General features: G+C 26.8%; 13 protein-coding genes and 1 pseudogene across 30 annotated transcripts; 7 read left to right on the plus strand and 7 right to left on the minus strand.

The window, feature by feature from the left end:
* Positions 1-1818: 1818 nt before the first annotated feature.
* Positions 1819-10424, minus strand: kat80 (katanin p80). Of its 2 annotated transcripts, XM_015326449.2 has the most exons (15): positions 10284-10424; positions 9835-9965; positions 9404-9748; positions 9130-9320; positions 8907-9057; positions 8647-8804; positions 8379-8500; positions 8129-8182; positions 7404-7944; positions 7018-7315; positions 6746-6928; positions 6593-6669; positions 6435-6509; positions 4519-4638; positions 1819-4136 (listed from the first exon to the last, which is right to left on the minus strand). In XM_015326449.2, exons 1-15 carry the CDS (start codon positions 10315-10317, stop codon positions 4004-4006), a joined length of 2613 nt encoding a protein of 870 aa, XP_015181935.1. In that variant the 5' UTR covers positions 10318-10424; the 3' UTR covers positions 1819-4003. The 2 variants fall into 2 exon arrangements, with proteins under 2 accessions (XP_015181935.1, XP_015181936.1); XM_015326450.2 differs by lacking the exon at positions 8129-8182.
* A 572-nt stretch (positions 10425-10996) lies between these two features.
* LOC107069280 (UPF0598 protein CG30010) lies at positions 10997-12388 on the plus strand. The gene is made up of 5 exons (XM_015326453.2): positions 10997-11140; positions 11222-11446; positions 11537-11585; positions 11697-11917; positions 12011-12388. The coding sequence occupies exons 2-5, from the start codon at positions 11285-11287 to the stop codon at positions 12248-12250; spliced, it is 672 nt and encodes a 223-aa protein (XP_015181939.1). The 5' UTR covers positions 10997-11140; positions 11222-11284; the 3' UTR covers positions 12251-12388.
* On the minus strand, positions 12258-14499 carry LOC107069279 (angio-associated migratory cell protein). 2 transcript variants are annotated; one of them, XM_015326451.2, is made up of 8 exons: positions 14349-14499; positions 13904-14179; positions 13570-13826; positions 13344-13488; positions 13072-13271; positions 12803-12967; positions 12509-12690; positions 12258-12421 (listed from the first exon to the last, which is right to left on the minus strand). In XM_015326451.2, exons 2-8 carry the CDS (start codon positions 14082-14084, stop codon positions 12349-12351), a joined length of 1203 nt encoding a protein of 400 aa, XP_015181937.1. In that variant the 5' UTR covers positions 14085-14179; positions 14349-14499; the 3' UTR covers positions 12258-12348. The 2 variants fall into 2 exon arrangements, with proteins under 2 accessions (XP_015181937.1, XP_015181938.1); XM_015326452.2 differs by lacking the exon at positions 14349-14499 and having other exon boundaries at positions 13904-14323.
* A 523-nt stretch (positions 14500-15022) lies between these two features.
* On the plus strand, positions 15023-20044 carry LOC107069293 (putative glutathione-specific gamma-glutamylcyclotransferase 2). The gene is made up of 5 exons (XM_015326488.2): positions 15023-15244; positions 15335-16584; positions 18323-18358; positions 18629-18891; positions 19355-20044. The coding sequence occupies exons 2-5, from the start codon at positions 16429-16431 to the stop codon at positions 19632-19634; spliced, it is 735 nt and encodes a 244-aa protein (XP_015181974.1). The 5' UTR covers positions 15023-15244; positions 15335-16428; the 3' UTR covers positions 19635-20044.
* Positions 20045-20783: 739 nt separating this feature from the next.
* LOC107069292 (transmembrane protein 62) lies at positions 20784-26071 on the plus strand. Of its 2 annotated transcripts, XM_015326487.2 has the most exons (14): positions 20787-20961; positions 21453-21550; positions 21626-21737; positions 21825-21962; positions 22058-22384; positions 22467-22599; positions 22677-22832; positions 22920-23067; positions 23147-23269; positions 23386-23467; positions 23556-23684; positions 23824-23998; positions 24075-24299; positions 24422-26071. In XM_015326487.2, the coding sequence occupies exons 2-14, from the start codon at positions 21536-21538 to the stop codon at positions 24453-24455; spliced, it is 1797 nt and encodes a 598-aa protein (XP_015181973.2). In that variant the 5' UTR covers positions 20787-20961; positions 21453-21535; the 3' UTR covers positions 24456-26071. The 2 variants fall into 2 exon arrangements, with proteins under 2 accessions (XP_015181972.2, XP_015181973.2); XM_015326486.2 differs by having other exon boundaries at positions 20784-21550.
* On the plus strand, positions 25973-30516 carry ND-B14.5B (NADH dehydrogenase (ubiquinone) B14.5 B subunit). Of its 3 annotated transcripts, XR_016177821.1 has the most exons (6): positions 25973-26145; positions 26419-26562; positions 26810-26859; positions 29365-29527; positions 29601-30029; positions 30127-30516. XR_016177821.1 is itself a non-coding variant. In XM_015326466.2 (4 exons), exons 1-3 carry the CDS (start codon positions 25980-25982, stop codon positions 26857-26859), a joined length of 360 nt encoding a protein of 119 aa, XP_015181952.1. In that variant the 5' UTR covers positions 25973-25979; the 3' UTR covers positions 27742-27879. The 3 variants fall into 3 exon arrangements, 1 of the variants encoding a protein (XP_015181952.1); XR_016177820.1 differs by having other exon boundaries at positions 29601-30516; XM_015326466.2 differs by lacking the exons at positions 29365-29527; positions 29601-30029; positions 30127-30516 and adding an exon at positions 27742-27879.
* Cda4 (chitin deacetylase Cda4) lies at positions 26941-34575 on the minus strand. The gene is made up of 9 exons (XM_015326464.2): positions 33999-34575; positions 29582-29697; positions 29359-29470; positions 29169-29296; positions 28863-29068; positions 28502-28797; positions 28179-28425; positions 27903-28094; positions 26941-27830 (listed from the first exon to the last, which is right to left on the minus strand). Exons 1-9 carry the CDS (start codon positions 34051-34053, stop codon positions 27728-27730), a joined length of 1455 nt encoding a protein of 484 aa, XP_015181950.1. The 5' UTR covers positions 34054-34575; the 3' UTR covers positions 26941-27727.
* Positions 34576-34674: 99 nt separating this feature from the next.
* Positions 34675-37616, minus strand: Nnp-1 (Ribosomal RNA processing protein 1 homolog Nnp-1). The gene is made up of 7 exons (XM_089176144.1): positions 37170-37616; positions 36866-37089; positions 36468-36638; positions 36223-36405; positions 35884-36149; positions 35116-35806; positions 34675-35026 (listed from the first exon to the last, which is right to left on the minus strand). Exons 1-7 carry the CDS (start codon positions 37408-37410, stop codon positions 34775-34777), a joined length of 2028 nt encoding a protein of 675 aa, XP_089032270.1. The 5' UTR covers positions 37411-37616; the 3' UTR covers positions 34675-34774.
* A 377-nt stretch (positions 37617-37993) lies between these two features.
* Positions 37994-40668, plus strand: LOC107069299 (GMP reductase 1). Its single transcript, XM_015326501.2, has 7 exons — positions 37994-38150; positions 38208-38454; positions 38728-38847; positions 39340-39597; positions 39678-39866; positions 39938-40140; positions 40218-40668. Exons 2-7 carry the CDS (start codon positions 38368-38370, stop codon positions 40411-40413), a joined length of 1053 nt encoding a protein of 350 aa, XP_015181987.1. The 5' UTR covers positions 37994-38150; positions 38208-38367; the 3' UTR covers positions 40414-40668.
* Positions 40669-43392: 2724 nt separating this feature from the next.
* On the minus strand, positions 43393-51021 carry Psi (P-element somatic inhibitor). Of its 10 annotated transcripts, none has more exons than XM_089176143.1 (15): positions 50706-51021; positions 50255-50333; positions 49883-50089; positions 49560-49686; positions 48005-48259; positions 47773-47947; positions 47399-47605; positions 47144-47327; positions 46888-47045; positions 46696-46810; positions 46471-46632; positions 46182-46387; positions 46010-46085; positions 45799-45922; positions 43393-43711 (listed from the first exon to the last, which is right to left on the minus strand). In XM_089176143.1, exons 1-14 carry the CDS (start codon positions 50787-50789, stop codon positions 45822-45824), a joined length of 2136 nt encoding a protein of 711 aa, XP_089032269.1. In that variant the 5' UTR covers positions 50790-51021; the 3' UTR covers positions 43393-43711; positions 45799-45821. The 10 variants fall into 10 exon arrangements, with proteins under 10 accessions (XP_089032269.1, XP_089032267.1, XP_015181942.1 ...); XM_089176141.1 differs by having other exon boundaries at positions 45799-45925; XM_089176142.1 differs by lacking the exon at positions 43393-43711 and adding an exon at positions 43991-44955.
* A 418-nt stretch (positions 51022-51439) lies between these two features.
* On the plus strand, positions 51440-54534 carry LOC107069281 (glutathione synthetase). Its single transcript, XM_015326454.2, has 11 exons — positions 51440-52047; positions 52122-52305; positions 52392-52467; positions 52560-52693; positions 52787-52829; positions 52896-52969; positions 53033-53197; positions 53289-53442; positions 53531-53638; positions 53843-54129; positions 54217-54534. Exons 1-11 carry the CDS (start codon positions 51948-51950, stop codon positions 54341-54343), a joined length of 1452 nt encoding a protein of 483 aa, XP_015181940.2. The 5' UTR covers positions 51440-51947; the 3' UTR covers positions 54344-54534.
* Positions 54535-74950: 20416 nt separating this feature from the next.
* On the plus strand, positions 74951-83154 carry LOC149031390 (dynein axonemal heavy chain 1). The gene is made up of 22 exons (XM_089176173.1): positions 74951-75017; positions 75101-75288; positions 75393-75667; positions 75773-76117; positions 76278-76407; positions 77190-77405; positions 77485-77744; positions 77847-78315; positions 78391-78715; positions 78779-78910; positions 79002-79322; positions 79429-79606; positions 79667-79799; positions 79895-80440; positions 80514-80740; positions 80823-81065; positions 81285-81398; positions 81500-81755; positions 81867-82029; positions 82101-82211; positions 82303-82394; positions 83128-83154. The coding sequence occupies exons 1-22, from the start codon at positions 74951-74953 to the stop codon at positions 83152-83154; spliced, it is 4818 nt and encodes a 1605-aa protein (XP_089032299.1).
* A 2777-nt stretch (positions 83155-85931) lies between these two features.
* Positions 85932-102738, minus strand: LOC107069265 (uncharacterized). Of its 4 annotated transcripts, none has more exons than XM_089176248.1 (5): positions 102268-102738; positions 98482-99740; positions 90164-90368; positions 89427-89532; positions 85932-89158 (listed from the first exon to the last, which is right to left on the minus strand). In XM_089176248.1, the coding sequence occupies exons 2-5, from the start codon at positions 99481-99483 to the stop codon at positions 88927-88929; spliced, it is 1545 nt and encodes a 514-aa protein (XP_089032374.1). In that variant the 5' UTR covers positions 99484-99740; positions 102268-102738; the 3' UTR covers positions 85932-88926. The 4 variants fall into 4 exon arrangements, with proteins under 4 accessions (XP_089032374.1, XP_089032373.1, XP_089032372.1 ...); XM_089176247.1 differs by lacking the exon at positions 102268-102738 and adding an exon at positions 100854-102078; XM_089176246.1 differs by lacking the exon at positions 102268-102738 and adding an exon at positions 100812-102078.
* LOC149031391 (cytochrome P450 9e2 pseudogene) lies at positions 93993-96991 on the minus strand (annotated as a pseudogene).
* Positions 102739-105018: the final 2280 nt, after the last annotated feature.

A 105018-nucleotide genomic window follows, 5' to 3' on the forward strand; every position in this document is an offset into this window, starting at 1 on the left:
CGAAAGGAGAATATTTGCACACTTTATAGGTTATGCATGTATTTAGATATATATAACACTGGTAAAAAAGAGAAAGAAAGAAAGAGAAAGAGAGAGGAGGGGAATCGATATTTTTAACTCTGTTTAAAAAGTGCACAAACCTTTCTAAGAGACAGAGACCATCATCAATCTTAAGTATTTAAACAAATTCGTACAAATAATATTTCTAATCGGATTATAAAAATTCCTATGTTTAACTTATACTTTGAAAAAAATGTTAATATTGAAAAATTAAAAACAAATATAAAAAAAAAAATAATATTTCCAATTGAGTACAAAAAAAGTGTTCAGAATTTGAATGAATGTAATATACAGTTAAATTTGAATTGTGAAATAAAAAAAAAAATAAAAAAGGACTTGATCGTTGATGCAAATAAAGATACAAATCTAATCCTTCAAGACCTATCCTTGTGTTTTTTTTTCCTTTTCCTTTCTTTTTTTTTTTTCTATACTGTATAAAGTAAACTAAGTTATCGGTACTGGTGCGATAAAAAAAAAAAAGAAAAGAAAAGTAGGCGTTGATCGATGAGTATACTGATCGGATCTTATTCTCTGTCAGGAAGGAGAATACAAAAAAAATTCTATCGTTCATTTTGAAACGTGCAGGGTGGTGGTGGTGGTGGTGGTGGGGGTGGTGTCGGAGAAGGTGGATGATTCATGTAACTTGTACACCCTTTTTACTTTTTTTTTGCTTTTCATTCAAGTCAAGATCAACGCGATACATAAAAAAAAATACCTCAACATTAAACGAATAATTCAAAATTTAATTGAAAATTCAATTCAGGGTAATACAAGTTCAATGAAATTGAATCCAATATTTTTTTTTTTTTTATACAATTATTATTTACAGGAAGAAACGGGAATGTGTTTATTTAATAATAATAATATCAAGGATAAAAAAAAATTAGGTATATGAAATTAAATGTCATTGTAAAGAAATGTTATATTATTATTATTATTCATTTTTTTTTTTCTTTTTTCTTTTTTTTAAATCTTTTTGCTGTAATCACACGAGAAGTAGTAGACTATAAACATTTTCCATGAAAACCTTTTCATATCTCTCAAAACACAGCAAATTATTTGATTCGATTAGTAACGAAAACGAGGGGGGCGGGGCGGCGGGGGGTTTGTAGAAGGGGTAACAATGAGCGGGGGGGGGAAGAAAAAAATAAAACAAATAAAATAAAAATGTGGATAATTTAAATTGAAAGATATTTGAAAGGAAGTTAAGAAAATGTCGATGAAGATAAATCGATGAATTGCACGATTTAAAAAAATATCTTTCACTTAAGCGCCACTTAGAAATAATTGTATTTTTCATTGTGTCACGTGTTGTGTTTTGTTTATCTATTTCTTTTTTTCTTTTTTTTTTTGTTTCTTCAAAGTTTCTCGCAAATGCATCATACATGCGGCAGCAGTGGACACATACAACACACGCACACACTTATATGTCCTTTAAATATACGAGACGACGCACCACCCACACACTTTTGTTTCTTTCTTAAATCATTCTTTCCATTTATTTATTTATTTTTTTCTTCTTTTTCTTTTATAATCTTTGTCCATTTTGTTTATTCTCTTTTTGTATTCTTCGACTTATAAAAATATATTATGGATATTGGACGGAAGCCGTGACATGATTTTTTTTAGGCTATTTTTTTTTTTTTTTTCATTAGTGTATGTATGTATGTATATATATATATATCAAAATAAAAATACAAATAAAAATAAAATAGAAGAATAAAATCGTCGGTTGTGTGTTAAATACAGCTATTGGTATTTTCGTGTTTTTTTTTTAATTTGAGCGAGGAGTTTTTCATTTTTTGTTTTTCTTTTTAGCCTGAATTGTTTTTGTTTTGTCCTTTTTTTTCCTCCAAAAGTCCGTCGAAGAGATCATCCGCATAATTTAATTAGAAATAAACTCGTGTGAAATATTTTGCCAATAACAACAACAAAAAACACAAACAAATCAAATAAAATATATGGAAAAAAATTCCTTTTCTTTTTTTTTTTTTTAAATCTTTTTTCTTCTTTTTTTTTCGTTTTTTTTTTTTTAATAAAAGAAAAAGAAAGAATATTTATGTATATATGTATATATATATATATGAACTTAAGTTGATATTGCACAATATTTTAATTATTTACATGATGCACAGCGATTTTTCACATCTCATTTTTTTTATATTATTATTTTCTTGTATTCTTCTTCTTCTTCTTCTTCTTTTTCTTGGGAAGATTTTCGTTATTTTTTTTTTTTCTATTGTTTTCTTTTTTTTTTTTTTTTTATGTACAAAAGAGGAGACAGAATTTAATTCATCATCGTTGAGACATTGTTTTTTTCCCCCTTTTACTATTTTTTTGTTTTTCTTTGCAATAATGGTTAGAGTTTCATCCATTTTCTTTTTTTACTTTTCTTCTTTTTTTTTTTTTTGTATCATTTATATAAATATAAGATTAAGTTAATTGCTAGCATAATTACAAAGGTTTTTTTTTTTTTGTATTTTTTTGTTTGTTGTGTTGTTTCTTTTAGACATAACCTATAATTAGAACCCTTTATTAGTAATAAACGAGCATAAATGGCTCTTGCAAAAATACAATTACTTTTTGTTTGTTTTGTTTTTTTTTTTTTTTATTAAACTAGCTAAAAAAAAAAAAAAAAAAGATAATGTTGTTATTGTTTTAATATTCGTTTTCTTATTCTCCGATGTCTTTTTCATTTGTTTCTTGTTAATCATTAGTTTATTACAGTTAATTCTCTCAATCAAAGTTCATCAACGCATTTTATTATTTTTATTTTTACTTTTTTTAGTAAATGAATGAATGAATGAATGAATTAATTAATTAATTAATTAATTAATTAAACAACTCACTATGCCACCCTCCATTTTATTTCTTTTTTTCTTTTACTATTTTCATTCAGTCAAAAACTGGCAAGAAATCGAAGACACGAAAAAGTGTCAAGAAGAAAAATTGTAAAACTATTATTAAATAATATATTTACTTTTTCTTCTGTTTTTTTTTTTTTTATGTTGTCACACTGGACGCTCTCTTCGATGATTTATTTCTTTATTTATTTCTCTCTTTCTTTCTCTCTCTCTTTTTTATTTTTATTTTTTTCAATTTTTTTTTTTTTCTAATAAAAACATTTTTTTTTCAAATACGCAAAATATATAAGCAGGATTATTCGATTATTTTCTTTTTTTGTTTTTTTTTTTCTTACGTTGTCATTTCTTCCCTTTCTTCTTTCACTCACATTATTCTCTTTTGTGTTAATCGATTATAACAAATACTATTTACGCGTATATTGATCGTTAATAATAATAATAATAATAATAATAACATTAATAATAATAATAAGAATAATACTACTAATGATAATAATAACATTAATAATAATAATAATAAGAATAATAATAATAATTACACGATCAATATTATAATTCAGTCAAAATTTAGTTTTAACAGTTATTAAACTCCCACCATTATTTAATTCTTCTTCTTCAATACTGTTACTTCATTTCTTTTTTTTCTTTTTCTTTTTCTTTTTTTTGTTTTTTTTTTCTCTTTTTATGTTCACATCACCGACACAGGAAGAAAATATTTTATTATATCAAGTGGACCGAAAAATCCAAGTGCCTTGTTTTTTTTTCTTTTTTTTCTTTATCTTCTTCTTTTTTGGAAACACCTCAGTGGAAAAGTTGGTTAATACACTGAAGTAACAACAACAACTAAAACAACAGGCACTTTCTTCTTCTTCGTCTTCTTCTTCAAAAGAAGATGATTGTCTTTCTCATTCATACGTTGGCCTTTTAAACAGCCCACCTCTAAATGCGAATCGACGATGATTATTATAATGATGATTATGATGATAATGATGATGATGATGATGATGATGATGATGATTATGATAATATGTTAGTTCAATAATAGAAGTTCATATACGTCTTAGACGCTGTCGTTTTCGTCACTCGAGGCTCCTGATTAGGACACTTAATTCACGAAAGGTTGCTCCTAATTTACCTGGTGCTGATTGCTTTTTCAAAAGTATACCACGTATCGTTGATAATTTTTCGTAACAAGACAGGCACTTATTATATCTGTAAAAATCAAATGTATGTATTAAAAATCTATGTTAACACATTAATGGCCGCGCACGTGTACGCAATTCAAACGTCGTCACAGGGACCTCCCGGTAATATTTTTCAAGAATTCATTTTAAAAACAAACTTTATATTGTCATTCACGAATAAATTAATATCAAACCAAAAACATTAAATTTAATTATATATATATATATATATATATATATAATTTTAAATATATGTATATAAAGTTATAAATAAAATAACTGTCAATGTGTGTTCCGACTGTCATCACACACATATTGTGTGAGCGGCCATTAAAGTATTAATAATGGAACTAAACAATAATAAAAACAATTGTTTGTTAAATTATAATTGAATTTGTAATTATACTAACCGTTCTTCTCGTGAAACATCAACGCCTATGGTGTGAAGAGGTGCTTCCATATTGGATTTAATTACAGAAGCAAAATTACGTAAAATAAGTCTCAATGCCGATAAACCTACGGTTATGTACCTGTAAATAAATAATATATAATTATTTTGATATTACTCTTGTTCTTTTATAATTAATTAATAAAATCATCAATCAAACAATAATGATACACTTTTGTTGATAATAATATAATATTAACACTACATATACCGCCATTTTCATTATACCACACTAGTCAAAATGACTGGTTGATAATACAATACTTTTTATTTAAGAATAATAATTTTCATAGATAAATGAATTTATAGATATTTTTAAATAACAAAATGCTTAATTATTTATAAAATTCACATGTTACATGAAGTAGACATTTTCAATGAAAATGGCGGGATCATTTAAAATGACTGGTATGGTATATCTAGTGTTAAAGAAGGAACACACAAAATTGTAAATGTGGGAGTTAATGTGAACTATAAGGAAGAAAAAAAATGGTGTTACGGGTAACTAAGGTGTTACAAAAAAAAAAAAAAATTATTGGACCATAACGATCCCAATAAATAACGAAAGTTAGCAAAGACTCGCCCGAACGATTCGATGCGCTTCCTGTTGGTCGATGATAAAGGGTTCAACCGAAACTCCCGTTTTGAATCACCGAAACGAATCATAAGCGAGCCCATAAATGCAGGACACGCATCGAAACGATTTTATTTCTAACGCTCATCTTTCATGGATTTCAAAAGATATCATGGACGCTAGCTATTATTCAATACACTTTTATAATAACTAAACATTATTTTATCAAAATTAGTTTATAACATTTTATTTCATTTGTCATTTCATTTGTCAATTATTTCTTGAATAAAATTGCATTATACAATAATTAATATATTAATAACAAAAATCGATTATATATATAATAATTATGTTTTAGTTATAAATGTATGGTTTTTCTTTATTTTACTTAAAAAAAAAAAAGAAAAAAAAATAAGGAATCTATAAATAACAAACGACTAAGTTAAAAGAACATTGAATGAGAAACAGGGAAACTATGAGGGAGGACAGCAGATTTCACCCCTATGACACGCTTAGCAATTACAAGTTTAGATTTTCATCCTCTAACATTTTTTTTCTCACGGGATCTTACCAAAGGCAGATCTATCAAATAACCGTATCAAACGAACCGTACAAAATTTACAAGTATTTACATACAAATTGTGATATCTGATATTATCAAAATATATACATGTACTACCCCTCTTATTCTTTTTTTTTATTTAATATTAATCACATTATGGAATTAAACAAATTCTTGTAATGAAATAAAATTAATTTAAATAAATAAACAATATAATAACATTTGTACATGTTCTCATCTTAAAAAAAGAAGAAATTAAATCCTTTTAAGGACTGAAAAAAAAAAAGGATTGTGAATATTCAAAAGGATACGTGATAGTTTTATTGTATTTTATCAAAAGAATAAAACCACGTTGATTGACAAAGATTGACAAAGTAAAATCTCTATCAACATATGCACGCACGCTTACCACTTCAAATTTCAATCGAAACTAACAAAGGGAGGGGAGGGATGGATATTCACGATGAGAATTGTGACACGAATTTGCATCTGTCAGTATCCTCTTATTGTTTTGGCTAATTTAGCGTACCCTCCTTTTCTTACTGCACGTTTCGATCGTATTTCCCTACCCCACACTAAATTAGCCATTCCTATAGAAAACTATGACAGTACACCTAAGTTCTATTCGTTCTAACATAATACCCAAAGTACCGGACACCCTTGTGACATGCGTGTATTATTTAGGTTTTAAGTTTTGGTCCATGAATTCAATTTACAAAAGAATTTGAACAGTTATACTTACATTTCGAATTTACTTTGAACGAGTTCAGCTATAGGCCCGAGAAGTAAATTGCACAAATCCAAATTCCAGATGGTTCTGCAAATAACAAATAAATCAGTATGAGTAAAAAAAGAAAAAAGAAACATTTAATAAAAAAAAGTAATTATTTATTTACTTACGGTTTCAACGTTAATATACCCAGAAGATCAACGATAATCGCAAGATCGTTCATTGCAACTGCTGAATCTATCGCTGACTGAAATTGAAAATAATTGTATTTTTCATTTCCAATAATTATTTTCTAATATATAAGATTAATCAAAAAAATATACCTTAAGATCTTTATTATGCCAAAGGGAATAGACGATTTGTAAAGAACGGTGTCTACTGGTGAGTACAGTCATCATTGGTTCATGTCCTCGCATCATACTATTTAATACTTCTGCTTCCGACATTTCTGCTAATACTCCCATTTGCGAATACGCTAATCCTGGAGATCCTGCGTAACTACTTTTCTGCAAATAATTATAATTTTTAATTAAACATTAATAATTTAAATAAACCAAACTCACATTACAATCAGATCAGTGATCAGTAAACTTACTGGTAAAAATGTTTCAACATCTAAACCATAAGGTTTATCAGCACTTATTGGAACTAATTCTTCCTTATCAATATCTTCAACTGGTGATCTTAATTGTGTAACTGAATCCACTTTAGGGGTTGGAAGTACTTGTAATTTGTTATTCTTTTTCAATGTTGAGGTTCCCGTCGTCGTTGTGTTTCGGGCTGATAGTGTAGCAGAATTAGCAAAATTTCTATTTAAAGACGTTGACCTTGATTGCGCTGTGTTTGGTCTATTTAGTGCAGGATCGGAGGGACTATGTCTTATATTATTAATTCTGCAACAAATAATAATATCACATAAATTATAAATATATGTATTTTATTTGAAATAAATTGAATATAGTAAAAAAAATGTATACTTACTGTACAGGATAATCACTTTCATAGCCTTGTTCACTTTCTCTACAACTATTTTGGCGCTTTAGGTAATGCTTAGGCGAATCTGGACTGGGCACTCTACTTTTTAATTTGCCATCATCCATAACAGGTATTACAGCTGCCATTGGTGCAACTCTTGGTGTTAAAGTCGAGTTAGATCTTTGTGGACCCAAAGGCTGTGATGGTATTGTTTCATTAGCTTGTGCAGCTCTTTTTCCAGGAAAAGGTGTAATGTTTTGTTTAAGCGGTGGTATAGAAGCTAAATTTTTGGACGATCTGTTCAGCATATTGTTTGCTTGTAAATTAGCACGAATTTGACTGGTCGTGGTTATAACATTCCTTTGGATTGGTGTCGATGATCTTATCGGTTGAACACGTACTGGCACTGGTTTGGTTAGTGACAATGTTGTTACCGTTGGAGATGGTGACAATGATGATGGCATAGATGACATTTCGCTTGATTCTATTGTACTTATATTTGATATTGATGTACAGAGATTTTGTAGTACCTGTGGTTGTGAAGGATCTGAAATAAACATACAATTTATAATTAATATTATGATCAACTTGTAACATTAATATTTGTGTAATATAGTGTGTATGTTTTTAAATAGAAAAATTAATCAAAATGTTAATCAATTTTCAGTTAAAATAACAAAGACAAGTGGGAAGTTTTATTTTTTTTTTTTTTTTTTTTTTTACAAACTCACCTACATCTTGAGGCTCTTGGAAAGCCTCAGGTTCTGGTGGAGGTGTGCGAGACACTGAAACATATCATGCAGAGCATGCCCATTCACAAACGACATTCCACATTGTCTAAGTTATATGTATGAAAAATGATACCGATAAGTATACCATTATAAGTGATTAAAGATAAACACTGATAGATAGTAGAAAATGACTAGATTAAATAGTATATTGAATTAGGATGAATATGTTATATATGAAAAATTTATTTACGAGCTCTGTTAGGCTGAAATATGTCCTGATAATCAGAAACATTAGGTATATCTGCATAGGTCGCTTCATCTTCTGGATCCGTGCCTGACTTATCTGCTTCTTCTATTGTTCTTACATCTAACCTATAAATTTATGATATACTTAATGAAATATATATTTTTTATTTCAATATGATATGCAGAGTTTTTCCAATCAAACGATGTCAACCTATTAAAAACACTGTTTGGTTGGAATAACTTCAAACATCCTATAGAATACAAGTACTTACGTATGTTTCTTCAATTCAGGTGGGCGTTCTCTAGAAAAACTTTTCCTCAAAGAATTTCCATGATTAAATGGAGACAACGATACTCCTCCTAATGGTGCTATTTTTTTTAAATCACAGACATAAAGGATAACATTTGCAGTATGGCAACTTGCACCGATCTAAAATAAGTAATATTTTACTGTTATTACATTTATTTTATTGTAATAATAATAATAATAATAATAGTAATAATAATATAATTTATTAATATTTATTTTTACCAATTGATTTTGAGCTACAGCTATATCCTGTACTTTGCCCCAGCCAGTTGGAACTGCATCTAATGTTCTACCTGGCTCCCAACCATAGACTTTTAAAACATCATGACTACCAGCAAAAAGACATTCTCCCCCTTGACTGAAGTATAGGCACCTAAAAAAATATATTCTTATAGTAATTAAATATAAATGATTATTAACGATGACAAAAAGAAATCTTATTTACCTTATTCCTGATGAATGATTTTGTTCTGTGGAAGATACAAGCTGAAACGATTCCAAATCCCAGAAATGAACTGTTCTGTCTGCACTTCCACTTGCTAACAAAAATTCATGTGGATGAAATTCAACGGTTAATGCTGGTCCCCTGTGTTCTGAAAATTCTCTGAGTTGTCTTCCCGCTCTTAAATCCCATAACTACTAGAAAATACAATTCAATGATATATCATGTGTCTATGGGAAAATAATATTAAATTTCTAGAAATATCATTACAATTCACCTTGACCATGCCTTCTTCTCCTGCACTAGCGATCCATTGTCCATCAGGACTAAATTTTAAACTATTAACTGTCAGATTATGTCCCTTATAGGTAAAAATACAACCCTTCCTTCGTATATCCCACAATTTGATCGCAGTGTCCAAACTTCCAGATGCTAATAATTCCCCGTAAGGATGGAAGTCCATACATTTGATTCCTGCTTTGTGTCCTGTCAAAGTACGAGCTAATTTAGCATGTTCCAAGTCCCAAATTTTCAATGCCCCTGTCTGAGAACCGGCACATACTAAATCCTCTGTTTGACCAAATCTTACACATTCTATTGACGTTGTATGACCACTCAGGCTCTACGTAAATAAACAAAAAATAAATATGTTTATTGTATAACATAAAAGAAAATAATAATAATAATAATAATATTTTGAATAAATACCATAATACAATTAGGTTTTCCAACAGCCCATAAGTTGACTTTTTTGTCATCGCCACCAGTGACCAAAACACGACCAGATTTGTGTCCCAATGCCAAACAATTAACATTTGATGCATGGGCAACAAAATCCTCTACAAAAGTAAAGAAACACAGTATTAACAATTAGAAAAGTAATTCCTTATATATAAGATTTAATGACATGTGTGTGACACATGTGTCAGACGAATACAAAAAAGGATCTGACTATAATTATAGAATGCTGTATATAGAATATGTATGAGTACACTTCGATACATACTATCCTTTGATAAACATTAATTGTTTACTTCAAATCAAATCCCCCCAATTAAAAGTCGTCCAACGATAATCCTTCCTTTGAAATATAATGAAATCTTGGAGAAATACTATGAAAAAAAAAAAATAACTGCAAAATAATAATAATCACTCACGTAATTTCCAAGATCTCTTCGTTGACGAAGCCATATTCCGGGACCAAGAAGATTGCGTTGTACAAGACTTATTTGGGAGGAACAACAGTCTGAGATTGAAGATCGTAGTGGTAGGATAAGTTTTTGCACGAATTTAAATGTAACATTTTTATTCGTTTGAAGATGTTATTCCTTTTAAAAATACGAAAATTAAACTTTCCATTAACTTGACGACATGATGAGAAACTTTTAATCCAACCCGGCTTCCGATATTATTATTATTTCCATTAATTTTCAACTGACGTTTTTTTTTATGAAACTTCTTCGTTTCACCTTTATTAACTGTCGTATCTCATTTCTTGAATCTCTGACTGTGTGTCCGTGAGTAGCGATGCGAAGTGACGTTGAAAAATATCGAATTATTTTGATATCGAAGTTGCTCTTTCATTCGAGGTTTTTTTTTTTAAGGTTAAGATTCAATCTTTCTTCCTTGCGTTTAAAAACGTGCACAAATTGTATCCTTAAAAATATGAATTTATACAATAAATAAATATAATTAATGAACTTTAGAAATTATTTATAACACATGGATTGATTAAACTTAATCGTTGTAATTATTTTACAATATAACCTCTTTCGTGATAATCGATATCGAGATACGATATCGATTGTTGAAGGACCACAGCAGACTGACTTACATACACATAATCAAATACGTATATGTGAAGTGAAGATAACGTTGGTGTATGTGTATGTGTGTGTGTATGTATGTATGGTATACCATGCGCCATTCAAAGGATTGCGCAAAATTTACTTACACTATGATATTAGAATTAATAAACAATGAGATTCTAATTACTTCGCGTCAATAGCTTTAGGTTTGCATTAATATTTACATAAGAATCTATATAAAGTTTTTTTTTTTTTTCATTTGAATAATTATTCATTTATTATTATAGTTTAACCATAATACAAAGTCAAGGTAAAGAAGTGTGATTGTTAAAATTGTAATCATCACAAACATGTTTACTTTAACCAATATATGTTTTAATAAAGTAATTACGAATGCAAGAAAATGTTTTATCTATAATAAATGTAAAAGAGGTTGTAAAACTTATGTGCAAGGTCAATCACCAGAACCACGTATAAGGGAATATTTTTATTATATTGATCATCAAGGCATGGTATGGTGTATTAATTTTTATATTTTTATTTTATCTTATTATTATTATTATTGAGAGAGTTATTTTTTATGATTATTTTATTACTTACAGTTATTTTTGGATGATGTACGTATTAGAAATTTTACATCCTGTTTCAAAGGTATGTATCAATGCGTAGACCTACAAAGCTATACAAAAGTAATTACAAAATTTACTCGGCGAGTCAAATGTCATTCTATTTACAGATGGAAAATATAAAATATTATTTCAGACAAAAAATTTTTGACATTTTTCTTCCAACGACTCAAAATAAATGATACTGGACGATACATGGAAGAATTTCCATACATCTCTCTATGTGGTTTAGAAAGGAACTTTGTTAAGTGCGATGATCTTCCCATAGTATTCACGAAAATCATGGAAAAATATAATGTAGAACTTGATCAAAAGAAGGATTGGTTTGGTTATTCGTATGCTGAAAAATTACTTAGGGTAAATAATCAAAAAAAAAAAAAAAACAAACAAACAAACATGTGTATACATTTAAATTTAAATATAATAATGATGTACAATTAATATTTACAGGTACCATTTGAACCAGAAAAATTATTAATGGACCCTACAACAGGTAGAGTGTATCATCCTGCTCCTGAAAAAGTAGGAGGTATTGGCCTAGTAAGATCTAAAATTGCTATTGAATTGAGTATTCATTTTTGTTTTGAAAATGGAGAAGATCAAGGTCCAACTCATTTTCAATGGAAAGATAAAAAATACTCGATCGATAATGAATGGTACAAAAACAGTATAAAATATAAAGATAAATAGATATAGATTATTATTTTCCTAATATGTATATTTTTCTATGTTCGTAATTATATTTAAGAGCATAACAAATTTTTTAAATACCTAGATATCAGATTACATTAAAATAAATTTGAGATATCAAATATTCTCGCAGTGAAATCATCAGACGTTGTCAATACGATTTGTCCCTCTCTAAAAATATTTGTAGATTGAATTGTTTGATTAGTTTACTTATCATTAAATATAATAATAATAATTATCATTATTATTATTACTTACTCGGATATGTGTAAATCAAGAATATCTTTGGAATGTCCTGTAAATAGGTGTAAACATAGTCCATTTCTTGCATCAAAGCATCTGAGAATACCATCAAGTCCACCAGAAAATAACAATGATGTTGTACCTTTCCATAAAATTTTACTTATACCACCTTCTTGTTCTATTTTGTGTCGGAGCATCTAAACATTTTTTAAAGACGTTAAAATACTTTATATATAAAATTACCAAAGTATCATATTTTATTTCTAAGCACTTCATAATCAAATGATTTAAATAAAGCATACTAATCACCTGTTTTGGTATATCCCAAATAAAAATTTCTCCATTTAAACTACCTGTAGCAGCTACTTGAAATGTTGGATCTTTACAGAAAGCTACTGTCTCAACCCAATTTCTATCAGAATCTTCCATATCATTTTCTTGTTCACTATTAAGGTCTTGTAATATAGATATTATCTGTAAACATTTATAAAGACATTTATCTTATTGATACAAAATTTATTATAATATAATTACAGTTTAAAAAAAAAAAAATCAAATAATTGTTTCTATTCAATTACCTTTCCAGTATGCGCCATACTAAGAATAGTTTTTCCATCTACTGCTGCTGATAATATTAAATTATTATCAATATAACAATCGAGCGCTGTTATGGCTGCATTATGGCCTACATTAGAAGGAATTGTTGATATCATGTTATTTGATTTTAAATCAAATACACGAATTGTACCATCTTCATATCCAACTGCTAGTCGTTTACCTGTTGATACATAAGTAAGTGTAAGTATGTGTGTATTTATAAACATAATTTTTTCAAACATTAGTTACATACCATCAGGTAAAATTACACCTGCTTCTGTTCTGTTTCCAAAACCTTGTAAAACTTTGCAATCCCCATCAGGTACTTTCCACATGAAAATTTCACCATTTACAGAACCTGCGATTAAAACATTAGCTGCCATATGCCACTTCATCCACTGAAAATAATACACTATATTAATAATAATAATAATAATAATAATAATAATAATAATGTAAATCTATAAAATAATATTTACTGTAGCATCTCCCATATTGTAATTCCATATCATAGATTTGTCACTTAATCTCCACAATTGTATGATACCACTCATATCACCAGTAGCCAAATAGGTTTCATCAAAATTGAATTCAGCAAATATAATACTATCTTTATGATCAGTGCAATTTAAAATAATTTCTCCAGTAGTTGTGTCCCAAACATAGGCCTTATCTTCTTCACTTCCAGTAACTGCAATCTTTCCGGCCTTACTTAAAAAACCGCAAAAGACAGAACCTAATGTTACAAAAATGAATTGATAAATCTGTTATGTTAGAAGTCCAAACAATTACAAAAGTGTAATGTATACAAACCAGATTTGTGTCCAGTGAATACTAAAGTTGCATCTTCTTTTTCTGGATCTATTTTTATTGCTTCTTCGTTGTTTAGTGAATCAGGATCTATAACTTCAATAACATCTTCGTTGTAAATAACTTCCTCTTCGTCCATTTGATTGATCACATCAGGAGACGGTGAATTCGTGTCTCGTTTCATTGTGTTTTCAAATAATTCTTATATTTTTAATAAATCACAGCACACTCTTTCAAAAGAAAGTTCTTTTTGTTGTTTTCTTTTACTGGCAGTGAAATCTGTATTTGTAGAAAAACAATAAAATGACTATTTAACACTGTTAATAAATGTAACCTAATGTAACAAAGATAACCCTTAAATTCAACTACATCAACTAATCATTCTTGATTTTAAAAAATCGAGGTTAATAACTCAATATTTTATAACTATATATAATATAACACATACATATACATCAGGTTGATATCCTAAGTTCCTTCTTGTGTTGCTACCTGGTGTATATATATACAAATTATATATATGTGGTGCTACAGGTCGTATCAAGCACCATCAGGAGTGGGGGAATGCCGTGAGAAAAAAACTAGGGTAGCGATGTCAGAACCACCTAGCGTCAGAGCTTTCAACTCGTTCGTCACAAAAAAGAAATCGATTTGTATCTATCGATAAGTTAAATTATCTCGAGTTGAAAATTAATTAAAATTGAAATTTAAAAAAGGTTATAATCTTTTTACTGATTCGACATACATAATTGATCATGTAAAAATAAATAAAATAAATATTAATAATAATAATATTTGAAGTAATTAAATGTACAAAGAAAAATGTAAATCATATATGATCAATTAAAAGAAAATTAATTAGATCATTTAAAATCATTGTATTTTCTTTTATATAATTATTCTTCTTTAAGATAATTTAATCCTGTTAGATTATCAATGAATAAAACTAAATAGTAAAATGCGCCAATTGTTAAAACATGTTTCATCATCCTTCCGGCTTTCCTCTCTTACTTTAATCTTTTATTTCTTCCTCCTCACTCCCTCTCTTTTTCGCAAATTCCATTTCTCTCATCATCCTTCTCTCTCTCTTTTTAAAGAAGCGCAGAAGCATACAACGGTTAAACTACTCCACCAGTCTTGGCTCGTCCGCCGTGCCGCGTGTTTACAAAAGTTGACTATTTTTAATATTTCTTTACAAATATATATACGTGTCTGTATATAACAAATAATTATTGGAAATATAAATAAAATAAAATATTTTCTTAGTGATAATTATAATTGATTATTTATCTAAATCGTGATTTATCTTATTCCGTATTTGGTGATAAAATCTTGATCGATAAGGTAGGTTTCTTCTTTAACACAAATACATAAATTACAAAACCAGAATACGTAAATATTTGTATACTTATGCATATATAATTTTTACAATAGATTGTTATCATAATTACAATTAAAGATTACGAAATTGAATTAAAAAAAACAAACAAACAAAAAGAATAAATTTATAAATAAGTAAAAGAAAAAAAAAGGAAAAACGTTTTTCGTGATGAAGGAAAAGATTAAAAGAAAGAAAAAAATTGAAGAAAGAAAGAAAAAATGAATTAGGTAAGAGAGTGAGGAGAGCTCATTGATAAAAATACATAGAGTAAAAATAAAGAGAGGTGGAAGAAGAAGAGTTTGAAGGTCATAGAGTTTATATTAAAAATATAATCAAGTGTTCGTGGCATTTTAAAATTTGAAAAGTTTTTCGAATATCGATACAAGTGATTGACGGAAAACAATCGATGGAAACGAGCGCGGGAAGTGAGTTTCACAAATTTTATTACAAACAAAATTTTCAATTGTTGTTGATTGAAAAAAAAGAAAAAAAAGAAGAGGAAGAAGAAGAAGAAGAAGAAGAAAAAGAAGAAAGTCAAATTCAAAATTTGTTAATTAAAATGAATTTACGAATCCATCATTTATGACAACGTTTTATCGTTAAGTTGATATTATGGGAAAAATAATTACAAAGTACAAGACGACAAATTTTAACCAAAAGGAAAGAAAAAGTCTATCATTATTTATTATAATCTTTTATATATAAAAAAAAATATATATATATATATATTCAAAACTTCGTTCACCAATCGTCCAGTAACGAATATAAAAAAAATGGCGGCAAAATGGCAATGATTTAAATTCAAATTTAAATACAGTTTATACACGAATGATTTAATTCAATGAAAAAAAATAATTTATTATCTTAAAAAAATTATTATTTATATTAATAATAATTAATTAATGAATTTGCGACAATGAACTTTCAAGTTCCTAAAGCCAATTAATAATAATATTAATAATAATAATAATAAATATATATGATAGTTTTGAATTTGATAAGAATTTGAATTAACGGCAGCTAATGAGAAGATAAATTAAAGAGATTTATTTTAGAAATCTTGATCGATTATCGTGCAATGACAAAACGTTTAATTAAATTTAGATTTTGATATATTTGATAAATATTTATTATTAATCAACGAGACATGGATACCAACGACAACGGTGTTTGGATTTTTGGTTATGGTTCTCTTTGCTGGAATCCTGGTTTTGAATATTGTAAAAGTACAACTGGTTTTGTCAAAGGATATACCAGAAGATTTTGGCAAGGAAATACTACGCATCGTGGTACAACGGAGAAGGTAAATTTTTTGGCATCTTATTCTACTACGTAAATATTTTCATTACTATTATCATTATTATTATTATTAGTTTTGTATTTATAAATGTTAAGGATGGCATTTTCAAACATATTGTATTACAATATCTTTTATCTTAAATTATTATTTGTAATTTATTTGAAAAGTGTTGTAAGTTTATAATTTATTTGTATTTTTATTTTATAAATTTAAGATTGCATCATTTTATTTAAAATAATCTTTGAAATGAACGAATGATAATACAATCATTTCCTTTTTTTATGTATTCGAATGTTTTTGATATTTGCACGAACGATGAAAAAGCACGGAAAAAAAAACAAAAATAATGAAATCAAATTAAAAATACAAAATACAAAATATATATACTAATTATGTTTATTTAGTTTAAATGATTTGCGTATTTTCTTATCGAGATGTTCTAAGAAAAGTGTATCAAACAAAAATAACAAGGATAACAAATTTCTCGGATAAGAGATACGTCTTTCATTTCTTTTCTTTTTTCTTTCTTTCTTTTTTTTTTTTTTTCTTTCTTATGAATACGCCAATTCAACGAAACAGATTGTTTCTTAATTCTTTTTGTAACGTTGATACGATTATTAAATGATTGATATGATAAATGAATGATTCGTGAACGTTTTTAATCAAATTTTGCTCAGCAATCTTAAGTTATGTCACTCGAGGTCTCTCTTTTTGAAATGATAAGATTAATTTTTTTAAGTCTAGACTTGAATTAATTCATTTTAACATTAAATATATCAGATCAGTCATGTTGACTAGTTTTTTGACGCCATTTTAATTTCAAATTTCTACTTTATGTAACATTTGATTTCTGTAAATAATTTTAAAATGTCTATAAATCCATTTATCTATTAAAATTATTATTGTTAAACATTTATTTTGTGTTATTTTTTAAGATTACATAAAGACTGGAAGCCTACAAAAAACATTTTTCTTTATACACCAATCATTTTGATTAGTGTGGTAGAAAATGGTGGTTATATCTAGTGTTAAAAAGATTATTTCTTCTTCTTCTTCTTCTTTTCTTTAATTTGCAAATCAAAATCTTGATAGTTAAAGATTCATTAGCATTCAATCGAACAGTCTGCTGATTTTTAACGTGAATGGAATTCTAAACGTTTGTTTACTTACAAATCTAAATAATAATAATAATAATAATAATAATAATGCTAATAATGTTATGTGAATAGAAAGAAGAATGAAACTTATTATAATAATTGATAATAAAGTTGTTTTTAAATTTACTTATTATTTGAAATATCATTTTTGTCAATTCAAAATAAAGAGAAAGTTGTTGTCTTTTACAATAAAATATAATAAAACACTACCTCTTGTTCATACTAAGCCCAACCAGTTAGAAACCGGTATAAACTGATATCTTTCTATGCATGTTTGTATGTGTGTGTAAGTTACATTTTATATTGCTATAAAATAACATATGTTTGTATAAGCAGCTGAATGATATAAAATACTGCCATGCTATCTTTAACATTTTTATATATATATATAAGTACACCAATTTTTCAATTTAACTTTAGATGTCTGATAAATAAATGACCCTACGCCATTACAAACGATAGTTGAAATTTTAATCAAAAAAAAAAAAAAAAAAAAAAAAAAACTGTATAAACAAAGAACTGATTTGATTTCTTCTTAAAATTGTTTAAACAATGTATTTGTATTTTTTATTTCTTTTTTTTAGCCTGGTCGAGTTGCCACTTTGGTGGAACAAAAAGAGGTATAAAATATATCTTTAACATGTTGAGCGCCATGTCAGTCATCAATGGCTGACATTAGACTTTAAATTTAAGCCACGTCAGTCACAAATGACTGACACTCAACTATTTTTTCAATACAAAGTAAAGCCTATGGCCTGACAAGAATTTTCCCAAGAAATTTTGCATGGTGCTTAACATGTTAAAAAAAGATTTTACTTTGATGACGTTAATAAAAAAAAAATAAAAAATAAAAAAAAAAACAATTATATGAAGTTAATTGTAATTTTTAGGGAATCGTTTATGGTAGAGTTTTTCAAATATCGGGCAGTACAGCAATACCGTATTTACAAAAAAGAGAATGTTCATTGGGAGGATATTTGACTACTATTTCAACGTTTCACACTCGTGATGGTAGCAAAAGCTTTCCGGCAATTATTTATATAGCCACTAAAGAGAATCAACATTGGCTTGGGGAAGCACCGCTACGCACTATAGCGAAACAGATTACAGAATGTTCAGGACCAAGTGGACATAACGTTGAATATCTTTTACGGTATTAAATGTATAATCTCTTTAAACAAATTCTAACTTTATAAAATGTAACAATATTGTTTTATCTATTAAAAAATGACGTCATCATTAATCTCATTGAAATATTATTATTCTATAAATATTAATATTAACACTAGATATTACCACCATTTTCTACCACACTAGTCAAAATGATTGGTATATATAAAGAAAAATGTTTTTTTGAGGCTTCCAATCTTTATTTACTTTTAACAAATAACGAAAAAAATGTTTAACAATAATAATTTTAATAGTTAAATGGATTTATAGATATTTTTAAATAACAAATATTACATGAAGTAGAAATTTTGAATTAAAATGACCGGACTAGTCAAAATGACTGGTCTGTTATATCTAGTGTTAAAGAATAGTTATTTTTGGTAGGTTTAAACTATAAAATAAATAATAATAATAATATATGATTTTCATATGTTTTTTGTTTACAGATTGGCTGATTTTATGCATAGTTATATTCCTGAAGCTCAAGATGAACATCTTTTTACATTGGAAATGTTCGTAAGATCGATTATAAAGGAACGAAATATGTGTATAAATACTCTTATGGGAAATAGAGAATTTGTAATCGACCTTGAGAATGCCGAACAAGGTCAGTTGGAAGCAGATCGTGATAATGCGAATGTTCATAATGGTGTTAATCGTGTTACGGAAAACTCTTTTCAATATGCATCTAGAATTCCACAAACATTGCGTTGTCTTAAAATGTAATAGTTAATTATGTTAGATAATTATTTTATTTTTCATGATTTAATATCAATCAAATCGTTCAATATCTAAGACATCTTTTCTTTCTCACTTTTGCTATGCTAAAATAATGAGAAAGAAAATAGATTTGATAATAATTATTTCTATATTATCTATGAATAATTATTATATTTATTTTTTTTTTAAGAAAATCTAACAAAAATACGCTAGTAAAAATCACTATTTTTTCTTTCGCGTATTTTCGTTACATTTTCTATGCAAAACGTGCTGTTCATTTTTTTTTTTTTTTTTTTTTTTATTTAAATAAGCGCTGGACACTTACGCTTTATATATTTGTATATATAAAAATGATTTAGTTGTTAAATATATTTTTTGCTGCTAATTATTAAATTATTCGTTTTTATCTTACACGATTTAAATGTGTATCTTTGTTTTTTTTTACATAATCCAAATTAATATAATATTAATATAATAGATGATTATAATTTATGTATAATCACAGTGCAATACGAAAGATCTGTTATAAAATATTACTATAATAATTATTTATCTAATTTTTTTAATTATTTGTTTATCTGGATATATCGACAGTTTTTTAAATTGTGGCACCATCTAGTGGTATCACTTATTACTAAATCATTAAGAGATAAATTTTTAATGCCACCTATGAGAAAAAGTATGTACTTCCGTAAAAATTCCAGATGGTAATTCTTAGGTGGTAAATTACTGTTACCAATTATTGGTAATATTAGATTCCTGCATTTATCATTTATAGGTAATAGAAGATTCCTGCATTTGTCATCTATAGGTAATAGAAGATTCCTATTTTACATTTTTTTATTAATGTCATTGTATTAAGTATATACTTTAATATATTTCTTTACGATGTGTAATAGAAGAAATAAAATGAAATAAGAAAATAATAAAATGGCAGAAATTTATAAAAAATAGTTTTAAAATAAAAATTAGTTTCTATGATATACCTTTTTTGAAAGTAATCAAATTATATTGTAAAATTGTTCATATCATTAAAATAATGTAAATATTTAATTAATTGTACTCTTGCTAAGATATCTTCTCGTGTATACATGCTGTATAATTTTTATACATTATATATACATATATACTATATTGTACTTATACTTTATATATACATATATATATATATACTGTACATTATATTGAGTTTATGCTCGTTAATCAAGAAGTATTTTTACGTTATTGTTTTTACGGAAATTGTCATGCGTACGATGTACTAAATATATTTTTACACATGTCATCTTATCATCGACTCAGACTGATCAGCTGTTAAATGTAGATTTGTCGGCGCGTAAGTCGTAATGTAAAAACTGTATAGGGAACAAATGTAACCGAAATAAAACTCCTTTAATTTGAAATATTTCAATCGTCTTCCTTCTCAAAACATTTATATAAATATAAATTGATTACTAATGTGTAACAATAAATTATAACCTTTGTGAATGTTATAATCAAAAACATAACATAATGAAAAATTAACTTAAATTAGTGCTATAATAATAATACTCCAAGTACATTGTTCTGTAAAAATGTACTTTTGTGAAATTTTATGTGATCAATATATATCAATGTATAATCACATATGATTATTATTCAAAAACGATTAATTATTATTATACAAAAATTAACATACATATATATATATCTCCTGAACAAATTATACTAACTTATTTAAAATGAAAATAGCTAAATCAACAGTGGCACTTCTAATTTTTGTATTAATGTTATCAATTTTTGTGGCTAACGTTGCCGATCTAATTAATGTTGATTGTCATATATCAGATAATACCATATCATGCAAAGGCATAGAATCGGATTGGCTACATCCAAATTTATATCAAATATCGGATTCAGATGATCACTTAATGTGGTTTATACAGGTTAGTTATAACATGAAATATTATATATTTATTAATTTGTAAATACTATGTGATTGTTCATTTGAAATGTTTCAGATAACAGATATACATATAAGCATATTTCAAGATCCTAGAAGAATATTAGAATTACAAGAATTTTGTAATGTAACAGTAACAACTATTATGCCTTCAGTTGTCCTTGCATCAGGTATTTTATACTGTATAAATATCTGTATATTATTATAATTGAATTATCATATTAATTACAATATTGTAATTGTGTTTATTAACATAGGTGATTTAACTGATGCAAAGAGTAAAGATAAAATGGGTTCCAATCAAATATTACAAGAATGGAAATATTATAAAAACATATTAGAAAGTACTAATATTAAAGAGAAAACATTATGGCTTGACGTTAGAGGAAATCATGGTACAAATTTTAAATATAATAACACACACTTTACCAATTTATATTAATACAATGATAAATACACACTAACTTTAATCAAAATTTGTATGTTTTAGATAATTTCAATGTTTTAAGTCTCGAATCGAAAAATAATTATTATTCAAATTATTCTATCCAAGGGAAAAAATATCCAAGATCTTACATGTATAAAATAAATGTCGGATCTGAAACGTATTCATTTATTGCCATAGATGCTTGTTTAAAACCTGGACCAAAAAGACCATTCAATTTTGTTGGTGTTTTGGATAATAATGAATTAAAGAAGATTGAAGAATTAGTTAATATATCTAATAACAATAATGCAGATTATATCATTTGGTTTGGACATTATCCAACGTCCTGTATATTATCACAATCTAAAACGAATATTAGAAATATTATAGGTATACATGCATTATAAATAATACTGAACTTTATTCATTCCTTTTTTTTTCTTGACTCTAATAAATGTTTATAATATTAAAGGTAAATATAAAGAAAGTATGGTGTATTTATGTGGTCATTACCATACTCTCGGTGGTACTGTTCCATACATGTATACAAAACAACAAGCGGGATTTCTTGAATTAGAATTGGCAGATTGGAAAGATAATAGAATGTAGAATTTTTCATCTATTATTTTACTATGCTATTGATAAGCTTAATTTTACTTTATATCTGTATTTGTTATTATAGGTATCGACTTGCAGCAATAGATCATGGACAGTTCTCATTTATTGATATAAAACATCAGGATTGGCCTGTTGCATTAATTACCAATCCAAAACATGCACTTTATATGATGCCTCGTAAAGAAAATATTCATTCTATTATTAAATCTACTCACATAAGGTAATTTTAATGAATTTTGTTAAAAATTAATAAGAAATATATATATATATATATATATAAAAATTAATAAATGATTATAATAAATAGGGTATTAGCATTTTCAACAGCATTAATAAAAAGTGTCCAAGTACAATTGGATAATGGGCCCTGGTTACAATGTAAAAACATAAAAGGATCACTCTATGCTGTCAAATGGAATCCTTTGGAATATATCAATGGAATTCATTATATTCAAGTACTGTATAATTTATAAGTATTATTGTATTTGATAATAATGTATTATGTATCTAATTATTATTTATATTTTCGTACAGGTTCGCGTAGTGGATGAAGAAGATAGAGACAAAATAATAAAACAGCCATTTTCACTTGATGGATCAAGATTATCATTTGGTTTTTTACCTAGATTGATTCTTATGTCCAATGTTAGTCATATTGTAAGTTATTTTATTCAACATTATTATTACTAATCATTGAAAAATATTTATAATAATTTCTTGTTTCATCTATTATTATTATTATTATTATTATTATTATTATAAATTTCATTTAGTTTCAGTTCTTATTTGGAAGTGTACTTATATTAATAGTAGTACCATTGTGCGTATTTCGTTTTCTTCATATACTTTGTGAAGGTAAACTAAATATAATTTGTATTTTTGTAGAATATTTGTATGTCTGTTAAAATTGAGACAATTATTTATTATGAATTTTTATGATTAGCAAAACGTATGTCACGTCCAAGGATACGTGTAAGGTTCATCCATTGGTGGATTAGAAAATTATGGATATTATCTACCATCGATCGTTTATTTTTTCCTCTAGTTCTTTACGCATTATATTTAACTGTTGGTATGTCATTTATCTTTCATTATATTTAATTAATAAAACAATGTAACACATATTAACACGTGTAATACATAAAATATTAAAATCAATGTATAAAAGTATTGATTAATTTGATGTAATATTGATATTGATTTTGATTTAGGTCCATGGACTATCGGTGAAGTGATTGAAAATCATATTGGAATAATATTTGCTTGGGGTACATACGTTGATAATTCATTTTTACCTGGAGCTTTTACTTATGCATATGGATTCTTTCAATTATTTTCTTTTCATTTACCATTAATGTTAATTTTGGCACATCAAGCTGATAAAAGGTAAAATACATACAATGTAATCAATAAAATATATAAAATAATATCATAATTAATTAATATAACAATTGAACTATAGATTACAAAACACGGATGGAACTTATAAAAGATCATCTAAAATTTGTTTATTATGGCAAAATTTACCATTAATATTATTAGTTATAATGCAAATAAATATGGCGTACTTTTTCTGGTTGGCTTATGGAACAATTGCAACTATTTTGTGTCCTTTACGTACTTGGAGTATTTTCTTAGCATTATATTTGTGGCATCAGGTCAATACGATGCCACAAGCATGCTTCAGGTTTGTACACAAAATTATCATTTTTATTTTTATTGTTTATATGTACAAATTATATGTATTAATGTATGTTACATGTGTGTTTTGTTTTTTTTCTTTTTTTTTTTTTTTTTCTTTCATTTCAGACCAGCATTATCGATATGGTCTAGCGTTGCTTGACTTGTACAAACAAATTTTCATTAAATGTAAGTATAGAAAATTATCGACCGAATGAAACGAATTTATCATTTACAACATCAATCATTACAATTTACAATTTGAATTATTATTTACTATAAGGACTAATGAACATTGTGTTCACGCAATATAAGATTTTTAGTATTTATTTAGAAAAACAATATACAAATAATAAACGTTAACGTTTGTATTTCAACTGTTAATAACTTTGACTGTGTGGGATTAATGAAAATCCTTTTAATTACTTGTTACGCATTTGTAAGTTTTTTTTTTTTTTTTTTATAAATATTTCTATTAATGAGTTTTATTCTCGTACAAATAGAAAAATACAAAATTTATTCACTTATCATTAATCAAATCTTGAAATCTTGAAATGCAATAAATTATAGTCATATATAAATACTCTCTTATTTATACACTTAAATATGTGATACGTTTTAAAAAGAAAAATAAGTGAGACGATTAATTAATCTAGGTAATAAATCCACCGTTTTTCTCTAATTACCTCTTAAATAATATATTATTAATATAATAATTAAGTATTATTATAATATTATAATAATTATAAAATTCCGAATATTAATTATTCCATATTAATGCAAGACAAATCACATCTTCCTTAATAACAACAGCAAACATAAATAACAATCTTAATTAATACTATATATTTTTCTACATCTAAACTGTACATTATATGATATGATATACTCCGTAACGTTATTATTATTATTATTATTATTATTAATTTGTTTTTTTACAAGTTTTTATTTTTTGACTAATAGAACATAGTTATTCTATATATTAATTATAATGTAGAATATGTGTGAAGTGCCATCAATAATATATTAATTAAATTATACATATTATACATTAATTTTATTACGAATAAGATAATAATCGTATTCACGTAGTAGTAAATATTATTCAAAAATATTATTTAATATTTTTGTTCTAAGATGTTATATATAAAAAATTACATTTATTTAAAATAGTTTTCCTTTTTTTTTTTTTTATTACAATAGTCATTATAATAAATAGTAAATTTATTTAAATAGTTATTTTTTATGTTAACAATCGTATTATGTTATTAATTTTATTATTATTATTATTATTATTATTATTATTATTATTATTACAAGAATGATGGTACTTTTCATATAACAATTGAAAACAAACAAATTGCTGTGCTATGTAAAATAAGTATTGCTACATATGTGCCAATAAATGTTGTAGATAAACAAATGACTATAATCATTTCTTTTTTTAACAATATAAATAAATATATATATATATATATAGAAAATATTAATTTAATGAAATAAATTATTGAATTTTAATTTTTTATTACAATTTGTATTTAAATAATTCAAAATAGCGCACTACTTAGTTCAGTTTATCTTTCCTAGAGTGAGCTGTAAGTACTTACGTTAGTACGTAAGTACTTGGAGACAGTAGTACTTTTGAGATAAATTTAAATAATAAATTGAAAAAAATTATTAAAGAAACATGGCTGATAATCCTGATATTCAATGGGCATTGAAAATTCTTACACCTGATCCCGATTATGAACCTTCTTATTATGAAAAATATGGACCAATTGTTGGAATACCACTTTCATTTGTTGGTGGAGCTTGTTTTCGAAATAGATTTTTGGGTAAACCCGCGTTTTCAGGTAATTCAATGAATTATTTATAAATTTATTTCTTATTTACATAAATCTATGTATCTTAAATTAATTTATTTAAATTAAAATGGCAACAATTAAAAAATTAACAATTGACATAAACCTAACCTATAGTATGTCGATTATGCAACACTTGTCTTAACATCAATAAATTGAATTATATTGAAATTAATTCAAGCTATTGATGAAAATAATTAAATGATTATAATAATTTCTAATTAATATCATTATTATTATTATTATTATAAATTGTGTTTACAGGTATTCAAGTACACATTATTTCAGCATTGTTATCATTTGTAGCAACGTATAAAGTTACAGAGTTTATGAAAAATCGTAATGCAGAAAGAGATCAAATGCTTCGTCATTATGTTATGTTACATCCAGAAGATTTTCCAGAGCCTGGTAATATGAAATTATTTAATATTTAACACGTTCGCTACCAATGTCACATATCTGTGACAAACTCCATTGAGATTTCTGTTGAGATTCCAGCATGGCATATTTGTGATTGTAAACAATACGAAAAATGAATTATAGGATGTAATTGAAATCTCTTTTTTTTCTGCAACGTACTAACAAAAGTGTTAAATTATAATTTCATTGTTAAACATTTCAATAAAATAATAATGCTTTCATTTTCTTTTTTCAGAACGTAAAAAGTGGGGCGAAGTTTTCGAAAAATGGTATCCACATCGTTAGGTAATAATACAATTATTTAAACAAATATTGTAACTCGAGAGTATACATAGAGCTATAATTGTAGCTATAATATCTTTTACGTATATGTATATATATATATATATATATTATTTTGGATTATATTATCACATAGGATCAATTAATACATCAAATATTTACCTGATCTCGTGTCGCTATGTTTTTAATAACATAATAAATAAATTAATCTAATATGGACTTTTGCGTATAAATTTATACAAGTTAAACAAAGAACAGATCATATAAAGTAGAAGATCTTATTGTACATAATTAAATATTGAAAGAAATAATATTTGATTAGTTTAAGATTAAACGGTAAAATTAATTGAAATAATTGTGACAAATAAAATTGATCATTTAAATATTATACATATACTTTAAATCGAATCTGTTAATATTGATTGTTAAAACAAAAGAAAAAAGAAAACAATTATATTACAATGAGGAATGAAATTTGTTATAAGTGCAGAAGGAAAAAAAAAACAAAAGACTAAAATATTACACAACCTTATATGATTTTTTATACAATTCAATCAAACTTGATCAAATGAAATATAGATTGTTTATAGTAAACATTTTTTTTGTTTGTTTTGTTTTTGACAAATTTTGTCATTCTTCTTATTGATATCATATGTATATATATGATAATAATATTTCTTTGAGTAATAAACTATAATATTTATAGAGGTAATTTTCTTACAAAATTTGTAGAGACATTCTCTTTGCCAACGAATAAAATCAATGAACTTTATCACACGTAGCAACCATTTTGACGATAACAATAAAACAAAATGTAACTTAACTTGACGATCATAATATTACACCTAATTTTTCATTTAGAAATTGTCATTTATTTCTTTTCAGGATTATAATTATCGTTGTATAATCCAGTACCTTTTGCATCTCCCAACCATGGATATTTATATGGACATTCTCTACATGTTTCCAAGTACCTGTATAAAATCATTTGATGTTACATCAAGTATATTTATACTTAAACAATTAATCATTTATTTTAAATATACCTAGTTGTAGTGAAATTGGATTCTGGTGGTTTAAAGTCCAATGCACACTTATTTGGATTATTACATGGTGGTCCAGGAATATTTTCTTTTTTCTTACATGACCAACCTTCAAAGTTATGTAAAGATTTAACTGGTTTTGGATCAGTTATCCAAGTTAATGCTTGTGTGGCAGTTACAAAATAAACGTCTGGTCTATAAAGAAGATAAATATTTTGTTAATACAACTAATAAGCTAGATTTTTATATTGAAATATTAGAAAATAATGAAATGTTTACAATGTTACTGCCCAATCAAGGAATTTAGAAAGTCCTCTTTCAAGTTCTTTTATTTGAAACCAATTTGTATGGAAAGGCATCATGTATGGTGCTCTATTTTGTTCATAATATCTGTTGAAATCTTCTTGTAACCATTCGAATACTTCTTCAGGATCATGATTATGTAATACACATTGATCCAAATAAGGACAATGTCCACCCTCATAACTTTCAACATAATGAGCATTTAATGGTATTTCCCATACTCCTATAAGAAGATAAATGAAACGTCTTAATCATGTAATAAATTATTCATTTTTATTTAATTAAAGTAATGATTATACCTGGAAATGATTTAGTAGGACAGGTACCAGCTTTACATTCATGGGGTATTTTGTAATCAAGAGTATACGGCCATATTGGTGTTTTTAACGGTGAAATTCCAATACTACTATCATATATGTAACCAAAATCTTCCAATACTTTGTATTGTGTATTTCTACCAGGTTTCAAGTACGGTCCTCTCATACCAACTATTTCATTAGCTGAAATGTTACTAAAATGTTTGAGAATTTCTCGCATTCCAATCATCTCACCAACCCATTCTTCGTATCCTTTATCTTCTAATCCTTTTTGAAGCCTAAAAACATATATTTAATTGAAGAATTTTACTTAACAAATTAAAATAATCATTTGAATACTTACGAGATTGTTTCTGTTGCTATTTCATGACCATCGTGAGCTAAACTTTGTACCATATTATAATTACAATACTCGTGTGAAATGAAAAAGGTACCTTTAAGTGGACAATTATTAGGATTCAATCGATCTTGTGTAAATATCTTTTGATAATGATCAAAATTATTATGATTTATTGCTCCGTCAAATGTTATTATTATCATTTGTGGTGTCTGTAAAAAGTCAAATGTATTATTAAATAAAAAATACAGATGTTTAATATTATTAAATGAGATATATGTATATGAAAATGAAATGTAAACAAAATTATACTTCTTCCGGTTGAAGGCCACCAGGTATAATCGTACCATCTCTTGAACAAAAACAGTACGGAAGTTGGCAATTTGCTGTGTCACATCTTTCAGCAAGATCCGTTGGAGGATCTGTTACCGGAGGTGGAGCTGAACAAAATACAACAAATAAAAACTTATGAATGATAAAGTGAATATTTGTGTATACTTACTTGCAGCAATAGGACCACAACGAGCTTCATTTTTGAAGGTACAAAATTTGCTGATATCATCAAAGTGTAATCCTGAAGGACACCTGTTTAAATATGGATATCCATCTACACACTGTCAAAATATAAATTATAACAGTGTTAATATTTTTGTTTGAATATTCTTTGTAAGGTAAAAATAAATAAAATATTTGATTATTTATTAAAATAAAAAAATAAAAAATACCTGATAAAATCTTCTACAGGTCGCAGGATCCGCAAAATTTCCATTTCCCTGACCTTCCGGACACGTAAATTCTTCATCTTTTTTATCCTCATCCTTTTTATTCTTTTGGCATTGTACTACAGCAAAAAGAAAAATACAAACAAATATTTTAGCCTTGACATAAAAAAAATAGAAGAAGAAGAAATAACATGACGTCTTTTATGGGTTTTACGAAGAAGTTGAAGGATTAATAATTACCATAGATTAAAAATTAAATTGAAAGTTGGTCGTTTCGTATTGGACGAAAATGTCAAGGCTGAAGATTTAACGTTGGTTAAAACAAGGATGAATATAATAGCATAATTGTCTGTGTTCCATATTGACTAGATTATTTCATTTTTTATATCTATATATATATCTTAAGTAACTTAAGTTGATTATGTGGACTCGAAGAATTGAATTAATTTCTGTACGGTTAAGTCAAGATATTTATCTGTGTCATTTAATCTATGCAACAATCAAGTATATACGTTACAATCTAATCGTTTAATTATTTATAACCGTAGGCTCTTTCACAATAAAAAAAAAAAGAAAAAAAGAAAAAGTAACAATTTATGTTATCCGTACGATGATCTTATCTTCAATGAAAGAAGAAGAAGAAGAAGAGTCGTTGAACTCTCCAACTTGGCAGCCATATCATCGGAATTATATTCGCTTCGTTAACGACAACCACCATTATAAAATAAACGTATATAATTATTATCTATTATCTAAGAATTGTTTTGAATCTATTAGAAATTATGTTAGTATGTATCATCATAAACACTACCGTAATTATGATACCTTCTGTAAACGTTTTTCGAAAGATTAATATTGTAGTTGAATTATTTCGTAACGAATTGAGTAAACAATAGCAGGATGTAAGTCCTATCAACAATAACAAACTGTACAAAGGATTATACTTTTAACTATTTCTATTTTGCATTATTTTCTTTGATTTTCAATATTTTTCTCCTACATTTTTATATTACTATTTACAGAAATCTACAACGCAAGATATTTCATATATCGTCATAGTGATCATCGATGAAGATGAAGATGAAGATGAAAGTTAATGCATGCATTCAAGGAAACTTACACATATACAAGAAGCAAGGAAGGAAAATGGGTTGAGAGAAATTTAAAAGATATCTGAAAAGAAGTCTTGAGAAAGTGATGAAGAACGCGATTGTGACATACCAATCTTGTACCTGTAGTAACCGTACTAAAAACGTGTTTTTAAAATTCGACACACAAACCGAATTATCTTCAAAGGATCTCTTTTTTTTTCTTTTTCGTTTTGAATGTTAGTCACAACATTGAATTGCTCGTTACAGGGTCAATAAAAATGACACGAAGTAAATCGAATTGATATAATAATAATGTTTGGTGATAAAAAGAATTTTCATTATTTCATGTGAGAAGAGGAATCTTTTACAAGGACAACGAAATTATTTCTGTTTTTTCTTTTTGTTAATTTTCTCATTGTAAATTCATAATTACAATTAATGTTTCTTCAACTTCGAAAGTTTTTTGTTATTAATGTAATTGCGTAATGGATGTATTTTAATAATTAATTTTGATTTAATGTTGATATGGAATGAATGAAAATTGTTAAAAAAAAGAAAAAAAAACAGAATTAATTCGCATACGTAAATTATACATATATTTATATTAATTAGAAGGAAAGAAAAATATGGGAAACTCGTTTTACTTCCAACAAGTAATTTTGACTGGTTTTAGTAATTCTAACTTTAATTAAATACGACATTTTTTTTTTTAATAGGCTTATATACTCGTAGTATATTACATGTTGAGAAAGTAAATACTTGGATTCTATAACCAGTCCCTCTGTTATTATTTTCTAAACAAATATTCATCTTCTATGATATTTCTTCTATTTACGTACTTTCGATATTTTAATTTACATAGAAATTCTTGTCGTTAGTTTTACATATTTTATATAAAAACAAGAAATGTAACATTAAATTTATATACATTATTTATTATATTTGTTAATTAGTTTTAATATTACATTGAATTATTCATAAAATTGTTATTTTTAATATAAACAAAAAAATCAAGCGTCAAGCAAAAAAAAAAAACCAGACTCTAACAAATTCTATAAATGAAATTCATTCAAATTGAATTGTTTAATTTTTTATACGTATATACGTATAAAAATAATATTATAAATAATTATATAATAATAATAATACATAACTAATTTATTATTTAGTATATATAATTAAATGTATATACTATATACTAAGATAAAAATTATACTATATAATTATTTATAATATTATTATATTAATTTGTATAATTGTAACAAAATGATGAGAAAAACATTATTTATTTTTTTGTTTGTTTCGTATATTTATTTACTTGCACACAATCATAAATATTTAATTAACGAACAATAAAATAAATTAATTATATTCTTCTTATAATTGACAATTATTATTATTTTATTGTTGTTCCCATAGATATTGAATATAAATGATATAAATCTTTCAATTAAGACATTAGAAAGATTTATTAATCATGATTATTTATTAACGATTCAATGAAAATAAATATCTCATTTTATTCCGACTAAAATGTTATATTCGAATGTGTTAAAATCATGTGCGTATACGCAGCCACCAGGAGAAAGTGGCCAACGAGGAAGAGTCTTATGCTTGATTTTATGATTGTTAATACACAAACCTGATCTTAATCCTGACACTGTTGTCTGAAATAATTCGAAGATGTTATAATACTAAATAATGAAATATTTCATTGAAAAATTCCGATTTATTCGATTAATAGATCAAATGTTTTGTGTTGTTCAAAATTATTCATTCAAATGATCAATGTGTTATCATTAATTATACGATATTTTTGTTCTTATAAATTGGAATTATTTATATTATCGAGTTTAACAATTATTACGTATGATCTCATTTAATATAAAATCATTTCGATGATGATTATGGGGTATATAAATCGTGCTTGTGTTGTGTGTAGATGTCAAAACATATATATATGTTTAACTTACAAAGTGGAAAGTGAAGGTACCGGTGTGGCAATGACGTTGTACCTACTAGCAAACTGTTCAGGTGCAACATTTCTATTTGTGTGTGTGTGTGTGTTCATGTGAGTGCGTACACGTACACGTGTGTGTTAATATCTTTCTTCTTGAATCCTGCTATAATGCCATATGTGCAGGTAGTCAGACTTATGTAAATATATGAGTGAAATCAACGAGGATTCTGTTTAATCAAAATATTCATCTTGAATGTTCTTTGTTCTTAATTCAAAAAAAAAAAAAAAAAAAAAAAAGAAGAAAGAAAGAAAGATAAAACATTCGCCATAGTAAAGGATCATTAATTGTCAATCCTTTTTCTTTCTTCTTCTTTTTTGTTCCATTCAAAATCAAAATTTTATATGCGCAGGTAGGAGGAACACTTATGTAAATATGAATGAAATCAGCAAGGATGTTGTTTTATTTAAATGTTCGACGTGTGTCTTTGTTCCTGGAACCAACGCGACAAAATAAATTGAAAAATAGTGAGAGAATTATTTTTTGTAAAAAAAAAAAAAAAAAAAAAAATATAAATCTTGTTTAAGATAAAATATAGGAAAAATCAACATGGATAATTGTTTCAATATTTCAATTATTCATTTTTCTTTTAAAAAATTGAACAAAATTCATCATTTTGTTTCATTGAAAAGAACAATTTTTCAATCCCTTTTTTTTTTTTATTAAGATTGTGATTAAAGTTCTTTCCAAGAAATAATTCCACGTGTAGGTGAGCAAAGAAAGGTTGCGTTGAATTCCAATAACAAGAACGTACGTTCGAACGTACAGCTAAGATAAAGAATAGAATTCCTTTTATTGTAATGAGAAATGTAATATATGGAGGACAGAAGAAATAATAAGAGAAGATATAATAATTGTTAACATTAATCTAAAAAAAAAAAACAAAAAAATTCCCAAATGAGTGTCATCGATAATAAAACCTCGATGAATCTCGATCGGTCGTCTAGTTTCGTAATTTTCGAAAGGGATTCGCGATGTTTTACGAATTCAGACGACAAGGACGACTGGATCTCGTTTTATCCAACGACTCCAACAAGCAATCTCTCTCTTTTTCTCTTTTTCTCTCTTTCATTCTTTCTTTTTTCTTCTTTTTCTTTTTCTTTCACCGTTACCACCTCTGTTTCTTACAGTTACGTATATAATATCGTTAACGTTAAATAAATTTAAATAAAAAAAAAAAAAAAATGAATGATTTAACATTCCATTAACTTTCACACTTTCTCGACATGACAAAATATTAATCAAAATAAAAAGTAAAATAATCAATAAATGAAATAACGAACGGATGATTGTTAAATGTTATCTTCCTACCTGTGACAATGATGATCAAAATGACGCACAAAAGCGTCTTAAGTCGAAAAGACATTTCTTCTTTTCTTTTTTTTGTTTTTTGAGGGGATGTCTGATCTTGATCGTCCGTTCGTATTTGTACTTGAAAATATATTGTCCGTTTTACCGAATAAAATAAACAAAACAAAAAAAATTGTTATTACTTCTACCGTATTGTTGTTACCAATTTATAGTCCTTGGTAAAAAAAAGAAAAATCTTTTATCTATCAATGTGACTAACACACCGGATAGCACGACACTGCAAAGAGATGATAAATCGAACCGGTATTGCCACGATACTAAAAGAGAACCCACTTCTTCGACAGGGAGTTACAGTATTCTTCTCAGCTCATTGGTTGACCACTTTCTACGAACGTTCGCTGAGAAATGTTGCCTTCTAAATGAGATGGGCTACCTAAGTATCGTATCATTCATTCTACATCGACGACCATCTTTTTTTCTTTCTTTCTTTCTTTCTTATTTTTACTTCTTAACTTTTGTTCTTCAATTTTTCAAAATGTACTATGATTTTTTTTCTTAATAATCATTTTTTGGAAAATAACATTTTCTATTAATATTAATGTGTATTTTTATCTATGTAAGTAATTTTGTAATCAACGAACAGTTAAAAGATGAAAAATTGTAGAATTAAAAACGTTTGTACTTTTATTATTATTATTATTATTATTATATTATTATTTAACAAATAATCAATGTGTTTTTCCTTTTGTCCTAAGTTCACATTTCGTTTAATTTTATTATAAAATGATCGTTTTATATTTCTTTTTATAATAAAATGGATTAATTGGACTTGGTATTGGGCTAGCTTTTAAAACACCAACCGGTGGTTTTTTATTAGCATCGAAAGGAATCGCTGGACTTTGTTTAATTTGTTCTAAATAATCTGACGTGTGTTGTGCAGTGTTACGTTGTAAAACAATTTTCACACGTTTCTTCTGTCCTAATTCATTGATCAATTTATTTTGTTTATCCGTGTTTTCTGTTGAATTCTAAAAATCATAATTAAATTTCAATTATATTTTTCTCAATATTAAATTACATTATAATTATTGTTTATTTAAACTTTTTAATAACTTACCATTGATTTATCTAATCCTGGAGTTAATGGTATTATTTTGTTATCAAGTGTTTCGTCATTTTTATCATTTAATATCGATTTATCAATTTCTTCATTAGACGTATTGTTTATTTTATTTTGATTATCATTAATTGGTACAACGTAATCTGATATTTCCCAATGACCACAAACATTATTTTTGATTTTCTTCAATTTATTCATAATGATATTTTTCGTCGTATTTTTCTCATTAATCAACGTTGATTTTATTTTCATTCCTTTAGATTTATTTATCTTATGTTTTAAAGTTTTATTTTCAATTTGATCTATTCGTTTCTTTTGTTTATTTTTATTATTAATCTTCAAATCTTTCGAACATGATTCTTCTGTCGTAGTTTGATTGGATTCGTCTAAATGATTTTTTATATCTTGATGTAATTTTTTCTTCTTATTTAATTTTTTATTATTCCTTTCTAATGTAATATCTTTGTCAGTATTAATTTCTTCTTCTAATTCATCGATTAAACTTTCATCTGATTGTCCATTTCTTTTTCTTTTTCGTTTACTTTCATTACTATCAGAGTACAATTCTTCGTTAAATTTAAGTAATCGTAATGCAGCTTTTTTGGAATCTGTTTTAGAACTAAATTTGCGAACAAGTTCTACTTGTTGAACACCAATAGGCATTTTTCCTTGGGATAATTCTACAAATCTACAAATAATAATATTAGAATAAAAAATGGGAAAGAAATTATTAGAATATTTTAAGAATAAATTTGAATTACTTACTCGTCAATAAGACGTGCAATTTGTCTTCGTGATTTTGTTGTTGATGATGGATGAAATTTGTATAATTTAATTACCTCTGATATATTTTTAGCATTAAAATTAATTTGTGGTAATTCGACGTCAACTCTACCAGCTCTTGGATCTAAAACTTTGACTGTATTCTCTGTTGATTCTTTATCAGAAATCACTTTTGTATCTTCTTCATTTTCTTCGTCAGATTCTTCTATTTTTTGCATTTCGTCAATACTTTTACAAGGAAATCCAGCCTGTACGTAAACATATGTTTATTAATATTAAGTTTATACAATTTGAAATAAATCATTAACATTGATCACTTACTTTTCTCCAAGCTTCAAATTTTTCTTTGTAATCCATGCCAACATCAGATTGAAAGATAAGATATCTAAAAATATGTCTCATTACGTGCCTTATTAATCTTTCATCTCCCATTACAGCTAAGTATGCAATAAATGGTTCGACAAGTCTAGTAACAACATCTTCTGGTACGTTTCCATTGCTGACCTACAATAAAGATAGAAATAATGGTATCTAAAACTCGTTTAAATATTTCATGAAATATTTACCTTTGCTATTTCTTCCCAATATAATTCAGTTACGTGCATTTTAAAACCTAGACAATATTTTGGTTCTATCAATATCTCTTGTAATATTTTCATTAAACCTTCTACCCATTCCATGTCCCAGTTCTTGTCGTGACATATTTTAAATATCTGCCGGAATATTCTTCTCACTAACTGTAAATAAATAAAGTAATATAATTAATATGCTTGTTTGTAATGGTACTACAATCCAAATATTTATAATAAAAAATGTTTAAGAGCTTTGTTAATTGTACAATCATAAATTAAGAAATGGTGGTACAATAATGTCAGTATTTTTTTTTTTAGTATAATAGTATAATTAATATAAATTAACTATTACTATGTTTCGATAAAACTAGGAATACATTTTATAAACTTACCATTGCAAATTTATCCAATCTATATTGATCTATGCCAAACCATTCTATTGCTAAAGTTTTTAAAGTACTTTTGATATATAATAATACTAATGGCATAGAATCGAAACAATGAATAATTTTACTAAGAGATTCAGCTAATTCTTCTTGATTTAAAGGTTTGTCAGCCATCCACATACAGTAAAACAAACCTTTCCATAATCGCATAAAATCTTCTTCTATAAATTCTATTAAAAAAAAAATGAATCACAATTAATTATGTATTTAAAAATTGTCATTTATAATATATAAAATAATATAAACTCACCAAATGAACTTTTAGAACGTACTGTTAACCATTTCTTCAAACTTTTTAAAACCTTGTCCCTTATTCTTTTATCATTGCACGACAGTAATCGTACAAATTTAATTTCTTGTTGAATAATCAATGCTTTCTTATTTTTAACTTTTATTTTCTTTTCTTGTTTTTGTTTATCATTATTTTTAATAGAATCCGGTTTACGTTTTTTAAGCCCACGTGTATGCCGTTGTGCTTTCTTTATAGCCATCTTCTTTTTTCCTTATGTCTTTACACGAACGATAATTAATTAATTATAATTCACAAATTTTATTTTAATTAAATGCAATTCTTGGCCTATTATTTTTATTATATATCTTGATTTACACACGACACGACACATTTAATGCATAATCACACATTCACTATTACTTGATGCTTCATTCTTACCATACTGCTAAACATCTGTGAATGCGTGTACGCATGCGCAATATGAATGAGTACACGCATGCGCAATACGGATGCGTACACGAATGCGCGCGAGGTACGAAGTGGTTGCAGGAATACCAACATAAATATTGTTATATCCCTTTGACTTGAGAGAGATATTTAATAATATTGCATTTATGCAATAAATAATAAAATGATGAATAACTCAATGAAATATATTTTTAAATTGTTCATACAACAATTTTATATACAAAAGTAAGATTTAAAAAATATTGACGATAATATTTGAAAAGATATTATGTGAAAATAAAATTTAAATTCAAATTTAAAAAATTGGTTCCTCTATTGAGAAAAAAAAACGTGGACAACTTGACCAATCAGGTAAATACGATAAGGAGATAAATGATTAGTCACCGAATTAAAGGGTTATCTGATGTTCCAATCAAAACTGATTGTAGGATCTTGTGAATGAAGTTAAATATATATATTTAATTGGTCGATATAGAAATAATACGATCCCGTCATTGATTTAATAAAAGCATTTGTTTTCTTTTATTAAAGGTAAGTTATTTAAATAAAACTTCAACTCTTTTTTTTAAATCTTAATCGTTCTTCCAGGTATGCCATTGTTAATAATATACCATCTCCTCTATGCATTAAAATATTTCCAATAAACGTGGGGTGAAAGTTGTGATTAGTTTTGACAGGAGGATCAATTAAATCATCTGTTAAATTATTTTTTTGTCATTTCATCAATTAATAATATACATTAATCAAAATGCCAAATATAATAAATGATATTAAATTAGACTTTAAGGATGTTCTTTTACGACCAAAAAGGAGTACATTAAAAAGCAGATCAGATGTAAGTTTTAAATTACATTTTAAATATTTTCATGATACAGTGTAATTCTATACTGTCATTCTTTTTATTTTATAAATCATTTACCATTACTTTTATGTCAGTAAATTGTGAAATATTGAATTTATTTGATAAGTTCAATTACTCACAAATAATCTGAACATAACTTATAATAAATAATTTTATATAAAAATATATAATATCATTTATATTTGTTAGATAATTTATCTTATTAATTATCAATGTAAATATTTATTTGAAACATTTATATTTTAGGTTGATCTTTTTAGAGAAATTACATTTCGCAATTCGAAGCAAACTTACAGAGGTATACCTGTAATGGCTTCGAATATGGACACAGTAGGAACATTCGAGATGGCACGAGCTTTATCAAAGGTATAATTCATTTATTTAACATATAAAATACTATTACGATGTTGAACTTTAATGTTGGCTATTTTATAAATTAAAAAAAATCAAAAAGAACAATTGTTTTATGAATATGAATCATAGGTATTATTCACGACTCAATATACAGTAAATACAAAGTAATCACATATAGTTGTTTTTTATATCAACGTTTCAGAATTATTAAGATCTAAAAATAAAAAATAAAAAAGGAAATAACTGAAAGAAATCAAAAATCGACGTTATTATACATTATTGGATTCTAGTTGCTTGTATTATTCAAAATGGATCATTTTATGCTGCCTTGGGAAATTCCAATTTAAAGTTACACCGTGTATGAAAGTTATTCAAAGTTATTAACATATGTATCATTGTATAAAATTATATCCAACATTATAATCACGAAATAATTGATTATATTAAATTAATATTAAACATTTTTTATTGATTAATACATTAAATCTTTGACAATATTTTTAGCATGGGCTTTTTACTACTATTCATAAGTATTATACAGCAGATGAATGGAAAGATTTTGCTGCGCAAAATCCTGAATGTTTAAAAAATGTTGCTGCTAGTTCCGGCACAGGGAATGAAGATTTTGGAAGGCTTTCAAGTATTATTGCTGCTGTGCCACAACTTTCATTTATATGTTTAGATGTTGCTAATGGATATTCGCAACATTTTGTCGAATATGTTAGAAAAGTTAGATCTGAATATCCAAATCATACTATAATTGTAAGTGTTCAATAAGATGTATAAAAATGTATAAGATATATATATATATACGAAAATTTCTTTAAATAATTTTATCACAGGCGGGCAATGTTGTAACAGGAGAAATGGTAGAAGAATTAATACTTTCGGGAGCTGATGTAATTAAAGTAGGAATAGGTCCAGGTTCTGTATGTACTACAAGAATGAAAACAGGTGTTGGATATCCTCAATTAAGTGCTGTGATTGAATGTGCGGATGCTGCACATGGTTTAAAAGGCCATATAATTTCTGTAAGTAAATATCATTGATTGATCATACTAAATACAAGATAATGTTAATAATTATTTGTATTATATTTTAGGATGGAGGTTGTACGTGTCCAGGTGATTTAGCAAAAGCTTTTGGTGCTGGTGCTGATTTTGTCATGGCTGGTGGTATGTTTGCTGGTCATGAAGAATGTGGAGGTGATATAATTAATAATGATGGAAAGCTGTATAAATTATTTTACGGTATGGCTTCTAGTACAGCTATGAAAAAACATGCTGGTGGTGTTGCTGAGTATAGGTGAGTATAATTATAATTTCATACAACGTATTAATAAAATATATTTATATTTTCTATTAATGTTATTGTTTTTATAGGTCTTCAGAAGGAAAGGTCGTAGAAATACCCTACAAGGGTTTAGTTGAAAATACAGTTTTAGATATGTTAGGAGGTCTACGATCTGCGTGCACTTATACAGGTGCAGAAAGATTACGTGAATTGCCAAAACGTGCAACTTTCATTCGTTGTACGCAGCAATTAAATCCAATTTATGGTCCACCATCAAATGTTTGAAAATAATTCCTAAATAATCTGTTGTAGTGTAATTTTTAGACAAAAAGGGTTTCTGATTATTCATTTTCCCCCCCTAGTTACCAGGCATTCATATTTTTGCTGGCAAAATTATTTATAAATCATATTTATATATCTATATATATATATATTATATTATATTATATTATAAGTGTTTTATTAAACTTACATTGTTTACTATGCTTAAAGCGGGTGATAATATGTCTATGCACAAATAAACTTTTTTTTTTGCATGTATCTCTCATTTATTTCTAAAATTATTTAACCTTCCTACACCCACTTTTTAAATTAGATTTTAAATTTGAAAATTTTCATTAGGAATGTAACTGCAATAAAAAATTAATTTTTAATTAGTTGATTATGTTCATTTATATTGATGTATATAAAAAGAAAAATCAACTGAATTTTTATAAGAATACAATCTTCTTAACCTAAAAAAGAGTACTACACATTTTTCTAAAATTTAATTAAAAATTAAGAACAATTTCATTTATAAATTTATAATAATCAATAAACATACATGTGTAACTAGCTAATTCAAAAAAATGTAACACACCACTCAATGTATATATATATATATATATATAAATCAGTAACGTGGATAAGAGTTCTCTTTTTCACCACAGATTTCAAAGGGGCGCTACTGTAACCAAACTAATTTTTCACAAAAAGATGTTAAAAACAGCGTTTATAACATTGATGATAACATACATAATTTTTAAACAATTTTGAAAAATATGATTCCATTTGAAAGATGAAGATTCAGGCCAACAAATGACTGGTTTGAATTTATTAAAATACATTATTTTCAGTGATAAAAATTGTTCCAAAAATATTGTTTTTTTTTTTTTCTTACTAATGGTTTATAGATCAATATGAAGTAGCATCTTTAAAAGTAATTTTCTTCACAGAAAATGTTCATTTTGTCTAAATTCATATCAATCATTTATTTGCTTGAATCTTCATCTTTTAAATAAATCCTTGTTCATCAAAATCGATGAAGAATTATGCCTGGTATCTTCACTAATGTAAAAACAAACATTAATGGGATCCATATTTTTTCAGATTTTATACAAAGAAATAAATTTCAATTGAAAAATGATTTGATGGATAGATATAAAATTTACATGGGAATACTATAACATATAACAAATATGGGAATCGTATACTATATAAAATATTTTGTTCATATATAAACATAAATATCTTTATTTAAACATTAATATATCTACATACGAAGAGAAATTAATCACAAGCAGCAATTTAAAAAATCTACTACTTCTAAGATAAATATAATACAAACCTTTATCATTTGCTTCAAAATATATATATATATATATTGAAGATAATAATAATAATAATAATAATATATAATATTTACAAATTAATTTTATACATGCACATTTACTACGTGTTTCCTTCTTATCAGGGATACTGGATAAATTTGTAGAAATAGAGATAGAGAAAGAGAGAGAGAGTGAGAGAGAGAGAGAGAGAAACCTTGTCCCTGAAACACTTCCATTAATTTCAATTGAGTAATTAAATATTAGAAAATATGAGCACATGTTTAGAAATAACAATTGGCATGATCTACAAAAAGAAGAATATCATCAGATAACGTAATAGATATATACTTTATGAAATGCAAAACATATCATTGAATAATAACACGTTTAAAAATCTTATGTATTAATTTGAATCATTGTAAATTCAAAATGTTAGAATGATGAACGATATATATATATTTTTTTGAATGAAATTTTAAGTTATGAATTTGTATTAGGATTGTATTTAAATTAGAATTGTTTGTGTAACAATGGGATTTAACATTAAACATGTTTCTCGTTATAGTTTGAACAAAATGTATATCGAGATTTGTTTTTTTTTTAAACAATACAAGTAATAATAGTAACAAATATTGGTTAGTATGATCAATTGACACAATGTATAACAAAGTGAAAAATAACATGCAGAATGTATTATAAAGAGAAAGAAAGAAATAGAAAAAAAAATAGAATAACAATTTCATGGTAATAAATGAAACTGTTAAAAAAAAAAAAAAAAAATAAAAGAAAAATAAAATGAAAAATATATCAGTGAAATATTATTATTAATCTAAATAAATTATACAGTATTAATAAGATTAATCAATGCATATAAATGTTCATATTTTAGTGAATTATAACAAGTACATTAAAAGTATTCGTATTAAAATCTTTAATAATACTCTTTTAATATCAGAGCACATTTTATGAGTAAATTTTATATAAAGGAGAAACATAAATTATTTTGAATAAATTATCAGAATTTGATATTTCTTTTTTTTTTTTTATATATATATATATCAATTAAAGGGGAATTGTTCCTGCGAATCATATAATATTTCATTTATATAATTCGCAGTATGTATTTTTAATTAAATTGTGAAAATGAAATAAAATGTAAGAAGATAATTCTGTAATTTTTAATGCGAATAATGAGTATCAAGAAAATTTCAATATAAACAAAATAAACATGACATATTCAAACAATTATTATAACATGTGTAATAAATTAATTATTTATAATAATAATAATCATAATAATAATCATAATCATAATAATCAAAGATTGCATATATCAAAACATAATTCTTCAAAAAATATGATTAATTAATTAAAAGAAACCTTGATGCTAAACTTACCAATAACAAATGAATTATTCATTTAAAAAATATTCAATATTTGCATTAACAAATATTGAATAAATACTTACATACATTTATAAATATAAATATGTATATATACATATATATATATATATATATATAAAATTGTTAAACAACACACCTAATGAAAATGAAATCTTATTAACTAGATGATTTTGTATTCGCGCTTATAAAGTAAACATGATAAAAAGAAAAGGAAAAAAAAAAACGAGAGAGAAAGAGAGAGAGAGAAATCTTTCAAAATACGCTACACATTTGAAGAAGATAATTGGTTTATCATTTATACTTGTATGTGTTATACATATATAATTTCATCCACTAATCTCCAATTGTTTAGCAGGTCCTGTTTTCATTAAATATCAACATATAAGATAATGCTGGATAAGAGATATATTTTTTTTGAAAGTCATGGATCATCATTATCATCATCATCATCATCACCATTATCATCATTATCATCATTATCATCATTATCATCATCATCACATTCCCCTGTATGCTGGTAGTAGTTTATTCTGCAGTGATCAAAGCACGCATCATCTCTCTAACATTGCCTGTTCAGCTCCCAAAAATCTAAAAATAGTTTGTGGTGTTTGACGAGAAAGAGCAAATAAATAAAAGTAATGTTGTATTTAGCATTGTTATAATAGCATATATGTAATATGTAGAGCATCATATATATATATATATACATAATATGTATATATGGATGTATGTTTGTATGTATATATATATATTATAGGTCTTGAGAGTACACATTAATCAATAAATTAATGAGTAATAAAAATAAACTTTTAGTTGTCTCTCTTAACAACCTTGTTGTAGTAGTAGTAGTAGTAGTAGTAGTAGTAGTAGTAGTAGTAGTAGTAGTTGTTGTTGTTATTAGAAGTTTGTAAAAATTGATGAACAAAAATATACTATGAATGAATCTGTTAGACATAAATAATAATCTATTGGATGGTAGATATACTTCTCAATATTTCGTAATTAACGCATTCGAAAGTATAATAATTTTCAACAATCATTTTCATGGAAACATTGGGTACAGTAATACATATATATATATATATATGGTTAAATGTTGGTGACCTCCCTTCCTCCTTCCTCTTTCAGACCTGTTGCTGCACCTGCTAGTTTTAACTTATGTTACAGTTATGTATTATATGAAATGAATTAAGTGTATACATACAATATCGTAATTAAAAACACAGGTGTGGACATCATATATATCATATCATATCATATATCGATACATTACATTATTATACTATTCAATCAACTTCAATACTAATGTTTCCTTATTATCTTATATCTAAAAAAAAAAAAATGATGCATATACTTTTATAATATATATATATGTATATATACATATACATATATATACATATATATATATTGGGGGTATACATGTGTTCATGTATAATATTTGTATATATTTATGTATGTTTCATATGTAAAAAAAGAACAAAAAATAATAATAATAATAATAATAATGAAATAATAATAATAATAATAATAATAATAATAATAATATAATGATAATAATAATAATATAATAATAATAATAATAATAAATTGTAATATAAGTATTAATAGAATATAATTGTATCTAACGGTGTATTTTTTTTGTTTTAGTTAATAATGGGTTTTTTTTCTTTTTTAATATATATATATATATATATAGCAAGCGAGCAATGTAGTAATTCTTTTTTTGTTATATATATATATATATATATGTATGTATATATATATATAAACATATGAAGAGATACAGCAGGCATTAACCACATCCCGATGGAAAGCTATTTGAAAACTATCTGAAATAAACAAATAATTATAATAAAAGAGATGACCCTATTATTAAAAAAAAAAAAAAAAAATGGGGGACAAATAGAAATTCAAAGGTGTAATAAATATTTTAATCGTCAATATATATCATTGAGCACACATTTTTCGTATAGTTAAAATTGCTATAATATATTTTGTATAGACGTACGTGTAAATATATATGTATGTATATATATATATATATATATTCGTATTATGCATATAATGCCCCTGAAAGTATCAATACATTGATTGTGTATTTAATGTATCTTCCCTTTCTTTTTTTTTTTTCTTTTTTTACACCATTGATTTTGATTAATTTGATAATATTCATCAATAAATTATCGAGTCAATATAAGTCAGAATGATTATAATCAATGCTATAAATATATAAACATGTTATCTTGATTTTTTTTTTTTATAAAATAAAATATAAATATATTTTGGATAAATTGAAAATTTGAAGTTTTATATAAAAATATATATATATATATAAAACAACAATTTTTCAAACTATATTTTATAAATTTGATTTATTTGATATATTTTATAGTACAATTAGATATATTTTTTTTATTTTTACAGCACTTTCATTTCACTATGACTTATTAAAAAATATATTCAAGAAAAGTTGTGTGATATTCTAATTAAAATTAAATTACTTTTTGTGATCTAGTTATTATTTATTTATTTATTTATTTTTTTTTTTAAATATAATAGTACTATAATTATTTATCATTTTTTAAATATAAATTCTACATTTGATATAAAAGAGAATATCATACGACTTTCCATTTGGAAAATGTTTGTAAAGATATAAAATGTTTACTTACAGCTTATATTATCCTCTGGAAGCTTAGTTATCAGAGCTGGACTGCGAGTAAGGATAGTTTTGATAATTAGCAGGAAAAGTTGGATTTTGTTGCCCCGATTGTGGTTGACTTGTGGACCCAGCACCTGCTGCATAATAACCAGTCGGAGCTGAGCCAGCATTCATTCCTGGATAACTACCATAAGCTTGTGGAAATGTGTTTGGTGTACTACCAGGTGGTCCAGTTGATTGATTCTGCATAGCTGGTTGCATTTGTGGTTGCGTCATTTGATTTCCTTGTATTCCTAACTGTAATAATAATAATAATAATAATAATACTATATAATATAAAATATTCAAATAAAAGATACATATATAAAAATATTGTAAATTATTATTACATACCTTGCCTGCTTTCATTTGCGCTTCGATTGCTTCTGCTTCTTTTATTTTACCGATACTTCTGTAATATTCAGCCCATTGAGCACTATAATCAGCTTGACCTCCATTTTGAGAAGCACCAGCTTGCTGTTGTTGTGCCTGTTGCTGCTGTTGTTGACCTGGTGTAGATGCTGCTGTTGTTGCTGGATTTGATTGATTTTGTGCACTTCCTAAAATACAAAATATTATTTCATTTATAATGTATGCATAATAATGATGATGATTAATAAATTGAATTGAAATACAAATTTACCTGCTTGTTGATTATGTTCTTGTTTTCCTTGTTTCGCTTGTTGTTCTATCATATCAGCTTCTCTATGCATACCAAGTGATCGATAGTATTCTGCCCATTGCGCACTATAATCAGGCTGACCTGTTTGTGGATTAACTTGAACAGGTGCTTGACTAGCATTACCTATTATCATAATGATTTAGTAGATAGTTAGGTTTCTACTATCCTATTTTACCAATATCTTACCTGCATCACTAGATTGAGGTTGACTGGGCCAGGCTTGATATCCTGTTCCAGCATTCCAGCTAGGATTGTAACCAATAGCTCCTTGTGCACCTGTGAAAGAAGTACCAGCTGGCCCCTTTAATCAGAAGTAAACAAAATTTAATTTCTTCATCTTCAAATTTGAAATAATATAAATAATATTAGTATATATACCATTCCTAACTTTTCGCTAAATATTCTTTTAGCATGTTCTACTTGTTCAGGATTGCCACGAATAATGAAAATCTTTTCACTTTCATTACTTTGATTCCGCCTGTCTAATTCACAATGTGCTCCTGTTTGTTGATTTATTTGTTTGATAGTTTCACCACCTATAATAAGTAAATTTATATAAATGATCAATTAAAATCAAATGAAATAAAATGAATCATTTTAAATATAGAATTTATCAGGATTACTTTCAATCTACCTTTTCCAATAATAATACCACATTTTGAGGAAGGTACCGTGAAAGTGGTTTCTATCTTATCTTGCATAGGACCACCTTGACGTCTATCCCAAGTTCCATATTCATTTGGATTTCTACCAGTACCAAATCCATTTCCTCTGGGCCCACTTCTGGCACCCATAGTACTTCTACCATCATCTCTCCTCTGTGATGATATAAGTTACATGTTAACATTACAAGTTAAAATACAACGTATCAAAATTATATGAAATTTACCATTACACTATCAATAAGTTCTTGAATACGTTGACGAGCCTGTTCAACAGCTTGGTGTTTTCCGGATAACAAACATTTTCTGTCCCCAGGACCATCCTCTCTACCTTGTTGAAATTGAACTCTTGCTCCAGTTTCAGCTTGGATTTTTTTAATCATATCTCCACCTTTACCAATGACAACACCTACCGCAGCTCTTGGTACTAGTACCTAAATTAGTTTGTAAATTAATTATTAACATATATTTTATTAATTCATGATACCTTTTTGGATTTTTTTTTTTTTTTTTTGCTATCCCCCATAATAAAAATTATATGCTGTAAATATAAATGTAAATAATAATTATTTAATTTTGGTCATAGAAAATATTAATGTACCTCTACTCCATCACTACTAGTAGAGCCATGATTAAAATTATTATCATTAGAATAACTTCCTCCTCTTTCGCTTCCTCCTCTTGCACCTCTATGAAACATTTGCATTTCTTTTTCTGCTATAAGTTCGTATACTAATTGCTTAGCGTATTCTACTTTTTGAGGATCTCCAGTTATCCTATTGGAATTAATAACATGTAATATTTCATCTTTATCATAATATATTTAATATTACCTTAAAGGTTTTTCTTGTTCCTGCGAAGGACCTTCTTGAATAACAACCATCTTAGCTCCAGATTTTTCTTGAAGTTGTTTGATAGTTTCTCCACCTTTTCCAATAATTAATCCAACTTTTGGACCTGGTATCATAATTTCCACAAAACCTGGATGTCCTATTATTCCACTGCTACTTCCACTCATATTAAGATCTCCGATTCCTTCCGTTCGACTTCTTTGATTAACAATCGAGAGGACCAATTCTTTCGCTCGACTGAAACAAATACAAGTTTAAAGTGCAATATAATTGCCAATTATTTTTTATATCAAAACTTTTCTAATACTATACAGCAATATATAATAATAATAATAATAATAATAATAATAATAATAATAATAATAATAATAATAATAATAATAATAATAATTTGTTTGCAACACATAAAATATCTACTATGTGATGAAATATGATAATAAACCATAATTGGTTTTACTTTCATTTTTCAGGTTTATGTTTGAAATTTTTCCATTATAAAGAGAGAGAGATAGAGAGAGAGAAATGTACAATTAAATCAAAACTTCAGATATATAAATATTATAACCACAGATATAAAAGCAGTTTTCTTTTTCTATTTTTTTTTTTTTTTTTATAAATAAATAAAAAATTCAATTGATTTTTCTTCCTGTTGCGAACAACACGTCCCCATGCATATCCTATCCTCCTTCCTTCCTTCACTCTCCATATCCTATTGAAAGCAAAAAACTATTAGTAAATACAAAAGCATTAAAACCAAAATCCACAACTCATGGATCACTTTCTATGACTGAAATTCTGATGCATGTGCAAAGTCGAATCTGTGCCCATTACTCACATCCTGGAGCTATATAATGGTTCTGTAAAACACTTGGTAACTTTAATATGCAAAAGCGTAAGTTGTATACAATTATAAAATGCATGTCAGCACGAAGTGATAGCATACCATAGTAAATGAAATACATACAAACTATATATCGTTTATTAAATTATGCTTAGAGCATATGTTCTAACACAAGAAAAAAAATCCTTCAAATTATCTAATATTATATGGTTAATATCAAGAATTTGTTTTTCATGAATAGTTTCTTTTATAAAAATATATGTGGTGATATCATTTTAGGTATACTTAAGGAAGAGTTGCACAATAAAAAGGGGATTATATAGGTGAAACATTCCTAATTTAATAATAAAATGATATATGATCTATATACTTGAATATTAAAATTAAGGAGGATAGTGGATTTGCTTGGCTTCATTATTATAAATATATACTTTTGTCAATTTCTTTCACCAGCTGTAATCATTCTGCTAGAGAGCATTTGGTTGGTTTTCTCTTATTGTCTTTCTCATTATCTAAATATGTTATATGTGCAATTATATAGCATTTAACTACGCTAAAGGTTTGTAAATGTAACTCAATATGATTAATGGTGATAGACCCTTTTCCTTTGTGTGTCAAGACATAATAACAAAATGGGATTGCATTGCATACAAAATAGACGAAAGTAATGAAATAAGAAAGGGAAAAACAAGTTACTTGACAGCTTCTCTTGAACCCGTTAGCGTGCAAACTCGTTCAGCTAATCCACCTTCTGGAGCCATTTGTATCTTACATCCTGTCTCGCTTTGTAATCTTGTTATTTGTTCTCCACCTCTGCCGATTACTGTAAAAATAGCACTATGAATTATGGATATTAACTTTTAAGAAAATATAATGAAAGAAACCAAGTTATTAGACATGTTCAAATTATATTAACTTCTATGCATAATATATAACAAAATAAAAACAAAATAAAAACAAAAAAAGAAACACACTAATGGGTCTTCTTCAAATAATAATTGTATTGATGTTTCACTTACTTAGACCAACCATTTTATCTGGAACTCTGATATCTTCATTGCAAATACCTCCCATACCACCTATCGGAGTGGATGATGATGATTGTGATCCTACTCTAGCTGCAGCTGGGTTGGATCCTTCCCCGATAGAACTATTACTTGTCGGTCCAGCACGAAGTCCTATTAGTGGGTCTGCTACTAATGCTGCCATTTTTTTAGCTTCCGGTTCTATTTAATATTAAAAGGATATAATTGATATGTTCTAATTATAGTATATATTCTTGTCTATTTTAATAATGACGTTGACTCTTAATTATTTGAAAGTATTAACAGTGTCACATAACTGTAATACATAAATTTCTGTAAGGAATTCTTATTGGAAGTAAACATTACCTGTACTGTCTTCAAGAGGACGTTTTAACTTGGACTCTTGATTATTTTGAGCACCAGCAGGATTTATTTTTGCTGCTATCTATAAAGTCAAATAATAAAAGATAATGTTAATCAAAATTCAATTATTAAATGAAACAAAATATATACAGTTTGATATCTTTGAACTTTAAAATTAAATGAACAATATCAGTCATGCATCTTTCAATACGGATGACAAATACATACTGCAGTAAGATGGAATGATTTAAATATATTTACACTTATAATGATAAGAATATGTAATACATACAAATTAATGTAATATATTACAAAATCTAATGGAAAGTTTTGAAATATGATAAATGTAAAATAGAAATGTGTGATAAGGTATTACATTGAAAGAAAAAAAATCAAATTAAATTAATTAGACATATAATGGATATAAAAATATTGTTAAAAAATGAATATTTACCTGCTTTGCTCGTTGCAAAGCTGCCGCAAAAGCGGAGCTTTGACTAAAGTTTTGAGGCGGAGCGACCGCTGAATAATCACTCATTGTGAAACATTAAGTTGTAGAACGTTTTACATCAATAAATATTATTCCCACGAGTGAATTAACTCTAATTAAATTGAGCTATTCACTCCCTTAACATGCGATGCTTGTTTTTTATTGTATATAAATTCAATTAAGTACAAATATTTAAATTAAAATTTTTTTGATAGTATACAATGCTATAAAACGAAGGTTTGAGGGTGAAAGAACTGTACTTTTTCGGGATATAATACAGCGCAAGCGTCAGTCACTGAACAACCATTACAATATAGATGGTAATATAGGTTAACTAAAAGTGAACTAAAATTTTCATGAAAACGAATCACTTAACATATTCGTGTATTTAAATTAATTTAGAAAATTCATTTTCTTCACATTTATTTAAATTTATTTTTTAATTTTGACTATATAAAATTGTATTATTTTTAATTATTAAACTTCTTTTGATATTTAAATGAAATAAAAGCGACTAATAACGAGCAAGGAAGAAAGGAAATAGTGGAGCGCTACTGGCGCTTGCTTCCGTTAGTGCTCGTGCTGCCCTCTGACGTTACTAGCTGACATTTAGAGGTGGCTAAAACGTCACGTGATTTAAAAAACCAAATTGGCGCCATTTTCAAAATGTTTTTTCAATAATCAATTTCAAATAGTAAACAATATTTTGCATAATGATACACAAATGTGTTGAATTAATTTGTTGTCATAATTAAAAGCTGGCATACAAAATATACACATATAAAGCCATAAAATGCATATACATAATACGTTTTCTGCTAGCATGGTTAAACAAATGATTGGTTGATTTTGATTATGTTAAAATGTGCATATCATCGTATAATCTCTACTTTCGTTACTATTCCTGGTGTGTTTGATTGATCACTATTTTTTTTTAAATTTTTATCTTTTATGTACTGTTGCGCAATATCATTTTTAGTTATCATGAGAGCAAGTATGGTACATCAAGGTTATTTTTGATTTTTAATTTACTGATAATCATTACTTGAAATCACAGTAATATTTATTAATGTATTTGTAAAATAATGTGTTGAATATTCGTTTTTGTAAATATATACATATATATATATATATACACACACATAGATATATTTATATTTTATTATTTTTCTCGTGTGATTATTGTTTACAAATTATTTAACAATCATGAGTACATTCCAATTGCAACGTTGTATAGATCTTAATCCTTCTAAGAAAGATTTTCAAGATCTTATGGATAAAGCTAAAGATTGGGCACTTATGCACGGTATGCATTAACAGTAAATATTATTATTATTTTTTAAAAAATATTTATTAATACATAATTGTTAAATATTTCAGGTATGTGTATGAGATCAAAGACAAATTTTAATAAAAATCAAGTACAAATAGCACCTTTTGCTTTATTACCTTCAAGCTTTCCAAAGAAATTTTATGACAAAGTTAAAGATGTACAAGTTTTATTAAATAAACTTACGCACAAAGTTGCACATGATGATCATTTTATTAGACGTACTTTAAAAGGGTAAATTAAATTGTAATCATATATTCAAATTTATGTTTATATATGTTAAGTTGGTATTCGATTAGAACAACATATGTATGTTTCAGAACAATTGAGGTTGATGATTTTACAGCACGGTTATTCAATATATATGAAACTGTTTATAATGAAGGATTTGCACAAGTAAAACCAATAAAATATATATGTATATATAATGCATAATATATAGTATAACAAGTTTTTTCAATAATTGTTCATAATTTTCTTCTTTGTAGGATATTAGTTTAGGATTGTTGAGATCAGATTATTTATTACATGATGGTATTGACAAAGGGATCAAACAAGTAGAATTAAATACAATTGCGTCTAGTTTCGCTGGTTTGTCCACAGTTGTTTCACAATATCATAGGTATTTAATATTTTAGAAAGAATAATAGAAATAATTTGAAGAACCATAAGTTTTTTATTCATTTATTTATGTTTTACTTGATATTTTTTGAAGGTATATTTTAATGGAACTAGGACATGCTGATAAATTACAATTTGTAAGTATTAAATTATAATATGTTAATCATTTATTAATAATTTAATTAATTTGTATTATTTCAAAGTTACCATTGAATAATCCCGTTAATGGATTTGCTAAAGGATTAATTGAAGCATGGTCATTATACAATGACAATAAGTAAGTATTTAGTTATTTATAAAAATAAACATTGAAAACTATATATTATTAAATTAATTTCAGGGCTGTGATATTGATTGTTGTTGAAAATATTACATATAATATAAGTGATCAAAGATTTCATGAATTTGAAGTACGCAAGTTAAATCCTGCTATTAAAGTTATCAGAAGAAGTTTAAGCGCTTTAGTGCTTGATGCACAATTAGGACCTAATAAAGAATTAATTGTGTTAGTATATATTTATTTCAATATTACATTAATTCATGCAATAGATTTTGATAATATATTATAATAATTAAATTAATATTTTTTTTTTTAGTGATAATCTAGTAGTCGCTGTAGTATACTTTAGATCTGGTTATGAACTTCAGGCATATCCTACTGAGAAAGAATGGGACGTGCGTTTACTTATAGAACGTTCTAAAGCAATAAAATGTCCATCGATACAATATCATTTAGCAGGAACTAAAAAAGTGTGTACAAATTTTAATGACAAGTTTTATATCTATATTTTTTTTGAGTATTGACTAGGTATCAATTGATTTCTATAAATTTTCATAGATTCAACAAGCATTAGTTGAACCAAGCGTATTGAATAGGTTCATAGAGGAACCTCATGCAGTGGCCAAGATTCAAGAAGTATTTACTGGTTTATATTCATTGGATTTTGTAAGTATGTATATACAGAGGGTGATCTGTAACTGGTGGTACAAGCGAAAAGGAGGTGATTCTACATGAATCCACTACCATTAGTTACAGATCACTCTGTATAATGATGCAGAAATATAATGAAGACATGCATGTTCCTCTGATTTATAATTATATTATAATATCATAAGTAATAGCATTAAACTAATGATTTTATTATAACAGAATGTAGAAGCAGAGAAAATTATAACAAAGGCTATAAATGAACCTGAAAAATATGTTCTTAAGCCACAACGTGAAGGTGGTGGTAATAATATATACGACGAAAATATTAAAAAATATTTAACAAAAATGAGAAATTCTAAGGAACGTACTGCATGGATTCTCATGGATCGTATTAATCCTCCTTCGCAGAAAAACAGTCTTATTAGTTCAACAAATGATGTAAATCACGATGAATTAATTTTATCCGATGTTATATCAGAACTTGGTATTTATGGAGTAATTATTGGGTAAGTTTAATTGTTATTCACTTTTTTTTTTTATTATCATTAATGTAACACACTAATTGATATTATTTTTTATTTGTACATTTTTAGAAATCGTACTGATATACTGTATAATGAAAAATGTGGTCATATTCTAAGAACTAAGATGTCTGATGAAAATGAAGGAGGTATCATTCAAGGTAGTGGAGTTTTAGATAGTCCATATTTAGTAAAATAATAGTAAAAATATAATTTTCATTTTTAAATATCATCTTATAAAAGATATAGAAAAAACTAATATATTAACTTTATAAATTACTTTAATCACAAATCCTTGCTTAAATTGTTTTAATAAATAAATCTATGATGACGACTATAAAAGAGTTTATTGTAAAAGATTAAAATTAATAAAATCAAATTAATAAGTTATTGTATAATATTTTAATAAAATGCCGTAAAATAAACGAACCTGAAAAATAATAAATTATTAAAAAACATTATAAAGTAATTAGTTTCTTTAGATGAAAAAATGGATAGAAGATATCAAGGAATGGAAAGAAAATATGATAATTGGTAAGTTTAAAGAAACTAATTACAATTATAATGTTTATTGTAAGCGGTCTTTGGCTAGTTTTTACTTGCAATGGAATGTATAGCATATTAAAATATGATATACATTATACTGAAAGTAAAATACCATTGCCCGGGTCTAACCACGAGGAGGTAACCGCTTCTGAAGACCCAGGAGGGATGTGCATCCTAAAGATGCCCACATCCGAATATAATGGAAAAGAGAGAACCTAACTCTTAGGCCCCACCATAAGAGTACCATCTGAAAAATCCATAAAATTATTATTTTGAATACCTAAAAAAACACAATGATAAATGAGAAGTATTACCTGAATAGAATTTATCGTTGATCCTATTGAAAATTAACACACCTTAGCATAAATTCAATATATGCATATACAAAGATTACAAGTTATGGATATTTTATATATTTATTTTATATTTAATATTATATTATATATTTAATAATTTTCAATCTACCTAAAAAATATAGGATAATAAAAATAAATATATATATAATATTAGATGATACCTGTAGAAAAAAAAAGATATTAGATGGTACCTGTAAAAATATAATACTTCATTTACCTATAAAAATAATTATTTCATATAACCATATAGTTTACCATAACTTAGTCCTCTTCTGGTCCACATCCCACTTCTCTTGGACAAAATTTTGCATCGTAGTTCATCCTGTTAACAAAACCTAAAAGAGAATAGAACTGAATGAAAAAAATACAATTTTTAAGATAAAAATTCCATGATTTTGGACTGATCCATGGTACCTGTAAAAATATAATACTTCATTTACCTATAAAAATAATTATTTTATGCTACCATACGGATTACCATAACTCAGTTCTCTTCTGATTCCTTGTCACCTCTTTTTGGAAAGAATTTTGGCATCGTCTCCATAGTTCATTCTGCTAACAAAATATTAAAAGTAGGATAATTGATGGGTGGTGGGGGTGGGGGGAGGGAGTTTGTAGGTAAGGACATGATTTTTCCCAATTATTGGAGGTAGGAGAAAATCATGGCTTGCATAGGGCAGGGTCGCATCCCTGAAGTAGACTTTTCTTTGTGAATAAACCAAAGAAAGATCTACCCGCTACCCACTGAAAAAAGAAACTCAAAACGAACCTGAAAAAGAAAAAGAAATGATTATTTTGGAGAAAAGATGCAATGAATGCATCGAAGGGAAAGTTCCCGATGAAAAACCCGATGCACTTACAAGTGCATTAGAATTAATCATATTCTGAAACAAAATAAAATGAAAATTAAGTTTCTAATACCTAGAAAAAAAAAGATATATTAAAAAATATTATAAAATAATTAGTTTCTACGAATGATGAAATGAAGAATGGAAAATGAAATGAAAAGTGGGGTCATTGGAAATGAAAAAATGATATGATATTAAAGTGAGGGGGAATTCTGAATGGAATTGTACTCTGTAAAAACAAATTTTTTAAATACTCGATTTATTTTTGGCAATAAAAATCTCTGATAGAGTTGGTAGTGGTAATTCCAACGACGTTCCCCTATAACAGAAAGAAAACTATATTAATTACTTCCATTCTTAAAAAACCACTATAAATTATTGACGAGCAAAATAATATAACAATCAAAATATCAAATGACCAACGAGCTATTCGCAAAAATTCAACCATGCTGTTGAATTTGCAAATAACTCATTGAGTCCGTAGTTGCCCTCTTGAGCCACAATTAAGTGGGGGCCTCTTCGGCATTTTGCCTCTTCTTTCTTGATGCCTACTGTCGGACATTCCCTACGTGCGAGCATGAAAAGAATCATTGACCAAAAACGTCAATCGTTACCAAAAAGTATTCTCATAATTTAGCATGTTACAACGATCAATGATATAGAATTAGAATCGTCCCTGATTCTAAATTATAAAATGAAAAAAAACCCGACCTAACCAACCCTAACACAACCCTGAAAATAAAAATGTGATTAGTAAAACATCCTGAGCTTTTTTTTACATAGAAAATAATTATTACCTTTTGATCGAGAGATATCTCTTCGTCGAAAGGAATATTATTAACCATGTAAATTATCGATTCTATTCTAATACCATACCGTTGTAACATGCCAAATTATGGTCCTACAATTTAGAAACGACTTCAAGACATTTTCACCCAATTACTCTCAACTGCTTATAACACTAATATAAATGAAATACATTTCATATTACAATACCTATGAAATAATTTCATTTATTTTTCTATCATACATACCATTTTGCAAAAAAATTCCGATGTTCGTTATAGCTCTGTTAAATAATTATTACAAAATAAATTCGCGTTTACCGTTAGCTATCCTAGCTCGTGGACAATCAATGAACTAAGAGTTCATCGACTGTGCACATGTTACACGAGCACATTTAATCGAATGTCCGAGCAGTTTATTAAGCTAATCGATGAACTTAGTAACACTTCGCACTTTTACTATCAAATAATAAAAACGAATTGAAATAAAAAATAATACTAAAAATGCAATGCATTTCTTTGCAATATATTGTTATTTAATTTATATTAATTTATATCAAACATTTCAAAGACAAAATCGCGATAGTGCGAAGTGTTAAACCTGTTATACTTAAAACTAAGTATCAAATTCATCAAAGATTTTGCGAATTTAATTTCGATTATATCTCGTTCGAGATAGAATCGAAGTAAAAATAAATCTTTCAAATGGTTGCAAATACCTTTGAATCATGATACATATTAAAAATGATAGAATTGTCACAAAATAAATTTACGAGTTAAGCATGATAGAATAAAAAGATAACATTTTGTGACAATTCTATATAAAAAAAACCCGGAGATGGGACTTGCACTATTAAAGTGCAAGTGTACCATGTGCTTTTCCGGGGTCCTAACTACTTAATATTAAAGTTTCACATTCATTCAGAGAATACACGCATACCCACCCACTCACTCCACGGTTCTCACACACTCCACCAGGGTGCAAAAGCCTACACTAGAGAGCATGCCCCGGGGCACCTCCGTCACCCTAGTTCAACCGCGTATTTCTAAACTTACATGCTAATGGGTTACGTACCAGTTGCTGTAATCGTCTGTCAAGGCTAGTGATTATTGCAAATAAAACTACTGCAAAAATACAAGTATACACTAGTATATGTGCATACTAGTTATATACGTGTATGTTTCCACAAATAAATGTGGGTGACTCTACTATGCAAAACGATTATTAAAAAAAAAAAAAAATTCGTACGCACGCGTGACTTTACAAGTTATTTTTATTTTAATAACTTTTTCAAAAATACGCGGTATTACACGTATCCCGAACGATGTACAATGCACCACCTACTACGCACACACAGGTGCAATGTACACCGTGCAATCACTAGCACAATGACAGCCGCCAAAGGAAAACTTAAAAACTAATAACCCATGCAATCTTTTTCTCACCCATACGTGTAACACCTGGGTAACACGCATAGATGAGAACGAAGAGTGCACAGGGGGAGAAAAGGGGGTATTAGTATATTAGTTGCTGAAAATCCTAATCTAAAAATTGATTAATACGATAAAATATATTCTCAAATAAATCTAAGCGGGCTATGACTCTACAAGTCTTTAAGACTTTCAAAAAAAAGATATTAAAAATTGAAAATAATTAAAAAACCTCGGACGACTCCTTTGATTAAGTTGGCTGTTCTAATTAAAGAACTGGGCTTTTTACAGCCGCCACTTAATTGCCAGAGTCTATCCGTTCGCGAAAGGGGTTTGTCTTCTTGCTCATTTATTTATAATATCGAAATTAATCGCGATTAAATAAACTAAGTACGAAACAATGCATGTAAGACATTTATTACATGCTTTATTGGTACGAAATCGAGTAAATTAATACTCGATTTCACCACTACTAAAACGCGAATCAAACACGTAATAAAAAATAAAAGTGCATTTAAGTAATTTGCACTGTAAATTAAAATGAATTTAACCGATAAGACAAGAAGACCTATCCTAAACTAATGAAACATACATACAATGAAATATACAGTTTCATGAGCCATTCCAAAAAAGGAATAATCCTTTTTTGGAATAAACTCATGCGCTCGTCAATAATTTTTCTTGTAAAAATTACAACCAGTAGCTCGTGCCGATTCGGACCTTTCATCCTCGGCATGATTGAGCACTGGAGGGACTTTAAATAAAAACTCAGGGTTTAAGAAGTTCTGCGATGGCTCCAAAACACTCCTACTTCGTAGAAATTAATCCCAGCTGCATCCCTCGTCCATCAGGTCCATCGGAGAATTTCTTGATGCACTTTCCTTGCAATCACTCACTCACTCGCGTGACTCTAATAACGCGGTAAACGAATATAAGAAACTATAGATGAGTTTCTTATCGCGAAACCGAAATTTCTCTTATACGGCGAACAACACTGACTCTACATACGCGTATTATTTGAATTTAATTTATACGCCCGCCCGATCACTGACTCTACTTCGCGATCAAAATTGTACTTTTTAATTAATCGAACAAACACTGACTCTACTTTAAAAAACTGCATTGCACGCAGTCAAATGCAAACACACGAAAATTTCACTCCCGGTCTTCACTTCACTGACTCTACTTTCGCGAACAGTCTGTACGACTGTTATAAATAAAAAAAATAACTTTATACGAACAAATACACTATTGTAATTAACTGCATTGCTCGCAGTTATAGATGATTCTAAATCCGTGATATTAAAATAATATAATATAAAAGAACAAACAATGACTCTATTTCGCGATAAAAATTTGATTTTAATTATTCGAACAAACACTGACTCTACTTTTACAACTGTATGCCGGACAGTTGAAATATCAAAACCCGACACACGTCTTACCTGTGAACAAAAAAAAGAAAAATGAAACGATTAGAATCATTGTTATCATTTAAAAATCATATAAAATTATTGAAGAAATGTTAATACAAAAGTTAACTTACCTTTTCATCTTTTTAGATGATGCCCGACAGGTATCCCACCTTTAAAGATGACGATGCTGTAGACGGTTCAAACGACGGAGAAACTTTACGTGTTTCTTATCACGAACACGGCACTGATTCTACTTCGCGATTCAATTTTACTTTATTTATTCGAACAAACACTGACTCTAATTTTTATTAACTGCATTGCACGCAGTCAAAAAATTCAGTGTAGAATGCCCGATCGATGCGCGCGCGTTTAAATCGAAAAAAGAAACTTTCGAAGTTTCTTTACCCGAACAAAACCGAAATTTTTATATACGGCGAACAAACACTGACTCTAATTCGCGATTTTGTTGAACGATGCAAACAAACGAACCTCTCATTGCCAACACGCACGATTGCAATGGTACTCTGAAACAGAAAAATGAAAAAGAACTATTAATATTATCGTCATAAAATAAAATCACATGGAATTTATGATCAAAATGTTTGATAGAAAACTTATACTTACTTGAAGTCTTCTGTGATGAATGCCCGATGGGTCTCCTACCCTTAAGATGACGATGACCAGTAGACGGTTACGAAAATAAAAAACTATAATAAAGTTTTTTATTACAAACGCGAACGCGAACGCGAACACGACCGAGACGTGTTTAAACCGACCGCACTACACGTCAAAAAATCGACTGAAAGAATTTACATGATTAAAGTTACTAAAAAATAAATCGAGTATTATTATGTAAAATATAATATGAAGGGAATATTTAAGGGAAAACAATGAGAGGAATGTGAATATGGTATTAATTAGGAAAATGAAAGAAACTAATTATTATTATAATATTAATGATAAGCGGTCTTTAGCTAGATTTCACTTGCCATGGAATGTATAGCATATCAAAATATGATAAACATTATATGGAAAGTAATATCCATTGCCCAGGTCTAACCACGAGGAGGTAACCGCTTCTGAAGACCCACGAGGGATGTGCATCCTAAAGATGCCACCATCCGAATATAATTCAAAGGAATGAACCTAACTCTTAGGCCCCACCATAAGAGTACCATCCGAAAAATCGTAAAAATTATTATCGAAAATACAAGAGAAAAATTTCAATACCAAAAAATACAAAATGATAAATGAGGAGTGTAACCTGAAAAGAAATTCAATAGAATCATCGATGATACTTAAAACTAACACACCCTAGAATAATTTCAACTTATAGAAATACAATCTATATACATTTATATACATAATTTTCAATCTCCATAAAATAAAGTATAATAATTAAAAAGAGTATACAATTATAAGCTGTACCATGGAATCTATAAATAAAGAAAATACATTAAAAATAATTATCAAACACGTTCGATGCTAAAAGGAGAATTATATAAAGATGCAAATTTTCATTTTATTTATAGAAATAATTAATTTATACTATCTTACATTACCAAGTCCACTTCTTGTTTCTTTTTGGTCCTCCTTTGGTCCACTTGTGGCCGTTTCCTTACCATAGTCCAATCTGCAACAGAAAACAAAGAGATAAAAAAGAGTTAAAAAATAAAAGGGATAGGAAAAAAGGGGGGATGGGTGTAACTTTTAAAGCGGAACTTTTCACGATTTTTTTTTAAGTGGTTTCCCCCCGATTGGACTAGTCCACTGACTCTAAATTTAGGAGAAACCTACACTAAATGTTCAGTCCAACACCGTATACTATTGCGAACTTACGGAAAAAAATCCTTGGGTCCGTCTAACAATTAGCGGAAGATGTTTTCCCTTACAATGAAGCTTCAGTTTCCCATACTAAATGCATATCTATCTATGCATATCAAAAAGCCAAAAAAGAAAAAAAAAAAGACGGTAGCTCCAGCTTAAAAGTCAAATGAACATGATTCTATCCTTGGGAGTAAGATAGAATCATGGCTCGCGTGGGCAGGGTCGCATCCCTGAAGTAAATTCTTTATTTGTAAATGGTACCACCCTTTACGAACAAATAATTTACCCGCTACCCATTAAACCACTTCTGAAACAGAAATTTTTAATGAATATTAATACAATTTTATTTGCAATGTAAGTAATTGATGTATATTATATTACCTTCCGATCTAGGAACGCAATCAAGTTCAAGACAGTTATCTGATAAATTGAAAAAATAAATTCATATTAAAATTATTTTCTATTCAAAGTATGTTAATAGGTATGTAATGTTTAAATTAATGTATATGCGTTGAAACAATCTGAAAAATAATTAAAGTGTATTAGAATAATAAAATAATAGTTAAATATTCGATAGAAGTATCGATTATTGTTTAAAAGTACGGAATATATTTACGGAGTACCTTCCTCTTCGAAATACACTTATAGACTGAAGTGTTGTTCCCTAAAACAAAACTTCGATTAGAAAGTTGTTTATGATTTTTCTTATGTTGATTATTTCTGCAACGGTAATTAAAATTCTAATAAAGAAAATTCAAGATTATAACGTTCAGATTTGAACATTCTTTTCATTCTAATATAATTAATTTATTGTTCATGAGCAGTGATGACTTCAAGTCTTTAATTATGCTGTAATATAAGTAAAGTGTATTAGAATATTTAAATAATTGTTAATTCATTGATAAAAGTATCGATTAATGTTTAAAAGTACGAGATAAATTATTGGAGTACCTTCCTCTTCGAAATTCACTTATAGACTGACCCAATGTTCTCTAAAACAAAACTTTGATTAGAAAGTTGTTTATGATTTTTCTTATGTTGATTATTTCTGCAACGGTAATTAAAATTCTAATAAAGAAAATTCAAGATTATAAAGTTCAGATTTGAACATTCTTTTCATTCTAATATAATTAATTTATTGTTTATGAGCAGTGATGACTGCAAGTGTTTAATTATGCTGTAATATAAGTAAAGTGTATTAGAATATTTAAATAATTGTTAATTAATTGATAAAAGTATCGATTAATGTTTAAAAGTACGAGATAAATTTTTGGAGTACCTTCCTCTTCGAAATTCACTTATAGACTGACCCAATGTTCTCTAAAACAAAACTTTGATTAGAAAGTTGTTTATGATTTTTCCTATGTTGATTATTTCTGCAACGGTAATTAAAATTCTAATAAAGAAAATTCAATATTATAACGTACAGATTTTATTATTTTATTTATTCTAAAGTAAGTATTTTATTGTTCATGAGCAGTGATGATTTCAAGTGTTAAATTATTCTGTAATATAAGAAGGGTGTATTAGAATATTAAAATAATTGTTAATTAATCGATAGAAGTATCGATTATTATTTAAAAGTACGGAATAAATTTTCGGAGTACCTTCCTCTTCGAAATGCACTAACAGACTGAGCTGTTGTTCTCTAAAACAAAACATTGATTAGAAAGTTGTTTATATGACTTCATATATGTTGATCATGTGTGCAACGGTAATTATAATTCTAATAAAGAAAATTCAATATTATAACGTTCCAATTTTAACATTCTTTTCATTCTAACGTAATTATTTTATTGTTCATGCGCAGTGATGACTATGAGGTTAAAAATTTCCTGTAATATAAGTAGAGTGTATTAGAATATTAAAATAATTGTTAATTAATCGATAAAAGTATCGATTAATGTTTAAAAGTACGAAATATATTTTCGGAGTACCTTCCTCTTCGAAATACACTTAAAGATTGAGCCATTGTTCTCTGCAAAAAAATTATCTTTAGAAAGGTATGATATTTCCTTTCAATAGCAGACTTGTTTGAAATCGACATATTGTGAGATATTAGAAACCTGCATTAAAAAATAAAATATGCAATATAACAAAAATAATTTTATCCTGAAATTAAATAAAATAAATATTACAATAAAAGATGTCTTGTTTTATCGGTGTAATGCCTGTAACATTATAAAAGTTATTAAAAATCATTATAAGGTAATTAGTTTCTGGAGATGAAATGGATAGAAGGAGCCAAGGAAAGGAATAAAAGTATGTTCATTGGAAAATTACGGAAACTAATTACAATTATAATGTTTATGGTAAGCGGTCTTTGGCTGGATTTTACTTGCAATGGAATGTAAAACATATAAAAATATGTTAAACATTACATGGAAAGTAATATCCATTGCCCAGGTCTAACCACGAGGAGGTAACCGCTTCTGAAGACCCACGAGGGATGTGCATCCTTAAGATGCCACCATCCGAATATAATTCAAAGGAATGAACCTAACTCTTAGGCCCCACCATAAGAGTACCATCCGAAAAATCGTTAAAATTATTATCGAAAATACAAGAGAAAAATTTCAATACCAAAAAATACAAAATGATAAATGAGGAGTGTAACCTGAAAAGAAATTCAATAGAATCATCGATGATACTTAAAACTAACACACCCTAGAATAACTTCAACTTATAGAAATACAATCTATATACATTTATATATATAATTTTCAATCTCCATAAAGTAAGGTATAATAATTAATAAGAGTATAAAATTATGATTTGTTTCATGGAACCTATAAATAAAGAAAATACATTGAAAATAATGATCACACATGTGCAATGCTAAAAATAGAATTATATAAAGATACAAATTTTCATTTTATTTAAACAAATAATTATTTTATACTATCCTGTATTACCAAGTCTACTTCTTATTCTTTCATGGTCCACCTTTGGTCCTCCTTTGGTCTTCCTTTGGTCCACCTGTCGTCGTTTCCTTACCATAGTCCAATCTGCAACAGAAAACAAATTGATAAAAAAGAGTTAAAAAATAAAAGGGATAGGAAAAAAGGGGGGATGGGTGTAACTTTTAAAGCGGAACTTTTCACGATTTTTTTTTTAAGTGGTTTCCCCCCGATTGGACTAGTCCACTGACTCTAAATTTAGGAGAAACCTACACTAAATGTTCAGTCCAACACCGTATACTATAGCGAACTTACGGAAAAGAATCCTTGGGTCCGTCTAACAATTAGCGGAAGATGTTTTCCCTTACAATGAAGCTTCAGTTTCCCATACTAAATGCATATCTATCTATGCATATCAAAAAGCCAAAAAAGAAAAAAAAAGACGGTAGCTCCAGCTTAAAAGTCAAATGAACATGATTCTATCCTTGGGAGTAAGATAGAATCATGGCTCGCGTGGGCAGGGTCGCATCCCTGAAGTAAATTCTTTATTTGTAAATGGTACCACCCTTTACGAACAAAAAATTTACCCGCTACCCATTAAACCGCATCTGAAACAGAAATTTTAATGAATATTAAAACAATTTTATTTGCAATGTAAGTAATTGGAGTATATTATATTACCTTCCGATCTAGGAACGCAATCAAGTTCAAGACAGTTATCTGATAAATTGAAAAAATAAATTCATATTAAAATTATTTTCTATTCAAAGTATGTTAATAGGTATGTAATGTTTAAATTAATGTATATGCGTTGAAACAATCTGAAAAATAATTAAAGTATATTAAAATAATGAAGTAATTGTTAAATAATCGATAGAAGTATCGATTATTATTTAAAAGTACGGAATATATTTTCGGAGTACCTTCCTCTTCGAAATACACTTATAGACTGAAGTGTTGTTCCCTAAAACAAAACTTCGATTAGAAAGTTGTTTATGATTTTTCTTATGTTGATTATTTCTGCAACGGTAATTAAAATTCTAATAAAGAAAATTCAAGATTATAACGTTCAGATTTGAACATTCTTTTCATTCTAATATAATTAATTTATTGTTCATGAGCAGTGATGACTTCAAGTCTTTAATTATGCTGTAATATAAGTAAAGTGTATTAGAATATTTAAATAATTGTTAATTAATTGATAAAAGTATCGATTAATGTTTAAAAGTACGAGATAAATTATTGGAGTACCTTCCTCTTCGAAATTCACTTATAGACTGACCCAATGTTCTCTAAAACAAAACTTTGATTAGAAAGTTGTTTATGATTTTTCCTATGTTGATTATTTCTGCAACGGTAATTAAAATTCTAATAAAGAAAATTCAATATTATAACGTACAGATTTTATTTTTTTATTTATTCTAAAGTAAGTATTTTATTGTTCATGAGCAGTGATGACTTCGAGTGTTAAATTATGCTGTAATATAGGTAGAGTGTATTAGAATAATAAAATAATTATTAATTAATCGATAGAAGTATCGATTATTATTTAAAAGTACGGAATAAATTTTCGGAGTACCTTCCTCTTCGAAATGCACTAACAGACTGAGCTGTTGTTCTCTAAAACAAAACATTGATTAGAAAGTTGTTTATATGACTTCATATATATTGATCATGTGTGCAACGGTAATTATAATTCTAATAAAGAAAATTCAATATTATAACGTTCCAATTTTAACATTCTTTTCATTCTAACGTAATTATTTTATTGTTCATGCGCAGTGATGACTCTGAGGTTAAAAATTTCCTGTAATATAAGTAGAGTGTATTAGAATATTAAAATAATTGTTAATTAATCGATAGAAGTATCGATTATTATTTAAAAGTACGGAATAAATTTTCGGAGTACCTTCCTCTTCGAAATGCACTAACAGACTGAGCTGTTGTTCTCTAAAACAAAACATTGATTAGAAAGTTGTTTATATGACTTCATATATGTTGATCATGTGTGCAACGGTAATTATAATTCTAATAAAGAAAATTCAATATTATAACGTTCCAATTTTAACATTCTTTTCATTCTAACGTAATTATTTTATTGTTCATGCGCAGTGATGACTCTGAGGTTAAAAATTTCCTGTAATATAAGTAGAGTGTATTAGAATATTAAAATAATTGTTAATTAATCGATAAAAGTATCGATTATTATTTAAAAGTACGGAATATATTTTCGGAGTACCTTCCTCTTCGAAATACACTTATAGACTGAGCCGTTGTTCTCTAAAACAAAACATTAATTAGAAAGTTGTTTATATGACTTCATATATGTTGATCATGTGTGCAACGGTAATTATAATTCTAATAAAGAAAATTCAATATTATAACGTACAGATTTTATTTTTTTATTTATTCTAAAGTAAGTATTTTATTGTTCATGAGCAGTGATGACTTCGAGTGTTAAATTATGCTGTAATATAGGTAGAGTGTATTAGAATAATAAAATAATTATTAATTAATCGATAGAAGTATCGATTATTGTATAAAAGTACGGAATATATTTTCGGAGTACCTTCCTCTTCGAAATACACTTATAGACTGAGCCGTTGTTCTCTAAAACAAAACATTAATTAGAAAGTTGTTTATATGACTTCATATATGTTGTACATGTGTGCAACGGTAATTAAAATTCTAATAAAGAAAATTCAATATTATAACGTTCCAATTTTAACATTCTTTTTATTCTAATGTATATAATTCATTGTTCATGCGCAGTGATGACTTCGAGTGTTAAATTATTCTGTAATATAAGTAGGGTGTATTAGAATATTAAAATAATTGTTAAATATTCGATAGAAATATCGATTATTGTTTAAAAGTACGGAATATATTTTCGGAGTACCTTCCTCTTCGAAATACACTTATAGACTGAGCCGTTGTTCTCTAAAACAAAACATTAATTAGAAAGTTGTTTATATGACTTCATATATGTTGATCATGTGTGCAATGGTAATTATAATTCTAATAAAGAAAATTCAATATTATAACGTACAGATTTTATTATTTTATTTTTTCTAAAGTAAGTATTTTATTGTTCATGCGCAGTGATGATTTCAAGTGTTAAATTATTCTGTAATATAAGAAGGGTGTATTAGAATAATAAAATAATTATTAATTAATCGATAGAAGTATCGATTATTGTATAAAAGTACGAAATATATTTTCGGAGTACCTTCCTCTTCGAAATACACTTATAGACTGAGCCGTTGTTCTCTAAAACAAAACATTAATTAGAAAGTTGTTTATATGACTTCATATATGTTGATCATGTGTGCAATGGTAATTATAATTCTAATAAAGAAAATTCAATATTATAACGTACAGATTTTATTATTTTATTTTTTCTAAAGTAAGTATTTTATTGTTCATTCGCAGTGATGATTTCAAGTGTTAAATTATTCTGTAATATAAGAAGGGTGTATTAGAATATTAAAATAATTGTTAATTAATCGATAGAAGTGTCGATTATTATTTAAAAGTACGGAATATATTTTCGGAGTACCTTCCTCTTCGAAATACACTTATAGACTGAGCCGTTGTTCTCTAAAACAAAACATTAATTAGAAAGTTGTTTATATGACTTCATATATGTTGATTATTTTTATTATATATTATAATATATTTTGATTTTAATATTGTAGTAGTAGTAGAGTATTAAAATAATTGATAAATTATCGAAAAGAATGTATATTGTTATTTAAAAACACCCAGTATATGATCTGAGTTTCGACTTCCTCGAAATTCAAATTTAGACTGACTCACTGCACTTATACACAAACTTCCTTATATAGTCATATCCCTTCCCCACAGCCCTTCGCAGACCTTTCCCCAACCTTTTCATTGGCCCTTTTTTCTACCACTTTACTGACCCTTTTCCCACCACTTTTTTGGACCTTTTCCTCACCATTTTGCTGACCATTTCCCCACCCTTTTTCTGACCATTTCCCCCCACTTTACCAACCTTTTCTTCTCGTCATTTCTTTCCTTTCTCTCACCCCCTTTACCCAACCCTTCCCTTTTCCCTTCTGTTTCTTTATTTAAATAATATTTAATGCAAGACGGTACATAGATCATATATTTCGTGTTTTCAGGTAACCATACACATTTCTTTCTATTAATTAACAATTTTTTTAAATATTCTTATACACTCGAATTATATTTCCGATTGTTTCAAAGCATATACATTGGTTTAAACATTTCATACCTTTTAATATGCACTAAATAGAAAATCATTTTGATATGTTATTAATTTATGTTTTTTTTTAGATAACTCTATTATTTGGTTTCATAAACAAAAAATGTTCCCATTACTATAAAATAAATAATTAAAATAATGGATAATAAATTAATAAGTTTTATTTATAAAAAATAAAATGTACTGAATAGAAAATGAAATTCGGCTTCACACGTACGTAATTCGGTTTTATTTCTAACCACCTTAGTTAAACACCATATGATAATTTATTTATTAAATAAATCAAAAATACTGAAGATATTGAAATTAACGCGTCGGTTACTAATCGATAATGCAGATCATTCCCGCGAAATTTGTATTTATCGATATAATTTATATTGGCATGCCTGAGAGAGATCTCAATTGTTTTATGCATATCTATATCAATAGACGATTATCTTTTGTACGGTTGTTGTTCTTCTGTGCGATGCGATAAAGTTTTCACAGTGTCTACTTTTATTCTTTATTGTTAGAATATTTACAAGTGACATGTACATCTAATAGATAAATAGAATTAATATTTTATTTATTTAATAAATAAATTATTATATGGAGTTTGACTAACGTGGTTAGGAGAAAGACGAATTACGTACGTGTACCGGTTAAGCTTGTGTGCGTGATGAATCTTGTGATTGGTCACGGTCATTGGTCATTTTAAGTCCGAAATAATAAATTAGCTAATTAGCCAATGAAATGACAGGGATCTTCCCCCAACGTACCGCGAAGGAAAAGCGTCCACCATTTTGAATTTGTCATCCATAGTGCAACTGCAGCAGATTTGGTCGTCCTGTAATTATCAGGTAATTAAAAGATATTTTCTAACGTTTACACCTTTAAATTATATATGAAACGATAACTGAAAGCAAGATTTTTATACGTACGTGTTTTCAAAACTGAAAAATACAAATTTCGAAAGATATCCGTAAAAATATAAACGTCGACATTTCTCAGCTTTCCGCCATATCTCATCAAGGTCCACTTATAATATTTTTTTCTAATTTCTATCTTTTTTTCATGGTATTGATACTTTTTATCGTCTTTAATGATGTTTCAATTAATTATTTTTCATAATTATGTCTTCAAAAATCGTATATCGTATTAAATTTGATTTCTGTCACATACACATACATATAGGCATATATACATAAGTATAGGTAACTAGTATACGTACACTCATATATTTGATTTTCTTTATATTGTACTAATGTAATTTTGTTTTTTACTTTTTTTAGTTTTCCGAGCATTGGAAGAATCCAATACGAATACATATACTCATTCTAAGAATCGTCCTTTTTTTATATTAACATCTATCGAGGTAAGTCTATCTCTTTCTTTTAAAGAAGAAAGAAGTATAATAGAAAGAGTATGATATGAGATAGAAAGAGAAAAAATGCAAACATTCCACTTAAAGGCATTCATAAATGTGTTAATATATTTCTAGGAAATTCTCGAGACAAAAATAAACAAAAAACAGCCGAAAACAAAAGAAGAACAGCCGAGCACCGAGCACCGAGCACCGAGTACCCGAGTACCCCCGAACACCAAGTACCCGAGTACCCCCGAGCACCGAGTACCCAAGTACCGAACGTTCGACACTTAAAGGATAAGAGTAACGTCATTCCCCTTCCATCTTTCGACACGTAAAGACTGGCAACAGTAACTAGGCATTAAATTATTTAATAATTTTATTTTTCTAACGTTAACGCGTGTTAATTTTAATACTTCAAAAAGTTTTACCATTGCACATAGAACGATATAAAAGAACGGCTTTTTTTATTATTGAGATTACTCTTTATTGAATTATATTTAACATTGATTCTTTATGATAAAATATCTTTTAATATGTGTCCAGCCTTCAGAAATGATTTACAGGAAATATTGTAATATAATCTTTAGTATGTTTCAGCTTTTCAGACTTTTTATTTCATTTTATTTTATACGTCGTCATCTTAAGGGTAGGATACCCATCCTGCAGTCATCAACGAAGACTAAAAGTATGTATATTTTACTATCAAACATTTCTATGATAATTTCAATGGGTTTTTATTACGACAATGACATTAATTGTTCTTTTTCTTTCTGTGTTTCAGAACATCATTGCAATCGAGCGCGTAGGCAATGAGGTACTCGTGTGTTGCATCGTTAAAATAAAATACAAAAGAATCGGAAAATAGAATCAGTGTTGATCGTCGCATGTTAAAAGTTTCGTTTGCTCGGTTAAGAAACTCGCAAGTTTCTTTTATTTGGTTTAAACGTGTGCTCATCGTCATCCTAAGGGTAGGAGACCCATCGTGCATTCGTCGATAGTGATTTAAAGTGAGTATATTTTTGTATTAAATAATACCTCAAAAATTTTAATGGTTTTCTGTAATAGTAATGATATTAATAGTATTGTTTTTTTATTTCTGTTTCAGATTGCAATCGTGCGCGAAGCAATATGTGTATTACTATAAATACTGCATTACTACGGGTTGGTGTCTTAAACCGAATGGCCCATGTGAAGTGATCGGGAGTGAAATTTATTGCATTTGACTGCGTGCAATGCAGTCTTTGAATTAGTTGTAGAATCAGTGATCGGGCGAATAATAAATTAAAATCAAACGCGAATTAGAGTCAGTGTTGTTCGTCGTATAATAAAATTTCGGTTTCGCGATAAGAGACTCATCTATAGTTTCTTATTTTCGTTTATACCGCGTTATTAGATTCACGTGAGGTGCATCGCCATGGTGCAATAGAGCTCCATCCCATTGGAATACATTGTAAGTATTCATTTTTATTTATCTTTTATTCGATTTTATTGTATATGATTTTGGATAATATTTCAGATAACTTATCGTTTTGTTCTATTTTATTTTACAGATATAACCATGGATTCTCTTCCCTTCAAAGATGTTGGATGAATTCTTCGATGGATCTTCGATGGATCTTCGATGGATCTTCTTCAATGGCAAATCGAGTATCGTCTTCTATTATCAGAGTACAATACTTGCTGCAAAGTAGGAGTGTTTTGGAGCCATCGTAGAACTTCTTAAACCGTGAGTTTTTATTTAAAGTCCCTCCAGTGCTCAATCATGCCGAGGATGAAAGGTCCAAATCGGCACGAGTTACTGGTTGTAATTATTTAAATAAATTATTGACGAGCACATGAGTAATTCCTTTTTAGGAGTTACTCATGAAAATTGTATATTTTATTGTATGTTTTATTATTAGTTTAGGATAGGTTTTCTTGTCTCATCGGTTAAATTCATTTAATTCATAATGCAATTAATAAATGCACTCTCTTTTTTTACGTGTTAAAAGCATGTAATAAATGTTTTACATGCATTGCTTCGTACATAGTTTATCTAATCGAAATTAATTTTGATATATCAATACTTTGATATTTTAAATAAATGAGCAAGAAGACAAACTTATTCGCGACGGATAGACTTTGGCAGTTAAGTGGCGGCTCAAAGCCCAGTTCTTTAATTAGAACAGCCAACTTAATGAAAGGAGTCGTCCGAGGTTTGCAAAAAATATCCATCATTATTGTAGAGTCTTTTAATACATCCTTACCTCGAAACTATAATTGTTTCATATGGGGTAACTTTTTTTTTCATTCGCTTGTTTAAGTCATTATTCACCAAATGACTTGTAGAGTCCTTAGCCCGTTTAGATGAATTTTTATTAAAATCTTTTGTGATATTTATATATGTGTTAATCATATTTTCTAGATCAGGATTTTCAGCTTCTAATATACTAATCCCCCGTTTCTCCCCCCCATACTTTCTGCGTTCTCATCTATGCGTGTGCCCAGGTGTTACACGTATGGGTGAGAAACAGTTAGCGTGGGTTTAGTTTTAGTTTTTTCCCCTATTGGCGGCTGTTATTGTGCTAGTGATTGCACGATGTACTTTACACCTGTGTGTGCGTAATAGGTAGTGTGTATTGTACATCGTTTCGCGATATTTTTTATTCATTTAATACATCATTAAATACTTAAAGCATTACTTCTACATATCTATCTTCATTCTTATATTTATATTAAATATTTCTATTTTTTTTTTTATAATCGTTTGCATAGTAGAGTTACTGCATTTATTTGTGGAAACTTTGATATACTTGTATATTACTAGTATGCATACATATATACTAGTGTATACTTGTATTTTTGCTTTAGTTTTTTATGCAATAATCATTAGCCTTGGCAGTCGATTACAGCAAAACGTACGTATACCCATTAGCATATAAGTTTAGAAAACGTGGTTGAACTAGGGTGTCGGAGGTGCCCCGGGGCATGCTCTCTAGTTTAGGCTTTTGCACCCTGGTGGTATGTGTGAGAACCGTGGAGTGAGTGGGTGGGTATGTATGGTTTTTCTTAAAATGGGTAAAAATATGGATAATAGGCAGGCAGGTAGCATACTTCTCTGAATGAATGTGAAAACTTAAATTTTAAGTAGGTAGGATCCAGGAAAGGCATTAGACTTCCTGCTTCCACTCCGGAGTGGAAATTCCGCCTCCTGGTTTATACAGAATTGTTACAAAATTGTATCATCTCATTCTGTATTATGCTTGATTTGTTAATTTATTTTGTAACTATTCTGTGATCTTTATTATGTATCATGATTCAAAGGTATTTGCAACCATTTGAAAGATTTATTTCTACTTCGATTTTATCTCGAACGAGATAGAGTCGAATCCAATTCGCAAATTCTTTGATGCATTTGATACTTAGTTTTAAGTATTTCAGGATTAGCACTACGCACTATCGCGATTTCCTCTTACAGCTAGAAATATTTGATATAATTAAATATAACGAATTAATGAAATAAAAGTATTGCAAGAAAATGTATTACATTTATTGCACTATTTATTTCAATTCGATTTTATTACTCGACATTAAAAGTGCGAAGTGTTATTAGGTCATCGAGGGAAATTATTGTCTGCTTGGACATTCGATTAAATGTTCTCGTGTACGATCAATGAATTCTAAATTCATTGATGGTCCACGAGCTAGAAAAGTGAACGAGAAAAGTAAATTAATTTTGTTATAATTGAGAACTAGAATCATAACAAAATACGAGTTTATTTGCAAAAGTAGTATGAAAAATCTTATCTTGCTCGCACGTAGAAAATGTCCAAATGCAGTTTTCAGGGAATGAAGAAAGAAGAGGCATATGCCGAAGAGGCCCCCACATAATTGTGGCTGAAGAGGGCAACTATAGGCTATTGAATTATTTTCAAAGGTTCAACATCATGTTCGAACCTTTCGAGAATGGTTCCTTAGTCATATTTTATATTTTATTGTATTATTTCTTTGCTCGTCATTAATTTTTAGTTGTAAGTGGAGATGATGGACCATTCCATCTCCTTGGGACACCAAATTTGTGTCTGTATCGTCAAAAAGATGCACATGTGTTTAGTTTAGTTCGAGTCATAAATATTAAAATTTTCCTTATTAGTAAAATTTTGAAGTTTAATTAACGTTCGATGAATATTAAAGTAATTTCTCTTTTCTTGTTTCGTCTTTAAGATTTTTTTTTTACTGTGATCGTATTTTATTAAATTTGTAATTTTTCTTTTCTATATAATACAGTTTTAAAGTATTAGTCATAATAATAAATGGATATTATTTTTTCTAGTAACTTAATATATGTACTTTTACTTTTTTCATTTTTTTTTATTTTTTGTAAATGTCAAATCACGCGTTTAAATTTAATTTCATTGCAACGGTAAATAGAGATTTGATAAAAAAATAGATAGAAAATTCAATTGAAAAGTGCATCAACGAATTGGACGATTCATATGTTAGGCTACTTCTGTATCACTTGATTGTATGATTAATATAGTTTTGCTTTTTGTTACAGGTGATCATCGTTGGATTTAACGTTCACACCTTTTTGATTTTCTTCTATTTGAGCGCGTTAAATGGTTGCTATTTTAAAATATATATGTATAAACGCATTTCTGAAGGCACACGTATTAAATATTTTATGCAATTATTTGTAATTTTACAAAAATTGCAATTTTGTAAATTCACTTTGAAAGATTTTCGCGATTTTTTAATGTAAAATATTGAATCAATAAAATAATGATTTGAATATGTAATTTATTTGATACTTCACTGACATGAAGTTTCTTAAAAGTAACGGCAGGAGACGCTTTAGTTAAATTGACATTATTTCTTTTAATAAAATAAAAAATAGATAAAATATTATAAAAGTTATAAATATTACGAGATAATATAAAAGTTTTGAAGAGAACTTTTAGATGGATAATTTGTGTTAGAAGTTTCAACGTAATGATTGTTATAGGTAAGTCAAAAAAAAAAAAAAAAAGAAGGAAAATTTAATAATTTTATATTAAATTGATTAAAATAAATTTGTCAATTAAATATGTCAAACGTTAATATTTTTAGTTTGAATAAAATGGATCAGATCGATAAAAATAAATCAATACCATCAAAAAGAGGTTATTATTCGGAAATTGTTACTGGTTAGTAAATAAAAATTACATATTCAAATATTTATGGATTAATATCTTTAATTAATAATATTTGAAGTATGGTTTATTTTTAGGTACATTGGAATGTCCCGTAAATCCAAGTTTAAATCTTCTTCCTACCGTACCAAGAAGAACCAAGCTCACCTGGCAAATATTAACCGAACAACACGGTGCTGTTGTTCAAAATCTTTTACCAACAAAATCAAAATATTTTTTAGGTGCAGCTGAAAGGTGGATAACTTTTCCCGAAGATAAATCAATCGTAAGTTTATTAACGTAGATTATAATAATTTTCAACTCGAAAATCTTATTTTTTACGAGACTGACATTGAATTATTTGCGTGTTATTATCGATAAAAAAAAAAGATATTTCCGGCTGAGACATTTGCACCGAAAATACAAATGGAACAAAATGTTGAATCGAAACGTTTGCCACGAAATGTTGAAATGGAAAGACGTCGTAGGTTGTATAGAAATCAAAGTTTAGATGATGCTTTAAAAAATGAGGGTTTATCATCGTTTAATATTTTACCACCAAATGTTATTTCATCGTTATCAACGGATGAAGATAAATTTGGCTTGTATTCGAAGATAAATTATTTGCCTCTTGAGATATTTGACGACGAAGAATTTGACTGTCGGTAAAGAACATTTCTAGAATAGTGTTTTTTTTTTTTTATCCAAAGTAATTTTATTATACAAGATACAATTTAAGATATTATTTACACTTTTTTTCTTCCCGATAGAACATCAAATGATTGGATAAATTTAGGTTTGATCGATGATGTGCGATATCCTTTACCTGCTATGGCATTTGTTGAAAAATTGATAATTAACGAACGGAGTAATATTAATGATGATGATCATTTGTCCGATTTACAATTAGATAATTTATATGGATGGCAACTTTCAGCAGTAACTGATTATGATAGTAACAAAAAATTGTGGACCGTTTTAACGTTGGACGGTCATAAAAGAATTTTCTTATTGCCTAGGATATATATACGATTTTTAGCCGAGGATCCGAAAGTTTTTGCTAAACGAGTTGCAGCTGCAGTTAGAGATAGACAAATTGCGGAGACGTGTATTAGGTTCATTAATTTAATATTATTAATTGTTCTTTATTATTTAATTATATACGTCTAGTGTGTATGTGTGTGTGTGTGTGTGTGATATAATTTAAATCAATGTATTATTTTAATTACATTTCAAAAGGTTTTTATCATTCTTTTTTTTTTTTTTTTTTTGTAGATATAATTTTTATTTGGATTGTATGGAAATAAGTGATATGCCGACATTAAATGAAAATGAAAAGGAAATTATTATTTCACATTGTACGCGTCAAAGGGTTGTTAAATACAAAAGTCAAAATATCATTTCGGTATGTGCATATATTTTTTCTTTCTTTTTTTTTTTAATTACGTTGTGTTAGAATTTAAAAAATTTGTGTATAGTTAATGGACGAAATTGAACTTGATTATCGTCGAACTATGTGCGATCTTATGTGGAGAAGGGTAATCGAGCATTCTCCGGATATTTTTAAATTTATGCAAATAGAATTTTCTACGGATAAAATCGTAATACCACAAACGGGAAAAATTTCCACGAATATGAAGAATTTTGATGTAAGGAAAAACTTTATATATATAAAAATTTATTTAATTTTTATCTTTTCTTTTTTTCTTTGAAATATTTTATTAAAATATTTTATGAAAAATTAAATTAATCAGGAATTAAAACGTTATTTTCATTGGTTTACGTTATACGTATTACCGGAAGTTTACGATGCTATGCGTTGTGTAGTTAACGAATGTGCTCGAGTATCTAACATGAATTTATTCGTACATAATTATGGAAAATCAATGTCACTGACTGCATTCGAATCACAACAAAATCAAATGACACTAATGACTATGAAATATCTTAAAGAATTATGGTTGGATAAAATTATTCAATCAGTTAGAATGTGTTTAAGGGATGTTGGAAAGGGATGGTTTAATCTCGATCAAAAGTTTCCTGAAGTATACAACGTTATGAAATTAAAACGTCTCATGGATCTCATCATTTGTCATATGGAAGTATGTGCATTTTTGTTTTTTTGTTTTTTTTTTTTAGGACAAGAATTTAAATATGTAATTAATACATTTGTATATTATTTTGTAGAATGCTTTAAGAAATCTCGTAGAAAATTCAGTTACTTTGTACTTTGAAATGTTAGAAGGTCCAGGAACTTGTGTGGTTGACGTTGATGATGATTTTATTTGGGGTGATGATTTAGTTAATACACAGTTTGATTGTAAAGTTTTTCCTGTATTTAATGTTGATCTTATGATGAATAGTAATGGAGCATATTATTCTACCGAATTAAATGATTTCGAAGTATATCAAATATTATAATAATGTTAGAAATGATATAATTTGTTTATAGTTTATTTATATTACTTTTTATTATTTTTAGCAAACTATTATATCTATTTTGGATAATTCATTGACATTGTGTCATCAAATAAGACAAGTACATCCATTTTTACTTACTTTCCTTAAATTTCCAGTAGAACTTTTTCTTAGTTCGGTTGGTTTGCTTGATACAAGAATATGTGAAATTAGAAATCGTTTGAAATTTGTTTATCAAAAAGGAATTATACCATTAAAAGCTTATGCCAAAGAATATTATAAATATTTAGAACTTTTTGAAATGAATGTTGAAAAATATGTCGAGTAAGTTAAAATAATTTTGTATTCGTTTAATTAATTTAACAATATTTTGTATTTAAAATAATGTATGAACAAAAATTACATTTTTTTCTTTTTTTTTCGTAGAAATTTTAAAAATGAAGAACATACGGCCATTGAGATAAAAGACGAAATTTCTTTTCATCGTAGAATGAAACTAAATTTAGAAAGTACTCTACCAAAAAATATTTTCATAGGTCCTTTTAACGTTAATGTGTATCCTTTGAAAGAATTTTTAATGTCAAAACGAGAGGATTGTTCTACAAAGTTACTCTTTATGTTCACTGAAAAACTTCGTTATAAAGTTGATGAGATTTTGTACGAATATATAGAAATAAGTGAAAAATTGAAGGAAGAATTGAGAAACGTTGAACATTTGTTCGATAAAAAAGAATGGATGGAAACAATTCCATTGACAGTAAAAGGAATTAATGAAAATATGCAAAAACTCAAAATTGAATTTGATATACTAGAACATTTTCGTTGGAATTTATCGGATGAAGATTTTAATGTCAGATGGGAAGCAATTGGTTTTCCTCGTAAAATAGAAGAATTGGTATACATATATTTTTCTATCGTATAATAATTGAAATTTTTATAAAAGAAAAATCATTTATATATATAAAAATAGGTAGCAGAAACTGAGGAACGTTTTATATTAGAACAAGAGAAATTTTTAAAGATTCAAACCCAAGATGAAATAATGTTACAAGAAAAAATAGATTTGCTTGTTGGAAACGTAGCTAATGTTGCTTTACAAACAGATATTAATATGGTACATGATATTGCTATTGATATTAAAAGAATTTGGAAATTAATGAAAGAATGTCAAGAAACTGGTATAATGTTAAACGAACGTCAGAAACTTTTTGGAATTCCTGTTGTACCTTTTGAAAATCTTTCTAAATTAATGAAAGAATTTGAACAATATCGAACACTTTGGATTACGGCATCAGGTATGATGGTTACATGATGAAACATTCAAAATAATTAATTGAATATATAAATTTTGATTTAAGATTGGTTAAAATGGTATGAAATATGGATGGAAAATCCTTTAATGACAATCGATGGTAGCAACATTGACAATTATGTTAATGAAATGTATAAAGGAATGTTACGAAGCATCAAAGTCTTCCAAGAATTTCCAAGTACGAAATTTGGGAAAGGGTCTCGATGATAATTGACCTAAATATTATTCGCGATTCGAATCGGTAATGAAGTTATTTCTATTTTGATCAGAGGTTGCTGCTGTAGCCGAGAATATAAAAGCTCAAATAGAAGATTTCAAGCCTTACATAGGGATGATACAAGCCCTTAGAAATCCAGGGATGAAACCACGACATTTTGAAGAACTCAGTGTTCTCACTGGAATACAAATGGCACTAACACCAACATTGACCTTTAATAATTTGATAGTTCTCGGTATTATGCATTTTGAAGATATTGTTACTAAGGTTGCTGATGAAGCTGAAAAAGAATATTCGATAGAAGGTATTTTGGATAAAATGATAAAAGCATGGGATGTTATTACGATGGATGTTATGCTTTATAAAAATACAGGTTCATATATATATATATATATATATTTAATTACACATCGATTAATTATAATATTAGATATGTTAATTTAATAATTATTTGAAATATTATTTTAATTATATCACAGGTACATATATTATGAAAATTTCCGATGAAATTTTAATGCTCTTAGATGATCATATTCAGAATGCTCAACAAATTAGTTTTAGTCCATTTAAAGCTGCATTTGAAGATAGATTCGAGGAGTGGGATTATAAATTGAAATTATCTCAAGAAGTAATATTATTATGGATAGAAGTACAAAAGTAAGTTTTGTAGATAAATTACGACGAGAGAGAATATCTTTATTTTATATATATTTTAAGACGTTGGATGTATTTGGAACCAATTTTTACTTCGGAAGATATTAGTAGACAATTACCCATAGAATCGAGAAAATTTAAAACCATGGATCGTAGTTGGAGACGAATTATGAAAACAGCTCATGACTGTCCTTACGTAATTTATAGAATTTAATATAATTAAAAAAAAACTTGACACACATACACACAAAAATGTTTCGATATTCTTTTTAAAAATGATTAATTTTGTAGATAATGAAAATAAGTCCAGATAAATCATTATTAGAAAGTTTAAAAGAATGCATCAATTTGTTGGAAGTCGTGCAAAAGGGTTTGTCAGATTATTTGGAAACGAAACGTATGATTTTTCCACGATTTTTCTTTCTTAGCGACGAGGAATTACTCGAAATACTTGCGCAAACGAAAAATGTACATGCCGTACAACCACATCTTAAAAAGTGTTTTGAAAATATGAGAGAATTGAGATTTGAGGATGATTTAGCTATCACAAGAATGTATTCAGCCGAATATGAAGAAGTCGTATTAAGACCTACAATTTATCCCGAAGGAAATGTGGAAAATTGGTTGGGTTCGGTAGAAGAAACCATGCGTAATACATTAAGAGAAATTATAGGTGAAGCTTTAGAAATTGTTGAGGAAACTAGTAGAAAGGAGTGGGTGTATATGTGGCCAGGTCAAGTTGTACTTTGCGGTGGTCAAACTTATTGGACTGCTCATGTTGAGGATGCTATCAAAAATAATGAATTGCAATCATTTTACGAAGTTATGTTATCACAAGTAAATATCTAAAATCGTGAATTAATCTTGTTTACTTTTTACATGAAATTTATTATTTTGGTATTTTTGATAGTTAGATGAATTGCGTGAACTTGTAAGAAATCCACAAACCGAAATTCAAAGATTAATGTTAGAAGCTGTAATTATTATCGAAGTACACGCAAGAGACGTTTTATATAAGCTCATTCAAGAAAATGTTAAAAATATTAATGATTTCGATTGGATATCACAGTTACGTTATTATTGGGTTGACAATAGCGAATTAAAAGTTCGTGCTGTAAATGCAGAATTTTCATACGGGTAAATTTGATAGTAGATCATTTTTTTTTTATATGTTATCAAGAATAGTTTGATAGTAAAATAAAATAAATAACTTGTTTAGTTACGAGTATTTGGGTAACAACGGTAGATTGGTTATAACACCTTTAACTGATCGATGTTATTTAACACTCACCGGTGCTCTTCATTTGAAATTTGGTGGTGCACCAGCTGGACCAGCTGGTACTGGAAAAACTGAAACTACTAAAGATTTGGCTAAAGCATTTGCCATTCAATGTGTTGTTTTTAATTGTTCCGATCAATTGGACTTTTTATCTATGGGAAAATTTTTCAAAGGTCTTGCTAGGTATATACAATCAAATATAAATATTAATTTATTTCTTATTTTACATTTTTTATTTTTTATTGGCTTGATAACTAAAGTAATTGTAGATTTCACCAATCATTTTCCTTGAAAAATCTGCAATTATTTAGTTATCAATATTTTACTTTGAATGTCATTCAAAGAAATAAATTAATCGTAAGGAAAAAAAAAACAATGTAGGGGTTTTATTTTTTTTTATAGTGCAGGTGCATGGGCATGTTTCGATGAATTTAACAGAATAGATATCGAAGTATTATCGGTAATAGCACAACAAATAATGACTATTCAAAAAGCTCAACAAGTAAGAGCTGAAATGTTAGTTTCAATTTTTTTACATTGCTACTCCTTCAACCAATATTTCTTTGAACTGATTATTTTCACTCGATAATATTCATTCATTCCTTTATTTTCTTTAGATTCATATTTGAAGGTGTAGAAATTAGTCTTAAACCTTCCTGTGCTATTTTCATCACAATGAATCCAGGTTACGCTGGTCGTACAGAATTACCAGACAATTTAAAAGCACTTTTCCGTCCGGTTGCCATGATGGTGCCAAATTATGCTCTCATTGCTGAGATTTCTTTATTTTCTTACGGTTTTTCTGAAGCTAAAATTCTCGCTGGAAAGATAACGACCACATTTAAATTAAGCTCCGAACAATTAAGTACACAGGTGGTACATTTGTTTATTTTTTATTTTTTTTTTTTTTCTATTTTCTTTCTCGTGGCAAATTTTTTTGGGGGGAGGGTTTTTTTTTTTTAATTATTACTCCATAATTCGTAGGATCATTATGATTTTGGTATGCGTGCTGTAAAAACTGTCATAGCGGTTGCTGGTAATTTAAAAAGAGAATTGAAAGATGTCGAAGAACAACAAATTTGTTTACGAGCATTGAGAGACGTCAATGTGCCCAAATTTTTAAGCGATGATCTTAAATTGTTTAACGGTAATATGATTTGTTTTATTAATTATTAGATACGCATGTTATATCGATTTATTTTTGTTTATATCTTGAAGGAATTGTATCTGACCTTTTTCCACAATTGACCGAATTACCTGTTGATTATGGAATACTCGAAGCGGAAATTCGTAAGACTATTTTAGAAAAGGGCTTGGAAGATGTTAATGGTATTTATTATAATGTGTAATTATTATTAAATAAGCAAATTTATTATTATTATTATTATTATTATTATTAAATATTGTATTGTGAATGTAGAATTTGTGAAGAAAGTTATTCAGTTATACGAAACTACTTTGGTACGTCATGGGTTAATGTTAGTTGGACCAACTGGATCTGGTAAAACAAAGGTAACATTATTTTATAAATTTTTTCATTTGCTTTGTTGATAATTATATAATTATTTGTTTTTTTTTTTTTTTTCGTCAAAAGTACTTTACTAACGCATTCTCGGTACTTCGATTTTTGTTTGAATTTTTATTTTATTAAAGCGTAAAATTTAAATATTTGTTATTGAATATAATTGAGTGTTAAATATCACACTTGACAGAAATTTAAAATAATTATACATTTTCGTATTCGTATTCGTATAATTCATTTGTATTTTTTTCTTTGTTTTTTTTTTTTTTTTTTATATACGAGAAATGTAGTCGAGAATTTTAGTCATGTATTTTGGTTACACCATATACAGTAAATTTATTAAATAAAGGATATTGAAAAATATGTATGTATATATATTCTAACCGTGTCAAATAAGATTATATTAATTAATACCGTATTGATTACGTATATAAAGTTCCCATAAACGAAGGGATTATTTATAGCGTATTCATAAAAAAAAATATATATAGAAAAAAAAATGAATAAACTTCATTCGTACGAACCGTATTTTTAATATTCTTTTTTATTTTTTATTTTCATCGCGTTTATAATTCAATTCCCAATCATTTGCATAATATTTGCAATAGTTGTTAATTTAGAATGTTAAAATAAACCACTACCAGGGTCATAATTTATTTTTACTTTATATAGGTATACGGTTAATTTGAATAAGTTGTAAAATAATTTTTATCCGATATACAGGGTGATTCAACAGATCTTGTCACCTAAATAACTTCTGGTAATAGAAAAGTGCATGAAACATTAAAGATTATAATATGATATTAGTATTTTTTTTGTTAGGTTCAGTCATTTTTGAAATCTATTGGTCAACTTTGTTTTTTTAAATACAATGTTTTGTTAAGCAAGAACTAATGAATCACCCTATATGGTGTATTAAATACTATTTCATATTATTTGCTCGTGAATGAAATATCGACAATTATTTCACCTCTTCTCGAAATTACATTTCGTTTCAATAAAAAACAAAAAAAAGGAAATATATATTTCAATGGGGAGGGGGGAGGGAAATATAAAAGTTATATAGAGGATATTTGTTTTTATATAAAACAAAAATGTTAAATAAATTTTGAGTAAAACTTTGAAATGATCAATAAGTAGTAATGATTGGTTAGTGGTCTTGTTCTGATGAGATGACGAAAGTTGTATATTTCAGATATCTAAAGTTTTCATTGGTTAGATGAAAGATCAATGGTTCGTAACATTAATTCCTTTTATAAGTCGAGGGGATTCAATGGCCCTTTACTTTTTCTCAATACCTTTTTCTTACTCTCTTTCTTTCTATTTTTTTCTTATTTTTTTTTCTTTTTTTTTTTTTTTTTTTTTAATTTGTCGAGAGGGTAGACGTACTTTTTAAGTAGGCGAATCGATTCGTGTATTTCCATCCCTGAAAAAGCATCGAAACGATAAATTGCTCATCGCCCTTTTCGTTAAAACTTACCTTTTAATTTCTTAACGAAGATTGTCACGTAATTTTTAATACGATTATTATGCTTCAAAATTTATTGATCCATAATAATTAGATGTATTATTATTATTATTATAATTAAAGTGAGATGTGCATTGAAGAAATTTTTCTTTAATTAGGTAAGAAATTACATTTTTTTCTTTTTACAATTAAATGATTGGGTCATTTATTTATTATTTTAATGTTCATTCATATGTTCATGATCAATTGATATTTTTATTTTGCTTTTATCATTGAGATTATTTTAAAGAGGATTATTAATTCGAGGTTGGATAAAAAGAGATAGAGTTACATGGATTTTCAATAAAAGTTATATGTATATAAATAAATAATAAATAAAACGCATGAGATTATAATTAGAATTATTGCAAGAGTTTAATAAAAAAAAAAATAATTGCAATAAAATTCGATGTAGAATTTTAATCGAAAATTTAAATAGAGCAATTATTTGATTGCTCGTGATAAAATAAATAAATAAAATACATAATTTTCGAAATAATAATAATAATAATTGTAATCGAATGAAAGATGTATAGAATTTTCGTTAAAAATTTTGAATGAATTATTTAACTGATATATTATTGTATTATCGTGTAGTTGAATTTTTTTTTGAAATGAAACCTTTCAGATTTTTCGTAATCGCGTTCAAATAAAAAATTTGTTGTTTTTTTTCTTCTTCTAAATTTTTGTTAATGCACTTAGTTAGAAACATAAATTCATTTTTAAGGGATGGATCGTTAGAATGGTACGTGTTTATTATCGAAATATGACAAAATAAGATTATTTTTATTTGAAATGGTAAGCCAAAATTGAAATAGTCGCATCTGCAAAACACGTGCGGTCAATAACCGAAACTATCATTAGGTATTCTATATTTATGTGGTAATCGTAATAAATATAAAATTAGACGGCAATTTAGAATTTCTTTCATGGAAAATTTCCCTAATAATTTTTGATCTTAAAGATTACGAAAATGTAGGATTATAAAATATTTTTTGAAAATTCATTTTAAAGTAAAAACCAAATGAAAACAAAACATTTTAGAAAAAGAAGATCAATTTATTTATACAAATAAATAATAAACAACTAAAAGAAACAAATTATTTTTAAATTATTCTTAACATTATTTATACAATATTGTAATTTAATAAATTAGCATAATAAGAAAATAAATAATTAAAGCAGTGTTTTATAATATCGTACAACTTATATCCACAATAAATGCATTTAATTTTGGTTCTTTTGTTTGTTTGTTTGTTTGTTTGTTCAAATTTATATAATAAATCTATAAGAATTTAAGCAAATTTATTTAATATTATTTACTTTGCATACACACACATACACACACACACACACACACACATATGTATGTACAAATACATAACTATATAAATAGATACGACAGTAAAACGATACATTCTGATCTCGTATCAATCAGAATGTTGCTTTGGTTATTACACTTTGACACTAAATCATATATTTTAAATTTAATTGAAATTGATTTACATATGTTTAACATCTATTGATTAAATTTTATCGTTCGTGTAATATTTCAGATCTTATATCAATAATAATAATAATAATAAGTAGAAATATTATTTTTTTATTTTGTTTTTTTTTCCTTACAAAGAGACATATATTCAATTATATTATTATATAATATGCGATATCTTTTTAATTTATATAAATTTATTAATAAAATAATAATAATAATAATAAATAATTGTAATGGTAAATAGTATTTAATTAGGTTAATTATTACACGATTATTTAAAAAAAAAAATTGTAGAAACTTTTTACGTAAAAGTTTAAAATTGATTTTTATTTCTACATACATGCATTTATATTATATCGCATTTTATATTTACACATTTACAGGAATGGATTAGATAGATTTATATTTAATTAATATATATGATATATATTTTTTTTACACAGTATTTGCGAGGAATTCCTATGTGTTATACAATCACAATTATTATTAACATTTAATAAGTCAAAAAGTTTTTGTGTTTGTTCGTGTTTTTATTTGTTTGTTTTGTTTTGTTTTGTTTTGTTTTGTTTGTATTTTTGTTCTTCCTGATTTGAGAATATTAGAACAGGTACGAGATAAATTTTCATAGTTTTGTTATTTATTCCAATACCGTTTACATTGTCTTTTAATATATTATCATTATTTTATTCGGTAACAATAATAGTTTAATATTAAACATTTTAGTAATTAATATCTACGCTCGATAGAGAGAGAGAGAAAGGATAATTCATGCGTGCACAAATGTTTATACGCATTGATTCAATTGTGCAATCATTTAAACACATAATTTAATTATCTACTTCATCTACTTTATTAACTATTATCATTTCAGTGAAATTAATTATCATCATCACAGACACACTACCTAAAACCAATTTTTACGCACAATAGAAAATTTCAATTAAATATTTAAATTAATTTCTGTTTTTTTTTTTTTTTTTTTTTTTTTTTTTTGTAAAATGATGAGAAAGATTACATTTTTTTTTTTTTTTTTTTTAACTTTTATTTCAATGTATGAACGACAGTAGATTAATTGAAAAATTTGTTCACGTGTTGTGTTAACGTGTAATGACAAATTTCAAAGAGATTTAATAAAATTTGATGCTTTAGATTTTTTTTATATTTTTTTTTTTATTTTTATGAAATGATGTAATAAATATATACAGGGTGTGTCATAGTATTTTTCGCGTTAAACTTTAACAGGATATTTTATAAGAGAGAAACAAAAATACGAGTAGAATGTTTAGAGTAATGTGAGTTTTTAAATGGTTTATTAAAATGTTGTAAGAAAATCTACGAAATTATAGAACGAATTGTGTTTTCTTGTTCGATATTATACGTAGAATTATTTTAAATTGTCTCGGTTGAAATTATAATTTCATTTGAAAATGTTGTCCCTTTTATTTGCGAATGCATGAATTGTCATTTGCATAAAATTCAATTGAATTTTTTATTACATTATTCATTTGTTCTTTATTTTCCTTAATTGTGGTAAATACTTCATTAATTCATTGTATTCATTCCTCTGACACGTATTAATTTGTTATTGACAAACACTTTCTTTTTTTGTTTTTTGTTTTTTTTTTTCATTCTGGTGTTCCACCACAACTAAAAATCATTTATCCATCTATGGGGATAATGGTAATTAAATTATTGTATAATGTATTGATAAAAGCATTTAATTAAATTTATAAATATTAATGAAACATCATGATAAAATATTTCTGAATAATTTCAATAAAAAATGAGCTTCTATTATGTTACCAGTTGTATATTTAAAATAACATTTTTATTCTTATGTTTACTCATGAAATATGGGATGTAAAATTTAACGTAAAAGTACTATAAGACACCCTGTATATATATATATATATCTCTAATGTTTTAAAAAGATTTCCAAAGCTTTCAGATGAAGCTCGTAAATCTCATATCTTCATCGTGTCATATGTACGTAAAAGTTGGTTGTAATGGTTTATATAACCTTCAAAGAAGGTGATGTTTTTTTTACTATTTTCTTTCTTTTACCAGACCTTTTAAACATGAAACTTTGGATATGATTTTTAGTTAATGTTACTCTAACGGAAAAAATCATTTCCCGTTCGAATATTACTATACGTATATATATATATATATATTTTTATATTGGTGCAGAATTATAGTATAATATATAAGATATAAAATATTATCGTTTATTATATAATATTATAGTTTCGTGGAATACATTGTTAAATATATTTGAAAGTAAAGAATAAAAAATACAAATTCTTTTCAATTGAAACGCGAGAGATTTTATCTTTAAAGAATATTTATTATTTCTATTATTTCTTTGTTTTCTGTTATAATTCAATTGATATATTTGTGCACACGTATTTATATTGCGTGTAATTTAATAAAGTATACTTCAAATAAATCTTGTTTATCATTAACCGGTTGCAACAGATACAACTACTGTAGTAGCATTATCTTTAAGTAACTATCGATCAGCATGTAAACAGAGATAGTAATATTGTTTTGAGCATATCACTATATCCTGCTTTACCACTCGACAACGCCCCTGATATCATCCCCGTATCGATGACATTGTAATTCAAGTAGCAGATGTGTCCCTGTGACTGACTACTAAAATTCGTATAACATGCATACCACCGTATATTGAAACTATGATGACACGACCAATATCAAATCTTACGATAGAAATCATTTTTATTTATATTTACCACACATTTATTTATTTATTTATTTATTTATTTATTTATTTATTTATTTCTTCGTTGTCATGGTTATATCATATAAATACATACATATATATATATATATTTTTTTTTTCGTTTAACCAGTTAACTGTGATCGTATACTCGTCATGAAGAAGTGACATGATTTTGTCTATTGACGAGTATACACGTCATTTAATAGAAAGTACAATTTTTCTCTTGACGAGTATACACGTCAATTAATATAAAGTACAATTTTTCTCTTGACGAGTATACACGTCATTTAATAGAAAGTACAATTTTTTTCTTGACGAGTATACACGTCATGTAATGTAAAGTACAATTTTTCTCTTGACAAGTATACACGTCCATGGCTCAATTCTTGTGACACAAAACAGGTGCGTGTTCTCAAATGAGGATGCCACTACATTAAATTGGTTAATAGAAACTTGGAAAATAGTAATTGTTGAGGATAATTGTTTGACCGATATTAAAAATCGTGAATCATCATTATCATCATCATCATCATCATCATCATCATCATTATCATCATTATCATGATCATTATTCATGTTTGTTGAAATATTTTTCGTATCATTTAATTTCAGTCTTTGTTAAAGATTAAATCCGTGTTTAAATTAGATTATTATTCAATGTCATTGAAAATGATGATCATTTAAACGGATAGTCTATGAATTAACCGGTTCTCTAATGTTCATCATTATGATCGTTTCTGTTCGACTTCTTCCGGATCGATAATGGCGAAATAGCTATATGTATCTCTGAGGATTGCAATGGTACCTCGTCATGCTCTTCAAAACTTTGCGCAACAGTTGTTCCAGACAACGTCGAAACGTTATACCGCACATAGCATAAAGGAGAAAATTGATACTGAAGTTGGTATAATATAGTAACATGAAAAACTGTTGAAGACACCAGAGCAGGCCCGGTGTGTCTCTTCTTGCAAGCGTGAAGAAAAATACGCATAAACGTATCACGTAGCTAAAGAGATCAAAAATATATATTTTTCATACGATTAAAAATAATAATAATTATTATTATTATTATAAATTTTTGTTAGTTAGATTCTATTTTTTTTTTTTTTTTTTTTTAATATAATATTTTTCCATCGTGAATTTATTATCCAATTATTTGATTATTATCATTTTATTGTTGGAAATATTTTAATTGCATTTAATTTGAAGTAAGGTACATTATTTTTAATTAAATGAAAATTGTTTAAATATTATTTATAATTATATTCACTTGCCTTGGGGAATTGAGAATGATAAAAACGGTGCTGATCAGTAAAAGCATTTTTGTAATACTTTGTTGATTTCTAGTGGATGCGAGATTTCGTGAAGATGATCGTACATCTGAAAGATAAAAGAATATCTTACGATTAAATTTAAAAAAGTATTTTATTTTATAACATAAAATTTAAATTATATTTATTTCTTTTTTTTTTCTTTTTGTGAAAGAAATGTTTAACCACGCGTATATTTATTTTGTTTTGAGTTATGTAGATTATTCGTTCCATGCGGTTTTGCTTTATTAAACCATGTAAATAAAATATTTCAAACAAAAAAAAAAAATTTTAATAAAAATTTAAGTCGTTAAATGTTGTGATGGTAATTTTATTTATAACACAATGGAATCTCGTGTAAAATTTAAATTTTAACATAAAAAAAAAAAAAAAACGTGTTTTATCTTTAACACGAATGTTAAAAACGTTTCGCTTTAAACACTCGAGATAAAATGAATTTATTATAGAATAAATATTTCGACCGTACAAAATGAGACGACAACGTAAAAAGATTTTATCTATCGACGAGTGTGTGTGTGTGTGTGTGTGTGTATATATAAATAAATTGAAAAATTGTTTATACAAAAAAAAGAAAAAAAGAAAATAAATGTTGATGTTAAATGTACATATAGCAAAACGTATTTACAAATATACGAAAAATTATTGATCGTTTACATAAGTAAAACTAGTTTTAAACTCACGTATACATCTAGCTTCTATTTCTGGTAACTTGCATGCATTTCTCGGTGTAGACGGTGGTAATGCAATCGATGTAGGTTGATGCCTTGAATTTTGCGAATGATTGGTCTTCGAAGAATGAAAAGATTGTTGAGATGGTGGTCTACGTCCTCCAGTGGTTGTACCCATATTAATACCACCAGCATCTTTGTTACTGCTACTTGTACTCTGTAAATGTATTTTAAATAGAATGAATTTTGGTCTATGAGCACGATCAACGATATATTCTATTTAAGTATGATTACGTGTTAAACGTTTACAAAAAAAAAAAAAAAAAAAAAACATTGATTTATGAATGTTTACAACATTTACGAAATTACAAAATTATTGTTTTTATTATTATAGAATTTTTATGGTTGTATTTTATCGATGAATTAAATTTAGGAATTGTTTTACTTGAAATGTTCTTCTTTTTATTTTTCTTTTTCTTTTTATTTTTGATATTTCTGGTAGATGTAATTATTATTTGAATTATGAAACGATGTTAATTTTAAACAAACCTTTATTTACGTGGATTAAATTTGAAAAATAAAAATATGTTGGTAATAGTTTTCCAATAGAGAATCGGTACATCGTAAATCTGATTGGTCGAAATTGTGTCACGTATTTCATTAAATAAAAGTGCATTCGACAAATGAGATTAAATTGGACGAATGGAAAGTTTCTTTCTATTTATTAAGAATCTTGAGTTTTTGTTTATATTGATATTATTAATCGTTAAATAATAATAATAATAATAATAATAATAATAATAATAATAATAATAATAAAAAAGAAAAATTTTATTTATAAATAATAGAAGGTAAAATAAGTTTTATAAGCTTCTATTCGTTCATGTTATCTTAATTAAAATTGATATATATATATATATATATATTATTTATCAGTTAGAATGAAAATGATAATAATATATCTTTGTCATAATGAAAAATGTATTTATTGTTAACGAATAGATGGATCTTGTGTCTGTCTATTAATGTTGAAAGATTAACTGACAGAGCATTGCTACTATCCTTCGATTAATAGAAAACTTCTCAGGGTGCCAATCAGCTTTCGATACTATACAAATTGGTTGGGTATCTTTTGCGCAAGTATTCGTTTCGACAAACAGTATTCTCCTGATGAAATGTCGATACTTCATTTTCATTTCTTTTTTTTTTTTTTCTTTTTTTTTTCCTTTGCAATATGTTACTTTTAGTTTTAGTTAATTATTTCATGTGTATTTTATTTTTTACAATTATTTTTGTTTAATTTTATGATAGAATCAACACAACATTTTGTGATGCATACTATCATCTATTAATTATATATTTGATTTATTTTATATTTGTTAGAATAGTGTTTTTTTCTACTTATTTATTTTTTGTTTTATTTTATAATAGAATCAACAAAATTTTTTTATACATACTGTCATCTATATTATTTATATATATTTTATTTATTTTATATTTGTTACAATAATTTTTTTCTATTTATTTTTATGTATTTTTATTTGTATTTATTTTTTGCTTTATTTTATTTCATTTTATTTTATTTCATTTTATTTTATATTATTTTATATTATTTTATAATAGAACCCACCAAATTTTATTATGCATACTATCATCTTAATAAATATTTCATATATTTCATTCATATTATATTTGTTACAATAATCTTTGTATTTTTATTTATTTTTATTTTTATAATAGAATAAACACAAAATTTTGTAATGCATACTATCATCTATTTAAATATTAAAATAGAAATGCTAGAGGTATACAAAGGAAATGCACAGATGTATTAATTTAGATTACTAAACATCAAACGGAAAATAATATAATAGAATAGTATAAATAGTCACGGTCAACAACTTTAATAATAATAATTATTATTATTATTCAACTTCAAGTAGATAAGCTTATTGATATTTTGTAGATGCTAACACAACATTTGTTTGAATCTACCGCGTATCTTTTTTATTTTATTGATTTCTTCTTCTCTCATTATCATCTTACATTTAAAAAAAAAAGGTTCTTATTTTTATATTAATTTACCTTTTTTATTTTTTATATCTTCCTTTACTTCATTGCTCGTGCAAAATATCAAAATATCTTTTTTTTTGCTATTTCTTTTTTAAATTAATAATTTAAGAATTTATTATTAGATAATAATAATAATTTCATTTCATGTGTTATAACATGTATATATGTATAACATATTTTCATATATTTAATTTCACTTGTTATAACTTGTTATACATATCGTTATTATCATATGTATAACATAATTTTATAATTTGATTTCCCTTGTTGTTAGATCATTCGTATTTCTATAGTTATCGATAAACACATACCATATATCATAGTAAACAGTTTGATCATGCATATTATACAGCCTTGACATTGAATATTAAATGATATAAAGCAGCAGTCTACTAGGTCTGTAGTTATGCTATTAATTTCAGTAAATCGATTAGTATCAAAGGTTAGGGGTCTTATCATATCTTGATTGATTTTACTAACTGTATTATTATTATTATTTTTGTTGTTGTTGTTGTTCACATATTTGTTTCTTTTTTTCTTCTTTTTATTAACTCGACGACAAAATATTTAACGTTCGTATATAAAAAGAAGAAGAAAAAAAAAAAAAAGATGAAAAAGCGATAGGTGGATATGTGTCGTTAAAAAAAAAAAATAATAAAAGAAAAAAAAACCAAAAAATAAAGAAATAAAAAATACATGATACATGGGTCTCGTATTCGCAAACTGTAACGAAGTAACACGACTTTCGATATATTCGTGTTTTAATCGATAAAGAGAACTGAACCATGAGAATATATTGAGTTTTAAAATACAGATCGTTATAAAATCTCTTAAAATAAAAATATACACATATATATATATATATATATATATATATATATATATATATATATGTAGTTACGTATTTAATGGCAAATTGTTGTTTTGTTGTGTTGGTTGAAAAAAAAAAAAAATGAGAAAATTATGTGAAGACATTTTCATAATAATTGTGACAAAAGTGAAACGCGTGAAACGAATTTTGGTTATTAATTTTGTTATTCAGATAAAATGAGATAAAATGAGATAAAATGTGATTTTAAATAACATTCATTCATATTAATTAACTTTATATTCATTAAGAAGTGTAAAATATCTCTCCCACATGTATTTTATTATTATTATTATTTTTTTTAAATATAACTTGATACAACTTAATAGATTTTATAACTATTATTTACTAGAACCTTATTTACCTAGTCAGGTAATAATTTAAATATTATTAAAAAAAAAAAAAAAAAAACAATTTGAATAATTAAAAAAAAATATATTATAAAAGAAAAGAAAAATTGAAATAATTTTTGTAGTAAAATTGGTCGTTTTCATTGAGTAGTATGAAAAATTTGTTAGTTTTTTTTTTTTTTTTTTTTTTAATTATTTGTACACGTCATACCTTATGACATTTAAAACTCGTAATAAACAATACGATGTTATATTATTATTATTATTATTATTATTATGAAATATATATATGTATATCGTCAATTGATAAACCTACGCGTTGATATTATTTCGAAGAAATTCTTTTTCTGATTTTAATCTGAATCAGTGGTACGAAAAACATTCATTTAAATGCGACATATTTGCAAAATGAAAAAGAAAGAGAGAGAGAGAGAGAGAGAGAGAGAGAGAGAGAGAGAGAGAGAGAGAGAGAGATAGTTATTTATAATTAAATGTATCTAATTGTAACTTTATACGTATTGTATTACAAAAGAACAGTTACAAGATATCATTGCATCTATCGTATAACATTGTTTATTATGTTTCTCCGATGAATTACATGTGAGTATACATTTTTTAAAAATAATTTTTTGTTCACTTTACAGTATCCTCCCACTTAATTGTCAATTTTGATCAATCAACAACAGTTGACGATTAAAATGTTCTTTGAAAATCTATTGGCAAGTTATTTATTAAAGAATATAATTAATTGGATTTTTTGTTTTGTTTTTTTTTTTTTTTTTTTTTGATAAATGAAACGAAATGTGTTAACCACATAAAAAAATGAAGAGAAACGTGTCTCGATGATGTATAAAAGTGTTGGTTGTGTAAAGATGAATGGTAAAGCTTACATAAGTCACAGGGGATATTTATAAGCATCGTTCGAAAATAGTCGACAAACCCCAATCTTTCCTGTTAGAAACGTTTCACTAATATACAAGTAAAAAAAAAAAAGAAAATAAAAGCAGCGGCTTTAGAAAAATTATTTTCAAATCTTTGACATGCATTATTTGCATTTTACGTTAGAAGGAATACTCGTAATGTTGATAAATGAACAACAATTTCTATGATTATTTTATAATAATTATTTAATTGCAATAATTTTAAATTGAATCTTAATAAAATTACGTGTTTTACGTTTTCTTTTTTCTTTTCTTTTACTTTTTCTTTTTATTTTATTTTATTTTATTTTATTTTATTTTCTTTCTCGCAATTAGAATTCTTTTGTTTCAAATTTTATTACAATAAGGGGATAATTAGACTTTTTTTTATAATATAATAAAAAATAAAGATAAATAATAAAACTATTATTTATCTTATTATATTTTGTTTTTGTTTTTTTAATTTCACGTTAAATTACAATTTTGAATTTATTTAGTTATTATTATTATTATTATTATTATTAATAATTTATTTCTTCATTTCTTGCAATTAGAATTCTTTTTTATTTAAACTAGGACATAATTAGACTTTTTTTTTATAATAATAAAAATAAATAATAAAACTTTTATTTATCTTATGAAAATATTTTTATTTTTGTTCTTTTAATTTCACGTTAAATTACAACTTTGAATTTATTCAATTATTATTATTATTAATAATTTGTTTCTTCATTTCTTGCAATTAGAATTCTTTTTTATTTAAACTAGGACATAATTAGACTTTTTTTTTATAATAATAAAAATAAAAAATAAATAATAGGACTATTATTTATCTTATTATAATATTTTTGTTCTTTTAATTTCACGTTAAATTACAATTTTGAATTTATTCAATTATTATTGTTAATTAATTAATTAATTGCTTTCTTTTCGTGAAATAATCGTTTTAACATCTCGCGTTTTAATTTTCAACCAGAAACCATTTTCAGCCGTCATGATCATACTTTTTTTACTAAATTTCATTGGTACCGTAGTTTTAGACGATAATAAAAATTCACAATGAGTTAAAAAATAAAAAAAACAACTTTGCAAATGATCAATGCGTATCGATTACCAATACAAATTCTAGGACCAATACCAAATGGAAAATAAACCAATGGATCGATGTTACCATTGATAAATCGATTAGGATCAAATTTATTGGGATTAGGATAATATTTAGGATCACGGTGTATGGCATATGGTAGAAACCATACACTGGTACCAGGTTTTATGGTGAACGATTTTTCTCCTGGCATTGTCGGTGGTAAATGATAACTTTTGGAACAATATCTATCGATAAATACATTCAATGGATAAAGTCTTAAAGTTTCGTTGATAACAGCATCCAAATATTTCATGCTCATGATATTATCGTAAGTTGGTTGGCCATTGGTTAATCTCAAGCATTCGTCTATTTCATCTCTCAATTTGATTTGTATTTCTTTGTTTAATGCCAATTCGTAAGTAAGAAAACTCATGAACGTTGAGATTGCATCAGATCCAGCCAAAAAAAATAGAAATGCTTGTGACGTCATATCGTCGTAAGTTAATTGCATTTTATTTCGCGATTCCATCATCAATTGAATCATGTCTGGACGAACAATACCATTTGATTCTCTAGTTTGTATACTTTCTATGATAACTTTGCGAAAAAAATTATGCACCTTGTCGCCAAATAATTTGATTTGAAATAATTCAAATAACCACGGAAAATTTCTACCCAATAATAATTTTAATGATAATATACTGTCAAAATTTAACACCTTTTTGACCAATGTTATAAACTCGTTGTTTGGATTTTTCATGGAATCTATGCGAATACCAAATGCAGTAGTTGCAACCACGTCATTCGTGTAATTACTAAATATATCTTTCATTTCGATAATCCAACCATTATTTGTTGATGATTTTTCAACAATATGACGAACAAAATGATCTGCACATTCTTGTATCAAAGGAAACATCATTTTCATTTTACTCGATGTAAATGTTGGACTCAAGGTTTTTCTCATTTCACGCCACGTATCACCGCGTAATTGAAACAAATTTTTTGCCAATAATGGCTCGTGTTCGATGATAAAACTCGTGTGATCGGTAAAATTGTCGAAATTTTTGATACCAATTGAATTGATTAATTCAGGATCACGTAGTATTATAATCGGACTTTTGAAATCGTAAAATCCGAAATATTTCGTATGCGAATATTTATGATACATGTCTGTCAATATTAAATGAATTGGTTTACGTCGGAAAAAGAATTCTGCAAGATTGCCGAATATTGGTAATGGTTGATCGTGTGGTAATCGATTTACTTTGAAATAAGAAACATCATTTTGTATATAAAAATAATAATAACAACTCAAAACTATGACAATTGTTGTTAAAATAATCACTATGATATCCATAATAAATTCTTCTTTGAAGTATCTCTATTTTTTTTTTTTGTCGTTGTTGTTGGAACGTGAATATATCTTCTTCTAAGTTTGTTCGAAATGAAAAGAAAAATATCTTGAAAAATGAAACTGTACAATTTTGTTGTGTGTTATCAACTCGAGTAGCTAAGAACGACTAACAGCAGAAAAGATGATTTGATACCACTTGAGAGTATTTGAAGCAATGATCATCGACCAATTACCGTCTTGATAGCATCAAACATCCATTTATAACTAAAGATAACGACTTATAAATCAAGTGAATCTAATTCAAGATAGTTTTATTTTCTTGTTCAATGAATTTTATCGTTCTAACTTAAATATTGGGAATTTATAAACTATATTTGTATTTTTTTTTTTTAAATATTTTTATACAAATTTTTAGATCTCAAATATATATATATATATATATTTTTTTTTAATTTTTATTTTATTTATATAATATTATTATTATAAATATATATAAATATTATTATATATTATATTTATTTTATTTATTATTTTTATATTTTTTATATATTTTATATATACAATATATTAATATGATAAACATATTAAACAATATTTGTATTTTGTTTTTTTTTTTTAATATTTTTATAACAAATTTGTAGATTGTAATTTTAAAATTAAATGTTAAATTGTATTAAACCAAATTGTTCATAATATTAATTTTATATCGAAGAATTGTCATTGATTAATTACATATTAATTTTTATTATCTTTATGGTAATGAAAAAAAATAAAAAAATAAAAAAATAAAATAAAATTTAAACAAAAATATTGATTTAGATTTTTCATTTTTTTTTGATACGTTGCCAAGAAAAACTACTTGACAGATCGAAACATAACAAGGTTCTAAATCACGTCGTATGAAATGTGTTTGTTGTTAGAATGTAATAGGATTTTTGAGATTTAACGAGGGTTTTGTGGTTTGATGTGGGTAAATTCCCCATGAGAAAAAAAAATATCACTATACAATATATCACGAAAAAAGATAGAAATAGAATTTGTATTTTCGTTATATTTAGAAAATATATTACTTTACGTATTAGAGTTTGTTAGATAAATCCAGTTTGAAATAGTCTCAAATTATTCTCTTGACTAATCTTGTAAGATTATAAAAAGGAATAGTTTATGACAATTCTTACCCAGTGTTAATAAATTTAAGTTGAATTATAAAAGATTCTTTACAAAATAAATTTACTCGCATGTCCTATGGGACAGCTGTGCCGTATCAAAGTTTGTTGATGTTTCAAACAAACATATATATATATATACCAACCTAACAAGTATTCTTCCATGTAATTGGAATATTTTAGAAGTAGAAGAAGAAGAAGAAGAAGAAGAAGATAATATTGTAAATTATTTGTTAACTAACAATAAGTATATCTACATTTTAATCCAAGTTGAAATATAAATACACTCACTAAACTGAAATATGTTAAGTGTTTTAAGTATATAACGTTACGAGAAAGTGGAAAAGATAAGATTGTGTATTTATGAAGATATCATGCAGAAGAACTCTTGGATATTGTCTTGAACTAAGTAAATGTTTTGGTAAAAGTATGTAAGAGAGAGAGAGAGAGAGAGAGAGAAAGAGAAAGATAGAAAAGAGATAATATAACTAAGATTCAGTGATACTCACAGGAATTTGGTTTAAGTTGATTTCAGATCTTTCTCTGCTTGGACAGGTGGTGGATACGCTAGGTGTTTGTTTGAATCTTCGACTAAATCGAAGAAGATTTCTCGTGATCATTGTATTCATAACAGTGATAAGTACCAATGGTACTATCAAACTTGCAATGGTATCAATGATACTAATGATTCTCATTGTTTCAAGGTGTTCTATCTTAAGACCACAAAATTCATAACCATCAGGAACTTTGACAACACCTGCTGTAATAAATGCATACGAATGACTTGCCAAGGCTAGTATGACCAATATTAAAATGATAGCTTTTGCACGTGCAATCGTGCATATGTGTGGTCGATGTAACGGATATTGCACTGCTATGAATCTTTCAACGGTAAATGCTACGATCAACCATACGCTGAGCGAGCTACAAACAGCACTGACATAGACCAAAGTTTCGCACCAACCATCTTTGTTAAATACCATTAATCCAACGGTGTCATTTAACCAAACCAAAAGTAACGAAACTAAAAATCCAAAGTCTGCTGTTGCCAGTGCTGCGAGATAATAACTGGAACTTCGCATTTTTAAATGGGTATTTAAAAATACCACGCATGATAATAAATTTCCAACCAATCCTAGTAAAATAATGGCTGGTATGTAATATGTGTGAAATAATTCGAGTAAAAAATCCATCGAGCTACAATCTTCAGTGAAGTTATCTTCTTCATATTCAATTGGTTGATCAAAAGTAACATTTCTATTGGAAAGATTGGTGCTAATAATTGTTGTTGTTAAGTTTGTCCATCCAACACCAACACCTCCACCACCACCACCACCACCACCACCACCACCTACCATCGAATCGATTGATCTTCGTACACGTGGTAAAGTAACAACCGCACTTATAGTTCTTGATATTTGTATTGGTCTTGAATTTGTTGTTGTAACATTAGACATTGTATTCCAAAACATGTTTGCAAGAACACGATTAGTGTTGTTTACAATTATCATTAATATTTTAGGATTATTGATGGTTCATTAAGATTGTTTACACAATAGAGTACTTTAAAACAATTTCACTTGTATAATATTTATTCTATTTTAGTTGTAGGTGTTGTAACGAAAAAAGGTGTGTTCCATCAGAGCCACCCTTTACTTTCCTTTCCTTTCCTTTCCTTTCTGTGTTTAAGAGTGAACGATTTTTCTGTCACTCGTTTTATCGATTAAATGGATGACGTGGGTGATTACTTCCTTTACAGTTAGTTACCCTGTTGAAATTTCTTATTATTCGTTGAGGGTAGTAGATTAGGGGGTGAATATTTTTGATATGTTCCTTTTGTAATAAATTTTCTTTTGTTTGTTTGTTTGTTTATTGGTTTGTTTGAGTTCAATTGGATTAATTAATTCAATGATTTACTTTTATATTGTATTGAAAATATTTTCAATATTTTGTTAGTATTGCTCTTGAAGGACATTTAGATATATATATATATATATATTTTCTCTATATCTAATTTTAGAATACTACAGTAAGTACGATGTTTACGGGAAGTTAAGACCCTCGTTCATTCATAGTTGCTTCTCTCGCTAACGTAAATAGTCGATATAAATACTCTCTTGGAATTACCGAATGAGACGATGACGCAACACCAATGAAATGTGGAAAGCGACTTTGTTTATGGTGAAAATAATAGATGTTTAAATAAATCTAAGGATAGTGTATAAAAGAACATACGTGTATGTATATATATATATATATATAGGTATAGATATGCATACACCCAGAGAGAAAATTTGTACTCGTCTCTAATTGTGAAAAAGATACTTGGTAAGCAAATGAGAATGAAAGAGAACGAGAGAGAGAGAGAGAGAGAAAGTGTTAGTAGTTTATTTAAGTTTATATTCTCGTTTTTTTTTTTACTTTTTCTTTATTTATTTATTATTTTTTCTCTTATTTATGTAAGTTTCACGTATGATATGTTAATAGGATTAAAAATGCAAATGTTATGTAAACGTATGCGTGCATTTATGTTTGAGGAAGTGTGAGACAGAGAATAATCCGTCGTTTATTCAGTTTTAATCATCCTACCGTATCTCTTCGTTTTTTTCATTTATTATTAATTTCTCTTGTTTCTGTAATCTACGTGCGATATGTTGATAGAATTGAAAATAATGCGAAGGTGGTGATGATGGTGATGGTATTGTGCTGGAATGTGTTTTTTTTGAACGTCGTGTAGGTTGTGTCGTGTGCAGTATTATTTTTTTAAAGATTTTTTTTTTTTTTTGCAATTTGTCAATTTGTTAACAATATTTTGTTTGTTTATATTTTTAGAAGATACCTTTGTATATTTTCTGAAGTTTTTTTGGTTTGATTTACGTACGTACGACACCGTTGTTGTTGTTTTACGTTGGTGATTAATCAAAATTCGATCACAACCCCTCGCCACCCCTCCTCCTCCTCCTCCTTTTGTGTTTCTCCTTCTTCCTTTTTATTTTATTTATTTTATTTATTTTATTTATTTTGTTGTTGTTGTTGTTTTCTCTCTTTTTTTAGAGGATTGATCTTTATCGTTTGAAATTAGATACAAGAAAAGTGTTTATCGATTTTATTTAGCTTTTTAAGAAACTTCTTTTCTCTATTGATGATAAAACAACATAGAGTGGTCTGATTTATTGGTTTACTTGGTTATCAATCAACAAAATAGACTAATGTGGAACAGATAATTGATAAGTCTCTGTTAAAAATATTTCTTTTTTTCTTTTTCTTTTTTATTCTCGTAAATATAGGAGGGAAAACTTTGTTTTTTTTTATTTTTTTTTTGGAATGGAATCCCAAAGTTTTCTTGTAACCTTCTGCTATGTGTAATCTTTCAGAGATTTATTTGTATCTTACGAACGATTTATCAAAACCTTTTGTGATTTCTGATATCAGTCTCTTTTTTGTTGTTGTTGCTTTTAGATTTGTTTATTGTTCTTGATGAAGATTAATTGATTATTTATTAACAAAACGTTTAGTGATTCTTCTTTTTATTTTGTTTTATTTCTGATGTTTAAATCCTTGTGGTTTCTTTTGTTGTTGTTGTTGTTGTTAGATTTGTTTATTGTTTTTAATTAAGACAAATGAACATTTATTGGTAAGATTATTAATTATAATAAGATAATCACATTTGTCTGTTAGGGTCCTTGGTAAATGCTCTTTCAAGGATCATTAGTCAAGATTAAGTGAATATTCCATGTAACTTGAACAATTGGATGATCTTCTTCAATGTATATGTATATATGTATATATGTATCAATGTATCACTTACGTATCCGTTTTAGGACAAATAAATCTAAGCACGTTTGAAATGTTATACAGTGCTTTGTTACAATTATTAATAATAATTTCCATGTTTCTTCGCAGGAAGATTGAAAGTGTTTTATCTCTCGTAAAGTAATTTAAGATCAAAAGTTAAGTTAATTAATTCTATGTAACATAATAATTCACTTATCTTTTAATTATTCACTAGAGAGAATATTAAATAAAAATGTTTGTTATATAATTAAATGTAGTTTGAATAATATGAAAAAACAAAAAAAAAACAAACAAAAAAAAATGTTAAACGATGACTTTTGTACTTTGGTCACGTGTTTGATATACTTTTGAAACCTTTTTTTTTTTTATATCTTCTCACTCAATCAAATTATTTATACATGTATCTTAGATTTTTTTGAAAAGAATCTTCCAAACGTTCAGAAAGGAAACAAAACTCCTCAGGGAATTCCTCAGGGAATTTGTGTGTCAGGTTGTTTTACCTGTTCTTCTTCTTTCTTTCCTTTTTCTTTTTGTTTTATTTGTAATAACTTTTATCAACATACAAGAAAGTTCTTTTAGTTTTTTTTATTTGAACGTAATACTCTTCTTCAAACCAGTCACGATCCAACTACACTTTTCCATTATTTTTTTTTTTTTATTTTTTTTTAAATTTTTATTTTCTTGGATAATTTCTTCGAACACTTTTCTGAACAAATATTTTGGGATATAAAAAAAAAAAAAATTAGATGAAAATAAATATGCCTGCTTGTTTTTCTTTGTCAAGTGGTTTGTTAGGTGCGGGGAAAGGAAGGGGTACTTTTAGGTTTATTAATATGGGTTTTTTTTCTTTCTTTATATATAATTTTTTTTTTTGTTTTTTTTTTTTTTTTTTTTTGTTTATAAAATATTAAAACACGAGGAACGTTGTTTCGTCGTGAGTTTGTCCGCGACGTGAGATAAACTGGACGCGTCGTGTTCTAACTCTGACGCGTTTGCCGGCCGAAAAGTTTTGCCGCATGCGCCATGCAATTTTGTACTTTGATGATGACGAAGACAACGACGACGACGACGACGACTACCGACGAAGACGAGGATGATGAAGACTATGGTACCTTTTTTTTTTTTTTTTTTTTATTATTGAAGAAATCTTTTATAGAGGTGGGTGGGAGAACTGGGGAAAGTTTCATCGATGTTTTATTCTACAAAAAATGAATAGAAAAATAAAATCAATTCATTGTGCAATTTTTATAAAATGCAATTTATGTTATCAAAGATAAATAAATGTACCTACTTTTGATTCACCCTATGTGTACAATTCGTATGATTTTGTATTCATATTTTTTCATGTGAATTTAACAAAAATAAAATCAATTCATTGTGCAATTTTTATAAAATGCAATTTTTGTTACAAAAGATAAATACATGTACGTAATTTTGATTCACCCTATGTATATATATATATAAAATTCGTGCGTTTTTAATACTAATATTTCCAATATAAATTTGATAAAAAAAAAAATAAAAGAACAATAAAACAAATTCATTATGCAGTTTACAATGCAATTGTTGTAACACGATAAATGCACGTATATTTGATTCACCTTATATATAAAATTCTTACGTTTTTATGTTAATATTTTTCAATATATAAATTTTCAACACAATTTTTCTCATTTTTCTAACACGATAAATGCACGTACTTTTAGTTCACCCTATATAAACAATTTTTTGTAATATTTAAATTTTTTGTTTGATAATTTATTCTCTTTTGCGAAGGATAAGAGGTAAATTTTCAATGAAGTATCAATAATTCGTAATGTAAATAATTTTTAATTAACATTTATAATTTTATATAAAGATTGGTAGTTAATTTGTAATACAGGTTGGAATAATATTAGCATGATTTTTGGATAATTATCAGATTATAATAATTAATTAATTATTATTATTATTATTATTATTATTGTTAAAGTTGGAAATGGTAGAGAATTTAATTTAAATAATATAATAATAATTGAACGATAACTTGTTTTAAATAATAAATTCAAAATGAAATGTTGATATGTCAATAATAAATTATTCATATTGTTTGATAATATTTGAATAGTCAGATTGATTGTTATTATTTTACAAATGTTTATTAAAATACTTGTCTTTTTAGTTTTATTTTTATTTTTCAAACATTTTTTTTTTTTTGATTAATCGATTAAATTGAATTGAACAGAAAAAAAAAAATAGAAAGCAAATTCTTTCATAGAAAGTTGTGTCATTTCACCATATAATCGATGTGCGTTATATTTCACAATATTAACCACCCATGTCCAATATTTTATGATCATTTTTTTTTTTTGTTCCATTTTACTTCTTCGTCATTTGGTAAAGGACCACCATCAAAAAAGTATTCTCGTTTTACAAGTATTTGTATTTGTATTATGTGAAATATGAATGATCGTTTTTACTATTGAATCTAAAATAAAAAATAAAATAAAATAGAAATAAAATAGAAATAAAAATAGAAATATTATTGATCATATATAAATAATAAAATACACACACACACACACACACAAACACATAAATATACCTATAAATACACCCTTGAATTCGGCAGTAATATTCGAAATAAAAGTTGCAGTGGAGTAAATCAATATATAGTCAGACGAAAGCTTAAAATTCATTCAACTTCTAAACAAAACAAATTCAATGAAATATGAATTCGATACAGGTGCAATTTATATTCATAAAAAAAAAAAAAAAAAATGATATTCACTTAAAAATTCATGTATAATATTTCATAAATAAATTTCAGTTTGTATATACATGTATACACACACACATATATATATATACATAATAAAATCATCATAAGTTTTTTGCTTCGATAGGAAACATATTTTTTTTTGTTCACGTGGTAATCCCGTTCAGAAAATTTTCGAACGATTGGGTAGGAAGGATATCTGACTGATGATACCTATTCTCCCTTTTCGTGTACTTTTTCGACCCTTTTTCTAACATTTAGGGCAATCCTCTCTTTTTCCCCTCTTCTGTGTACCTTAATTTATTGATCTTCTTCTATTTCCCCCTTTTTTCCTCATTCGTCGTTCTCGTTTTTTTTTGTTTTTTTTTTTTTTTATTTGTGTTGTTGAAACTACTTACTTTCATCTACGCATTTAAGTAACATCCCATGGTTGACATGATTTACAGATAAAATAAAATAAAAATAACAGATCGGTTCTGTCAATAATTTGTTA

This window comes from Polistes dominula, unplaced genomic scaffold, assembly GCF_049000335.1.
Source record: "Polistes dominula isolate Pdom_NZ unplaced genomic scaffold, Pdom_raw_medaka contig_21, whole genome shotgun sequence".
Classification (NCBI taxonomy): domain Eukaryota; kingdom Metazoa; phylum Arthropoda; class Insecta; order Hymenoptera; family Vespidae; genus Polistes; species Polistes dominula.

What these genes read in the sequence shown, in the direction of transcription:
- LOC107069265 (XM_089176248.1), bottom strand. Translation starts at nt 99,483, where the DNA reads ATGATAATTGTAAACAACACTAATCGTGTTCTTGCAAACATGTTTTGG. An exon ending in TCAACTTAAACCAAATTCCT is followed by an intron (nt 90,369 to 98,481) that starts GTGAGTATCACT and finishes ATACATTTACAG; the next exon opens with AGTACAAGTAGCAGTAACAA. An exon ending in AATAGAAGCTAGATGTATAC is followed by an intron (nt 89,533 to 90,163) that starts GTGAGTTTAAAA and finishes TTTATCTTTCAG; the next exon opens with ATGTACGATCATCTTCACGA.
- LOC149031390 (XM_089176173.1), top strand. Translation starts at nt 74,951, where the DNA reads ATGGATCAGATCGATAAAAATAAATCAATACCATCAAAAAGAGGTTAT. An exon ending in TGATCTTAAATTGTTTAACG is followed by an intron (nt 82,030 to 82,100) that starts GTAATATGATTT and finishes TATATCTTGAAG; the next exon opens with GAATTGTATCTGACCTTTTT. An exon ending in GGGCTTGGAAGATGTTAATG is followed by an intron (nt 82,212 to 82,302) that starts GTATTTATTATA and finishes TTGTGAATGTAG; the next exon opens with AATTTGTGAAGAAAGTTATT.
- kat80 (XM_015326449.2), bottom strand. Translation starts at nt 10,317, where the DNA reads ATGGCTTCGTCAACGAAGAGATCTTGGAAATTAC. An exon ending in GAAGAGATCTTGGAAATTAC is followed by an intron (nt 9,966 to 10,283) that starts GTGAGTGATTAT and finishes TTACTTTTGTAG; the next exon opens with AGGATTTTGTTGCCCATGCA. An exon ending in CTGTAGCTCAAAATCAATTG is followed by an intron (nt 8,805 to 8,906) that starts GTAAAAATAAAT and finishes TACTTATTTTAG; the next exon opens with ATCGGTGCAAGTTGCCATAC.
- LOC107069299 (XM_015326501.2), top strand. Translation starts at nt 38,368, where the DNA reads ATGCCAAATATAATAAATGATATTAAATTAGACTTTAAGGATGTTCTT. An exon ending in CATTAAAAAGCAGATCAGAT is followed by an intron (nt 38,455 to 38,727) that starts GTAAGTTTTAAA and finishes TTTATATTTTAG; the next exon opens with GTTGATCTTTTTAGAGAAAT. An exon ending in TAAAAGGCCATATAATTTCT is followed by an intron (nt 39,867 to 39,937) that starts GTAAGTAAATAT and finishes ATTATATTTTAG; the next exon opens with GATGGAGGTTGTACGTGTCC.
- Psi (XM_015326456.2), bottom strand. Translation starts at nt 50,789, where the DNA reads ATGAGTGATTATTCAGCGGTCGCTCCGCCTCAAAACTTTAGTCAAAGC. An exon ending in CTAGTAGTGATGGAGTAGAG is followed by an intron (nt 47,606 to 47,772) that starts GTACATTAATAT and finishes AAACTAATTTAG; the next exon opens with GTACTAGTACCAAGAGCTGC. An exon ending in AGAACATAATCAACAAGCAG is followed by an intron (nt 46,388 to 46,470) that starts GTAAATTTGTAT and finishes TTTGTATTTTAG; the next exon opens with GAAGTGCACAAAATCAATCA.
- LOC107069279 (XM_015326451.2), bottom strand. Translation starts at nt 14,084, where the DNA reads ATGAAACGAGACACGAATTCACCGTCTCCTGATGTGATCAATCAAATG. An exon ending in ACAATATGGGAGATGCTACA is followed by an intron (nt 13,489 to 13,569) that starts GTAAATATTATT and finishes TATTATTTTCAG; the next exon opens with TGGATGAAGTGGCATATGGC. An exon ending in GTATGGCGCATACTGGAAAG is followed by an intron (nt 12,968 to 13,071) that starts GTAATTGAATAG and finishes AAATGTTTACAG; the next exon opens with ATAATATCTATATTACAAGA.
- LOC107069281 (XM_015326454.2), top strand. Translation starts at nt 51,948, where the DNA reads ATGAGTACATTCCAATTGCAACGTTGTATAGATCTTAATCCTTCTAAG. An exon ending in GTTGTTTCACAATATCATAG is followed by an intron (nt 52,694 to 52,786) that starts GTATTTAATATT and finishes TATTTTTTGAAG; the next exon opens with GTATATTTTAATGGAACTAG. An exon ending in ATGCTGATAAATTACAATTT is followed by an intron (nt 52,830 to 52,895) that starts GTAAGTATTAAA and finishes ATTATTTCAAAG; the next exon opens with TTACCATTGAATAATCCCGT.
- Nnp-1 (XM_089176144.1), bottom strand. Translation starts at nt 37,410, where the DNA reads ATGGCTATAAAGAAAGCACAACGGCATACACGTGGGCTTAAAAAACGT. An exon ending in ACGTTCTAAAAGTTCATTTG is followed by an intron (nt 37,090 to 37,169) that starts GTGAGTTTATAT and finishes TTTTTTTAATAG; the next exon opens with AATTTATAGAAGAAGATTTT. An exon ending in GATTGGATAAATTTGCAATG is followed by an intron (nt 36,639 to 36,865) that starts GTAAGTTTATAA and finishes ATTTATTTACAG; the next exon opens with TTAGTGAGAAGAATATTCCG.
- ND-B14.5B (XM_015326466.2), top strand. Translation starts at nt 25,980, where the DNA reads ATGGCTGATAATCCTGATATTCAATGGGCATTGAAAATTCTTACACCT. An exon ending in GGGTAAACCCGCGTTTTCAG is followed by an intron (nt 26,146 to 26,418) that starts GTAATTCAATGA and finishes TTGTGTTTACAG; the next exon opens with GTATTCAAGTACACATTATT. An exon ending in AGAAGATTTTCCAGAGCCTG is followed by an intron (nt 26,563 to 26,809) that starts GTAATATGAAAT and finishes TTCTTTTTTCAG; the next exon opens with AACGTAAAAAGTGGGGCGAA.
- Cda4 (XM_015326464.2), bottom strand. Translation starts at nt 34,053, where the DNA reads ATGTCTTTTCGACTTAAGACGCTTTTGTGCGTCATTTTGATCATCATT. An exon ending in GTGGCCTTCAACCGGAAGAA is followed by an intron (nt 29,069 to 29,168) that starts GTATAATTTTGT and finishes GACTTTTTACAG; the next exon opens with ACACCACAAATGATAATAAT. An exon ending in ATAGCAACAGAAACAATCTC is followed by an intron (nt 28,798 to 28,862) that starts GTAAGTATTCAA and finishes ATATGTTTTTAG; the next exon opens with GCTTCAAAAAGGATTAGAAG.
- LOC107069293 (XM_015326488.2), top strand. Translation starts at nt 16,429, where the DNA reads ATGGATACCAACGACAACGGTGTTTGGATTTTTGGTTATGGTTCTCTT. An exon ending in ATCGTGGTACAACGGAGAAG is followed by an intron (nt 16,585 to 18,322) that starts GTAAATTTTTTG and finishes TCTTTTTTTTAG; the next exon opens with CCTGGTCGAGTTGCCACTTT. An exon ending in AACGTTGAATATCTTTTACG is followed by an intron (nt 18,892 to 19,354) that starts GTATTAAATGTA and finishes TTTTGTTTACAG; the next exon opens with ATTGGCTGATTTTATGCATA.
- LOC107069292 (XM_015326486.2), top strand. Translation starts at nt 21,347, where the DNA reads ATGAAAATAGCTAAATCAACAGTGGCACTTCTAATTTTTGTATTAATG. An exon ending in TTCAGTTGTCCTTGCATCAG is followed by an intron (nt 21,738 to 21,824) that starts GTATTTTATACT and finishes TTATTAACATAG; the next exon opens with GTGATTTAACTGATGCAAAG. An exon ending in TGACGTTAGAGGAAATCATG is followed by an intron (nt 21,963 to 22,057) that starts GTACAAATTTTA and finishes TGTATGTTTTAG; the next exon opens with ATAATTTCAATGTTTTAAGT.
- LOC107069280 (XM_015326453.2), top strand. Translation starts at nt 11,285, where the DNA reads ATGTTTACTTTAACCAATATATGTTTTAATAAAGTAATTACGAATGCA. An exon ending in ATATTGATCATCAAGGCATG is followed by an intron (nt 11,447 to 11,536) that starts GTATGGTGTATT and finishes TATTACTTACAG; the next exon opens with TTATTTTTGGATGATGTACG. An exon ending in ATGCTGAAAAATTACTTAGG is followed by an intron (nt 11,918 to 12,010) that starts GTAAATAATCAA and finishes TAATATTTACAG; the next exon opens with GTACCATTTGAACCAGAAAA.